The sequence below is a fragment of the Erithacus rubecula genome, assembly GCF_903797595.1.
Source record: "Erithacus rubecula genome assembly, chromosome: 11".
Taxonomy (NCBI): Eukaryota; Metazoa; Chordata; class Aves; order Passeriformes; family Muscicapidae; genus Erithacus; species Erithacus rubecula.
Genome location: NC_136663.1, coordinates 1,538,774 through 1,679,639, shown reverse-complemented (window position 1 = coordinate 1,679,639; position 140,866 = coordinate 1,538,774). Strand labels below are relative to the sequence as shown.

At 43.2% G+C, this 140,866-nt stretch overlaps 7 protein-coding genes across 14 annotated transcripts; 5 read left to right on the top strand and 2 right to left on the bottom strand.

The window, feature by feature from the left end:
- Positions 1-152: 152 nt before the first annotated feature.
- B3GALNT1 (beta-1,3-N-acetylgalactosaminyltransferase 1 (Globoside blood group)) lies at positions 153-2,803 on the bottom strand (the record flags this gene model as incomplete). The annotated part of the gene is made up of 1 exon (XM_079315336.1): positions 153-2,803. The coding sequence occupies one exon, from the start codon at positions 2,801-2,803 to the stop codon at positions 1,841-1,843; it is 963 nt and encodes a 320-aa protein (XP_079171462.1). The 3' UTR covers positions 153-1,840.
- A 5,863-nt stretch (positions 2,804-8,666) lies between these two features.
- On the top strand, positions 8,667-9,329 carry ARL14 (ARF like GTPase 14). Its single transcript, XM_079315648.1, has one exon. The coding sequence runs from the start codon at positions 8,734-8,736 to the stop codon at positions 9,316-9,318; it is 585 nt and encodes a 194-aa protein (XP_079171774.1). The 5' UTR covers positions 8,667-8,733; the 3' UTR covers positions 9,319-9,329.
- A 10,279-nt stretch (positions 9,330-19,608) lies between these two features.
- On the top strand, positions 19,609-39,225 carry KPNA4 (karyopherin subunit alpha 4). Its single transcript, XM_079315332.1, has 17 exons — positions 19,609-19,978; positions 27,973-28,017; positions 28,686-28,775; positions 28,870-28,899; positions 28,979-29,031; positions 29,697-29,792; positions 29,892-29,977; positions 31,542-31,628; positions 32,206-32,375; positions 33,308-33,352; positions 34,268-34,399; positions 34,569-34,697; positions 35,922-36,026; positions 36,544-36,615; positions 37,159-37,321; positions 38,112-38,206; positions 39,058-39,225. Exons 1-17 carry the CDS (start codon positions 19,910-19,912, stop codon positions 39,154-39,156), a joined length of 1,566 nt encoding a protein of 521 aa, XP_079171458.1. The 5' UTR covers positions 19,609-19,909; the 3' UTR covers positions 39,157-39,225.
- Positions 39,226-45,646: 6,421 nt separating this feature from the next.
- On the top strand, positions 45,647-48,505 carry TRIM59 (tripartite motif containing 59). The gene is made up of 2 exons (XM_079315334.1): positions 45,647-45,771; positions 46,999-48,505. Exon 2 carries the CDS (start codon positions 47,002-47,004, stop codon positions 48,205-48,207), a length of 1,206 nt encoding a protein of 401 aa, XP_079171460.1. The 5' UTR covers positions 45,647-45,771; positions 46,999-47,001; the 3' UTR covers positions 48,208-48,505.
- Positions 48,506-48,630: 125 nt separating this feature from the next.
- Positions 48,631-78,651, bottom strand: SMC4 (structural maintenance of chromosomes 4). Of its 7 annotated transcripts, none has more exons than XM_079315318.1 (24): positions 78,096-78,651; positions 75,796-75,982; positions 74,532-74,707; positions 73,833-74,024; positions 72,165-72,344; positions 60,466-60,630; positions 58,801-58,928; positions 58,447-58,587; positions 57,589-57,739; positions 57,174-57,338; positions 56,287-56,520; positions 55,565-55,750; positions 54,984-55,145; positions 54,674-54,899; positions 54,503-54,582; positions 53,712-53,864; positions 53,487-53,613; positions 52,652-52,841; positions 52,034-52,178; positions 51,312-51,485; positions 50,746-50,928; positions 50,019-50,251; positions 49,455-49,638; positions 48,631-48,927 (listed from the first exon to the last, which is right to left on the bottom strand). In XM_079315318.1, exons 2-24 carry the CDS (start codon positions 75,941-75,943, stop codon positions 48,739-48,741), a joined length of 3,912 nt encoding a protein of 1,303 aa, XP_079171444.1. In that variant the 5' UTR covers positions 75,944-75,982; positions 78,096-78,651; the 3' UTR covers positions 48,631-48,738. The 7 variants fall into 7 exon arrangements, with proteins under 7 accessions (XP_079171444.1, XP_079171440.1, XP_079171439.1 ...); XM_079315314.1 differs by having other exon boundaries at positions 74,532-74,710; positions 75,796-75,977; XM_079315313.1 differs by having other exon boundaries at positions 74,532-74,710; positions 78,096-78,650.
- A 128-nt stretch (positions 78,652-78,779) lies between these two features.
- Positions 78,780-109,191, top strand: IFT80 (intraflagellar transport 80). 2 transcript variants are annotated; one of them, XM_079315327.1, is made up of 20 exons: positions 78,780-78,883; positions 79,991-80,070; positions 80,552-80,770; positions 83,139-83,249; positions 85,033-85,101; positions 88,488-88,597; positions 88,875-88,964; positions 91,144-91,281; positions 97,814-97,993; positions 99,186-99,304; positions 99,777-99,851; positions 100,280-100,443; positions 100,972-101,036; positions 101,442-101,577; positions 101,931-102,078; positions 103,485-103,656; positions 105,825-105,914; positions 106,004-106,176; positions 107,146-107,269; positions 108,149-109,191. In XM_079315327.1, the coding sequence occupies exons 2-20, from the start codon at positions 80,031-80,033 to the stop codon at positions 108,260-108,262; spliced, it is 2,337 nt and encodes a 778-aa protein (XP_079171453.1). In that variant the 5' UTR covers positions 78,780-78,883; positions 79,991-80,030; the 3' UTR covers positions 108,263-109,191. The 2 variants fall into 2 exon arrangements, with proteins under 2 accessions (XP_079171453.1, XP_079171454.1); XM_079315328.1 differs by lacking the exons at positions 78,780-78,883; positions 79,991-80,070; positions 80,552-80,770 and having other exon boundaries at positions 83,138-83,249; positions 84,988-85,101.
- Positions 109,192-122,306: 13,115 nt separating this feature from the next.
- On the top strand, positions 122,307-135,438 carry CARD8 (caspase recruitment domain family member 8). The gene is made up of 15 exons (XM_079315015.1): positions 122,307-122,369; positions 124,253-124,284; positions 124,850-124,903; positions 125,435-125,485; positions 127,197-127,244; positions 127,338-127,381; positions 127,495-127,544; positions 128,166-128,386; positions 130,120-130,370; positions 131,312-131,446; positions 131,702-131,840; positions 132,508-132,561; positions 132,650-132,733; positions 133,268-133,531; positions 134,486-135,438. Exons 1-15 carry the CDS (start codon positions 122,341-122,343, stop codon positions 134,503-134,505), a joined length of 1,476 nt encoding a protein of 491 aa, XP_079171141.1. The 5' UTR covers positions 122,307-122,340; the 3' UTR covers positions 134,506-135,438.
- The last annotated feature ends 5,428 nt before the right edge of the window (positions 135,439-140,866 follow it).

Genomic DNA, 140,866 nt, shown 5'->3' with positions numbered 1-140,866 from the left:
GCTCAATTTGGAATTTTACAGCCTTTTAAGCAATAATAAAGTCAGAATCAAATACAAGCCAGATTTTGGAAATTAGTATTTTTTTTTTTTAGGAAAACCAGGAGCAGGATGTATGTTTTTCCAGTGCTGCTGGCACTGGAAATGACAATTAATTTCAGGTGGCACCAAGAGATCACTGTGTATAAACCTAACCTGTGAGCAGTGTCAGCCTTTGGGGCAGAAAAACCCCAAATTCCTGCAGGTGACAGGAGAATTTCTGGCCACCCTCCCCTCCCCAGGACTCTCATTCTCTCTCTGCTTTATCCATTTTCTGAAGGCAGCAGAGTCATAACTATTTTTCTTTTCTTGTTTTTTTTTTTTTTTTTTTTGGAGAAAGCAATACAAGCTGTGCTGTAGTATCAGTGTTCTTGTGGTAAATAATTTATTTCCAAGCATTTCACATGGCAGGCTCAGAGAAAAAAGGAGGGGTTTGGAGTTGAAGAGGTGTAAATAGAGAACAAGGCAGTTCTCCAGGAGAACAGCCAAATCCCAGCTCCCAACCCACAGCACAGCTGGAATTTCACCTGGATTTAGGAACACAAGAGCATCATTCCCTCATTCTGCAATACTGTATTCCCCCCCTCCTCCAACAAAACAAAACAAAAATCTTTATTTTTTAAAAGCTTTGACATTCTCACCATCAGATCTGAAATCCTTGTCTGGAGTGTTGTCCCCAAGAGCTTTTTACCCTAAAAAACCACAAGCCCATCCTCAAATTCCAGACCCCCAGCCCTGCTCCTGGAGGTTTGGGCAGCCCCTGAAGTGCCCAAAATTTTGTCTCTAAGAGACAAAGGGGCTGTGGGGCTGTGCCAGCCCAGGGGGGATCCCTGGGAGCGTGGCCAGGATGTCTCCATGGCCTCTCCCCCATGTAGTGGATGTGTCCAGGTTAATTATGTTCATGCAATTGCAAATTCTGTATTGTTGTCCATTAGAAGTGTAAACTACTGAGAACTGGGCCTTGCTGATATGAATAAAGTGATTAAAAAACTGGTCTTTACACACAGGGCAGAGTTGGTTTTATTTAAAGTATCAATGGGGGAATTTCTTTCCTTTTTTGCATTTTAAAATTGGAACCAAAAAATTCATTTAGAGGCAGCCATGAATCACAGCAGAAGTTGATTTTTCATCTTTCCCACAGGGTTCCAAAACTCCTGGGATGCATCACACACACACAGGGGAGGGGGGATTGATGATCCCAATGTTTTTGGGATGTCCAAGTGGTTCCTGAGCTCCACTTCATCTGCCTGGTCTGGGAACACCAAAGCCATATGGAAAATGGAAATGAAATGGAAAAGCATTCCCTTTGATATGGACACACAGAGTGCATGACATTTCCAGCATTTCCCATCAGCTCCTGCAGATCCCACAGGACCCCCAGGCTGGGAACACTCCTGGAAGCATTTTGGAGGTGACACATTGAAATAAAGGTGTGACACACTCAGGAGGGTTACACAGAAAAAAAAAAAAATTGGGTTGGGTTAAATTTCGTGCTGGGCAGAGAACAAATAATGGAGAGTGGCAATAAAACAAAAAAACCAATCCAGGCAGGAATTTAGGAAGCATCCTCAGAGCTGCTTTCTGGGTGTTTATGTTTTCCCCAGTGGCATTTTGTACATTCCAGAAGATCCAGGGGGAATCCCAGGGTTGCTCTGAGCACATGGGAAGGCAGCAGAACATTCCAAGGCACCTCTGGGTGGAAAAGGGCTTTGTGAATCCCAGCTTTTAGTGAAGAGAAACACAGTCAGAGCCATCTCTAGAGGCCACTCTTCCACCAAACTGGAGTTTCCAAATAAATCCACAATCACGGGCAAGTTTTGGAAGTGTCAGATGACAAATCCTGCCAAAACTGGATCAGTTCACTTGATGTAAGGCCATGAACTGCAATCAAATGCCTGTACTTACAGACATCAAAGTCGATTTTAGAGAGGAAGAATTGCTCTTCATCTTCTGGCAGAGTGACGTTGACTTTGAGCAAATTTAAGCAAATTCCCACATAAACATCCTCAAATTTCAGAGGTTTGACGTGGCCCATCAGCTCATAAGCCCTCAGAGCCAATTTTCCATCCAGGATGTAGCCCAGGCCACTGCAGTAGGGGGGGTAGAGCCTGAAGGGATACTCCTCATAGGAGATGAACCTTTTTCTGTCAAAGCCTCTGTAGGCAAAGTTCTGGATGAGGGGAAAGCCGGTGAAAAGGTTCTGGGAGGAATTGAGGCGCAGCAGGAGCTGCACCAGGTTGGGAGTGTTGATGAAGACGTCGACGTCGGTCTTCATGAAGAACCTGGCGTTGGGGCAGAACTCAGAGAACCACTGGAAAGCCATGATGGTCTTGAGGGTGAGGTTGTCATAAGTGTCCAGGAAATCCTGGCGGATGATGTCCCCGTAGAGAACGCTCTCGTCCTCCACCGACAGCGCCGCCGGCCCGTCCTCCCCGCGCCCCTCCCGCCCCAGCAGGAACAGGGTCAGCACACGCTGGCCCCACCAGGAATCCCTGGAGCCCCAGGAGACCCTGATGGCCTGCCTGGCTGGCAGCTGCCCGGGGCTGGAAGCCACCAGGATGACCAGGAAGGGCTGGGCGTCGGCGCAGTGTCGGCGCTCGCGCAGCGCGAACGGCCGCGGCTGGCGGTACACGGGCTCGTACTCGTAGAAGTAGAGCAGGTTGAGGTTGTCCAGGCCATTCCTGGAGGAGAGGGTGATGTACCACATGGTGAGCAGGGAGAAGAGCAGCAGCAGCAGGAAGATCCAGGGCAAGGCTCTCATGTGCATGGCGGGGGGGGCTGGTGTCCCGCAGGGAATGGAACATCACTCCTGGAGCATCTTCCCTGCTCAGGGAGAAAAGGGAAAGTGACATTCAGGGTGCTGCTGGGCAGATTTTACCTTTTCTTTGTGTTGGCTGAAGTGCCAGCTGCAATTGTGCTGTTCTATTGATGCCTGCAGTTTTAGCTTTCATATTTCCAGATCCTGCACTGCATTGCTCTGTGGCTCTGAACTCCACACAAAGTGTCCCAAGTTCTGCTCCCAGCTCAGGCACACACAACAATCCTTGTCCAGCCCAGGACCAAGGACACGCTGCAGCTCCAGCCCCAAAAAGTGCAAACAGAGAATTGAGGGGAGAATCTGGGAGGGTGGGACTGCAGAACCTGCAGCTGGGATTGCACAATGAACCCCAAGATGGAAATGGAACAAAACTGATAAAAGTGTGAAAACTCCTGACTTGGGTCCATCTTGGGTGTAGCCACGTTTGGGCTCTTGCACTGCCCAAGGTGAATCCTTGGAAGGTTTTTAATAAATCCCTGCTTATTCCTGTAACTCTGCCCAGCCCCTGTCCCAGGTACCACCATCAGCCAACCCAGGCATTCCTGATGTCACCCCCTGATCCAGGATGGCACAGGACATGGAAAGGGGTTTGCAGGGCATTGGAAGCTCGTGGTTTTCACCCTGATCCCCCCAGGATCCTGCTCCAAGGGCTCTGGGTCCCAGCAATCCCAGCACAACCTCTCTGGCTCCACCTCAAGGACAGAACCTCTGCACAAAACCCAACAAATGCTCGGGGAATGGATGCTCAGAGGCCACAGAATTTTGTTGTTTCTGCTAAAGACAGGAAGTCTGGCTGCTCTGCAGGACCTGGAGCATGTGGGGTGAGAAAGCAGAAGGATGAGCAAGTGTTTGGTTTTCATTCATGGCTTGTGAAGCTGCTTGTTCTCAAGGGGAGGGGGAAGATAAAAATCAACTTCCTTAAATCAGGTGATGTACTAAAGCCATTTTTGACCAAAATCAGGACCATTTTTACCATTAGTTTTTGGATTTGAGGCACACAAATCCCCAGCAGGTCCTTCCAAACCTCGATGGAATCCCTGCTGAAGCTGCTGCTCCAGGGTCAGGATTAGAGATTGCAATGGATAAATGATCACAAAACTCAGTTTACAACCAGACCCCCAGGCCTGGACCCTCCAATGTTTGCTTTGACTCTATTTCCTTACAATAGAGTGCCCCATCATAAATTTTAGACATCTTTAAGGCAAAATAATTGCAGTGCCTAACTGTGGGAATTCCAAATGGCTTCTGATGTTTGCAGTAATAATATTTATCCTGCACGAGCACACACACAAAGAATCAGTCAGGATGATGGAAGGTGTGATTTCACAGCACAATTAATTACTCCTTATCTTCAAAAATATCACCACTGGGCTCATAAATGTGTTATATTTGACAACTAAATCCAACTCCCAGAACAGCACTCTGGAATTTGATTTTCCAGAGCCCACCTGCCTCATGTTTCTGTGTAGGATCTGATTTTAAATTAATCATCCTTTAAAGGAAGCATTTGGAGAACATTTCACCAATAATGACCTTAAAATAGATGGAAGTAATTTTATATAAAGCCTTTAAATAAAAGCATTTTGGACTGATTCCTCTCAAAATCAGTAATAACTAACAGGAATCTTCTTTTTTTATGCATCAACCTGACTTTAAGTGGACAGTAGGAAAATGCATACTGGAAGAAAATAACCTAAGTTATGGATCAGTGCTTATTTGATTTTAGATCAATAACATTTATTTTAATTATCAACTTTAAAGCATATCAGCAAAAACTGGTAAGTTTGATCAGTTCTTGGCTGCCTAATGGAAAAAAAATATTATAAATATTTTGATTCTTTCTAGGAAGAAAAGCCTGATTTCATGACAATACAATTGGAGACAAATCTTGATCTGCTACACATGGGAAAATCTGGAAATAATCAAAGAGGGAAATAAATCCCCAGCCACTCCTATTCTAAGTGCTTAAAGCAAAGTGGAAGGTGGAGGCAGTGAGGTCTGAGCACTTTGCTCAGTCATGGTGCATGTTCAGCCCTTCCAGGATTTTGCTGGCAATTTTTCCCTTCCAGCTCCTTCCAGGGCATTATTGCCATTGGCCTCCAAGCTGAACTTGTGCCAGCAGATAAAACTGGTGAACTTTGAGATGAATGTGAGGCAGCACAAGGTTCAGGGGTTGGGATGGGATGGGATGGGATGGGATGGGATGGGATGGGATGGGGATGGGATGGGATGGGATGGGATGGGATGGGATGGGATGGGATGGGATGGGATGGGATGGGATGGGATGGGATGGGATGGGATGGGATGGGATGGGATGGGATGGGATGGGGATGGGATGGGATGGGATGGGATGGGATGGGATGGGATGGGATGGGATGGGGATGGGATGGGGATGGCTGCCAGGGGCTGTGCCAGCCCTGAACCTGCTCCCAGCCTTTCTTCCCTCGGCTTTCTGCTCCAACGCCAGCGGCGCTCGCTCGCCCCGCGCGGGTCCCACAGCCCCATCCCATTCCCCATTCCCCATTCCCCATTCCCCATTCCCCATTCCCCATTCCCCATTCCCCATCTCCGTCCCCATCCCCATCCCATTCCCCATCCTGTTCCCATGCCATTCCCCATCCCACTCCCTATTTCTCATCGCATTCGCCATTCCCCACCCCGTTCCCTATTCCATTCCCCGTTCCCCCTTCCATTCCCCATCCCATTCCCTATTTCCCACCCCATTCCCCATTCCCGTACCTTGTCCCGGTTCGGGGAAGGAGCCTCGCCTCTTCCGCCTCACCGAGCGCCCGCAGCGAGCGGCCCCCGCTGCTCCGCCGCTTCTCCCCGCTTCCCCTCCGGTTCCCCGGCTTCCCTGGGGCTCCCCGCCTTCTTCCCTCCGCTTCCCCGATTTTCCTCCGCCCTGCCCGGTTTCCCTCCGGCTCCTCGGCTTCCCTGAGGTTGCCCGGCTTCCCTTCGGCTTTCCTCCGCCTTTCCCCCGCTTTCCTCCGCCTTTCCCCGGTTTCTCTCCTCCTTCCCGGGTTTCTCTCCTCCTTCCCGGGTTTCTCTCCTCCTTCCCGGGTTTCTCTCCGCCTTTCCCAGGTTTCTCTCCGCCCTCCCGGCTTCTTCCCTCCGGCTCCCCGGCTTTTCTTCACTTTTCCTCCTCCTTCCCCGGCTTCTCTCCGGTTCCCCGGCTTCCCTCTGCCCTCCCCGTTTTCATCCAGCGCTGGGATATCCTGCCTGCACAATTTGGGAGGTTTACATTGAGCTGTTGGGTTACCAAAGGGTTACTGTGCAGGGCTGGAGATCAGATTAGAGGCTGCTAAATCAGCTCTCCCTGGTTTATGACTCCGGTTCTGGAGGTGAACTGGGAGGCGAGATCCACACGGAGGGATTCCCGGCAGAGCAAACACACCTTTGGACAAAGGCGAGGAGCGGGTCCCTCTGCTCGGGTGTCCTGCGGGGACAGGAGCAGAGCAGGAGGATGCAGAAGGGTCAGGAGCAGAACAGGAGGATGCAGAGGGGACAGGAGCAGAGAGGGGACAGGAGCAGAACAGGAGGATGCAGAGGGATCGGGAGCAGAACAGGAGGATGCAGAGGGATGAGGAGTAGAACAGGAGGATGCAGAGGGATCGGGAGCAGAACAGGAGGATGCAGAGGGATCGGGAGCAGAACAGGAGGATGCAGAGGGGACAGGAGCAGAACAGGAGGACGCAGAGGGATGAGGAGCAGAGAGCAGGAGGATGCAGAGGGGTCAGGAGCAGAACAGGAGGATGCAGAGGGATGAGGAGCAGAACAGGAGGATGCAGAGGGATCGGGAGCAGAACAGGAGGATGCAGAGGGATCGGGAGCAGAACAGGAGGATGCAGAGGGATAAGGAGCAGAACAGGAGGATGCAGAGGGATAAGGAGCAGAACAGGAGGATGCAGAGGGATAAGGAGCAGAACAGGAGGATGCAGAGGGATAAGGAGCAGAACAGGAGGATGCAGAGGGATCGGGAGCAGAACAGGAGGATGCAGAGGGATGAGGAGTAGAACAGGAGGATGCAGAGGGATGAGGAGCAGAACAGGAGGATGCAGAGGGGTCAGGAGCAGAGCAGGAGGATGCAGAGGGATCGGGAGCAGAGCAGGAGGATGCAGAGGGATAAGGAGCAGAATAGGAGGATGCAGAGTTCTCATCCTGCGGGCTGATCTCTGGAGCAGTGTGGAATCCTTCCTGCATCACCAGATCTGGCTCTGGGCTCTGGCACAGTCAGAAAACTGCAGAATTGCCTCGTAAAAAGTCGGGCTGTGCTCGATCCGTGCTTTGAAGTGACGGCTGATGGAGAAGGCAACAGTTGTGACCATAAACACCCCGTTCATGTCCATAAACACCCAGGAGCACGCACAGAGCACGGAGCTGGGAGTGGGGACAGACCATCCATCCCTGCCTTGCTCCAGATATCCATATTTTATTGGAATCGCATCAGAGAATTCTGATGAGTTAACCCTGTGTTTTGCAGCTTGCTGCTTCCCTATTTTTTAATTCATTCATGTCCATTTATTTATAAAGAAATGCAAACACTTTCTTCCCTGGTTTAATACATCCTGGTATGCTCCTGAAAAACCCTACACACAATCTGTCTTTTATTAACTATGAAAAACCTGCAGCAGTGGGTGTGTCACTGTCATCTCCTGTTGCCCCCAGTTAGACCCAGTCTCACCCTTTTAGCCTCGAGAAAAACCAGATTATAACTTGTCTGTCAGGGCTGAGGTGGATTTTACGCAACCAGTGTCGTAATTATCGAAATGATTGCTCTATCAGTCAGCAGCCTGTTGGACCACAAGACCTTTACATCTTTTTGCTGATTCTGGACTTTCTGAAGCAGAGAGAAATGGTTTCCTGGGTGTAAGGGCAACTCCTGCAGTATTCAGGATGTGTCAGAGCAGCCCAACGTGCATCCACTATCAGAGGAATGAGCACTCAATAGGAATCCATTAATAGCTGACTGAACTTTCTGTCCCCTCTTGTTTTATTGTACCACTTGGAATGGTGGTCAAAAAAAAAAAAAAAAAATCAAGACTCAGTTATTTCCTCATTTTTTCTGAAGGAAATCTTCACTGGGCAGACACAGAGTAGAGTGAAATGAAGGTAACAGGAACTTTTAATTTGGGGCAGTAGGATCTCAGTGATGATCAGACCATAAGGTCTGTATTTAGTCTCCACCTTGCAGGGTGCAGTTAAACTTATTCACAAACAACATAAACAAACTCCCTGAGTTTATAGCCCTGGCAAGTAGGAGTCACTGAGGCAGCTCCTTAGAGCAAAGCCCAGTTTTAGTGGAGTTCTCTTTAGGTTTTACTGAGTCCAGGGGCTGGAATTCACATTGGAGACCACCTGAGATCAGTTTGTGGCAGATGAGATAAATCAGCTATAAATCACCAATAAATCAGCTACCTGGCCATTTTGTGGCTTGCTAAGTATGGACAAACCTTTAATGTTAAATATCCCTCCTCACTGCTTGTGTTCATATCTCATTTTTTTTCCCAGTTGGCTGTGGATGCTCAGGGGGATTCTCTCCGAGATCAGGGAATGCCTGGATCAGGCTGCAGGTGCTGGGAACGTGGCTGTTCAAACATGCTGGCAGCCCGTAACCTTTGTGCCTGTGCCACTGGGGCTGTTGTTACTCATCCCAGTCCCACCCACAGGCTTGGCACCGAGCTCTGCTCCCTCCAAAGCCTCCTGGCTCCTTATCACCTCGATAAATTGTGTTTGGACAGAGCTTTGACTGCTCACAGCTTGCAGCTGCCTCTTCTCCCTCACTGTGCTCACCTCAGCGGGGGGAAAGGCAGCCACACAAACTGGCCCCAGGGAAGGGGGGGAATATCCCTGGAGCAGAGCAGCCCCGATAAATGGGATAAATGGGCCTCCAGAACGCCAAAGCCTCCAGGGGGAAGAGAACCAACATCGTGCTGCTGGGGCTGGACTCGGCGGGGAAATCCACGCTGCTCTGCAGGCTCCGCTACAAAGACGATTTCCTGACCCTGCCCACCATCGGCTTTAACGTGGATATGATCGAAGCAGAGAAAGATTTCACACTGACTTTTTGGGATGTTGGAGGGCAGAAGAAGATGAGGGAGCTCTGGAGCAATTTCCTGGAAGACATCGACGGGCTGCTGTACGTGGTGGACAGCTCTGCCAAGCACCGGCTGGAGGAGTCCAGGAGGGAATTCGAGCTCATTCTAAAGAACGAATCCCTAAAAAACGTCCCCGTGGTCGTGCTGGCCAACAAGCAGGACTTGCCTGGGGCTCTGAACGCCGAGGAGATCACCAGGAGGTTCAAGATGAAGAAGTACTGCAGTGACAGGAACTGGTACGTGCAGCCCTGCTGTGCCACCACGGGACAGGGGCTGGCAGAGGCTCTGCAGAGAGTGGCCACCTTTGCCAGGCAGTACAGCAAGTCCAAGGAGACTTTCACCACCCTCAAGGAGCTCAGTGCCTTCTAAACATTTCTATCATCCACCCTCAAGGAGCTCAGTGCCTTCTAAACATTTCCATCATCCACCCTCAAGGAGCTCAGTGCCTTCTAAACATTTCTCTTTTCCACCCTGAAGGAGGTCAGTGCCTTTGAAGGATTTCTGTCATCCACTTTTGATGACCCTTAACATATTTTGTTGGACAGATTCTGGATTCTGAAGAACTTTTATACATAAATATTTATAAAGGACTTTGTTGTACCTGCGGATACTTGATGTAGGGTATCTCATACTTGAGATAGGATTCTGTAGCATTTTATTTTTTTTTTTATTTACTTGGGGTTATTCAAGTTGAATTCTGAGAAAGGGGCAGTCAAGCACACGGGAATAAAATAGGTGAGCAGTGTTAAAGTGCCTTAAATCAAATGAAGATTCAAATCAATTTTATTTTTCAAGATGCAAACCAGCCAGGTCATTTGGTCAGCAGTGGGGTGAGAGTTTCAGCAAGAGAGTTTGTCTGTTTCTGCTCTCCAGGAACAATTCCTGCAGAGAGGTTGTGGGTGAGCACAGACAGGGCCTGGCTCCAGAGCTGTCACCAGCCTGGCACGTCCCCTTGTCCCTGCCCTCCTCCCAGAGTCACCAGTCAGGGAGCAGCTGAATCCCAAGTTTTGTGCTGAATTCCCAGCCCTGGGTCTGCAAAAGTCCTCTTGTGCTCCCAGATTTTTTTTTTTTTTTTCAGGATTATACCAAAGAGGTAGGGGGGAAGTAGGAAGTTTACATTTCATTCTTACTAATAAACAGACAGGAATGTCAAGTTATAAAAAGGTGAAGCAGCAGTAAAATCACCCAGACATACCCTGTTGTGTCATGCACAGGTTATTCAAAGACCAAAAAAATTATCAGGTGGATTTGCTGAAGTAGTAAACAGAGAGAAATTTCTCAATTGAAGCTGTTATTAATACTGAGACTAATTAATTACCAGGGGCTAAATCCTGAGTCATGCTGAGACTCTTGCTGAAAGCAGAGCAAGGGTCTGGGTTTCTCATTGCCTGCTCTGATGATTTGGGCTCAGTAGAAAATGTCATCTTTTGTCCCTAAAATGATCTTTAAAAGTCATTAATGTTGGTTTTCCAAACCAAACAATTCAATGTTTAAAACTGTGATATTTCATATCAATACATTTATAAGTGTTTCCATCTGTCTGCTCTAGGGTGAATTCTTTTAATCTAATCATGTGTCTGTTGTAAAGCAGAATTTAGTTCTGGGGCCTCAGGGAGAAACACTCCTGAGAGATTTAATGAGGGTGCACCAGGGTCTGTAATTAGCCAAGAAGACAGTTCTGAAGGGAGAAATAAAGTCATAAAATAGACCAGATCATGAAGTTAAAAATGAGAATAAGCTCTCAGGCACACAGGCCCTTCTGCTGGTTATCAAATTACACTAAATGACACTCACATCAACTTGAAGAAATGTTTTACATTATGCTTCAAAGGAAAGGAATAAACTCAATTCCATTCACTTTCTAGAATATCAAGTGTTTAAAAATTGCATTTTCTAAGAGCTTGGTTTCCCAGAGAAGTGAAGGCACGCCTGTTATATCTGCCTGAGGAGACCCCAACCTTTTGGAATCCTTTTAAAGGTTTAAAATAAATATCAGCCAAGCTGGCTTGGAGGCACAGGCTCTCAAGGGAATTCAATGCCTGAAAGTTTAATTAAAAAAACTCAGTGAGACGGAGAAAAGTGACCACCCCTTAAAGGCAAGGCTGATGAGGTACAAAAGACTGATCTCCAGGGAGATAAATGTTCCATCAGAGGTGACAGAGGACATCAATCCAGAGCTGGGGCTTAATGAGCTCCTCTTTAAAAAAGCTTTGGGGCTTTTCTAGAGGTGTTTTCCAGCTCCACCCTGCTTGGCTGAACACCCTGAGCAGAATTGTCTCGGTGTTTCAGGAATTCTGCCAGAGCTAAAATCCGACCTGGTGCACCGGATAATTTATTCCTTCATAAGTTTGGCTTATTATTTAGCATTTTTACAGATTACACAATAAAAAACTTTTAGGATTTTTGAAAGGTTTGAGATGTTTCAAGATGGTGAGAAATGAGAATTTGAAGAGCCCTGAGGCAGTGGAGCTGCAATCTGGGAGCTGAAAGCTTTTCATGGGACGAAAAATTGAAGAATTGGGGTTGGATATTTGTTTGGGACAGCTGTTTATTTTGCTTCAAATTTGGGGATTTTTTTCATCAGCTCATCCTGCTGGTTTACATTTTTTAATCGCTGTGTTCTGGCAGCCTTGTGCAGAAGCACTGCAGGTGTTCTGTGGCCAAAGGGCTCAAATCCTTCAGTGTCTGCTCATCTTCCTTAAAGAGTTTGCTGTCCCTGTTCCTTTGGGCAGGCAGAAGAGTCAAGGTGACAAAAGGAGTGGAGCACAAAAAGAGATGGATCTGAAGCCCAAGGCCTTCAGGATCCTCTCAAGGAGATGTGTTTGGATGGGACCATTTAAAATCTGACAGACCAGAGGATGGGACTTGTCCTGTTGGCCATTCCTTGATAGATCCCTGTGGTTTAAAGCCACATTGAGGCTTCTGAGTTCAGGAATAACTCATGGAGCTCACTGATGGCTCCAGTGGGCTGAAATGGGGATGAAATGCCATTTTAAGGGAAGGTGTGGAGCAGCAGAAGGAACCACTGCAAATCTGGATAACAGCACTCCCTCCTGCTTTGCCTGGCTGACAACTGTCCAATAATTTCGAATCCAGAAGTGTAGTGTCTAAGGAATGCAGGACAAGGCTATTCCAATGTCAGATAACTGCTGTTCCTCCAAATGTCTCATTTTGAACAAATAACTGAACCAAAGGAAAGACTTTCCTGTGTCAAACGAGTTCCAAGTGCTGCCAAGGAGGCAGCACCCCTCTGAAGTGCTGGGAGCACATTAAACTGGTTTTTTCTCCAGGTAAATGGGCCATGCTGAGCTCTGTGCTGCTACAACCAGGCTTTCTGCAATTTAATCATCCATCTCCTCACATCCCACAGCCTGGATGAGGCAGCTTGCTGTAATTTGGGATGTAAATTGTGGAGGGTGGAGCCCTCAGCACACAGCACAGTGCAGGGACCATTTGATGGGCAGTAATTTGATGGGAGTCCAGGCACATTCTGAAGGAAGGGGATTTTAGCAAACTGAGCATTCCTCGTGTTTCAGTTCCTCAGTGTTCTGCTCCACAGCTGTGCTCGGTGCTCCTGTGCTGCTCCTGCTCTTCCCTGATGTTCAGACTGAGACACCTCAGCCCTGTCACCCCTGTCCCCTCCCTGTCTTCACCCAGCAGAGCTGTGTCCCTGTCCCTGTCCCTGTCCCTGTCCCCTGTCCCCCTGTCCCTGTTCCCTGTCCCTGTCACTGTCCCTGTCCCTGTCCCTGACCCCTGTCCCTGTCCCTATCCTTGTCCCTGTCCCCTGTCCCATCACTGTCCCCCTGTCCCTGTCCCTGTCCCATCCCTGTCCCTGTCCCTGTCCCTGTCCCTGTCCCTGTCCCTGTCCCTGTCCCCCTGTCCCATCACTGTCCCCCTGTCCCTGTCCCTGTCCCTGTCCCCTGTCCCTGTCCCCCTGTTCCCTGTCCCTGTCCCTGTCCCTGTCCCCCTGTCCCTGTCCCCCTGTCCCCTGTCCCTGTCCCTGTCCCCCTGTCCCTGTCCCTGTCCCCCTGTCCCTGTCCCTGTCCCTGTCCCCCTGTCCCTGTCCCCCTGTTCCCTGTCCCTGTCCCTGTCCCCCTGTCCCTCTCCCTGTCCCCCTGTCCCTGTCCCTGTCCTTGTCCCTGTCCCCCTGTCCCTGTCCCTGTCCCTGTCCCTGTCCCTGTCCCTGTCCCTGTCCCTGTCCCTGTCCCTGTCCTTGCCCAGCAGTCCCAAGGCAGTGCCAGCTCCCCTGCTCTCCCCACCCTGGGTTTTGGGTTTGCTCTCAGCCACTGCTGGGCTTGGAGTGACCTGCAGACATTGTTCTCTGTCACAGCTCCCCTGTCCCTCCAAACCTCTGACAGTGCTTTATGAGCCGTGCCTTTGCATCAATATTTTTTATTATTTCCTTGTTCTTCCCGTGTGTTTTCATCAGCTCCCTTTTAAAGTTCCCTCATAAAGTTCTTTCATTGGTGCAAAGATCATGTTTTTGTTCTGGGGGTTTTTTATTTTCTTTTTAACCTTTTGTTGACTTGTTTTTATATTGTTTTACCCTTCTTATTTGCCTGGCCAATGAGAAGTTTCTAAGCTTTGTATTACCCTGATTCTGGTAAAATAGCTGCAAAAATAAGTAATTTTGTGAGTTTAATAAACCACCTGGCTCTGTTTGGTTTCAGTGATTATAGCTGGGAACAGCAGCAAGGATTTTATCAATCCCAAGGCCACTCTCCTCTGAAATTCTGCTTGGCTGTTAAAGGGTAACTGTGCCTTAATCAATAGTTTTCAGTTCCTTTATCTAAAACACACATTTTTATCACTGAGGAAAGAATGTGAGTCTCTCAACCTTCCCTTAAGAAGTCAGAGAAGTTTTATTTCTTATAGGGCCATGCCAAATTGTGAAAATCCCTCCTGTCACTTGGATGGAACACAAAACATAAAGGGTTTCTGCAAACAGCTTAATTAATAGATAATAATTAATTAATAGATGATAAATGAATATCTGGCTCCCCATGGGGTGGCTCAGGGCTGGATGCCCTTCCCAGCACAAGGAAATAATTCTGGATTGAATTCACACGGATTTTCCCTTTGTTGAGGATTAACAAGAAAGGTTTAATTTACCTAAAATGTCTAGAGGTGGTCACACAATTCTTACGTGCCCATCAGTATTCAGGAAAAAAAAAAAAAAAGATAGAATTACAGAAGAAGAATTTAAGGAGTTAATCTGGAGAGGCAGTGGGGGAAGATAAATGGCAGCAATGCCATGAAAAAGGGAAGAGAAAATAAAAATAAGTGAGAAAATTCTCAGGCCAAAGTAGAAACTGTTGTAGAAATAGAAAGCAATGAAAACAAAACAAACAAAAATCCTTTCCTAGCCATTAACTTTGCACTCTGGTGCAAAAGCTGAGCCTGTTCTTCTTTTAATCAACATTTAATGTGTGCAAACCCTCCTGGTGCTCACAGAGGGACTTCCCTGTGCTCTCCCTGAACCTTCAGTGCTGAAAGCAGCAGTTTCACAGATAAAATCACATCAGGCCCCAAAGATGATTCACTTTGGAGAAAATGCTCTGCAAAGAACTGTCTCCTGATAGTAACTCTGAACAGCATTAATGCTGAACATGAAGAGTTAAAAATATTTAACACATTAAAGTCAAACATCGTGGAAATTAATTATAGTTTCAAATAACTCTTCCTTTTAATCTACACAGGAAAATGTAAGTTTTCTGAGCTGTCACCTACGTTGAGCCTTTCCTTTTTGAAGTTTAAGGTTTTCCACTGAGTCATTTGGATCATTGATTATTTAAAATACCATTTATTGCCCACGCTAATGGGTAAATTTGCACAGGCTTTGCTTCCTCCTGTGCTGCTGAAAAGCCCCTGTCAAGCACCAAGGAAAACCCGAGGCAAACACCAGAAAACTGAGTAATGTTCTTAAAAAACACTTGGGCAAAATGTGTTTCCTCACTGAGACATCTTGTGGTGTGTGAGGCTTCCTGCAGCTCATCAAAAGGAAAATATGGGGCTGAAAATTCAAACTGAGACCAGAGGAGCCCGAGAACTCTCTGAGAGGCTCAAACCACACAGCTAAAAATCACTTTTTCAAAAATAAAATCTTCCTCTTTACAGCACTGATGGGCTTATTTTCAGACATTATTTTCAATTTGTTAACTATAACTACAATTATAACTATATAACTATATGTATATATGCATATATGTATATATGTATATAAATATATAAAATATAAATATTAATACTAATGTAGATATAAGTATTAATGTAATTTGCTGGTTTTCAGGTCAAGCTCACAAATTTTTTTCATCATGCATTAAGGTGAAGTTTCACTTTATGGCACTGAAAATTCCTAACAATGAGTGATGTCCAAACTGCCCAAACAAGCAGATTCCTAAACTGAAATTTCCTTTTTTTTTTGTGATTTAGGTTGTGATTTAGGAGAGCCCTGGTTACCACTTTATAACTAAAGTGAGATTTGAATATAAAGAGGAATAATGAGCATTAAAAGAAAGGGTTGATCTCGGTGATGTGACAGAGGCACAGATCCCTGAAGCTGCTGAAATGCTCTTTAATTCAGAAAAATTATGTGCCCATTATCCCCCCTCAAAAGAAAAGCTGAACAGAAATATTACCATTTATCAGATAGCAGAAAATCAAGGAAATCTCAGTCCTGAGCCTTGGGAGAATGGGCCTCGTTAGTGCTGCTGCTCAGAACACTCATTTTCTCCAATGCAGCACAACAAAGGGAGATGCAAACTTGGAGTATTTTCATTTCTCTGCTCAATACCAAGCCCTGAGCCTTTCAAAATTCCTTATTCAGCCATGGATTTGAGTTCCCTTTCAAAACAAGCCTGAGGCACAGCACTGACAACAGCAATCTGCATCTGGACGTTTACATTTTTGTAAATTTTACATTTTTTGTAGCATCTCGGGTTTGAGGTTGTTTTGTGAGTCAAACTCTGCCCCCTGTAAGTGTTAACAGCCAGAAATAAGAGTTTAAATCTGAGATGCTGCCAAAAATGTCTCTGTTTTCATGATCCTAAATAAATGTCAGTGTCCCACACCATGGGATTAAAGGGAATTGAATCCTGTCATATTTGAGAACATTTGAAGGTGATTTTCCTTTTCAAGCCTGGGCAGTCCATCACTTCAAGAAACTGATTTTAAAAAGTGAGTTTTTAGTAGCACCTCGACTAAATATTTGTCTCAAAGTGTAAATACTTCTTTTCTAAATTTAAAAAAAAACAAGCAGAATGCAGTGTAACCAGTGGATCTAAATTAACAAACCCAAGGGGAAGCATGAACAGGAAAACTACAGATTTTGGATAAAAATGTTCCCTCCACAAGGGAGCAGCCCCTGAGTGAGTGTGAGCACAGCAGAGCTGTTCAAGAGTCAGAATTCCATTTGTATAAAACCTGGATTAATGGGTGTTTTTCTGTGTGCAACACAAATCTTTGCAGCTTTACATAACAATTTGTTTCTTATAGGAGGGAGACAGGCCTATGAAAAGCAGAAGATTTTTTCACCTAAGTGTACAATTAGTAAATTTTTATATTTAATATGTATTTTTACTAATTAGTAAAAGCATTCAGGTCGATTCACATTGTTACTTAAAAGAGGTGGTTAAGATAAGATGAGAATTAAACATTGTCTAATTGCATAATGAGGTGCAAAATTCACAAATTGTGAACTGTAAACAAAATGTAAACCCTTTGTAAAACAAATCCATCTGTTGCTTGAAGGATAGGAAGGTGAGCAGAGCCTAATTCCAACCTTTATATTTGTATTATTTTCCAAGCAAAAAAAAAAAGCAAAAAACATCAAAGAAGAAGAGCTTTGTTCTGTAACATCACATGAAATCTGAACAGCATCATTCCACGAGAATTTGTGTTTTATGCATAATTTATTATGTTGTAGGCACCTACATTTAGTAAAAAAACTCATTCAGGATGAAAATATCCAGTTGTTTGTTTGTTTTTCTTAAAGGCAACCCAGTGACATTGGGTCAAGGATTCAGAGGGGAACTGGTCTGTCCTTCAAAATTGGTTTTCTGATCTTTTTACACTGTGGAAAAATCAAACAAAAATAGTGTGGTAATTGTTCTTTTGAGAGCCAAGCAGTTTAATCAGATTACAGCTACACAATACACTCTTAATTCATTTCTGATTATGTCTACCATGAAGCCACATTATAAATTATTCTTTGGATGATACCAGATCAAAATACCACGGAAGGATTGTCTTCTTTCATAATTAAAGAAGAACAAATAATATTTTGGATATAGATAAATGGAGTTTCACAGGAAGGAAATGGGGTGTTAGAGCAGGGGTGCAGCAAGGTGATTTTCAGGATTTGGAGGAAGGTTCTCTGGGGTGATTCTCAGTTATTTTCAGGTGGTTACTCAGGTTGTTGCTCAGCCCCTTGGGTGGCTCAGTGGTTTTCCAAGAGAGGGCTAAATATAAATAAATAAATAAATAAATAAATAAATAAAAATAGATATATGTATGTATGTATATATTGATAAATGGAGTTTCACAGGAAGGAAATGGGGTGTTAGAGCAGGGGTGCAGCAAGGTGATTTTCAGGATTTGCAGGAAGGTTCTCTGGGGTGATTCTCAGTTATTTTCAGGTGGTTACTCAGGTTGTTGCTCAGCCCCTTGGGTGGCTCAGTGGTTTTCCAAGACAGGGAGGAGCAGAGGGATGATTTCCCTGCGAGGTCACTGGCACTGCTTTGGGCACTGAGTCAGGCCAGGATGTGCTGGGGGAGCAAAGATGTGGGAAAGGGCAGAGATGGAATAAAAGGAATTTCTTTAAATAAAAGGGTTTTCTTTCATAAAATTCCAAGCTGGGTCTTACACACCAGTTATTTTTTATCATCTTATTCTGACTAGTTCTGGGCAGGAATGGAACATGTAGTGCCAGAGTCCAATTTCATTATTGATCAGAGAATTTCTGCTAATATCTAATCTAAACCTACACCCTTTCACTTAAAGCCCTTCCCTGTCTCCTGTCCCTCCATCCTCTGTCCAAAGTCCCTCTCCAGCTCTCCTGGAGCCCCTTTTGGCTCTGGAAGGGGCTCTGAGCTCTTCCTGGATCCTTCTCTTCTCCAGGCTGAACAATCCAAACTCAGCCTGTAAATGAAACAGAGCAGGAATTAAAGATACTATTTAAAAATATTGATCTCTTTGTAATCTTCTACCACATTGCCACATGGAAAATTTGCACTCCATTTTGAAAAAGTAAATATCAAGAAAATGTCATTTTTGTCCATCCAAAATATCAAGTTTGGAGAAAATGCTTTCCATACTGTGCCTACATGGAATTCCACCTAATTAACCCTGACTAATTGACTGGGGTCCTCATATGGCTGTGACAATAATAATTCCTGATATGGCTGTGGCAATAATAATTCTTGATATTGCTGTGACAATAATAATTCCTGATATTGCTGTGACATCACTGCTACAATTATGCAACAGATGGGGTTGTGGTGACTCAGCTCCTGTCACTTTTGGGGATTTTTTTTGGAGAATTATCTAGAGCCAAATGAAATGACACAGTAACACGACCCCCTCTTGCATGCAGCAATTCAATTTATTGAAGAAAGCCATGGCTTTAAATAGTTTGTGCAAAATAAAATAGAAAAGACTCATTGGTCCAAGAAGGCAACACCTCTCCCAAAACAGATTTTTACAAAATATCCCATCTCTCACTCACCCTGCAGGTGCACAATCGTTGTTATCATTTGTTGACCTTGTAAAAGCCTGAGAAAGGCAAAAATCCTCAAGGATTCTTTTTCCCTGGTTCCCAAATTCATCCCCAGGGAAGTGTCCAGAGATAAAACACACAGCTCCTCATAGTCTGGAAAATCTTTGTGTTATTGGTGTTCAAATGTATTTACACACCCTAGAGAATTCCAACATAAAGGCATTGTTTTCTAGGTAAAATTTAAGAAGTAGGAACAAAATTACCATCCCTGCTGCTCTGTCAGTGTATCTCTCTAGTGTTTTTAATACTGTTTCTCATCTCAACAAAAAATTTAAAAGTTTCAGCCTTTTTTTTTTTTTTCCTCTCTCTGAAATTCTGGAAGACTGGATGAGGGATTATTCTTAGGGAATGCGAAGCGTACTGAGGGGAAAGATTAAAGCGTTAATGTTCAGCTCCGGGATGCAAATAAATGCAAAATTTATTTGAGGGGAAGGATTAATTTTTGACTCCATGATGGGGGCAAATGCAAAGTTTAGCGAGGGGAGGGATTAAACTGTTTACTTTGGGCTCTGCGAGAGGACTGAATGCAAAGCGTAATGAGGAGAGTGACTGGAGTGGAGAGTGACTTCGGTCTCCATGACGGGAGTGAACGCCAAGCGCAGCAAGCGGAAGGATTAAACTGCAAAGTGCGGGCTCCATGAAGGGTGGGAAGGATTAAAATGTTAATTTCCACACGGAACGGATTAAAGCGACCCTTCCCGGGCAGCGCAGGCGCCGCCCCTCCCCTCAGAACCCAGCAGCCAAGATGGCGGCGGCGCTGAGGCGGCTCCTCCTTCCCTCCCGCTTCCCGCGCTGCGTCACCGCTCCCGCCCTCTCCCTCCCCGCCGCCATTGGCCGCGGGCCGCGCGCGGCGCAGCCAATGGGCGGCGGCGCCCAGAGCGAGGCTGCCCCTGTTTCCCCCTCCCTCCCTCCCTCGCTCGCCCCGTCCCTTCCCCCGCTCGGCGGCACCGGCGCGTTCGGGCCGCCGGCACCGGCCCGGGCCCCGCTCCGACCCGCCGCGCTCCGGGCGCCGCTCCCGCCCTCCTACACCGCGCCCGGCCGCGCTCCGGGCCGCTCCACCCGGCGCCCGGCGAGCCCCGGCCCTTCCCGGCTCGCTGAGGCCGAGAGCGGGCCCCGCCGGGCCCCCGGCGCGCTCGGGCCCGGGCGGAGGCGGAGGGGCCGCGCTCCTCCCTGGCCGCCCCCGCCATGGCCGACAACGAGAAGCTGGACAACCAGCGCCTCAAGAACTTCAAGAACAAAGGCCGCGACCTGGAGGTGAGCGCGGCTGAGGCGCGGGGAGGCGGGCGGGCCGGGAGGGAGGGAGGGAGGAAGGAGCCGCCGAGGCCGCGCTGCGCGCCGGGCGCGGCCGGGCCTGTGGAACACAGCGAGGGGCAGCGCTCAGAGCCGGGGCTGTGGAACACAGCGAGGGGCAGCGCTCAGAGCCGGGCCCGGGAACACAGCGAGGGGCAGCGCTCAGAGCCGGGCCTGTGGAACACAGCGAGGGGCAGCGCTCAGAGCCGGGGCTGTGGAACACAGCGAGGGGCAGCGCTCAGAGCCGGGGCTGGGAACACAGCGAGGGGCAGCGCTCAGAGCCGGGCCCGGGAACACAGCGAGGGGCAGCGCTCAGAGCCGGGCCCGGGGCTGTGGAACACAGCGAGGGGCAGCGCTCAGAGCCGGGCCCGGGAACACAGCGAGGGGCAGCGCTCAGAGCCGGGCCCGGGGCTGTGGAACACAGCGAGGGGCAGCGCTCAGAGCCGGGCCCGGGAACACAGCGAGGGGCAGCGCTCAGAGCCGGGCCCGGGAACACAGCGAGGGGCAGCGCTCAGAGCCGGGGCTGTGGAACACAGCGAGGGGCAGCGCTCTCGGCCCGGGGCTGTGGAGCCCGGCCCGGGGCTGTGGAGCCCGGCCCGGGGCTGTGGAGCCCGGCCCGGGGCTGTGGAGCCCGGCCCGGGGCTGTGGAGCCCGGCCCGGGGCTGTGGAGCCCGGCCCGGGGCTGTGGAGCCCGGCCCGGGGCTGTGGAGCCCGGCCCGGGGCTGTGGAGCCCGGCCCGGGGCTGTGGAGCCCGGCCCGGGGCTGTGGAGCCCGGCCCGGGGCTGTGGAGCCCGGCCCGGGGCTGTGGAGCCCGGCCCGGGGCTGTGGAGCCCGGCTCGGGGCAGCGCTCTCGGCCCGGGGCTGTGGAACCCGGCTCGGAGCTGTGGAACCCGGCTCGGGGCAGCGCTCTCGGCCCGGGCTGTGGAGCCCGGCCCGGGGCTGTGGAACCCGGCTCGGGGCAGCGCTCTCAGCCCGGGCTGTGGAGCCCGGCTCGGGGCAGCGCTCTCGGCCCGGGCTGTGGAGCCCGGCTCGGGGCAGCGCTCTCGGCCCGGGCTGTGGAGCCCGGCTCGGGGCAGCGCTCTCAGCCCGGGTACTGCTCGGAGCTGCCCCTGCGGCCCCGGCTCGGGCCGCGATCGCTCAATTCCCGCAGGAACCATCTCTGTGCCAGCAGCCCCGAAACGCCTGAGTCAGGATTAGGGCCTGCGTGTCTCCAGGATACCTAATTAAATAAATAACGCTCTAAGCTTCATAGCGTTTTAAAATCTTTTTATTTCCTCTCTCTTTCTTTCTTTTTTTTTTTTAAAAATCTATTTCGAAGTCTTGTAGCACTTTCTGCCTTGTAGCACAGAGCCCTTGAACTTTTTGGTGGTTTAATTATTTGTGCTTCCCAAACGCAGCAGGATCCATAATTAACTTGGGGTTTCCTTGGGAAATTGTGACATTTTAAAACTAGGTGTCAATCCTCACCTTTAAACACTCGGCCAGGAGCTTAAAATTCTCTGTACGAGGTTCTGGATAAGAATTTTGGCATTCTCATGACTGTTTTATACTAGCCCAGTTTTCCATAATATTCCAGTCTTTTATTTGAAGACATTACAATGTTTCAAAAGTAAAATCTCCTTTATGTCTGTATTAATTAAAACATCAACTAGATTTCCCATAAATCTGTAACACCTGGATTTTTTTTAACATGTCCAATTAGATTAATAAAGCAATTTATTATTCAATTATTCAAACTTTTGACAAAAATATTGGGAGTGGGAGTAATTAATCACTCTGTTTGGTAACCCCTTGCCTTAGATATTAATTTCTTTTTATATAAATCTTGTTACCACTGAATAGCCAATTTTAGGACTGCACCCAGCACGTGCTATTGCAGTGAAAAATGGGATTCATCAGAAGAGCCAGGCTGGAATTTGGGTGCTTTGGAGCAGAATTTTAAGGGAAAAGGGCTGAAGCAGGAAAGATTCCAGATGGACACAGGCAGGTAACACCAGGTGTGAGTGTGTCAGAAGGCAGAGAAGCTGCTCAATCACTTTTTTATTATTTCTGCAGCACTCCAACACCTTTTTTTGCACAGTCCAAAGCCACTGCAGGGTCGTGTTAAATTTTAGAGAGTGACATTTATCCAGCAAATCCTGGAGCACACGCCTGCTCCCTAAAATAACCAGGGTTATTTTTTTAGGTGCAGGGCTATTTTTCATACAATAGCTCAGGCTGCTGGCTGTCCTTGCTGCTCATTAACTGCTTACACATCACTCTGGCCAGCAGGGAATTGATGGTGTCACTCTGAGCCAAGTTCATGGGGCAGGACACCCCCAAAATCCACCTTGCAGGGCTTTTGGAGCAGAAAGTTTAGTGTTTATTTCAAAGAGGAAGCCAATATTTGATCTTTATCTCCTTCACTCCTCCCCTTTTTTTTTTTATCTCTGCTGAAATTCTGGTTGGCCTTGGGTTGTTTTTGCAAAGCTGTCTTTTTTTTTTTTTAATATTTTCTAAGACAGTTTTACTCTAGAGAAATAAGCAATCACCCTAATTTTGGTGAATGCCAAATGAAGGGATTTCTAGAGGTTTGGAAAAGTGAATTGAATGTTGTGAATTGCAAACTTCCTAAAAATGTTATCTCTTAATTCCACGTGTTCACATCAGCCCATTGACAGTTCCAGTGCCAGTTCCTGTCACATTGTCTTTGCCTTCCAGTTTTACATATTCACAGGAAGTTCTTTCTGACCAAAATTAGGGAATTTCCTACATTTTATCCCTTAAACTACCAAATATTTATTCACCTTTTTGGACACTTAAGTTCAATTTAGACTTTGAATTTTTTTTTTTTTTTCCAATATACTTCTAAAAATAACAAATTCTGGCCTGAAAAAAAAAAAATAAAAAAGGGGGGGGTGGAAAGCAAACAAATCCCAACACAAGCACCTGTTTTACATAAAATATTTAACAAAATTCCTTCCTATGTTGCAGTCTTGGGTAAACATTTCCTGCACTGGCACATTGTGAATAATTGCTGCCATGTGTTTGGAGATGACAGATTGGTGGTGACACTGGGAATAGTGGGATTCACTGGGAGCAGAAATCTCCAAGAATTCCTTGTCTCCTCAAAAGAATACACAGAATAATAACATTTTTTAATAGCAGGAGAGTTGATGTTGGGAGAACAGTCATTGGGAGCTGAGGCAGCATCTCTGGGAGGAATTTAAAATTTCTGGTCAGTGCTTGCAACATTTGTTTTTAAGGTCTTCAAGATTTTAGAGCTGTGAGGGTAAAATAGAATTGGTTCAGCACAAAGAAGAGCCTTAAAAACTGCAGAAGTGGCCACAGTTTTTAACCTCCAACCCCAAAATCTGACTTTAAGAAGGGTTTATCTGGACTCTGATATTAAATTATGCAAATACTCATCCATTAGGGAGTAAGGTGACTTTTTTCATCTTGTGTCTTTAGTGAAGAACAGGTTTAACTTGGGCTTTTATTTTTTTTTTTTTCTCCTTTGGATGAGAAAGAAATTTTATTGTTTATTGTGGGCATGGCTGTGCTGCCACCCAGCCAAGCTTTATTTTTAATGATAATTAAATACCAGATCTTTACTATTCAAAGGCCAGATAAGTGCAAATTGTTCCTTGTGTCTGTTCTAGAGTTTTCTGAACAATTTTTTTATTCTGCATTTAGGGGTCTTGATTTGGCAAGGTTTGCAGAGTTTTATGTTGTTTTATTTGCTTCATTTTCCTTCACCTGGTGATTCAACATTTAATTTTCTCTTGGTGATTGTTCCCTGCTGCAGCATTGCAATCTGACTGACATTTAGGATTTTTTTTTTAATGAAACAAATATTTCCTGCATTTTATTTCTCTGGAAATCCTGAAAGAATCTGCTGAATCTTTTCTCACCTGTGTTGCTGAGGAGGAGATTAAGGATTGTTTGAGCAGTGCCAGCACAGGAGAGGTGTTAAATAGAGATTTCTGCTCTGCAATTGAGAGATGCATGAAGGGAAATGATGATCATTCTGTGATGCAGAGCACTTCAAAACTAATTTTGGAGCAACCATTGCATCAAGATGTTTGAAGTAAGAATTGCCAGCATCATTCACTGGACTTTAAAAATCCCAAAATATTTGAGAACAGCAAGGAAGCTCCAGGGGAGTGAAGGAAAGGTGGTGGTGTGAGATATATTAAATATTACAGGTACTTTCAAGCTTTTCAACCCTTTCTGTATCCTCCACAAAATATGGGATTAAATATGGAAGGACTGAAGGAGAGCAGGAATTTCACTCAGTGAGATAAAAATAGGTTCCTTTAAGCTGACTTGGAGTTCTGTGGTGAAGCTCATCCATCTTGTCACTTTGAAATGATACTGAGATATTTGTTTAAGGCATTTTCTGTGCCATGCACAGCTTCTCCAGAAAAATGGGGCTGGGAGCACATGTAATGTCATATTGATTTTTATTTTTTTTTTAATCTGGAACTCAGACTCACATTTTCATTCTGAAGTGGGAAGTGTTGCTGAGATGTGATTTCTGGGGGTATCTTGGGGTTGGCTTTATGATCCCAGAGAATTTATCAGTGATCTTGAGCAGATTTAATTGCTCCAGTTTGGAATTGAGATAGGATTTGTATAGGAGGGGAATAATGGATGGAGTAGGTCCTGAATCACTGGATAAAATCTGTTTTCACATGTCTGTTCCCTGTGGGGTGTCTTTTATTTTTTTTATTTGGAATCCTAGACCACAATGGTGCTGGTAGCAATTTCCTGGGAAGGAAGGAAGGAAGGAAGGAAGGATGGCACAACCAACTCATTTGTTATTTACAGTAACTGTTGACTTTGCAGTTCCCCAACAGAAACAATGTGCCTTTGGAAACCATTCCCTGAGTGAGAGGAGCAGCCAGAGTTCTACAGTTACTCCTGTGCTGCCACACCTTCCTCTTGGAGGTGCAGAAATGGGCTGGGATCTTTTACACCAGCAAAAAAAAAACCAAAAAAACCCACCCAGGAGTGACCACTGAGTTCTGATCCCTTCAGGAAAGGAGCAGGGGGCAGGATCCCACCCCAGGTGTGTTTGAGATCCCAGCCCAGGTGTGTTTCAGATCCCACCCCAGGTGTGTTTCAGATCCCAGCCCAGGTGTGTTTGAGATCCCACCCCAGGTGTGTTTGAGATCCCAGCCCAGGTGTGTTTGAGATCCCACCCCAGGTGTGTTTGAGATCCCACCCCAGGTGTGTTTGAGATCCCACCCCAGGTGTGTTTGAGATCCCACCCCAGGTGTGTTTGAGATCCCACCCCAGGTGTGTTTGAGATCCCACCCCAGGTGTGTTTGAGATCCCACCCCAGGTGTGTTTGAGATCCCACCCCAGGTGTGTTTGAGATCCCACCCCAGGTGTGTTTGAGATCCCACCCCAGGTGTGTTTGAGATCCCACCCCAGGTGTGTTTGAGATCCCACCCCAGGTGTGTTTGAGATCCCACCCCAGGTGTGTTCAGGATCCCACCCCAGGTGTGTTCAGGATCCCACCCCAGGTGTGTTCAGGATCCCACCCCAGGTGTGTTCAGGATCCCACCCCAGGTGTGTTCGAGATCCCACCCCAGGTGTGTTCAGGATCCCACCCCAGGTGTGTTTGAGATCCCACCCCAGGTGTGTTCAGGATCCCACCCCAGGTGTGTTTGAGATCCCACCCCAGGTGTGTTCAGGATCCCACCCCAGGTGTGTTCAGGATCCCACCCCAGGTGTGTTCAGGATCCCACCCCAGGTGTGTTCAGGATCCCACCCCAGGTGTGTTCAGGATCCCACCCCAGGTGTGTTCAGGATCCCACCCCAGGTGTGTTGAGGATCCCAGCCCAGGTGTGTTTCAGGATCCCACCCCAGGTGTGTTGAGGATCCCACCCCAGGTGTGTTCAGGATCCCACCCCAGGTGTGTTCAGGATCCCACCCCAGGTGTGTTGAGGATCCCACCCCAGGTGTGTTTGAGATCCCACCCCAGGTGTGTTTGAGATCCCACCCCAGGTGTGTTTCAGATCCCAGCCCAGGTGTGTTTGAGATCCCACCCCAGGTGTGTTTCAGATCCCACTCCAGGCTGGTGCATCCCAGCTGTTGGAATGTTCCTCAGGTTGTTGTGAAAACCCCCAGAATGTCTCAGGACCCTGCAGGCATCACCAACAGGAGATTTTAATAAGCTGAAGGGCTCAGTCATGACTAATGGTCAGAAATAGCCCTTATGATAAATCTGAAGCTAAATATAATTGAAAAAAAGGAGGATGGAGGGGTGGCCATCACAGGCGACAGAAATAGATCAGATCATTTGATTTTTGATGTAGCAAATGACAAACAGGATCCAGTGACTGAGAGAGACACATGAATTCCTCACAGACTGGTGCATGCTTTTCAACTGGAGCCTTCCCATGCTGAGCTCTGAGTGCTTCCCTCCATCCAGACAGCTCAGAAGGGACAATTCCCCCCTGCCAGGACACCAGCATCCCTCATCTCTGCCCTCTGAGCTGTTTCCAGCACGAGTTCATCTTGACTCTGCTTGCTATTTTACTTTTTCCAAACTCTTCCATCTCTAGCTGGGCTGGTGATCCCGTGGCAGAGCTGATTTCAGTTCTCACTTGTTGTGCTTTTCCTCACAGGATGAGCAGTGCCAGGTTGACCTGTAACTATTCTGTCAACAGACTGTTTACACAGAAAGTGATTTTGGAAAATTTCACTGGTGGCTTGTCTTTCATGTGAAGGTTTTTGTGAGTGCAAGGTGTGCAGGCAGGGAGAACATTCTTGTCCCAGCAGAACATCTTTCAACTGCAGATAGGATTTTTTCAAGTAAATAATTTTCTAAATGACACATCTAAGACTTTTTTTTTTTTTTAATATATAATATTTGTTTTGCTACTACTTAATTCTCCCTATATCAGCCCAGCTTTGCTGTGACCAGCAGAGCCACCCCTCTCCCAGGGCAGCTTTTGGGTGGGAATGCTGATTTTATTGGCTTGTGCTTTGGGAAGGTGTTAAAAAGTCCTGTGAGATCATCAGAGGTGTGGCACAGTTCTGCAATCTGATTATCAGAGGCTTTCCTCACATGATTTTCATCTGGGCTGTGCCAAACATGCAGAGTTTGGATTTTCCTCTCACACCATACAAAGCAGAGGAACCTTCCCTTTCCCATTTTTTTCCTATTTGATCATTTTTCTTGTGGCTCCTTTGAGGAGCTGCAGTGTTTGTGCTCGGCTGAAATTTGATCTGATGAACTGCAAATTCTTTTTTTGATAAAAATAATGATGCTTGGCAAGTGAGATTTGAGTGCTGATCTCCCTTCTGTGCTCAGGGACTTGCAGCTTTCCCTGTCACAACAAAAATGGAATTGTTTGGAATTTTGCTGTTCTCATTCACTGCAGAGCTCCAAGTGCAGAATAAAATCACTCCAGACTGATTTATTTCTCTGTTTGCACTGCAGTAGCACAAACAGCAATAAATCAATTTATGTGCATTTACAATTGAGTTTTTGCTGAATACTGTCAGAGGCAGCTGTAGAGAAAATGGAAAAAAAAATTGCTCTTAGAATATCAAAGGTGTTAATTTATAAATAATAGTTCCATAACTCAACTTTGCTTGCAGAGTCTCTTAATTTGAGCTTGTCTATAAAGTTATTTTACTGTTAGATTGCCATGGTCTTTCAAATGCATTTGATCTGTTTTCTGTACAACTCTTCTCCATTTTGCACTTTACCAGACATGGTTTTATTCCTAATTCCTTTTTTCCTCAACATGAAGACTTAGGAGAGTGCTTTCCTATAAAAATAACAGAAATATTATCATTATTTCCATTTTCTGTAGATTTCTACTTTGATGATGAAGATTAAACCCTGTGTGTAAAGGTTTTGTTTAAAGTGCATGAACTGAAATAGTTGTACAAGAACTTTTAAAATTGATTTAAATTCAGATTATCATGTTTTTTTTCTTCTTGATTCTTTCCAGACTATGAGAAGACAAAGAAATGAAGTTGTTGTGGAATTGAGAAAGGTGAGATGACCCAGGATTATTATTCCTTTATTTTATATTATTATTCTTTTATTTTATATTATTACTATCCCAAATGGGATTTGACTTTGTTCTTACTCCAGTAAAAATAGAAGAGTTTTGGTTAAAAACTCAAAAGTTCTGAAGTTATGGGAGCTCCACAACTTCTGTTCTGAAAATCAGGAGGTTTTTTTTGTAACCTAATTAAGAGAATCATTCTTGCTCTTCCAGAGGTTTTTAAAGATTTTTATAAAAAGTTTTTTTCCTTTGAAAATCAGCTGTTCCTGCTCATCTGCAGTGGAAAGTTATTTCCTTAAAAGTGAGTGTGGAATAGTGTGAAGGTAACACTGAAATTATTGGAAAAAAAGGAATCACAACTGGAATTATTTTCCTCTGGGCTGAAGAGAAAATCTGGGAATTTTCAGCATCCTGTTAGAAATGATGTTGGAATGTTGATGGGAACTTCAGCATGAGTTGGATGCAGGATTTTTTTAGGAAGAATTCCCAAAATGTGCTTCTCTGTGCAAGCCTTTCCAACTTTTTTTTTGGAAAATTTAAATGTCACTACTGGTGTACTTAGAATTGTTTGAAGCAGAAACTTTTCCCTCCTTAACACCCCCACTCCCCCTAAATCCAAATTTTAAAGGTATTCCATCATTTTTCTCTTTAAGAACAAAAGAGATGAGCATCTCCTGAAGAGAAGGAATGTTCCTCATGAAGATATCTGTGAAGATTCTGATGTAGATGGGGACTTTAGAGTGGTAAGAATTAATTCACAAAAATATCTTTTATTTATAAACATAAAGACATTTGGAATTTCTAGATTTCTAACTGATTTTTCTCTCTCTTTTTTAGCAAAACACTTCTTTGGAGGCAATAGTACAGGTAAAAACAATTAAATTGTTTCAATATTCTTTGTGGCATGATGACATATGTGTGAAAAATCTAATTTTTCTTATTTTAGAATGCTTCAAGTGACAACCAGGGTATTCAGTTAAGTGCTGTGCAGGCAGCAAGGTAAGAACACACTTTGCTTAAATATCCTGATTTTATTCTTATTTTATCATGCTTTTAAGATCAGAAAAGTGAAATTGTATTAATTGATTTTTTTAAAGGGAAAATAGAACTTTAAAGAAATCAGAATACACAAACCTTTTAAGTAGTGTGGGTTTCCTTCACATTTAAATACCTGGATTTATTTAGTGCAAACTTGATGCTTCTGACAATAAAATCCACTCTTGAAAGGGCTGTAAAATCTTTGGCTTTAAGTGCAGAAAGAGCTGAGTGTCTCCTTTGCTGGTGGAGAAAGAAGAATCTGTGGGAGTTGGAACTAAATAACTCTGATCTTTTATTTTCCTGGCTGGTGATAAACTTCCAAAAGGGAGAACACATGGAATGAGATGCCTTTGCTTTTCCAGTGGCTCAATAATTTCACTTTGAGGGATTATTTTCACTTAAAGAGGAGGAAACAAATCCTGTGATTCTTTGGGAGGAGGAGAGAAACACTTGGGAAGGAATTTGCTTGTTGGAGCTCCCAACCTCAAGCACAGGAAGCCTTTACTGCCCTGCTGCAGTGGCAGCACTGATCCCTTTTGAGGGGAAAGCTGGATGAAACAACTCCCTGTTGCTTTCCAAGCAGGATTTGTCTATAATTTGATTTTTTTTTTCATTTTCCTGCCCAGGAAGCTGCTGTCCAGTGACCGTAACCCACCCATTGACGACCTAATAAAATCAGGAATATTACCAATCTTAGTGCACTGTCTTGAAAGAGATGACAAGTGAGTATTGCCAAAACTCCAAATATTGCAGCAATTCTTGCTGTTCAGCTGCTGTATCACTGCTGAATAATAATTGCTGTGCTTTTTCTTTCTCTGCAGTCCTTCCTTACAGTTTGAAGCTGCGTGGGCTTTGACAAACATTGCCTCTGGAACCTCAGAGCAAACCCAGGCTGTAGTTCAATCCAGTGAGTGCTGCAGGCTGCTTGTGCTGGGATTTATTTGGAATTAGATTGTTCATCAAAGCCCTGAAGGAGCTCTTCACCTCACACACTTCATTTTAAACCCATTTGGGTTTCCTAATAATGAACAGCAGCTGGAAATTTAAAATATCTTAGGGTTGATATCTGCTGGTTTGCAGTTTTCAAAAAAAAAAAAAAAAAAAAACCCACCAAAAGTCACCAAAAATAAAATAAAACCAAACAACCCATCTGGAAAGCTCCCTGTTGGGAAGAGGGAAGGATGTTCATGGACCAGAACTCCTCCAAAATCATGTTGAGTTTAAAAACCTGTCCTTGCTATTTTGAGGTACCTGAAATGTGGGAAGGAATTGTTGGAATCTGAGCTGCCAAGCAAAGCAAACTTTGTTCTGGACTCCAGCATGTCCTGAGAGCTTCTGGGGCTAAATCACAATTAAGTAGGCAAAGTTTTTAATTAATGAACAAACCAGAGCTTATTGAAGAATCAAAGATATTGTGAAGTGAGTTTTTCCTAAAATTTAAGGAAAAAAATGCACAAAACTTCTGTTGGCTGCAAGATCAGTTGATTCTACTTATTCAAACTCAGTAAGAGCCTGTGAACTTTGATATAATTTGATTTTCACCCTTATAGGATCTAAAATAAAATACTTTTACCTTTTTCTCCATCCTCTTCCTTTCCCAGTTGCAACCTGTGTTTTCTTTGGGAAATATAATTAATTGATAATTTGTTGTCCTGATCTAGAACACTTTAAATCTAATTTATCAATGGATTGAGCACTTTTTCAGTGATTTCTCTAGGTCTGTATTGCACTGTTAGTCCATTTAATAGCTATGATATTTGAAATTATTATTTATTTCAATTAAAAATGTGGTTTGTTGTAATTTTTCCATAAAAATTTATTATTTGCTTGCTGGAGATGTTTTGTTTTTTTTTCCTCCTTGCATACAGACACTGTAAATACCTTTATTTAGCAGAAAATGAGAATCCTGCTGATTTTTTTGTTTCTCTAGTAAACACATGATTTAAATTAAGAAAAAAATCAAACTAAAAATTTCAAATTTCTCTTGAAATATATGCAGTAAATGGATTCCTTATAGACTGAGCTATTATCAGGATAAAAATGGAAATGTGGATTTCTTTCTTTAATTCCCACCCCATTCCTGCTTATTCTCAATTTGCTTCATTTGAGTGGCAGAATTTGCTCCTTGTTGTTACTTTGCACTTGGGTCTGGTGCATCACTTAGCAGAGAATTTCTGAATTCAATAAATGGAACTAAATTTGGATCCTGACAAGCTTCAGTAAACTCCAGACTTGCAAACAAATGAAATGTCAAGGGTTTAATATTCTCAAGTGCAGGCTCTGTAAGAATATGCAGCAAAGCAAGAATTATTGCAGTGTTTTATTTTAATATTACCTGGGAAATTAGTGAAGCTTTGACCAGCTCTTAACAGGAAAAAAAATTATCTCATATGAGAGTTAATTCTGTGAATGATTTGCTTTTTTGAGATGCATTTTTTAACCATTTCTTTGGGTTATTTTGGTTATTTCAGATGCTGTGCCACTTTTCCTGAGACTGCTGCATTCACCTCATCAAAATGTTTGTGAGCAAGCAGTGTGGGCTTTAGGAAATATCATAGGTGGGTGTTTTATATTAATTATTGTTCTTCCTGCCACCACCAATCCCTGGGGAGTTTTATTATTAATTATTGTTCTTCCTTCCACCACCAACCCTGAGGAGTTTTAGTGTTTGGAAATTTTATCAATGGATCTTCAGGAATTTGTTGGGCTCTCACTCTTCTGGTGTGGTCTGCCACCCCTTTCCCTTACCCATCACCATAAATCTGTACATGGTGGGATGTTTTCTGTTAAAATGTGTAAATTATGGGATGTTTTCTAGTAATATCTGTGAATTATAGGAGGTTTTCTGTTAAAATCTGTACATGATGGGAGATTTTCTGTTTAAGAGCTATACATGATAGGAGGGAGGTTTTCTGTCAAAATCTCTAAATTATGGGAAGGATGTTTTCTATTAAAATCTCTAAACATCCCTGGGATGTTTTTTGTTAAAATCTGTATATGATGGGATGTTTTCTGTTGTAAATAACAGGATGGATGTTTTCTGTTAAAATCTGTACATTATGGGATGGATATTTTCTCTAAAAATCTGTAAATAATGGTATATTTTCTTTTCAAACACCTCTTCCTGGTAACCAGGTGATGGACCCCAGTGTAGAGATTATGTCATTAGCCTTGGAGTAGTGAAGCCACTGCTGTCCTTCATCAGCCCCTCCATCCCCATCACCTTCCTCAGGAATGTCACCTGGGTGATGGTGAACCTGTGTCGCCACAAAGACCCCCCTCCCCCGATGGAAACCATCCAGGAGGTGATGGGAATGGGGATGGGCTGGGGCTGGGGTGTCAATGGGGTTGGGGCCATTGGGGTCCATCATTGGGCTTGGGGCCATTGGGGTCCATCATTGGGCTTGGGGCCATTGGGATCATCATTGGGCTTGGGGCCATTGGGATCATCATTGGGCTTGGGGCCATTGGGATCATCATTGGGCTTGGGGCCATTGGGATCATCATTGGGCTTGGGGCCATTGGGGTTCATCATTGGGCTTGGGGCCATTGGGGTCCATCATTGGGATTGGGGCCATTGGGGTCCATCATTGGGCTTGGGGCCATTGGGTCCATCATTGGGATTGGGACCATTGGGATCATCATTGGGCTTGGGGCCATTGGGTTCATCATTGGGATTGGGGCCATTGGGCTTGGGGCCATTGGGGTTCATCATTGGGATTGGGGCCATTGGGTTCATCATTGGGATTGGGGCTATTGGGGGGCTCCATCACTGGGGGGCTCCATCACTGGGGGGCTCCATCATTGGGGGGCTCCATCACTGGGGGGCTCCATCATTGGGGGCTCCATCATTGGGGGGCTCCATCATTGGGGGGCTCCATCATTGGGGGGCTCCATCATTGGGGGCTCCATCATTGGGGGGCTCCATCATTGGGGGGCTCCATCATTGGGGGGCTCCATCATTGGGGGGCTCCATCATTGGGGGGCTCCATCATTGGGGGGCTCCATCATTGGGGGGCTCCATCATTGGGGGGGCTCCATCATTGGGGGGCTCCATCATTGGGGGGCTCCATCATTGGTTTCTCTATTGTGCTGGGATTGCTCTGCAGTGGGGTTGGTTTCCTGCTGGAGGTTTGGCTGCTTTCGAAATAACCCCAGGAGTTTCTGAAAGCAGAATATAAATATATATAAATATATGTATGTATATATATATATAAAAATCTATTTCTCCCCTCAGATCCTGCCAGCTCTCTGTGTTCTAATTCACCACACGGATGTAAATGTGAGTGACCCCTCTTAAAGCCACTTCCACTTTCTGCTGTGGTAGAAGTTTAGTTTTTTTTAAAAAACCAAAGTAGTTTTTAACTGTAATATAAAATAATTAAAATTTATGATATTTCCCTTGATTAGGACAAACTGATTTGGCTAACTATTAACTGCTTATTTTAAAATATTGATGTTATTTTTAAGTAGTGATGTGTTTTCCCTGGTATTTCTGGCTTTGCAAGTGTTCATTTGCATGTACTTTCCCTGCACTTATTTTTATAAACTTTATATTTACATCAACTTTAAATATTACACTTTAAACTTTATATATGTACAATACATAATATAACTGCATATATATATAATATGACTGCATTTTATTTTTATTTCTGTGAGCATTTATTCACAGAGAAATACAGGATTTTTTTTTTTTTGCCTAGCACTTAAATGTGAATGAAAGAAATATCAGTGTCTGCTGCACATGTCAAATATCAGGGTTAGATGTAACTTCTGAGGTGTGTCAAATATGAAATTATTCAATAGTTAAGTAAATGAGCAAAACTTTGAAATTATGGAATAAGTCAGTTTTTTAATAATAAATCAGAATTTAAGATTAATTCTTTGCTTCTTAAAGAAGTTGTAGCTGAGTTAATGGCAACAGTGCTCTGCAAAAAATTCTATTAACTTTACTATTCTTATAATAATGATGTGATGTAATTTCTTATCTGTAAGGAGATGAAACTCAATTTATTGAATGTTGAGCCATTCAAGAGCTGCCAGCTAAAACAATTCCCTATTATTTCAAGCTGTCAGTTGAAATGCTCCCACTTGCTGCTGCTCCAAGTGCCTTTGAGCTGAGCTGAAGGGTCAGTGAGTGCAGAGGTGCTGCTGTTTCTGTGCTGCTGCCACAGCTGCTCTTTTCTCCTGGCAGATATTGGTAGATACAGTCTGGGCTCTCTCCTATCTCACGGATGCTGGCAATGAGCAGATCCAGATGGTCATAGACTCTGGAATTGTCCCTCACTTGGTTCCTCTCCTCAGCCACCAGGAAGTCAAAGTCCAGGTGAGTTTGGATCACATAACCCCCAAAATTTCCTACAGAAAACTCAAATAGAATTTTTAAAAATATTTTTTTTTTTTCCTGTGCGTTGCAGCATTTGCATAAAACTTTTTTTTCTGTGCTCAGCTTTGCTGAAGAGATGTTGTTTTGAAAGGAAATGTTTTGTTTTCAGACAGCTGCACTGAGAGCTGTGGGGAACATTGTCACTGGCACAGATGAGCAGACACAGGTTGTCCTCAACTGTGAAGCTCTCTCCCATTTCCCAGCACTTCTGACACATCCCAAAGAAAAAATTAATAAGGTGAGCAACACCAGGGATTTTACCTGATTGCTGACTTTTATATTTGTCTGTGCAGCATCATAAAAATGGGAATATTTGACTCCTTCCAGCAGTTTGTAGCAAATTTCAGCAAATACATTAATGTATGTGCTTGGCAGGAATGTCAATATGGGAAATCAAAGTTTTCTCTTAGAAATCTGACTTAAAGGAGTTGTCAGTGTGTGAAGTGTCACCCTGATGAAAGTGACTCTCTTGGAAGTGATGACATGGAGATGGTTGGCTGTGTTTGTTTGTGTGGGGTGTGTGTCAGGGGGTGGGGGGTGTGTGTGGGGGTGATGTGGGGGCTCTCCTGGGGGCACTGATGGCAGTGCTGAGCCAGGAGTGCATCTGAGGCGTGTTGGGCACATCTGGGGCCCCTCTGCAACACTGCCTGTGATTAAAGCCCCCCAAAAAAACCCACCAGGAGAGCCCCAGGCAGCCCAAATCTCTGCCAGGGTCAGCAGAGACCCTGTGATCTGATCTCAGAGAGTCACTGAGGAAGGGTGAAACTTATTTGGAGAGAAATTCTCAGCTAGAAAAGTTCTTCAGGGAGGTTGAGAAGGGAATTGAGTGATGGAGAGTTTCTAGGAAGGGAGAAATTTATCTGTGGGGTTTTAAAGGGTTGATACTCTGAATATACTTAATTATATTTAAAAGTGTTATTTCTTGATTGCCACTCTCAAAGTGAGGTGAGGGCTCTGAATTTAATTCAGGGAGGGGCTGCTGGGGAAGAGATCTGTTCTTGCTCTCATTGCCTGGGCAGAATGGGCATAAAGAGTCACAAACTCCAGAGTATTGTTAAAAATCAAGTGATTAATTAATAATACTGCATTTTCCTGGAGCTAAGAAGAGACAATAGGAAGGAGGTAAAGAAGTTTCTCCTGCACTTCCATGTCTGGAATCCAGGATTTGTCAGGAATTTTGGCCAGCAGCTGAAACCTGCTTGAATCAGTGCTGGAAGCAATCAGAAGTGCTCATTTGGCATTTTCTGTCTCCAAATAATTTTTCCTTTTAATGTGAAGTATTTGGTTGAAGGAGTCTTGTGGAGTGTCCTGGGTGAGATTGTCCCTTTGGTTTGTCTGAGGAAAGATTCAGCCCTGCACCATCAAACTGATTGTTTGCTTGTGTTGAAGGTTGGCCAGTTGCAGTGGATATAAATGATGGAGAATCTTTTAGTGAATTAATTGCTGATGTTTTATTTTGCAGGAAGCAGTGTGGTTCCTATCTAACATCACTGCAGGAAACCAGCAGCAAGTTCAGGCAGTAATAGATGCAAACCTTGTTCCAATGATAATCCATCTTCTAGATAAGGTCAGATCCCAGGGATTGGGGCTTCAAATTCAGCAATTTCCAGCTGTTGGGTGTTGGTGGAAAGAAGGAACAGCTAAAATAAAACCATGTGGGAATTCTTTAAGGGAAAAGACAACCCAGAGCTGGTCTCTAACAGCTCTGTTAATTACCAGTTAATTGATCTGTGAGGAAAGTGTGGAGACTTTTCCATGGAATCCCAGGCCTGAGCAGGAGCAGCCCAGCTGCAGAGTGTGCAGGGTTTATCAGCTGTGCCTGCAGGATCTGCCAGCTGCTGATAAGGACTGCAGTGCTGCACCCTGTGTGCTGGGAGGAAAATAAAGTTCTTTCCCTGCAAGATCCATTGCAAACCTTGGTTGTAGGGAAAGGATGAACACAAAAACTGGAGGGGATTTATTGTTACTCTCCCAGGAAACTGCTACAGTGGCACCAGCAGAGGGGACTGTAACAAATGCAGCTTCTGTGGGAATCCTGCCTGACACAGACCCTGGAATGACTGTTCTGTCTCTTGTGCTTTCAGGGGGATTTTGGGACTCAGAAAGAAGCTGCTTGGGCAATAAGCAACTTAACAATCAGTGGAAGAAAAGACCAGGTGAGTCCCCAGCTTTGGGAACTGTGTGGGGAGGTGCTGAGGTCCTGGATGTCTCTGCTCCTCCACTGCTCAGTGACTTGCCCTTCTCCACATGGGATTTCAGAGTTTCCCTTGTTTCTGGGGTCACCTGGGGCCAGGAGCATCCCTGGGGGTTGGGATGGGTGACTTCAGTCAGGCTCTGATGGGATTCTCAAACATTCCCCTTTTCTTTTTACCTTTTTTCCCAAACCATAAGGATGTGATAATTAAAAGGACAGGAACCACTGAGGACACAAGTCCCTTGTAAGCCCAGAGTAAGAGATCTGTGGCAGGTTTGGGGTGCTGCTTCACTCTGAAAAACTCATTCTTTTCTCCTTGGGTGTTGTAAATCTCAAATCTGTTCATATTTTAATGCCCAGATTTTACCTTTGTTCCAAAAGGGGATCCCTGGAGTGGCACTGCAGGATGCCCTGGGCTGGGTGGTGACAGTGACATCTTGGATTGCTGGGGTGTGTTATCTGCTGCCACATTCCTGCTGTAACTCTTGGCTTTTCTCCCCCTCAGGTGGCTTACTTAATTCAACAAAATGTAATTCCTCCCTTCTGCAATTTGCTGACAGTAAAAGATGCACAAGTTGTGCAAGTGGTTCTGGATGGACTAAGTAATATATTAAAAATGGCTGAAGAGGAAGCAGAAACCATAGCCAATCTTATAGAGGAGTGTGGAGGTAGGAAGAGAAAAATATTCAGAATTTTTCCAGGGATTGCTGCTCTGGCATCCTGCTTGTTGTTGGGTTTATTGGTGACACAAATATTTTAAGCAAATTCATTTTAAAGCAGCCTTTTCATGCCTATCAGGTGAACATCCACAGCTTTTCCTAAGTTCATGATTAAATAAAATGTGGAGGAGCAGGATAATGGAAGTCAAAGTTTATTAGGTGCTAATTTTTTAATGTCTGCCTATTAAATAAATTAGTTTAATTAACAGAAACTAAATTAGTCATTGTGGATGTACTTACCTTAATCATGCACAAGTCATGTCCAGGTGAAGTTGGAAAAAATAATTCTACATACAATGATTATAAAAATGTAATAACTTGAATTTCTTCATGACTTTGAGACTCTCTCCATGTTGGTTGTGGTTTGAGTTGACTGAAACTTTTCAGGATGAAAGAACAAATTTGGGCACAGGTAAAAAAGCTGGGATTTGTTAACATGGAGTAGAATAATCTTTAAAATACCAAATCTTGAGGGAGGCCAGAAAGGTTAAGTGATGGCTGGGAGAGAAAAGAGGTGTTTGTGCCAAAACTCTGCTTGTCAGGGCTTCAGAAAGATTTCTGTGTGCTGAACATCTGTTTATTTATATAAAATATATATAAATATGCTAGGTGGCTTGAACAGCATCATCTTCACAACCAGATGATTCATAATCTATTCCCATATGTATTTTGAATTTCTTTATTGGAAATTGTTTAGCCTGAATTTGGTGATCTGAGATCTCTTGTGTGTTGCTTGCAGGCCTGGAGAAAATTGAACAGCTCCAAAACCATGAAAATGAAGACATCTACAAACTGGCTTATGAGATCATTGACCAGTTCTTCTCCTCAGATGATGTGAGTGTGCAGTTCCCTGGTTTTATTTCTAAATCTGCTCCAGGGCTGCTCTGGGACAGTGTTGGAACCAGGGAAGAACCAGCCCTGGTTTGCACCTCCTGCCATTGCTCATGAGGAGGCACCTAAAGGAGATCTGGTGCCTAATTTAAGGCTCATCTCCAGGGATTAAAATCCCAGGCTGTGAATAGTTCCCTGAACTCTCAGCTTGACATTTCCCATTTGATAAAGCTCCCTGCTGACTCCAGGGCTGAGGCTGCTGCTTAAGGAACAAAGTCATTGGAATATTGGAGAATATTTGAAGAATTGCAGGGGTGGAATGTGCTGATCAGGAATGTTGTTTCCATTTCAAACATGGAACAGAAATCAAAGGTTGATTTATTTATTTTGTGCACTTCTGATCTCAGGAGTTCAGTGCAGAGAGGGGAGGTGCAGCCCTGGCAGTCTGGGAGAGTTTTCACTTTGATGTGAGCAATAAGATCCAAGTTGGGTTAGGAACTCAACTTCAGCATTTCCAGCTGGACTTGGAATTTAATAATTTAATCCAGTGTCAGTTTGGGAACCACTGTTTGGGTTTAGCTGTTGTTCTCCTAAGAACTGAGACAGGTTCTGAGACTGCCAGAAGGTTTTCCAGGAAAGAAAATGGGGTCAGCCAGAGGGTTTGGGTGCAGTGTAGGATTCCCTGACAAACAGGAGCTGAAACCTTTGGGTTGAAATTCCTTCATGTTAGTGCTGTCACCAAATTCAGGGAGGGGTGGCAGGACTGGTGCAAGGGGTGAAGAGGGAGCTGCTTTTGGGGTCCTGAGTGGGGAGGTTTGTTGTGTCCTGCTCACAGTGTTCCCCCTGCATTCCAGATTGATGAAGATCCAAGCCTTGTTCCAGAAGCAATCCAAGGAGGAACGTTTGGTTTCAATTCATCTGCCAACGTACCAGCAGAAGGGTTCCAGTTTTAGAGTGGTATTGTGGAAGTTTAGGTCCAATGCAGCACTGAATAAAAACAAAAAAAAGGTTTGATCCATCAATCTTGGCTCATGGGATCTGCTGCTGCATTAAATCTGGAAAGTAAACGTGAAGATTTCATTTGGAATCCCAGAAAAGCCCAAATGAAGTCGAGATGGCGAGTGGGTGCGAGTGAGAATGAGTGGCAAAATGTAATGACAAACTTCACACTGAATGCTTCTTTAGATTGTTCAAAGAAAAAAAAACAAAAAAAGGGCTACAGGTCACAGATCTTCAGTGCCTGAGAAGGAACACCGAGCTCCTGGAGCAGTGGGGGGCCGTGAGCAGCCCGGCCCTGCCCTGGGGAGGGAGAGTGAATGGGCAGAGTGCAGTGAGTGTCTGACCCTGCCTGGGGAGGAGAGTGAATGGGCAGAGTGCAGTGAGTGTCTGACCCTGCACAGGGAGGAGAGTGAATGGGCAGAGTGCAGTGAGTGAAGGGGCAGAGTGCAGTGAGTGTGAGTGAAGGGGCAGAGTGCAGTGAGTGTGAGTGAATGGGCAGAGTGCAGTGAGTGAAGGGGCAGAGTGCAGTGAGTGTCTGACCCTGCACAGGGAGGAGAGTGAATGGGCAGAGTGCAGTGAGTGAATGGGCAGAGTGCAGTGAGTGAATGGGCAGAGTGCAGTGAGTGTGAGTGAATGGGCACAGTGCAGTGAGTGTGAGTGAAGGGGCAGAGTGCAGTGAGTGTGAGTGAATGGGCACAGTGCAGTGAGTGTGAGTGAAGGGGCAGAGTGCAGTGAGTGTGAGTGAAGGGGCAGAGTGCAGTGAGTGTGAGTGAAGGGGCAGAGTGCAGTGAGTGTGAGTGAAGGGGCAGAGTGCAGTGAGTGTGAGTGAAGGGGCAGAGTGCAGTGAGTGTGAGTGAAGGGGCAGAGTGCAGTGAGTGTGAGTGAAGGGGCAGAGTGCAGTGAGTGTGAGTGAAGGGGCAGAGTGCAGTGAGTGTGAGTGAAGGGGCAGAGTGCAGTGAGTGTGAGTGAAGGGGCACAGTGCAGTGAGTGTGAGTGAAGGGGCACAGTGCAGTGAGTGTGAGTGAAGGGGCAGAGTGCAGTGAGTGTGAGTGAAGGGGCAGAGTGCAGTGAGTGTGAGTGAAGGGGCAGAGTGCAGTGAGTGTGAGTGAAGGGGCAGAGTGCAGTGAGTGTGAGTGAAGGGGCACAGTGCAGTGAGTGTGAGTGAAGGGGCACAGTGCAGTGAGTGTGAGTGAAGGGGCACAGTGCAGTGAGTGTGAGTGAAGGGGCAGAGTGCAGTGAGTGTCTGACCCAGGCAGGGCTGGGCAGGGAGCAGCAGAGTGCTTGTGATGTTCCTGTGAGCTGTGAGTGAGCTTGAGTTGCCTCCAGGGGCCCAGAAACCCAAAATCACCCAATGAGTTCAAAGTGTTGATGACACTGGACACACCAAGACCGGTTTAGCAGCAGACTCTGGTTTACTCCTGCAGCCTGTGTTTTCCTCTTTCTTTTTATTTTATTTTTTTTTCTCCTTTCAGTTCTTATTAATTTCTTTTCCTGTTACAGCTTCTTAGTTGTTTGTAAAAGTCAGAATTTCAGGAAGGCTTCCCTGTGCATTTGCACCAGATGAATGTTTGATGTTATGAAAAAGCTTTTCCATATCATCAAAACTAATTTGTAGATTTTTGCATGGAAAAACAAACGAGCAAAAAAAAAATAAAAATAAAAAAAATCATCCGTTTCCCTTCAAACTAGACTGTGTTGCAGTACACAAGTTGCCATAATAGTAGAAAGCAGTAAAATGTGGTAATTAAACCTCATCCTTTTCATTTTCAAAGATAACATGAAGACCTTTGCATGTGGTAATCTCCAGCATAGTTCATTTTTAGATTTGGTTGAGTCCTGTAACCAAAATGTTTCTGTTGTGGTAGGATACCGTGCTGTGTTTCAATGTTACTTGTTTTCAAACTTTGTTTTCTATGAAAATGATATGGAAACGTCTAAAAATGAAATTTGGTGCATATGTACTGCTGAATAAAGAGCGAAAAAAAAAGAGGTGTGAATAGATGTACAAATCAAGTCATGGTTTGAACACCTTTAATATGCCTAATCCAATTGTTTTAGACTCTTTTTATCTTAGATGTAGGCAGCCATGAACAATCTATTTTGAGCCACTTTAGAGAGAAAAGAAGAGGAAAAAAAAAAAACCAAAAAAAAAAAAAACCTTTGTATTTTTAAAACTTGCACAAAAAGGATGCAAGTGTTTTTATAATTGGAGGAATGCCTCAGTTTTGAGGTGGTGCACACTAAATTCAAGGTGATGTTACAAATTTGTACCAAGTGAAACTCTTGATAAGGTGGCTCATTGTAGGAAATGCTGTGCCTTCCCCTTTGAGCACAAGTGTTGCATGAACAACAGTTTGCTATAATAAAAAACCATCCCAGGTTTTAGCCACCATTAGCATCTATATCTACCTTGTGTTTTCAAATCAGCTGGTAATTCTGAAACACTGTAGAATGGATAAAGATTATTTTGTGATCATAACTCTTTGTTGGACTCTAGAGTATTTTTACAGCATTCCTTGTCATCAGAAACATGGTTAAAAAAAAAAAAAAAAAAAGTTTAAAACTAGAAGCAGCAGAAAACTAGCTTGTGAATTTATCCAAGTAGAGTGCAGGCTAGGCTGTCTTGGGGAAATAAACATTAAAACTTGCAACTCTGCTGCTCTGGCTGGTTCTTTATAGAATATTTCACATTTTTCATCATAAAACACAGAGATTGTTTGGAGAATGTGATTTTTAAAGGTTCTGGGTTGAGGTTTTTACCTGTTATTGCAGGCTGGAAGTGTGGAGTTATTTTGCTATCAATGATAAAAAAAATACCAATTTTATTTCAATTTTATTTAATTACCTCTGTATTCACTAAATGAATCAGGGTTGTGTTCATGGATCCAGGGAATCCATGGAGGAGGGAAATTAAATCATTTTTGTGGGAGTTGCAATATTCTAGGAAAATTTTTAAGCAGTAAATTAAAATTTTCACCCTCGAACTTTTTTTTTGAGGGGTGTTGCATAGAAAATTGCTGTTTTACAAACTTTTTTCTTGGGGTAAGAGGAAAACAGGTCATTGTGGCAATTTCTGTTTTTTTTCTAAACAAAACTCTGTATTTAATGCCAAAAATTCTGAGTCTAATGCAACTCCAAAAAAATTCCTTTGAGCTGCTGCTGTTGCAGCTTTTTCCCTTTTTTTTTTTAGTGGATTTGGGGGTTTGGGGTGGGTTTTTAACAGGGAAATTCTCTTTCCCTTCTTCACAGCAGCTCCTGTTCTTTACCAAAATACAGGAATCTGAAATATTCCAGCTTCCACAGGGTGGCACCACTGCAGCTCTCCAGGAGCTTTTTTGGGGTTTTTTTCCCCAAATTTGCATTTTGAGGTGATGCCCTTGATTCTATTGTTGGGGAAAGGGGGATTTGTTTGGGAATCTTGGAATAAAAAGAAATAATTTGGGAATTCTGGGAATACTGATCACTGACTTTGGGTGTTGTATCCATATTTATTTGTTATATGTATTCAAATTTCCTATATTTTGGAGTAGAAAATTATCTTTTCACCTGAGTTAAGGATAGCAAATAGAAAAATATTTAAAATATTAAGAGGACAAAAATTAATCCACAAATCAGCTGTGTCAGGTGGGAATTTTTATTTTAAGGAGAAAAAAAAATAGCAAAAAACCCAAAAGAATCCAAATCACCTTGGAATTTTAGGATTTTGGGAAGAAGAACAAGCTGAGTGGAAAGGGATTTCTTGAGAGAATTTAATATTTTCTCTGCTCAAAGTGGTTGTGAAGCTTTTTCAGCATTTCCTGGACAGACCTCACCCCAATTCCAGGAATTCCCAGTTAAATTATGAATTTCTGCTTTGGGAAAATCAGGGAAAATCTTACAACCTGGTAAAAATCCGAATTTCTTCACGGCACAGTCAGAAAATGATCAAATTAAAAGGATTCCAAGGCAGATGAAACCCTGGCAAGAGTCACTTCACAACTTCAGATTGAAACTCAGAGACTTTTTGCCACTTTTAACTAGAAATGTTTCCTCAGCTCTGCGTGTCACCAAATTCCTGGCAGGGAAGTTGCTCCTGGGGCTGGAAACAATTAGAGGAATTCTGCATCTGGAGCAAATATTGCTGAGAGGAAACTTAGTAGCTGCAAACGTGTCAAGTTTACAAACTCGCTCCGGGGAAATGGGAGCTCAGTGAAACTCGGGGGACACAAAAATCATTTTCAAAGTTCCAATTGTTGCAGTGTCACAGCAAAGTTGCGTTTCCAGCAGATAATTCCCTTTTTTGTTTGTCAGCCCGTTGTAAATCCTGTGTTTCTCCTGCTGGTTGGGTGTGCCCCAAAGCTCAGGAAGAGTTTTCCTTTAAGTTGTCATTAAAATGTCAATGCTTTCGATTTAAAATCTCTATAAAGCACTAAAGGCTGCTCTTACTAGAAAAACACCAATTTTGGGAAATCTTAAATGCCAAGTGTTGGTGAATGTGTTCCAGAAGTTTTGTAATTTATGGAAAGGCAGGTGAGGGTCAGTATCAGCAATACAGGTCATGAGTTTAATCACAGATTTAATTCCTGGAGTGGCAGGAAATGCTGCTTCACCTTGAATTCTTAATTTCAGTACAGAAAATAGGTAAAAACCAAAATCTCTTCTTAGTCTCTGCTACTGTATTCTCAATATCTTATGAATTATTGTCAAAAGCTCCTGTAGTAGGAGCTCCTGTAGATTTTGTGCTCCTGTAGTTTTCCCCTTAAGGTTTTAGTGATGTGCTGGGTAAATTGTGATTAGAGCTTGAGGGGTTTTATTATTTCAAGTGCAATTCTAGAATATTTGTATAATATTCTCTACACAGTAGTTTAAAGATGTGTTTAGGTAAGTTTTGAATGATGGTGCATTATGATTTACATCTCAGCATTCAATGAGTTTCAAATTCACTCTGTAACACCTGAAGTCATTTCAGTGAGCTGTGAGTGAGTAGAGAATAACCTGGGATATGAGAAAAGCCTCCACTGGTGCTTCCCTGGGCCTGCCACCCTCCCAGGGCACAATTCCTCCCCTGTGTCCTGGCAGGTGAGCAAATCCTCTCAGCTGCCCAAAGCAGCTTCAGAGAAAAACCAAATCCTTTCAATGCCCGGGATCAGCAGCTGCCTCCGAGGCAGGGAGGAGCTTCCCTGGCTCCCGTTTTCCACCCCAGGGTGAATTATTCTGTGGGTTGTGGAATGAGGTTGGGATGCTGGATGTGGAGTGGGGATGAAGTGTGGCTGGGCCATCCATCCATCATCCATCATCCATCCATCCATCATCCATCATCCATCCATCATCCATCCATCCATCATCCATCCATCCATCATCCATCATCCATCATCCATCATCCATCCATCCATCATCCATCCATCCATCCATCCATCCATCCATCCATCCATCCATCCATCATCCATCCATCCATCCATCCATCATCCATCATCCATCCATCCATCCATCCATCCATCCATCCATCCATCCATCCATCCATCCATCCATCCATCCATCATCCATCCATCCATCATCCATCCATCCATCATCCATCCATCCATCCATCCATCCATCCATCATCCATCCATCCATCCATCATCCATCCATCCATCCATCCATCCATCCATCCATCCATCATCCATCCATCATCCATCCATCCATCCATCCATCCATCCATCCATCCATCCATCCATCCATCCTCCATCATCCATCCATCCATCATCCATCATCCTCCATCATCCATCCATCCTCCATCATCCATCCATCCATCATCCATCCATCATCCATCCATCCATCCATCCATCATCCATCCATCCATCCATCCATCCATCCATCCATCCATCCATCCATCCATCATCCATCCATCCATCCATCCATCCATCCATCCATCCATCCATCCATCCATCCACCATCCATCCATCCATCCATCCATCCATCATCCATCAATCATCCATCATCCATCCATCCATCCATCCATCCATCATCCATCCATCCATCCATCCATCCATCCATCCATCCATCCATCCATCCATCCATCCATCATCCATCCATCCATCATCCATCATCCATCCATCCATCCCCAGGTCCCGAGGGAAGGGCTCTGCCCGCCGAGCTCCTCCCGTTCCTGCCCGGCCCTTCCTTCCTTCCTCCTCCCTCCCTCAGCTCCGCCCATTCCCGCCCCATTCCCGCCCCGTTCCCGCCCCGTTCCCGCCCCATTCCCGCCCCGTTCCCACCCCGTTCCCGCCCCGTTCCCGCCCCGTTCCCGCCCCGTTCCCACCCCATTCCCGCCCCATTCCCGCCCATTCCCGCCCCATTCCCACCCCGTTCCCGCCCCGTTCCCGCCATTGGAGATCCGCGGCCGGTACCGGGAGCGGCTCCATCGGGGGCGCAGCGCCCCGGGAGCGGCTCGGAGCTCCCCCGCCGGACCGGGGGCCCCTCCCGGGGCACCGCGGGCTCGGGGCCGCTTTTCCCGTGTTTCAGCTCGTTGCCGCCGCTGTGACTCGGCAGGTTCGGGCGCGGATCCCTTTTCCCGGTGTCGGAGCTGCAGGGACAGGTGCGGGTGTGTCCAGGTGTGTCCGGGTGTGTCCAGGTGTGTCCAGGTGTGTCCGGGTGTGTCCGGATGTGTCCGGGTGTGTCCAGGTGTGTCCAGGTGTGTCCGGATGTGTCCGGGTGTGTCCAGCTGTGTCCAGGTGTGTCCAGGTGTGTCCGGGCGTGTCCAGGTGTGTCCAGGTGTGTCCGGGTGTGTCCAGCTGTGTCCGGGTGTGTCCAGCTGTGTCCAGGTGTGTCCGGGTGTGTCCGGGTGTGTCCGGGTGTGTCCGGGTGTGCTCCTCTGGCTGCGCTGCCCGGTAAATAGCAGGGAATGCTCGTGGATCAGACGCTTTGGCAGAGTTATCAGGGATGGAGAGTTAGTCTTGACAATGGAATCGAAAGACAGGGGGGGGATAGTGAAAGTTAATTTTCAGTTTCGTGTTCAAGTAACCTGGGGGTAATTCCTGGTGTGGTGTTGTCTGTGACGGATTTTCTGTGCCAGAGCCTTGAGAGAGCTTCTAAATGTGACTGTTCAACGCACTTATGACTATTTTATGTTACAAAAGTAACACTGGAAACGAGTGAGGGAGAGAACAAAATTCTGCACTTCTGTTCACATTGAAAATGTTACTCCTGGTGGGAGAAAATTTCTATAGTCTGAGGTTATTTAGAAATTCTGGTTCTGGCTTTTACCACTCTGCTGCTGTTTCTCACTGTAACCAGTGTCTCATTGCTGCTTTTCCTGGATTTTTAGGGGTTGGAGGTGGGTGATGTGGATAGGGTTGGGCGAACCTGAAAGGTGGCCGTGGTCATTTGGGGTTGGTCTTTCTCTGGGCAGCACTGACAGAACCTGAGGACACAGTGCCAGGGGAGATACAGGTTGGATATAAGGAAAAGTTTTTCATGGAAAGGGTGATAAAGCACTGGGGATGTGGTGGAGTCACCACCCCTGGATGTGTTTGGAAAAGCCTGGATGGGCACTGGGTGCCATGGGTTAATTGAGGAGTTAGGGCTGGCTTGGACTCGATGATCTTGAAGGTCTCTTCCAACCCAAAATTCCGTGATTTTGTGAATTCTGTGAATGCTCTGAGTGTAGCCTGGAATTCGCTGAGCTCCTTTGCTCACTTCCCTTGTTTATTTTCCCCTCCTCAAGTGCCGAGGCAGGGAATTCCCGGTCTGTTGAGGCTCGTGGGTCAGTGGCTGGGTGTGGACAGAGACCAATTCCCGCTGTGTCTGTGTGTCTGTCTGTCTGTCTGTCCGCGTCCCAGGCGATGGAGCGGCTGGAGGAGGAGCTGACCTGTGCCATCTGCTGTGACACGTTCCGTGAGCCGCGGCTGCTGCCGTGCTCTCACACCTTCTGCGCCCCGTGCCTGCAGCGGCTCCTGCAGCCCCCGCGGGGTCCCGCGGCCGCGCTCAGCCTGCGCTGCCCCACCTGCCGCGCCCCCGCGCCCGGGCCCGAGGCGCTGCCCCTCAACTTGGCGCTGCAAGCCGTCATCGAGAAGATCCGGCAGGAGGAGCGAGGCCGGGAGCAGCAGGAGGAGGGGGGGACGTGCGGCGAGCACCCCCGGCAGCCGCTGAACATTCTGTGCCTGCGGGAGCGGCGGCTGGTGTGCGGCCGCTGCGTCACCATCGGCCGCCACCGCGGGCACCCCATCGACGATCCGCGCTGCGCCCACGGCAGAGCCCGCGCGGCCGCGGGGCGGCTCCGGGAGCAGCTCCGGGAGCAGCTCCGCGATCAGTCCCGCTGCTTCCAGCTGCTCTCCTGCTCCGAGAGGCTGCAGCAGCGCAAGGCCCGCTGCCAGGGCGCCCTGCAGAGCCACAGGGAAGCTGTGCTGCAGCGTTTTAAGGAGTTTGGTGATGCCTTGGAGCAGAAAAAAGCAGCTCTGCTGAGCGCGCTGGATGATGTCGAGAAGGGCGTTTCAGAGAAATACGATCCCCTCATCGAGGAGGTGGAGAAGCTGAAGTCAGAGGAGAAGGAGTTAAAGGAGCTGCACTCAGCTCTGCAGGAGGAGGAGTCGCCCCTGCTCTTCCTGGAGAAGCTGCAGGGGCTGCAGCAGCGGCTCCAGGCTCTCAGAGAGAAGCAGCTCCCGGAGCCTGAGCCCCTGGAGATTGACCCGAGCATGGAGAAGGTGCTGCAGGACATTTCCAGAGCTGAGGTCGGGCAGCTGCACAAGATCCACACTCCAAAGCTGCAGCTGGTTCACCCAAGGGCAGAGCAAACAGCAGCAGCTGCACTCTGGGCTGCTCTCACTGAGCCCAGCATCCTCCTGCTGATCCTGACCTCGCTGCTGGTGGTGTGGCACAAGGAAATCTCATCTGCAGCCATCCCAGCTCCCCTGCTGCACATCTGGAGATTCCTGCTGCACCTTTATCAGGATTGCTGCACCTCCCTGCAGGACAAAGTCTATGAGCTGTGCTACACCTCTGCCCTGCCCCTGCAGCTGTGCAGGAGAATTCTTCCTGACGACTTTGATTAGGTTGGAAACCTAGTGCACCAATCCAGCATTATTTTCATTTTCTACTCAAAAGCTGCACTGCTAAGACTCTACACTTGTTCTGTTTCTATATTCCTTTTCTGTATTGCATGGATTTCCTCTGAACTAAAGTTCTGATCCACTTAAGGTGAAGAGAGGAGAGATTTGCCTCGATCCACAGCTGTGGAATTCAGCCTTTAACATCCTCCTGGAATTCTTTGCCAAAGATCAGGTACATTGCTGAGCTTCTCCTGTAACTCTTGGCAGTTTTGCATTTTAGTAAATGACACTGATTGCTGCAGTTGGTGTCTGTGTCTCTGGTGCTGCCCCTGCCAAACCTGATGCACTCTTTATTTTCATCAATTTACATCACCCTTTCTTCAATTTTTACATGACATTCAAAAAGTGGAATTTTTTGAGGCTGGGTTTATATTAATATAATTTTTTTACAAACTTTATTCAAAATTTACAAAAATACATAATGAGATCAGACAAAAAGAAACAGCAGCCATGGGGCTGGAAGTTGCCTCCTCCTTATTTTTGGGCTACATTGCACTCAGCAGGGCAAAGTTCCTCCAGTCCTTTCACAGCCAGGATTTTGGGGTTGGTGGCCACACTTTTGGTGGTGTTCTGGGTTTTATAGATGCCAATTAATCTGTCTGCAATCTCAAACATGTTGTTCCTCAGGGAGATGATGATGAACTGGGCATTCTTGGTTTGTTCCTGAAACAGAAGTGATTGGTGTTAGTGCCCAGCATCCCCAAAATCCCCTCTTTGTCCTGGTGTGGAGCACAAAGCCAAGTTTAAAACTGCAGCTGCAGGAAGGAACCTCCGAGTGTTTCCCTAATCTCAAGTAGCTGCTCCTCATCTTTGCCACTTTCCCCAAAACTGCAGTTAATAATAACTCTGAATATTCAGTGTTTAATTACCTGAGCTGGAGCCTTGTAAGGGGTTTGCTTTCATTAAATACGGTGATGAGGGCAGAAATTTTAAAAGCATGAAAAAAATTAATTAATACTAATTAAGATATAGATCAAAGGCACTGATGAATGACTGGGAATGGCATTGGGAATGACATCCAAGGATCCCTGGAGCCATCAGTGACAGCTGTGTGTCTGACAAGAGCTTTTGGGAGTGTCTGTGTGTTCAGGGGAGCAGCCAAACTGCAGCATCCCACACCTTCAACTGCCCCAGTGTCCCTCCTGGGGGAGGAGGGAACATCTGAGCAAGGTGAGGCCATGAGGACTCACATAGATGTAAAATGCCACGATGGAAACGTTCTTGAAGTCGAGGGCGGCGTCGATCTCGTCCATGAAGTAGAGGGGGGTGGGTTTGTAGTGGTGAAGGGCAAACACCAGGGCCAGGGAGCTCAGGGTCTTCTCCCCTCCTGACAGGTTGAAGATTTTCTTCCAGCTTTTCTTGGGAGGCCGGACACTGGAACAGAGCAAGAGTTGGGGCTGGGGGGGATTCTGAGCTCAGCCTGGCAAACAGGAACTGCAGCACCTCACCCTCCTGCTCACTGCCTGTCCCAGCTCAGCTGCCACTGAATGGTGGATTGATCCTGGGAGCATTTCTGACAGAATTTCTGACATCACTCCCTAGGTAGGATGAAGTGACCTGGGAATTAATTTCCAACTGCTTTAGTACCTGATTTTAGGGGAAAGAAATGACTCTGAGAACTAAAAAGTTGTGGTTGCTGTCACTATTCATTGAACCTTGGTTCACTGATGGTCAGTGAACATTTACTGTAAAAACAGGTTGAGAAAATGACTGTGATGATTAAAAATTAATAGAAAATGAAGTATTTTGAAAACCTGAACATGATTCCCTCTGAGAAGGGATCCAGACTGTCCACAAGCTCCAGCTCAGCATCCCCTCCCAGTGTGAGCATCTGGTAGTTCTCCTTCAGCTTGTTGGTGATGACATTAAATCCTGCCATGAATTCATTCAGCCTCTGCTTCCTGAGCCCTTCAAAGGCCTCTCTGAATTTGTCCCTCTCACTGGTGATGTTGTCCAGTTCTCCCACGTGCTGCAGGTACAGCTCTTCCTGCAGGGGAAAAGAACAAACCCAAGGGATCTTAGAGCAGCTGCCTCCCCCCACTTCAGAGTTTAGACCACTTTTCCTACCATTCAAACTTTCCTTTTGCCCTGAAACAAAACCCCCAAATTGTCTCTTTTCCCATCTCTGCTGCTAGGGGCTAACAAAAAACCTGTGTCAAAATAAATAACATTTCATCTGTTGAATGGTTCCGTATTATTGATGTGAGGAGGGAAAATCCAGCTATTGTGTGTCTGTCTTGGCTGTGGAATCTTGATCCTATTAAATAAACATCCCCAGGAGAATCATGGAATTATTTAGGTAGGAAAAGCCTCCAAGATCACCCAGGAAGTCCTTGTCACCTACCACTGACGGTGCGGGGAACAAAAACCAACTAGAAACAACTTCCACCTCGGCCGGTAACAACAGGAACAAACCAATTCCAACCTTCCAAAAGGGAAGGGGGAGGATCAGCCCCGTTTCCCCGGGGATTGCAGCTTTACCTTCTTCCTGTACTCGGCGATGGCCGCCAGGTTGGGGCGGAGCTGGTGGCGCTCCGCCTCCAGCAGCGCGATTTTCTTGCTGAGCGCGTCGGGCTCCCGCAGCGCCTCCAGCTCCGGCCCGCCCAGCGGCCGCAGCTCCTCGGGGGCGCGGCCCTCGATGGCGTGCAGGGACAGCTTGGAGATCTGCAATGCAAACACACGCACCTGCAGCTGCCTCTACAATGGGCCTTTGATGGCTTAGCAAAGGGAAGCTTCTGAGCTCCAGTCATTTTAAAATAGCATGTGAAAAAGTGAATAAATGTTTCTTTGTCTTCATGTTCTGTTCCTGCACACACAGCAAGGAGCTGGGACCTGAAGAGGAATTTTCTCCTAAATTTTTTAAGGGGATGTTGATGGTTCTGTGAGATCCACAGAGAAGCTGTGGCTGCCCCTGGATCCCTGGAAGTGTCCAAGGGCTTGGAGCAGCCTGGGACAGTGGAAGGTGTCCCTGAGGATGGATCTGCATGAGCTTTAAGACCATTCCACAATTCCCTGATTTAACTTTTAGGAACAAAACCATTTCCTACCTCCTTTTGCCAGTATTTAACCTTCCCCTGGTGGGTGGAGATGTGGCTGTCAATTTGTTCCATTTTCAGCTTGATGCTCAGAGCTTCATTCTGAAGGGCATGTTCAGCATCCTGAATAGTTTTCATCTCCTGGAGTAAATTCTTCTGCTCCTCCTGCACTGCTGGCAAAGCTTCCTGAATAGAAAAATGGCAATTGCCCCAAAAAAGGGCATTAATCAATTATCTACAAAAATGTTCTCCCTTTTTTTTTTTTTTTTTCCATTTAATTTACTCATGGCTATTGATGGAAGCAAATAAATATACTTGTATTTATAACTGATCCCTGAATTCTGGAATGACTGAGAAAATGCTGCAGTTTGTATTTTCATTCCAGATCTGGATCAAACAGGTCCTGCACTCATTTTTAGCTAATTAGAGAAAGACATCAAATTTTAGATTTATTTGAAAACATTTCAGCCATCTTGATTTTCCCTCTCTCTAGGAAATCTAGATGAGAAACTAAAGTCCCCCCATTTATGTTTAGGCAACTTTTAAACCCAGCAATTTCTTTGGGGAGACCTGGTGTAATTTTTTTCCCTAAATTGGGTCAGGATAAATTCCCAGGTGAGTATAAAAAATAAAAATCCACCATTTGCCACAGCCTGGTTGCCCTGCAGAGAGAATGGGGTATCAGGGGCACACGGGGAGGATCTCCCTGATATCCCTGAGCCCCCAGGACTCACCTCAGCCTGCTTGCACTCCTTCATCACCTCACTGGCTTTGTCCTCCAGTGCTGTCATCTCTGCTGTCAGGTTTTTCATCTCCTGCTCATTCTCTGCCATCTCCCTCTCCGTGCGCTGCAGAGCCTCCTGTGACTTCTTCAGGTTCCTGCCCAGGGAAGGGATCTCAGTGCACCTCAAAGCACAGCAACAACCCAGGAGCACAATCTCACTGATAACAGCAAGTGCTGCTTTAGGTACCAACTCCCCCCACTCCACAAGGATCCAAGGAAAACAAAGTTGTTTTCCTCAGCAGTTAAACCTCACTGATTTTATTTCTTCTTTCAGAGTTTGGAATCTCTATGGATTGGTGAGTTCCCATTAAAAATAGATCCATTTTATTTCCTGACAGATCTCCTGATGAAATCAGTCCCTTCAGACTTGAACAGCTCCAGCACATCCAACTGAGTGCTGTTTTGGACTTTATCCTGAGTATTGCAGTTTAAGCAATATTAGAGAAATAATTCAGGCAAACACTAGAGAGGTGCTGATTAAATGTGATTTGTAAACTATTAGAAACTACAAACTCTGCCTTCCCTTTCCCTCCCTGAGCCCCACTTAGGCACTGAGTGAGTGCAGTACCTCTCTGCAGTCTTGGCTGCCACCTGGGCCTTGGTGATGGCTGAGGAGCATTCATCCATTTCCTTGTCAATTTTATCAATTTTGTCCTGCTGAGCCTTCAGTTTCTGGTTGTTGGTGTCCATGATGAGCTGGTGCAGGCGTTTCACTTCCTCCTCCATCTTTGCAGCCTTCTCAGCCAGACTCTCATAATCTGTGCAAGGGAAAGGGACTGAGAGCCTGTGCTGTGATAAATGAGGAGTTTGACTGGGACACACATCAAAATCCACCCAGCTTCTTTCTGTCACTGCTCTACCAAAGCATTAGAAGTTACTCCATGGTGGTTCTTTCCATTTAATTAATGGGAAGATGCTCCAAAGTTACATTTTAAGAACTGGCCACCAGCATTTCCCAGGGGCTGGTGTAACTGTGGTTCCTGCCCCTGCTGAACAGCATCACTGCACAAAAGGGATGTGTTCCCACAAATACAGGGATCTCTTTTATAGACTCATGGCAGAGCCTGCTCAGAGCCTGGCAAAAACCTTCACTTGATTTTTATATCATTACGTCCTCATTAATAATTCTTACCCCTAATTAAACTAAATTTCCTTATGGATGTGTGATACAACCACAAAAATCTAAGCAAAGAAACAAAATACTGAAATTCACATTTGCTTTAGCTTGACTGAAACATGAACTTGAGCAGTTACAAAGGAAAGGGGTTTTACTCTCTGATCTTCAGAAACACCTGAGAAAAACAAGATCCCAAACCAAGACAGGGAACTGAAGCACAAAATCTTCTTTTACTAAAAGAGATTAGTACAATTTTGATCTCTAACCCTCTCTCCACAAACTGTACCTTTTTTATAACCATCAAGGACTTTTTCCAACTCCTTCTGCTTGGTTTTGTCTGGAGTGGCAGCAGTGACATCGGCTTCCAGTTCCTTGATTTGGTTTTTGAGATTTATTTCTTGTTCAGAATAACCCTGCAGAGAAGACAAAACTGGGCTGGAATCTTGTCCTTGCAAACTCCTGGCCAGCAGCCAGGCCTGTGTGGGGCTGGGAAGTGCTCAGGGATTCTCACCTGGATGCTGGCTGTGTATTTCTCAGAGGTGTTCCTCATTTCCTGAATGTCCTGCTGAAGTTTCCTGATGATTTCCTCCAGCTGGGATTTCTCCTCCTCACGTTGCACAGCTCTCTGGGCATCCCTCTGCAGCTGGGATTCCATTTTGCTGATCTACACAGAGTGAGAGGATTATTTATTTATTATTCTGGTGTCACCATGACAGAACCAAGCCAGGGCTCATCTCTGTGCTCAACAGCTCTTAAAACTCAGGAGAAAGTGCAGTGAAAACTTCAGCTTGGGCAGTCTGAGTGCTGGGAGCACCAACTCTGCCAGTGAGAAACAACTGGAGCAGCTCCAGATTAAAATCTAAGTGGAATTCAGAAGGAAAAGCAAATTGTATCCTGCTCTGCCAAAATGGTGTCTGAGCTATCAAAGGGAGCACTGAACACTGAATTCAACAATGGGCTGGGCTGGGAACAGAACCCCAGAATCCCTGAGGCTGGAAAAGCCCTCCAGGACCACAGAGTCCAGCCTGTGCCTGGTCACCACCTTGTCCCCAGCCCTGAGTGCCACCTCCAGGCCTTCCCTGGACACTCCCAGGGATGGGGACTCCAAACCTCCCTGGGCAGCCCCTGCCAGTGCCAACCCTTCTATCCTGCTGCCCTTGGAAGCATTATAACCTCTGCTAACACTGGGAATTCTGTTTTGTAACCCTTTGTAATCATCTTCCATCCCAGATCACTCCTGCTCACACTGAACTGCCCAAAGGGAGGAATTCTGCTGGAATTCCATCTCCATGATGTACTCACCTCTTCTTCTGAGACATCCATGACAACTGAGGAGCCCATTCTGCCTTTTATGACTTTTCCTCCCCCACCAGTCATGGTTCCTACAGAAAAAGGGATGAGGTCAGAGAACTCCTTGGGCTTCAATCTCACCCACAGAGTGCTTCCAGTGGAGCTCCACTGGGGCTGCAGTACCTGACACCTCGATGATTTGTCCTTGCAGAGTTACCACTCTCCACCTTTTCTCCTTTTGGAATGCTATTCTGGTGGCTTCATCCAGGTTTTTGGCCACCAGAGTGTCCTTGAGAGCAAAGTAGAAGGCCTGGCGAATTTTGGGGTCCTCCACCTTCACCAGGTCAAAGAGCCTAGGGACATTCTCAGGGGTTGGGATTTTCTGCATTTTCTTTTCCCAGACAGCCATCTACATCCACAAAGGAAACCAAGGAATCAATCTTTGGGATAAATATTGAGGTAAGTGCTTTGTTTTCCCAAGGGTGGGACTCACCTTGTCCAGGGCTATAAAGGTGGCAACTCCAATGCCTCCAGCCTTCAGGAAGTTCACACAGGCCTGGGCAGTGTCAATGGTGTCCACAAGGATGTGATCCAGGGCTGCACAGGAGGAGGAAATGGCCACGTCGTACTTGTCATCGATGGCTCCCAGGTCTCCCTGAGGATGGGGGGACAAGGAGCAAACACTGCTTAGGTGGCACCTGAGCTGCTCTTTGAGTTCTGGCCCAGTGAATCCATAAATGCACTTTTTAAAATCTGAATAAACTGATTTTTTTGAAGCAGAGATAATTACCCTTGGGCAAAAAAAAAAGCAGAATACAAAACCAGCACTTCTACAATTACACTGACGTGCAACAGGAATGAAAATCTCAGCTCTGAATTTTCACAACTTTAAACCAACGTAGCTTGGAAAGAAGTGAAAAATATTTGATTTTACAGCAAGTCCACAAGATTTACAGCTCTGCTTTCCAAATCCCTGATGCCAGGGAAGTGAGGCATCCCACACTTCATCACAGGAACACCACTCAGCTCCTCTGAAATACAACACTCAAACTCTAAGAGCCTTGTAAACCTTACCAGCCTTCCATAGAGCCCAGGAATATTGCCACATTTCTTCTGCTGGAGCAGGGCCTCGAGCACTTTCCCTCGGCTCCGACTCTGTGCCAATGAACTTTTGGCTTCTTCCACTTTGCGGCGCAGGTTCCGCACGAGATCCTTGTTCCCGGATTCTTCCCTTTCCAGCTTCTCCAGAGCATTCTCTTTCTGGGGGGTTCAGAGACATTGGCTCAGTCTCCCAAAACCTACTGCATTCAGGGAGTCTTCAAAGCATGGCTTTGTTCTTTGGGGAATGATTGAGGAGCAAGAAAGGAAATTCAAGGAATGGTTTGGGTTGGGAGGGACATTAAAGCTGCCCCAGTGCCAGCCCTGCCATGGCAGGGACACCTGCCACTGTCCCAGGCTGCTCCAAGCTCTGTCCAACCTGGCCTTGGGGTCCAGGGGCAGCCACAGCTGCTCTGGGACACCTGTGCCAGGGCCTGAAGAAGGCTCAGGAATGCAGCCATGTCTCAGTGTGAAATTAAATCTATCCCCTTGCAGGGATATGTAGGATTTCATTTAAATCAACATTGGTTTAACAAAGCAAATCCAATATTTGCTCCACCAGCAAAGTGAGTATTAGAAAACAGCTTTTCAGTGTTGTATTTTTTAGAGGAGATGGGTCATGGCTTATTTTCACCACAGAGAAGAGTGGCCTTTGCTTTGTGTGTGACCCAAAATGAAATGGGAAAGGCAAGGCTCACCTCCCTGAGCTGCTGCTCAGCCTGGGGTAATTTGACAGCAATGTCTCTGATGGAAGCTTTCCTCTCCCTGAGGGTGCTGGAGGTGCTGCCCAGGGCCTCCTGAGCCTGGCTGAGGCGAGCCACAGCAGAGTTGTACTTGCTGAGGTAGAGCTCCAGCTCCGACTGAGCGAGCTCCATGTTGGAGCGCGCCTCCGTCACCTCCTTGCTGAACTCCATCAGCTCCTTCTCCTTGCCCTGCAGAGACACCAGGGACAGCTCAGCCCCTCAGCTGGCACAGCAACAGCAAATGGCATCTGCTTTTCCAGCCCTGGCAGCAGGAAACACTTCTGCTCTCAGGGACAAGCAGCACTTCTTTATTAATGAACGTTAATGGCTGGGAATTTAACAAGGCTTTTCCTAATGATGAACTTCAGGAGTTATCACAGAGCATTTCCACACAAGCTTTGTGTTGTTTTCTCAAAGGTGGGAGCTCAAATCCATAGAGAATCCACCTTTTCAAGGCCAGAAAATAACCCTGCAAATTTACAGGATCAATTTCCAGCCTCCAGGTTCTGTACATCACCACCAAAATAACTAAATGTTAAAGTAGCTGTCCATTAATTCACAGAGTGTGGAAAAGGCTGGGAACAGACCATTCCAGAATATATTTATTTATTCAAGCAACACCATTGGCTTAAATGTTTTGGTGGCAGAAAATCAGAATGTATTATTTATATTAAATCTATGAATGAGCTAGTTAGCTGTAATTATTAATTTCAGATTAATTTCTCAACGAGGCTCCTCTGAACTACCACAATGTCAATAAATGGCATTTTACAAGTGCCTGGTGCTGGTTTCCTTTAGAAGGATCAAGTTACAGCAGGTGGGTAATTCCTGCCTGTCCAAACCTCTTTTTCCTTCTGGATTCCCTTGGTCTCCTCCTGCAGGCTGGCCAGGACCTGCCTGAGCTTGGCCTCCTCCTTGTCCTTGTCCTTGGCCAGCAGCTCCTTCTTGGCTGTGGCCTCCTCAATGGCTTTGGTGTTGGTGGAGGGGACATTCCTCAGCTGCTCCACCTGCACAGGAAAGGACTCTGAGCCTCCTCTCCCACTGGGACAGCAGCTCCTGAACCCCTCCTCCAGCCAAAGGCATCCCCAGTGGGTGACAGAGACCCAAGAATTAACTCCATTCCTGGAGTCATCAGCAAATAAAACCTTGAGCTGATTTAATGACTGAAAATATCTGATTAAAACAATTCCAACCCCATTTTCCACCTTCTTTGTGCCTTTCCCACTTTCTCTTGCACTTTTCCAAGCCATCCCCCACCTTTTCCTTGTCCTTTTGAAGCTGCTTCTCCAGTTTTTTAGCCTTGCTCTTGGCATGTTTGAGATTCTCCCTCACTTTCACATCCTGCAAATCCAGCTGAGTGAATTTTTCTTTGTTTTCTTCTATGAATTTGGTAATTTTATTGTATTTCCTGAAGGAAAAAAAGAAAAAAAGAATGATTTCATGCAGTTTAAAAATAAGGCTTGGCTTAATAAGTCAACATGAAGAATTTAAACTAATATTATTCAGGTTTTGTGGTTAACAACATTCAATATTCACTATATTCCCAGTATCATCCCTGGGAAAATTATGTTCTGTCAGAAAAAGATCAACTACCCAAGCAATATTTTCACTTTTTTTCTTGACAGAACTGATAATTCCCATCTCTCCCCAGTAATTCCCTGAGACTGAGCAGGTCAATATTGCAGCTGAATTGGGGATCAGCACCCAGGAAAAGCAATTTTAAGAAACATTTTTAACATTTTAACATTTTTGCATAAATGATTCATGAAGAAACCAGGGAAAAATTCCCAAATCCATGTCCCTAAGCAATAAGGTTGTAAATTTAAAAAGGATTTACTAATTCTTTTTTTGTACAATCAATATAAAGAAATATTTAAAATCCATTACAAAGATCAGACATTTTCTTATTCTAATTTTGAATCTTACCTAGAACCAAATCAGACCAATGTGAATTTGCTTAAATTTATTTTTGTGCATTTAACTTATTTTTGTGCATTAGTTTAAATGCTTCTTTGTGCATTTAGATGTACCAGAAGTGACTCTGCTCATCAGATAATTGAATTTTTTGGTGGGAAACATGTAAAACATGATATTACACATCCCTGAAGTACTCACTTCTCAAGTTCTTTCAAAGCTTTATTCTTGGTTTTTGTTTCCTCTGCAAGTTTACTGCTTTTCTCATTAACACTTTTAGTCTCTTCATTAATCTTCTCCTTCTGCATTTCCAGGTCATTTATTCGTTTCTTTAGGTCATGGCTAGAAAAAAAAAAAATAAAAAATAAAAAACAATAAATCCTTTTCTCCATCTTCATAATAAATCTTTAATTCCAATTCTCAGTGTAACATCAGGATTAAGTAAAGTATCAAAAAGTAACAATAATTTGGGGTTAGAAAATATTTCTAATTAGAGATACTGAAGCAAGGTTTAACAGCAGCCCTACATTAGATTCAAACCTGAGAATTACTTACATGTAATATTGACAGAGCTGATGCTTTTCCTTAAATATTTGGTTTTCCAAGCAAAGGAACTCAATGGCTTTATTCTTGTCCTCTTCCAAGGCATCTTTTTCTTTCTCCACCATTTTAACTCGATTTAGCTGGAGAAAACAAGAGGGGCAGAGCTGAGGCAGGGAGGAAACTATGAGGAGAAAACTCCAAACCCTTCTAGCACATGAATCCTCTGGGAAAATGGTATCAGGAATTACCTCTTTTTATGGTGATTTTCTTTCTCTCACCCTCCTGACTAGATTGTAAATCTAATTCCTACAACTCCAGGTGTTGGTTACCTTTAAAACAAGCCTTCCATGGGATTTACTACGGACACGTCAAAAAAATGAACTTGGATTTTATTTAGAGCTTTTTTAGCCCTTTTAACACTCAATGCACCAATAAAATGTTGCAAAAGCAGGTTGAGCAGCAGGAATTGTGCAGTTGGAATTCTCCACAGGGCTGGTGTGGGATTGTCTGAAAGCTTTCTCTAGTTCTGGTTACAATGCATTATATACTTTGCATTAGATAATTTTAATACATGACAACTAATCATTACCTTTACTATCACCTATAGCCTACCATAACTTTATTCTACTATCATAACCTTATTTATGTTACTATTTTCCAATCACAAAAGGTAGTATGCTACAAGCTAGAAGTTGTTTCTCAGTTTTCCTGCAGTGGAAAATTTTCTTTTTTCTACTTGCAACATGGCATTTTGGTCTGTCTGTGAAAATCTTTTTGCTTGGTAAAAACATCTTCTGTTTGAGGTGGATTTATCCATTTCTCAGTCATTCCAACTCTCTTGTTCTTTGACTTCTTAGTTACCCAGTAAGACTGGCTCAGTAATTATTTTCTTCTATATCAAAACTTGTTATACTTTCTGTTCTTTCTTTAGAGTTGTGTTGGGTTGATGTGGCCAGAAATGTGGATTCTGTCCCCATCTGTTAAACCAGTAGGGCAGTGACCCTGATCTCCTGGCACATATTCTCTGCTCATGGGCATCTTTAAACCAGCTGGGCAATCATCTTTATCCTTCCACAGCCCATCCTCCCTCCAGGAGATATCTCCTGTTAATGGGCCATTGTTAAAAACTGGGTGTGGCAGTGAATCTTATCCCTGTGGGAGATATCTCCTGTTAATGGGCCATTGTTAAACCAGCTGGGCAATCATCTTTATCTTCCCACAGCCCATCCTCCCTCCAGGAGATATCTCCTGTTCATGGCCACTGAGTCCCAGGGCATGGCTGATAAAATTCCATCATCCCACTGGGAGATGCTCCAGCCAGGGCAGGAGCCAAGCCTTTCCTACCCAGAGAAAAACTGAGATTTTGGACACCAAGGCACCTTCTTTCCACTGGATTCCAGAGGAAAACCAGACCCTTCCACATCATTCCTGGAGCTTCAGAGGAAACTGCACCTTCTCCAGGAGCACTGCTCCAGCTGAGCCACATCTGCCCCTGCAGGAGGATGCAGCACCATGGAATGGGACTGTGCCACCACCCTGACTGACGGGTTCTTGGCAGACACCTGTCCTTCAAACCAGGACGGTTTAGAACCCACATTTCATGTTCTGTTCCAAACACACATGTGTGAGGCTGTGCTGTCAGATCTCCCTTGCAGGAGCTGGCAGTGCTGCACTGACCTTCTCCCCCCGTTGCTCGTTGAGCAGCTCCACCCTGCGGCACAGGCTCTGGATGGGCTCCTTGAGCCGCGCCGAGCCGATCAGATCCTCCAAATACTCCAACATCCCCTCGTCGTGCTCCGTCTGCCCCTTGGGCTTCATCATGGCAATCTGCTCCACCTCCCCCTTGGGAAACAAAAGTGCAGTGGTTCTTTTCTTAATTGGTTTTTTTGTTTGTTTTTTTGTCTGGGATGGAATAAGTATGAGACATTGTAAAATAAATAAAGAATAAAATAAGGCGGTGATCAAAATTATTCAAACTGGAATAGTCCGGAATCATTAAGGTAGGAAAAGATCTCCAAGATCAAGTCCAACCTTCACTTTTACTGGGGAAAACAAAGATCAGAATGAAGAGATATTTCCTCTCCCAGGAGATGTGGAGCCACCCTGCAGGTCTGACTGTTCCTTTGTTCTCTAAATATTCAAAATGGGTTTCCCCAACCTAAAAAAATAAGAAGAGAATAAACAGGCCCTTGGCAAGAGAGTTTAATCAGAACTGAAGTCCCTAAATGTCTCTTTAGAAACAAAGTCCATAAAATCCTGGCTGATGGATGAACTGGAACTGTAATTCATTTAATTGAGGCTTCCTTGGTGGAAAAAGAAAAGGATCCTTTAGGTATGAGGGTCTCTGTGTGGAATTTCCCTTCATGTACCACATAAATTTTAAGTCATTTAGGTGGTATTAAAAATAATCTTAATTTTCAAAAATAAGATTTAGAAAGGATTAAGCAGAGCCAGTGACAAGGACAGTTTGTTCTACTGCTGCAGGTCTGACAAGACAAAAAACCCCAACCCCAACTCTTATTTTTATTTCTTGCACATCTCAAAAAGCAAACAATCAGTTTGTGAAGAGCTCTGCTGGATTGTGTCAAACCCCAATTACCCATTTGCTGCCTTGGCACAGAAGGGTGGAGCTCTCTCCCCAAAACTGCCTGTCAGCTCCTGGGGGAGGAAACTCTGCAAGCTCCTCAGAGATTCTGGGATTGTCAGAAATCTTTCTCCTCCTTGCATAAAAGCATTTCCTCTGTTTACATCCACAGGAAAACAATGACAGGAAAGATTTAACTCAGTGCTGCTCAGGACTGAGAGGTTTCTACACTGGGTTTACAGCCCTCATGTTCAGTGCTGGAAATCACAAACCTACCTTGGGTTTAACAAGGAAAAATGGAATTATGGACAAGCAAGGAATGAATCCAATTTTTATTATTTGGCTAAAGATAATTAACCACCTCTAAGAAAGATGATGATGCAGCTGTGGGGTTTCTCTGTAGCTCAGTAATGTGAGTTCTTGAATTATTTTCTTATTTTTATCCTCAATAAGTATATTCATAATTATTAATTAAATAATAAAGATTATTAAGTATTAAATAATATTTATACTACTTAAGTTAATATATTAAAAAAATCTGTTTAGTTGAGCTCAGATTCAAGAAACAAAAATGCTTCCATAAAAAAAATATATAATAAAGGTTTTCTTTAATTGATAGTGAAAAGGTTGTACCTGCTCTTCTTGACAATTACCAGAGCTAACAGATTTTACAACTGCTGAAACTCAATTTCAGTGTTCCCTAATTAATTATCAGTGCTCACTACTTGCTCCACTATTTGAATTGTGAATTTCAAAGCCCCAGAGCTCCTTGCTCTTTATGAATGCTGAGATGCCCCGAGGTTGTGAAAGTGAAACCAAGGCAGGGCAGGCAGCCATTTATTGAGCAGGGAGGGGAAGGAAGGAGCTGGGGCAGCTCCTCAGAGCTGGCACCCCCAGCTTTGCCAGGGCTGCCACCAGAACCCTGGCAATTCTGGAATTCCTTCCCTCAGTTGTGTTCCTGTGGCTCAGGGATTCAGGGCAGGGTTCTGTGTGAAATAAAAAGGAAATGCAGGCTCTGCTCAGACAAACAAAATGGATGTCAACACCCAGGCATGGCGGTGCCAACAAGGAGCCAAACATCCACACAAGGGAAGAAAAGAATTCCTGGAAAAAAAGCAGCCTTGGATCTGTCCTGGAGCAGCTCCAGGGTGACTGAACTGTGACCTTGCAGTGCCTGGAGGAGCTGCAGGAAACGTGGAGAGACAAGGGCTGGAGGGACAGCACACAGGGAAGGGATTTAGCTGCAGGATGGAGGACTCGGATTGGATTTTGGGAAGGAATCTCCCTGCAGGGGGGACAGGCCTGGCACAGGTGCCCAGAGAGGCTGTGACTGCCCCTGGATCCCTGGGATAGCAAAGGGGTGGCATTTAATCCCAAACCATCCTGGGATTCCACATCTCCACACCCACCAAGCCCTTTGGGCTCTAAAATGGAATTACAAACCCAATTCCAGCCTCTGCAGCATGGGCAGCTTTCCACATCCATGTGGAGCCAAGGGGCCATCTTCAGCTCTACACCATGGCCACACATCCCAGCACCAGTTCCCACAGAATTCCTCAGGGATTTTATCAGGAATCCTACACCACCCTCACCTGGGGGAACATCTCCAGCCACCAGCTGAGCCCTGGGGATGTAAAATGAGAGAAGAGCCCCTCTCAGCTGGAAGTGGCTCCTCTGGAGAAAAGCATGAGGAATAAAATCCTGCAATTTGGAACTTGGGTTTCTTTGCACAGCTGTGATGTTTAAGATACTTCCTCAATTTAAGAATTTAATTTTCTGTTGTACCTAAGTAAAGAGGAAGAGTTTAAAAAGCAGTTTTAAGGACTGGCAAACAGCAGCAGCACGTTCCAGCACAGGTTTAAAATTCTGAATTTGCCCACAACCAGTTTTCTCTAAAAGCTGGAAAACAGCTGATCTTCTCAGGCAGCTCTAACCTGAGTTTATCCAGTATTTTCTGGCACATATGGATTAAAATTTTAAACAAGGTTATCTAACTGCCTGATAAGGGAAAGTTTGACCTATTCATGAGGCTTTCCCTGCACCTGTATCTAGAAACAAGATCCTACAGAGGTAATTCCCTTTGGGACTGGGTCTCCTTTCCCAGAGCTGTGCACAGGATCCAGTCCCACTGGTCTAACTGGGACTGTGGGGCACTGAATGGGAATGAGGCAGTTTTGGGATGCAGCCACCACATTCCATCCTAAAATTCTGCTGTGGAAGAGACAGAGAACTCTTCATGAAGAACAAACAACATTTTTTGTGTTGGGAGGGGCCTTAAGGGACACTTTTCACTATCCCAGGGGGTCCTGGACACTTCCAGCTTCTCTGGGAATTCCATCCCAGCCAAGAATTCCTTCTCAAAATCTCATCCATGCCTGTCCTGGGGCAGGATGAGCTGTTTCTGGAGAACCTGGGAGGATGTTTGTTTTTATTGGCTTGCTCTTTTCATCCTGAATATTTGGGATAAAGCTTTGGGAAGGCAGCACCTTGAACACCCTGAGTTTTGTCTGAATTGTCACTGCAGCATTCCCAAAGCTCTGGGTCAATGTCCCACTGAAGAATTGTGGCACTAAGGAGGTAAAACCACTTTTCTAGGATTTTGGATTCTCAATTTTTCCTGTGTTAAGCTCAGTTTTAAAGAGCTGAGACTCTTGGGAGAGCTTGGAATTGAGTAGCTGGGAATGCACCATGCCCTGGGCAGGAGCTGAGGGAACTTTGGGTGGTTTTTGAGGGGAATTTTGTGGTGCAGTTGTGGTGATTTAGGTTTGGGGGGTTTTTTTTTTAGGGAAGCTTTCTATCATTACTCAGAGGTAGAGAAATGTGACATCTGACTGAAGTGAAAGTCACAGTTGTGCTCAGGAGAAATGGCTTGAGAGAAAAATCTTTCCTGGAAAATGCAACACTGTGGATCAGGAAAACCTTCCCGGGTTGGGGACAGCTCAACATATAGAAATTTCTTTCAATTTCCCATTAAACTACCAGATAATTTAATATATTACAACTATGACTATGGTACTTGGTATTTTTAAGCATATTTACTATATTTAAGGCAAATTTTAAAAATTCAGGACATTATTTTAGTAGCTTCACTGTAGCAGCAGCAGATTTTTATAACAGAAAAGCTTTTAAGGCTTTTTAAACCCCCCAAAAAAAAAGGAGTTTTCTTATTGAGACCCAAATCTTTGAGTCTCAGCAAACTTTTCTGTAATCCAACCATAACACCTGTTCCAGCACAATTCCAATTATCCTGTAACTTAATATTTAATAATAATACCTGAATATTCTAACTTCTCAATATGTACAATTTGCTTTCTAAATTGAGTGATTACATTAATTAGTTTGCAATTTTATGGTATTACATAAATGAAATGGAATTAATATCTGAAAGCAGTGATTAGGACATAATTGAATATATCAAGCATCACAAGATTAAGGGATATTTGTGATTAAATAGTACTATAAATGCATGGATAATTAAAATTTAATATAAGCAGTGCTTGCAGTTGTAAGAACCATTTTAACTATTTATCCAAGTGTAAAAAACTCATCTTAATTCAAATTACACCCCACATTTCATTATTTTCTGAACTTTTTACTATGAAATTTGAGATAAAAGTGACCCAGCACAGGGCAAACTCCTTTTAATAAAACTCAAGCTATATTTGACTCTGTTTTCCAATAAAACTCAGCTACATTTTACTCTGATTTCCAGAGCACAGCAATGTTTCAATTCTCAAACACTGAAGCAAATGGAAATGAAGAGATTTTACAAGAGTTTCTCCAGGAGCTGAAAACTCCTCAGCATCACAAGGAGCAAAGCCAGAGTGACACAGGATTTGCTCCAAGAAAAATCACATTAAAACATCTGCAATATTTATAATAAAGCTGGTTTTTCTAGAGATTTCAAAGAGAAAATGCAAAACTAATTCCTGCTTTTGCTTTGGTTCTTTACCCCACTCCTGCATACAGAGAAGCAGCATTATCACAAAGTTACTGCTCCTAAATTCAGTTTTTGGCTCATTCAGCTCCAATCCCACCTGGCTGACACAACCTGGAACTGCAAAAAGCAAAAGCCAAAGAGGGGGAAAATTTAGAGGAAAAGTAGCCTGGGTGGTGAGGAATTTTATTTTCTCACTGCATTTTTATTTCCTGGTTTGTGCCATTAATTTCTTTGCTAACAAAGCAGCAAAAGTGCATTTTTCTCTGTAAAATGTCTTTAGGCAGCAAAATGAGACAAGTGTCTCCCTTTCCTGCAGCTTCCACTGATTTCAGCCTCTCCCAGATCTCAGTTTTTAAATTTTTCTTTTATGTGCTCACACTTGGCTTTTGGGGTTTTTTTTCCCCTCACTTTATCACAATGGTAGTTCTCATTTTTAAGTAGAGGTACAGTAAAGAATGGCAAAAAAAAAAAAAAAAGTCCTAAATTTCTGTATCTTCTATTTATTTATTTGATCCCATCTCACAAAACTTTGCCCAATTCTGCATCCATGGATTTTGGAATATGTACAGAGAGAGCCAATATTCTCATAAGCTCATTATTTTCCACCTGTAACACAGCTCTGGGAAGTTAAAATAGATTGTTTTGGGGATTTTTTCCCTGTAATTCCATGTTATTGTTGCTATTATTTAATACTTGCAGTCCAATCTCATTTTTACCCTTCAATTTTACCACATGGTGAATATACAGGAGGAGAAAAAAAGCACCAAAAACTCTTCCTTTCCTGGAAAAGCCAGTGGGAAATAAAATAAAATCAAATAAAAAAAAAAATAAATGTATAAAAATCTACAATGTCACCACTGGCCAGAGACTAGGAAAAATCTCACATTGAGCCTTTATACAACATTTAGTTGTTAGCACAAAACTACAATTCTGGAAATAAATTTAGAAGTTTTAAGGAGATTCTTGTGTTTAATATAAGAGCACAAAATGAGTGCAAATCCAGAGTGACTCTGGATTTAAGTCAGAATTATTAAAACCAACCTGCAATGGTTGATTTGTTATTGGTGTGCTCTAAAGAAATTCTTCAATTATCACTCATTTTCTCCTCCCATTTTTCCATGGTTTTCTGCAGAACAACCCTCTCTTTACCCCCAGTGGTGGCAGCACAGATTTTTTTTTATTTTTTAATATAATCCCATTTAAAACCCCATTGATAGCCACAGCTCCAATGTCCCAGCAGCAGCACAGACCTCAACAATTGGGAATTTCTGCTTTATCTCAAAGGAGAAGAAAAATCTGTCCCTCATTTCCTCCCCACTCCCCTGCAAGTGACTCCACACAGGAGCAGGTGAAAAACCTGACATTCTGCAGTTGTTTAGATGATAGAATATTTTAATTAAGCCTATTAAATATATTCAAGTGGAATACCACTGTAATTAGGACAAATTGGACTGAAAGCAGTTCTAATTTATTTGTGAGATTCTATAATAAATTCAGATCAATTTCCAAGTTTGCTGCTATGAATGCAGAATGAATTCTGCAATATTTCTGTACCTGGGCAGCTCCATTTGGCTTTTTTCACCCTTTTTGGGGACTCTGCTTCTCACCTTGCCCATCCCAGAGGTGGCCAGAGATTCCAGAAATTCCCTTCCCTGCCATTCCTGCAGTGCTCCCATTTTTCATCATTCCTTAAAGGAAAGCAAGCTGAGATTTTTAATTTTTTTTTAACCTTTCAGGAGTCACTGCAGAGAACAGCACAAATACTTATTCTGATTTTGTCAGCCTGACCAGAGCAGGGTTCCAAGGCTTTCAGTGAAAGCTAAATTATTTTATTTCTTATTCTTTACATCTCTCTAAGTTCCTGGAAGGTGTGGAAGACAGAAAGGCAGCAGCAAGGTGCCAAATTTCCCCCCAAAATTCTCTTTTTTTTTTAAGTGACAAAACACACTTTTTTCCTGTTGCAGTTTCAGGCTGTGGCAAGCTCATTGAAAATGCAACAGATTAGTGATAATTGTAAATAATAATTATAATAATTGTCTATTCCTGAATACTAATTGTCTATTCCTGAATATTAAAAGCACAGTGCAATTTATTAAAAACATGCACTATGGAGTGTTGGAGTTAAGGATCTCAGAATTGACAAACTCCTTCTGTTCTGTGCTGGCAACATCCCATTGAAACCAGATTTATTTCAATTTGCAAGCTCAGGCACAGAATTTGTAATTTTTCTAGAATTACTCAATTACTCTCACATTTTCTATTTTCCCACAGGTGGGTTTTTTTTTTTTTTTTTTTTGGTGATTCTATTCACAGAAGTCAGCAGCAGTTTGATTTGAATATTTTCAGTTTGGCATCAGCAGAAATACCTAAATCAAAATTCAGCTTTCAAATTTTACCCTGAAAAGCACCAAAATCAGCAGAAAACCACTGCAAAATAGGGGGGTGAAAGGGGAAAAGGAAGCAAAAAAAACTGAAGCAGTCTTCTAAAAAGCAAATATTTTCCATTGAGTAATAGCAATTATGTGAGCAAGATAAAATCAAAGCTCTAAAGGTGTTGTTACTACATGTAGGACATGTTCTCCTACAACATTTTCTTTAGTATTGACACCAAATGTTGTGTCACATACCCAAACCAGCATTTGATAATCCTTAATTCAGATTTTTCCCCCAAAAATCTAGAGTACAAATGAAATATTTTAATTACACCCTATTGATATAGTAAAAAAGAGCTGTATAACTTAGTTAAAATAAGGAATATTTAGTTAAATTCAGTTTAATTAAACTTTTAGTTTTGCTGTTAAAAAAATGAGTTAAAAGCCAAATAAACCTGTTACTTATCCCTTTAATTTTAAATAATTTGGAAAACATTAAGGGGGGAGAAATGCAATCCTACAGCTTTAGATGGTTTTATTTCCTTCTAACTATAAATTTTAAGATTTGGGGGTTGAAGTTCTGCTGTTATTCTGTGGAAAATATTGCTACATTTGCCAAGTGGAAATACTGAATTTTGGACAGTCAGATCAGTGGATTTTAATTAAAAAAGGCAAAGAGAAAGGATTTGCCCTCAGTCAGAAAGACTTAAAAAAAAAAAAAAAAAAGCAGAAAATCTCAGTGCAGTTTCTGAGACAAAACCTGGTGGGATGAAATAAAAAATTATGGGTAATATTTACTCTACTTCTCTTTATTTCCCTTTAAAAGGGTGGAAAAGCTGAAATTCCAACTTTCAGGAAAAAAAAGGGGTGCTCCCCTCATTGAAACAATTTGTGGGAGAAAAAAAAAACCAAATCCCATTTGGGGAGGGGGGGAATATAAAATAAATGAAGATATCAATATTCTTTTCCAAATTTCCCAATGTTCTCTAACTCTGAATTTTGGGTTTCTCTGCCCCAGAATTCTCACCCTGCTTCATCTTTCACTTTACATTTCTCCCTTCTGGAAATTTTGGCAAAATGAGATTTTAGAACAATTATATTTTTAAAAAAAAAAGGATGTATTTGCTCCAAGTTGTTTTCCTAGAGGTGCTTCTTGCTCTATCTTGAAGCAGAAAACAGAGGAATAAAGTGTTGGAGGAAATAATTAATTACATGGAGACTTACAAGCAGAGATATCCTCTTTTTGTGGGTGTAGCTGTAAAAAAAGGACTGCACAGAAAGCCTGGAGGAAGTGAAGCAAGCACAACCACCCAGCAACAAGTTTTTTAAATATTTTGGGTTTTTTAGAGGGGAACTGGAAGCTCCTTTGACAGAATCAGGCCTAAAATAAACTGTTAAAACATTTCAGACCTTGGGAAGCTCCCACTGATTTCTGATTTCTAGACCAGAGTAGATTTGGGACTTGTTAGTAATTACAGGCAATGGCAGAAATAGTTATTTAATGGAATTAATATTTAAATGCTTGTAGCAAAATTTACATTTTAATTGGCTGGCAGATAGTAAAATTCTCTTGATTTAAAAACTAGAAGAAAATTAATACTGTTCCCTTCAGCCTGACTATAAAACAGCAAACAGATGCAATCCAGCCTGAGAATGTGAAGGTCAAACATGAATATAAATGATATTATAGTGACAAATTGTGATTATTTTTACAGTAGGGGCTGTAAACTGTAATTTCTGGAGCTGATAAACAAGTGTAAACAACAACCACAATCCAGGAGATTTTTCTTGCACTTATTTTATGCACAGTTCATTTTCCCCCCACTCATTTCTCAGTAAAACCATGTCTCTGTGAGAGCTGCAGAGAGCAGTAGATGAAACAATTCAAAAATGAAAATTTTAATTCATACAGATGGAGTTCAGATAAAAGCAGCCCCAGTTGCTGAGTCTCTGCCACGCTGAAGCAGCACAAGAATATTGGGGTTGAAGGATTCTTTGACACTCCAATATTTACGTGCTGCTAGGGCGGGACAAGCACAGATCCCTCCTGGAAAAGGGAGAGCAGGAACCCCAAATCCTGCAGGGAGAGCAGGAACCCCAAATCCTGCAGGGAGAGCAGGAACCCCAAATCCTGCAGGGAGGAGAGCAGGAACCCCAAATCCTGCAGGGAGAGCAGGAACCCCAAATCCTGCAGGGAGAGCAGGAACCCCAAATCCTGCAGGGAGGAGAGCAGGAACCCCAAATCCTGCAGGCAGGAGAGCAGGAACCCCAAATCCTGCAGGGAGGAGAGCAGGAACCCCAAATCCTGCAGGGAGGAGAGCAGGAACCCCAAATCCTGCAGGGAGAGCAGGAACCCCAAATCCTGCAGGGAGAGCAGGAACCCCAAATCCTGCAGGCAGAACAGATCCCTCCTGGAAAAAGGGAGAGCAGGAACCCCAAATCCTGCAGGCAGGAGAACAGGAACCCCAAATCCTGCAGGCAGAACAGATCCCTCCTGGAAAAGGGAGAGCAGGAACCCCAAATCCTGCAGGGAGGAGAGCAGGAACCCCAAATCCTGCAGGGAGAGCAGGAACCCCAAATCCTGCAGGGAGGAGAGCAGGAACCCCAAATCCTGCAGGGAGGAGAGCAGGAACCCCAAATCCTGCAGGGAGAGCAGGAACCCCAAATCCTGCAGGGAGAACAGGAACCCCAAATCCTGCAGGGAGGAGAGCAGGAACCCCAAATCCTGCAGGGAGAACAGGAACCCCAAATCCTGCAGGGAGGAGAGCAGGAACCCCAAATCCTGCAGGCAGGAGAGCAGGAACCCCAAATCCTGCAGGGAGAGCAGGAACCCCAAATCCTGCAGGGAGGAGAGCAGGAACCCCAAATCCTGCAGGGAGGAGAGCAGGAACCCCAAATCCTGCAGGGAGAGCAGGAACCCCAAATCCTGCAGGGAGAACAGGAACCCCAAATCCTGCAGGGAGGAGAGCAGGAACCCCAAATCCTGCAGGGAGAGCAGGAACCCCAAATCCTGCAGGGAGAACAGGAACCCCAAATCCTGCAGGGAGGAGAGCAGGAACCCCAAATCCTGCAGGCAGAACAGATCCCTCCTGGAAAAGGGACAGCAGGAACCCCAAATCCTGCAGGGAGAGCAGGAACCCCAAATCCTGCAGGGAGAGCAGGAACCCCAAATCCTGCAGGCAGGAGAGCAGGAACCCCAAATCCTGCAGGGAGGAGAGCAGGAACCCCAAATCCTGCAGGGAGAACAGATCCCTCCTGGAAAAAGGGACAGCAGGAACCCCAAATCCTGCAGGGAGAGCAGGAACCCCAAATCCTGCAGGGAGGAGAGCAGGAACCCCAAATCCTGCAGGCAGGAGAACAGGAACCCCAAATCCTGCAGGCAGGAGAACAGGAACCCCAAATCCTGCAGGGAGAGCAGGAACCCCAAATCCTGCAGGCAGGAGAGCAGGAACCCCAAATCCTGCAGGCAGGAGAGCAGGAACCCCAAATCCTGCAGGCAGGAGAGCAGGAACCCCAAATCCTGCAGGCAGGAGAGCAGGAACCCCAAATCCTGCAGGCAGGAGAGCAGGAACCCCAAATCCTGCAGGCAGGAGAGCAGGAACCCCAAATCCTGCAGGCAGGAGAACAGTTCCCTCCTGGAAAAAGGGACAGCAGGAACCCCAAATCCTGCAGGCAGGAGAACAGATCCCTCCTGGAAAAAGGGACAGCAGGAGAACACTTCCCTCCTGGAAAAAAAAGACATCAGGATCCCCAAATTCTGCAATCAGGAATAGAATTCTCTCCTGGAAAAAAAGGACCTCAGGATTCCAAACTCCTGCAGTCAGAAATATAATTCCCTCTTGGAATAAGGGGCATCAGGATCCCCAACTCATGCAGTCAGGAGCATAATTTCTTTCTGGAAAAAGGGACATTAGGATTCCCAAATCTTACAGTCAGGAGCACAGCTCCCTCCTGGAAAAAGGAACAGCAAGTTCCCCAAATCCTGCAGTCAGGAACACAATTTCCTCCTGGAAAAAGGGACATCAGGATCCCAAACCCTTACAGTCAGAAACATAATTCCCTCTTGGAATAAGGGACATCAGGATCCCCACTCATGCAGTCAGGAGCACAATTTCCTCCTGGAAAAAAAGATCTCAGGATCCCAAACTCCTGAGGCACAAGCACAATTCCCTCCTGGAAAAAGGCACATCATGATCCCAAACTCCTGCAGTCAGGAGCACAATTTCCTACTGAGATAAAGGACCTCATGATAACACAATTTCCTCCTGGAAAAAGGGACAGCAGGATCCCCAACTGCTTGTGAGCCTTCAATTCCTACAGCAGCAAATAATGATTCGCACCTTGAGCAGAGCATGCAAACCATGATGTGCTGCTACAGCACTTCAAGGCCTCCCAGGCAATATTTCAAACCTGCTTTTTGTTTTTTTTAGGGTTTTAATTGGAAATACAGCTTTTCAAGCTGTTTTAGTCCCACACCAACCTGTAAAATTAAGAACCTGTTATGATCCAGATCAATGCCATGGCTTCGGAGGAGCATCCCAACATCTCTGAATGTCTTTTTCTTGCCATTGATGTAGTAGGTGGAGGAATTGTCTCTATAGGCAGTTCTAGAGACACAGAATTTGCTGTCAGGAATGACTTCATAATCATCTCCTTCCTGCTTTGAGGAAACACAAAGGCAGAGAAACAATGACTGTAGCTGTGGATTTACCTCCTATTTCACAATTAAGCAGCTAAGTTTCATCATGAGATGTTTTTATTATGGACTCTGAGTTCTGGAAGTGGGAGCTGTCTTAAAACTGCATCTCTCGAAAAAACAACAACAATAAAAAAAAATTAGAGAGAGAGAAATAAAAAATGCTTTGAGAGTGCCCTGAATTGTTCACCTGATGCCTTTGTCACCTCTAAGAGCAGCTGCTGCTCTGGAAGTGCTGCCTGGATTCCCTGAGCTCTCTGCATTTCCAGCTCCTCCAGAGCTGCTCTCAGCTCCAAAGAGAAAGTGCACAAGATAAAACATTAAAGATGTGACAAATGTGACATCAGCAGCTTCAAAGGAGAGCTTCCATTTACCTCCAGAGCAGCCAAAATAAAGCTGGTGCCAGGTTTTAAGAAGTTAAAACTCTCCCAGATTAACCCCAAATTGCTCCTTGGTTTTAAATCAAACTCAGCTTCTGGGTGTTAACACAAAGTAAAACAAAAAAAAATTTTTAAAAATTAAATATATTAGTTTTTTAATCTGGTTATTATAAATATTGAAAGAAAAATATATAAATGTCTTTTCAAACAGTTCCTAAAAAAGGCAGCAAATGCTGCCACTTTATTCACACCATTTTTGGAATTTCAATGTACACTTCAACTTTTTTGGTTGACCCTAAATTTAAAATTTGAGATGTGTGCATGAAAAAGAAATTTAAATTAAGAGAAATAAATTCTTTGTATCACAATTGCAATAAATCAACAAAAAAGTCCTAAAGTTTTTATCAATACACGAAGGAGCAAGCAAAAGAAATATTTTTTAATTTGCCAATACTTTCTATTTTATTCAAACAAAATATCAGCTTCAAAAAATTTTAGTGGCAAAATGTGGGGTCCAGAATTTTTGCTGAAAAATCTGTTACAAAATTGCAGCCCTGCTTACAGTACATAAAGTGTAAATAAGTTTCAGATTCATTAGATATTTTTCTAAATTTAGATAACCTAAAATAATTTCTAATTGGTTTGCTAAGTTTTGCTTAACTAGGTTTTATTCCTTAATACATATATTTGTATTCTACATTTCAGAATAACTAATATGCCCAAACATAGACTTAGGAATTTTTTATTTAATCCTTTTAATTACAGAAATAAGTTTATTCAAGGTAAACGAGATTACAAACTAAAACGAGTTTTTCTTAAAATGATGATTAAAAATTTCTAAATTGTTTTCAAACAGCAATCTACCACATATTAGTCCTGCAGCAAATAAAAGAATCCTTACTAAAATTTTAAGAGCTGCACTACTCAACAGAGGATTTTTCAAGTTAATTAACACTGATGGTTTAGATCCCAAAGGTAAACTAATCACGCTATGAAATTTTCCCCAGCTCCAACGAAAATAAGCAACTATTAAAAAACTTAAAAACCAACAAAAAGCTGGAATCCCACATACCTTGTCAGAGATCTTTTGGAAGTGAACTTGCACAGAGCAGCTCTGGATGTCCTTGTGCTCATCAGAATTGTGGATCAGCACCGAGAGTTTTTTGGATCGGATTTTTTGGGCTCGGTAGCCAAAGACAAAAAGCAAGGAATCAATGATATTGGATTTGCCACTGCCATTGGGGCCAATAATGCAGGAGAAACGCTGCACAGAGAAAAGGGAAAAAATAAAAAAAGTCATTTTCAAAGGGAGAGAAAAGCTGCATCAGCCATGTAAAGCACTTGGACTCCCCGGGCGTGCAGGGGGCTGAGCTTTTGTTGCCAAAGGTAAAAGTGAATCAAAGCTCCAGAGCCCAGCCCTGCAGCTTTCACAAGCAAGGTTTCATGCTCAGCCACCTAAGTCTCCTGTGGGCACTAAAAAATATTCTCTTTTTTTTCAAACACAGCCCCTAAAAGTTCTGCAGTAAACGAAATCAAGAGAAAAGAGAGCTTTTCTAAGCTGTGCTGACAAATTAAAATTGCACAGCGTTGGAAAGTTGCACTTAACTGTTTTCTCTGCTTAATTTAGAATATTACTATCAAAATATTTCTAAACCTTCAATATTTTTACAGTTATTTTGATGCCAGCTTAGATGAAAATGTAGGAAGGAATAATAGCACCCAGTGAAGTCTTACCTTCAGTTGAAAACAATTGAAAGAAAAAGAAAGATACCTTGTGAAAAGGTCCCAGAGTTTGCTCCCCTGCATAGGATTTGAAGTTCTGGTTTACAATGTGAGTGATCATGAGCCGAGGAGCACCAGGTTCACTGGTCATTGCTGGAGGTGGGGGAGGAGGGATGCTACCCAAAATCTCTTCTAAACTTCGATTATCCACCACCTCATCTGAGGCTGCTAAAACCCATCCAAATAAAACAAAGGGAAAACAAAAAAACAAAACCAAAAAATAACTGTAAGCTCTCAATGATTTGACACCTTTTAAAATGTTGAACAGAAAAAAAAAAGCAAACATCACTTCTGTCTGAACCAAACTAGATTTTGGGCTGCAATTATTAATATGAGCTGAGTGGAATTAAAATTCTTCTTTCCACAAACAAAATGTTTTTTAAGAGCTACTTAAGATGTCCCATCGCTGGGTTTGTTCTTTCATTATGTAATTCTTATTCCAACACACTTTTAACAGGCCCCCTGCAATTCCAACAGCTCCAACCATCACAATAAATCTGCAAATCTGAAGCAGGCAAAGCCTTCCTAATGAATAAAGTGCAAAGCCACATTTCAGAGTCACTGTGCAAGATTTGGGGATCTGTGCACGAGGCTCTGAAAGCTGCAATGACAGCAGGGCTGCTCTGCAGCTACAGGAAGTTTGTTACAAAAACAAACTGGCCCCCTGGATATCAGCAAGAGCAGCTTTTCCCCAGGCACCAGCAGCTCCTTCTTCCAACCCATTTCAATGTATTCATCTGGTTGTCAAATACCTGCCTGTAACAACTGCACATCTGGCTGCCCTAAAAAGTTACACAGCTGCTGGTTTTGCAGATTTTTTTTTTTTTTTTCTCCTGCAAAAAGCTCAACTCGAGGAACTCAAGAAAATACACTGCTTCATGAAAAAGAAAGTCAAATCATTTGAAGAGTTAAGTAAATAAACTTGATATTTATTCCATTCCAAGAAATCCCATACCATTGGCTGCCTATAAATTTGAAAAATCCTGCTGTTGTACCACAATCTTAAGTACAATGTCCCAGATCAGAGCTCTGAAATAAGCTTTATTAGGAGCAAGTCTCCAAACTGCTTTTGCACTTGCACTGGGCCAAACCCTTTAACTCTTTGCTCTTTTGACCATTTGAAAAGCAGTTTTAAATTGCCAGGGGTTTCAAGGTTGCTTTGAAAAAGAGCAAATCCCACCTGGAAGAGTTGGGAAATTCAAGTTGCTGCTAAGGAGGCTCAATCAGCAGCACAGAGGGCAGCCTGGACCTACCTTGGGGAGGTTCATTGTCAGGCTCCCTGGTGCCTTCACTCTCCTCTTCCACCTCCATGGCTGGTTCCTCCAAGGGCTTCCTGCCCTTGCCACGGGCTGCTCTGGAGCTTTTGGTGCTCTTGGTCCCTGCTGGCTGCTCCCCTTCCATTCCAAGCAATCAAACAAGTGAAGGGCTCTATCTCCTTTGCTGACACAAACAAGAGAAGCCCGTGATCCCAGCACCGAGCCACAGCCCCTAAGGAATTCACCCCTCTGCCCAGATGCTCCACTCATTTAGAAACATAAGAGTGGAGGTGTTTACAAGACAAAAATACAATATAGAGAGGTCAGCTTCATAATGATGTATTTTAAGATGTATCACCCCCAAAATGAGAGGCTAATCTGTATTAACAGCATGGATCTACCTGCTGCCAGATCGTGGGGACACGTTCAGGGCAGTGACTTTGCCCCCTGAAAGCCACCGTGGTGCTGGGGGCAAAAGAGTTAAAGACACATTGAATAGCAAGCCCATTCTCTACTCTCCTGGAAGAACTCGTTATATTTCAGACTGGACACCCGTTTTACTTTCAATAATCCGTGCTAAATATTTGTATGGATATAGAGAGATTGATAAACAGAGAAACAAAAGCCCTACGTGATCACAGCAAAGACTTGACTCTTAAATAATTTAAATCAACACACTCTGCTCACAAAATACAACACAACCCCTCCTGCCAGCACTCAACAAAGCAAAAAAAACCGAAATACCTTCATCTAGCTGGGATGGTAAAGGGATCTGAGCAAGGACGAGCATTACAAAAGCCATCAGCTGGCACTTGAGCACAGCTCCCCAAACGGGTGAAGCACCCGAGAAGAAAAGACGAGTGAGGAGCCAAACCCTCCCCAAAAGAGTTGAAATCGCAGCAAGTGGCGAAGTGAGCTCGCAGAAAAAACAGACATGAGAAAGTTTACTTCTCACAAGATAAAAAAACTGACGTGGTTAGAAAGTCATCTTACAATTGGTGCCAATCATTTGACGTTTTCAGACCTACCCCCAACCCACACTCTCATGAGAGTCCTTCATTTGGGACAATGGGGGATGGGGAAATGAGACACAGAACTCATTTTCAGGCAATTTCAGTCTATGCCCCCGTTCAGAACTGCTCCGCAATGGCTGTCGCGGACAATTACAGCCTCTCAAAGCGCTTTTTTTTTTTTTTTTTTCCCCCAAACTGCTCCATTCCAACAGAATTGTGCAATATAAACCTATTTACCTTCCCAACCCTTCCCCCGCCTCGGATGCTTCAGCAGAATGAACAAGCCGAACTACTTGACCTCAGCTTTTAAATCGCGATAAATCAGCTGCCACATAGCCTCTAACAAATTTAACAAATTCGTGCCCAGCCCCTCCCCCGAGCCAGCTCCAAGGTGTTGGGTAAAAGCATCTCTCCTGCCAAGCGCCGCTTTCCTTACGGGGTGTCGAAAAAAAAAACCGGAGACGGACAGAAAAACATCCTTATTATCAGCCGATTGCATCTGATCGCGACAAGCCCTGTCAGTGACAAATCTGGGGTTTTTTTAAAGCCAGACTGCACCCTTGTCACGCTCTTTCCAAGTCACAGAATCCCAGAATATTCCAACTTGGAAAGGACCCACGGGGATCATCGAGTCCAGCTCTTTTAAGCGAAAAGGCTTTCTTGGGATTTTTCTCTCACCCTTCAAGCACCAAAGCAGCAGGAAGAGCCGGGGTTGAAAGGGTCCCTGCTCTAAGCAGATTAAAATCGGGTCTTTCCGCATCTCTGAACTTGCCCGTCCTCCTGCGAGCCGCGCTGCCCGGGGGTCCCTAAGGGCGCAGCGGAGCCTTTGGGCAGCACTGCCCGGCTGGGACCCGCTGCTCAAAGCCCCGAGCCGACAGCAGCCGGGACCGGAGCCCTCGGGGGGACCCTCAGCGGGGCAGCCCGGCCCGGGGAGAGGCGCTGCCGCCGCTTCTGTCCCTCCGGACGAGGAGGGAAGCGGGGAAATAAAGCGCGGGGCAGAACCCGCCGTTCCCTCAGCACCTCCTGCCATGCCCTCAGCACCCCCCGCCATCCCCTCAGCGCCTTCCCTTCGACACCCCTTGTCTCCCCCTCAGCGCCTTCACCTCAAAAGTTCTTATCTGCACCTCAGCACCCCTTGTCTCCCCTTAAATCTCTGATCATCTCTTTCCTCCCCCCCCCCATCCTCTCAGCACCCCCTGAGGAGGGCACCTCCTCCGCCGCCAAGCCCCCCCAGCCCACCGCCCTGAGGCGAGCCACCATCGCTCCCTCCCGCCGAGCTCGTACCTGCTCGTCCCGGCGGCTCCGTGCCCCGACAAGGCGGCGGCAGCGCGGGCAGCTCCGGCTGCTGTAGAAGCTCGGCGACTTCCACACTCGAAAATGGCGCCGAAACAGCGAACTCGAACCGAAATTCGTTAGAAAAGCGCGGGGCAGGCTGGGACGGGAGGGGCCGGGCCCGCGGGTTTGAACGGCACCGCCGCCCCCGCCCGCCATCTTGTGTTCGTTATAGCAGGGAGGGGAAAGCGCTCAGAAACCCGCCGGGAGCGGCTTTTTCTGGGGAGAGACGGAGGGATGGGGGACATTAGGGCGCGAGGGCAACGCGGTAACACAGCCTGGCGGCCGTGCTGGCGGAGAAAGGGGTTAATTTTAATTTTAGAACTAGGTCAGTGGGCGGCGCTTGGTTGCTGAGCGACGCGCGCCGGTTTAAAAATAATTTTAAAAAATTATTAAAAAAAAAATTTACGAGTGAAAAAAATTTTAAAAAATGGCGACAGCGCGGCGATTTTGAAGCGGGTTTAATTAATTAACGGGCGGCGCCGTGGCACCTTGGGGGGGCCGGGGGGGACGCGTGAGGTGGCGGAGGAGGAGGATGAAGAGGATGCGGTCTCGCGAGAAGTCGCCATAGAGACGGCGGCGCTTGGCGGCGCGGGGGGAGCGGGTGCTGCCGCTCCTGAGGCGGCGGGAGCGGGAGCGGGAGCGGGATCATCCCGGGATTCTCCGGCCGGATCGTGGCGGGTTCCCCCGGGAGCGGCTCCGGCCGCCGCTCTGCGCGCTCCTTCCCGTTGGCCGCGCAGGTAAAGGCGCCCTGAGGAGGCGGCGGCCGCTCCCCTCCCCTCAGCTGAGTCAGCCCGCGGTGGGCGAGAGGGTCGGGAGCGGTGACCCCCGGCTGGGCGTGGGACGGAGGGATGGAGGGGAGGGAGAGCTCCGGGGGACAGCTGAGGGCAGCGCGGGTGACCCCGGCTGCTGGCGGCCCTCAGGAGGAGTTGGATAATCCGCTTCTTGGAAAGATGGAAGCGGAGGGAAAAGCGGGAGTTGGCGGGCGGGCGGTGTTGGCCGAGGCTGCCCTGAGGGTTTGGTGTCTCCTTCTCCGTGCCCCCCATTCCGCTGGCTGCTTTTCCTTTTCAACATTCCCCCCATCCTGCTGTGCCATTATTTCCCGGTGCCCCCATCCCTTCCTGCTGCCATCCCTATCCCGCCGGCTGTTCCCCGTCCCCATCCTGCCATTCCTCCCCCATCCCTGTCCTGCTCCATCTCCTCCGCCGTCCCTGATCTCCATCTCCAGCCCAGCAGCTCCGGATGGAAAAAGGAGGAGGCGTGAGGCACTCTGGCTTTTCTAGTCGCGATAATTCCTGGCTCTAATTCCTATTTATTGCCACATCTCTCCTAAAATTCCAGCGGAGCCGCTGCTGGATTCCTTGCGGTGCAGGGAATACGTGGGCTGGTGGTGGTGGATGTACCTGTGGATGGCCCGGGGTGGGCGTTCAGCCTTTTAACGTCGTACACAGCGATTAAAATGCATTAAAAATGATAATAAAATTCTGGGCTTTGAAAAGAAAATATAATTTTTTTATTTCCTGGCTGTGTGTCAGCACGAGAGATGTCCAGTGCTTCAGTCTCTGATGTTCCAGGCTTGATTTTAAAGGTCTTTTCCAGCCTTAATTATTCAAGATTCACCATTCACAGCATCATTTTTTCTTCAAGTTGTCCATATTCAGTTGGATAATGTGAAAACAGAATTCTCTTTAAGCTCAGGTATTTCTTGGTGCTTATTTTTCCCCAGTAGTGAAGTAATGCTACTTCAAAACTTTTAGTGTGTCCATTTAATTTTGTTTGCTTGTATATGTAGATATATTATGTTAATTATACATACTTATATATGTATTTGTTTTCTTTTATTACAGTTATAACAGATGGTTTTGATTCTCCATCTGAACAACTGAGATGAGACTGAAAACTTCCCTTTTGAAGGAGCCCAAACATATCCTTTGTCACAGAAAAAAAACATGGATCATGTTCATTCTTCCAGAAAATACATTTTTATTTTTGAAATTACAATAAAAATATTGGTAAATTGCAGATGGCTTTTTCCCTGCTTTTCCTTTGTTCCTCTTGTCATTGAGTTCATCCTTCAAGGACAACTTTTTAAGAGCTATTGAACACTTAAATGTGATGATGAATAAACCAACACTTTTGAATGGTAGTTGGATGTTTTGCACTAAGACCCAACATTTTAGCCATGCGTTGATAACTTTACATCATGATAAGAATTTTATTTTTACATAAAAATTTGCTTTATTTTTGCCTGAGTTTTTGCCAGCTGTTCTTAGCATCTGAAAGGAAAAAACATAGAACATTCCATGCTATCTTACCAAAATAATCTTCCTGTTCTGAGTAGCCGAGATGGGCTATTTGATTCTTTTGAATAGTTCCATTTTTCAGATTCCTTAATTGAAGCAAACATAAGGACTTGGTGAGCTGTGTGGGATGGACAACAGCTGATGAGCTCTACTCCTGCAGTGATGACCACCAGATCATGAAATGGAACCCTGTGAGCAGCGAGACCACTCGGCTGGTGAAGCTCCCAGAGGATGTTTATCCCCTGGATCTGCACTGGTTTCCCAGAGGGATTGGGGGCAAGAAGCAATCCCAGGCTGAGAGCTTTGTTCTGACCAGTTCTGATGGTAAGGCAGTTGAAAAGGTTTAGGTAAATTCAAAATATTTGTTGTTTTCATGGTGTTTATGTCAGTGGAATACAAGGCGTTGTTTGGGGAGTTTGAGGATTAGTTGGGTGAGGTTTTGTTTTCCCTTCTCCTCAAAATGATTTTGCACCCAGTCGTTTTTTTCTTCCTGCATGTATTTTCCTGCACCAGCAAACTCCCCTCAGTGATCAGGATTCCTGGAAATTTGCTGAATCCAATGGAAAAGGAGTATAATGTCTTTGCAGGGTTGCACTAATTCCTAGTTGAACTGCAGATGTTTGAAATCAGAGCAAATGTAAATTTAGTCCCCTTGGGTTTTCTTCTGAAATGCATCTCTTGGGGGATTTTGTTCTTTTATTTCCTACTGACATTGGTCTTGTTGCTATTTTTTAACACAAATGAAGAATATGCTTGACTTTACAATCAAGCCTTTGTGTTTAACATTTAAATTTAAACACCAATCATTAGTGATTCAACCTTTTTTTAAATTTTTTTTTTTTATGATTTTATATTAGGTCAGCATTTGAGATACCATGGAAGTTAATGAACAAAACATACATATTTTATATTCTGTGTTTGGTTAGACTGAAAGTCTCCTACTGGAAATTCCTTCAAAACTGGGGAGTCATTTTCAGGTTGATGACAGTTCTGGCTTCAGTACTTAATAAAAATAAAGGAGATTAAGTTGAATCACTTCTACCTACTCCAGGCATTTGGCTAAAATTTTCTCCTTTTTTTAGTGTAGTAAATTGTAATTTGAAAGTCTCTGTTCCCTCAGTTGAAGAACAGAAATCCATGGAAATGGAGAAACCTCCCTTTGGGGATGCCATGGAAAAACCTTTTGAGTCAGCAATTGTAAATTCCTCTGTTGGAAAAACAAAGAAGTTGTAGAAGTGAAGTTGATAGCCCTGAAACCTTGATCTCCCCTGTTCTGCAGAAGGATTAGGATACAGTTTGAAGTGATGATCACATTTTTTCCAGAGGAATTCTGGAAAGTTGATCCTGCTTTTACATCTAACCATGTTCTTCCCTGCTCAGCTACAATTTCCTCTCTTTGGAAGGGGCCTTGTGAGAAAAGGAGGAGCTGTGGAGTGGGAGAGGATGCAAAAGATTGGGAAAATAGCAGAGTTTTCCCAGGATAACAGAATTTTATCTGATACTTTGACATTGCCCATTTTCCTGCTATTTTGATTTCAGTCCCTTCCCAGCTTTGTGTGCTTCCACTGGAATTTCATTTCTCTTATGAGTTGAGGAATTGTTACAGAAATATTCAGGGATTCTGCTTAGATCAGTGGGAGCTGTTTCAATATGTAAAATACTGTGGAATTTTTTATATCCTGAAAGAAGTGATATCTCTGACCCTTCATGCTGAGTCCTGTAGGTGATGGCATGGGAATATTCCTGGTCCTGGGACTTTGGGTTTAAGGATTCTCCAGTGAAAAAGGTCTTGGGTACAGATGGAACAAAGACACTGCATAGAAAAAGGTGTAGAGAAGAAATAATCTATTCATCAGAAAATAAAGTTGTTTTTCATATAAAAGCAGAAGAGGCCATTTTAGCAATTGAATTGGAGAAAACATTGAATTTCTCTAAATTGAATTCCTTTATTTGCTTACATGTGGAACATGAACATCTCAGACCTGAGAGATGTTCTGTACAGTAAGTGACACATTAATGATATAAATTCTATTTTATAGTTATAAAATAATGCATTAAATGGACACCTTGGAAGTGTTGTCCCTACCCATTGGGATTTAAGGTCCCTCCCAACCCAAACCCCTCTGGGATTCCCTGATATTTTTAATGGTCTGTTCAAATAAACTGATTTATCCAAACCATAGTTTTTTATCAGTGTTAAAAGTCTTTTTCCTTGGACATCTTGCATGGATGATTGTGCCAGAAGTTCTGGTCATTCAGGAACTTCCTTGCAGTGGTTCAGTCTGGCAGCTGAGACCAAATAATACTAAAAATAATTGGATTTTAAAGTAGTTAATTTCAATTACTGGACTGCTCATTTTCCCAAGCTTTCCACTGTCTGCTCTTTGCTCCAGTTTCAATTTGATCTTCCTGGATTTTTAGCAGCATCCCTTATTTGGGAAGAAAAACTTCCTGATCCTGCTGTTGAAATCATTACAAACTTTGGGGTTGGCTGCTGTGGAATTCCATCCCAGCTGCAGCATGGGAGCAGGAATAATTCTGATTTCAGCTGTGAAAAACAATTGGATGTTTTCTTTGTATTGTTGGTTTCTTGGTTTCTGTGTGTGTGTTATAAATGAATCATTTCTATATAATTAATTGTGTCAATTATATACACTGTGTGGTTTTTGAAGGTTTTTTTGGGTTTTTTTAGGGAAATTCCACTTGATTTCCAAGCTGGGAAGAGTGGAGAAAAGTGTAGAAGCACATTGTGGAGCTGTCCTTGCAGGAAGGTGGAATTATGAGGGAACAGCCCTGGTTACAGGTGAGCATTTCTATCTTAATAAAGTCCTTTCAAAACTAAAATAATAATCTGGGTTTTTTAAAATCTTAATTATCTCAGAAGTTGTTATCACCTTGTTTACCAGGAGTTCATTTTACACGACTCAGTCAATTCTTAGTGTTGTCCATTTTAATTACTAGAACTAGTAAAAATACTTTTTTCATTTAAGTGATCCAATCTACTTGAAAGTAAATGTTTTAATATCAAAGTGCTTAGATGTTTTTTTGGCTGTTCTGAACTTCAGAAAGGAGAATATTTGATTTATTTTTTTCTACCTGTTGCAAGAAAAAATTACTCAGTTGATACATTTACATCCCTGCACACTTGGGGTTTTTTTATCCAAAAAGGCACATTAATCTTGAATATTCCTGTGGTTAATTCCTTAATTATCAGCAATTATCACCTACAACCTGTTTATATTAATACTAGGGGAGTGAGCCTACAATTTCTTCATTTCTATATCATTCTTGCCCTAAACCTTTTGTTAATTAGTTTCTTTTGGTGGTTTTTTTTGGTCCCAAATTCCACCTTGGTGTTGGGGGGAGCTGCTGATATTCCCTGGGCTGGGCTCTTTGCTGGGATTTTTGGTGCTGTCAGCTCCTGCTGATGGAGCACAGCTGATTCCTCTGGACAAATTCCAGCTCAGGCCACAAGAATTGAAGATAATTTTGGATCTGCTCATTTGCAGACTCTGAAATGCTGCTTCAAGGAACTCTTGTCTGGCCTGTTCCTCTGAAATCCCAAAGGGACAGAAATATTGTTCTTTTTAAAAACAGCTTTGCCTCAGGAACTTCTCCAAAGACAAAGTCAAAATTGTCTTTTGAATCTTATTTTTTTTTTTTTTTTTTATGAGTCTGCATGACACTGACACTTTTTTTGGGAGTGAATTTGGGAATTCATCACCACTTCCAGTTTATTCTGAGGAGATCAACTGCTTTTATACCACAGCTGTACTTAGAGGAAGAGTAAATAAATCATTGCTACTGCACCACTTAAAATATTTGTATGATTATATTTCAACAGCATCAAATGAGCACAATTTTTTTTTAATTTTGAGGGGGTTTTTAAACATTTGAAACAACACTGGCCAGATATAAAAACCTGAAATGTAGTAAATAAATGATATTTGCATGGAAGAATCCATTCATTTCTAGGTGCACCTTTTTGCTCATTAATTGGGAGGCCTAAATTGAAGGACCAGAGCATTTTAAAAATGACACCACACAGGAATTCTGTGCTGGTAAAGCAACCCTGACTGTGCTGTGTAGAGTTTAGCAATGAATTCTTCCATAAATAAACTGAGTTATTTAGTAGCACACAGTTATGGTAGAAAATTGAAGCCATCCAAACAAAGTTATCTTCACTCCCACCATTTATCAGCTGTGAAATCTCCAGTTTAATCCATCAAATCTGCTCCTGCTCCCTTGGGATCCTCAGACTCCTTCCAGCAGCTTCTGGAGGAAGCAAAAATAGAGAATTTGGGATATTTAAATCATGATGGATTTTTCCTTTCCTAGGACCAGCTTCAGAAAAAAAAAACAGGGATTTTCAGGAAAGGAAAAACCTGTTAATCATAACAAAAGAACCACCTTGAATATTTTTCCTTCATACACTCCCTACTGCACATTTGTAAAACTAGACAAAATGAATTTACCTGTAAGAAAAGCTGGATTTATTTTAACTCAAGTGTTTGCTGAGTAAATACAATTATATTTCTCAGCCTGATGATTGCATGGCCTTTGCTGATTTCTGTGCTCACTTGCAGCTGGGGAAGATGGCCAAGTGAAAATCTGGTCTAAAAGTGGAATGCTGAGATCCACTTTGGCCCAGCAAGGTGAGTTCCTTTCCTCAGAGCTTCATCAGAACTTGTTCATTTGGGTTTTTCTGAAATAGATTTAAATAACACACCCTAAATGTGCCACTGATGGTTTCTTCAAAGGTGTTAAGGACTTAATTAAAATTAATATCAATCAGATTTTTTTTTAATAAACATTTCATTTTTCAAATTTCAAGTGCTGCAATATTTTTAGGCATCAGTCTCAGTCCCACCCTAAGGATTTGGTACCATTTCAGTGAAGATCCTCAGCTCAATTTTGTTTTTCAGACTTCATAAATGGAGCCCATGTGACCTTGTGACATTTTTGAAGAAACCACATGCACCTGGGTTTGGGTTAAATGTCAAGCTCTTATCTGTGTCTGAAACAAATAATCTGAATTCTTTCAACCTAGGGAAGGCATTTTAACCACAGCAGTGACTCTAAAATGCATTTCAGGTCTTTTAAGGAAGTTCACATGCTCCTGTTGTGTTTGTCAGGTAAAAAGATAAACCAACTGAACTAGAATTGGAAAAAAAATTTAAATTGAAGCATATATTCTTTAGTATTTCTCAGTTTATGTTGTCAGATTTTTAATGAATTATTTTGCTTGTTTGAGGTTTGACAAAGTATATACTGTAAATTCTATGCTGTGGTTTGAAATAGGGATTTTCACTGGTTTCTGCATGTTTCTGGTACAGCACAAAAGCAGAGTTGGGTCCCCATGGAATAACTGTCACCTTGTATTTGTGCTCTCAACTTCTAATCTTGTGAGGCCCTGAAATCCTTTAAATTCAGATTTAGAATCCCAGAATTTAGGATTTTATTTCCTTTAAACGTGGCCATACCTAGGGTCAGGAGAGGATTCTGCAGGAATGCTGCTGTTTAAGGGTTTCTGTTCAATCAATTTTTTCCTTCTTTTATTTTAATAACTGAAAAAATTCCATTGCCAACATTCCTTTGCCTCATTCCATTCTTTGTGTTAGAAATAAAATTTCAGGCTCACATTTTGGGATGATGATCCACGTGCCTGTTCTGTCTTTGGCCTTTATTCCTCCTGAGATTCCATTAAAATTCTTCTTTTTGCTCTTCCTTCTCCTTACACTGAAATGTTGGATTTGCCCTTCCATTTTTTTCCACTTTTTTTCCATGGATTTCTTGTTGGGAACCCAAAGATTATCATGGAATCTTGGAATGGTTTGATTTGGGACATTTCCCACTATCCCAAACCTGACCTTGGGCATTTCCACATCTTCTTTGGGAATTCCATCCCAACCCTCCCAGGGAGGAATTTATTCCTGATATCTAAATTCTTACAAAATCTAAAATTATTTAAATTAACATTTTTCCTCTTGTGACAACCCAAGTTCCCACACAAACTCTTGGAATTACCAACTCTGCTATGGGATAAACTGGATTTTCCTCCCTCAAATCTCAATTTTCTGCCTTTTTCCCCTTTTTTTTCTCCCAGAATATTCTGTTTATTCTGCAGTGTGTTGGCAGCATTTTCCCAACCTAGTCCTTGTTAAGTGCAGAAGGAAATGAGTTAACTCAGCTCCTGCTGTTAAACCCTGGAAATTGTGGTTAAATCCTCAGCCATCATAAAAAAAAAAAGAAACATTTGGTTTAAATAGAAAACTCTTCTGATTGTTAGATCAGCATTAGGACAGAAAAAAAAAAAAAAAAAAGAGTTTATTTAGAATTTCTGCTCCAGCTGGTGACAGAATTTATGGCATTTTCACCAGGAATTGCCAGGAGGAAAACAGCCAGAGCCACATTTATTTAATATATGTTGTGTTTCTGGGACTTGTCTGCTCTGATGGTTGACAAGTTGAAAAAAAAAAAAAATCTGCCATCATTCTGTATTTTTAAGTAATAAAATTCCCTAGAAGAACATCTATGAAATGCAAAAGTCTTCAGGAGCAACAACACCAGGTCTCAATTTTGAGGTTGAATATTTGGGAGCTGAAATTGAGTTTAACCATTAAAAAATCAGCTTTTTGCATAGAGAGAAGTGAGGAAAAATTAAATTAGTTACAGCTATTCAATCACTTAATTATCTAAATTTCATCAATATATTCCCATACAAAAAATATTCCTGAGTCATTTTTGGAACTAGAATTTAATATGCCAAAATTGTCACTGAGAATTTTACCCTGTGAGAACATTTTTAATTCTTTTGAATTTTTTTTTCTTACCATAAAGTTACATTATAAATGGTTTATTTGAACAATTTTAAGTTCAGTTGCTCAGTTTAATACTTGAAGGTGCTTTTTACTTAATATTCTCAGTTTTATTTCAAGGAATCAAGTAGCAAACTCCTTTGATTTTTCTTCAGAGGAGACAAATCCTGTCAAATAATATGGAAAATATTTGCATAGTTGGCAAGTCTGACTTTTTTAAATTCTTTTTTTTTTTTTTTTTTCCCTTGGATGTTTTTTCCATTTAATTTTTGCTTTATTCTGTTTTCAAAAAATCTCATTTGAAAACTGGAACATGATTTTAAAATGGAACAGTCAGTTTTTGGGTTTTTTTTTTTTTTTCCAGATACAAAATTCTGAGGGTTCCAGTCAAAGAAAGTTTTCTGTTAATTGGGAAAAATCTGTCAAGTCTGTGGGCTGGTTTTATTTATTGTCATTTATTTTGGGAATTATTTAGGAATGGGATGTTTGTGCAGCAAAACAAAAATCTGGGTTAATTATGGTGCCTAAAAATCTAAACTAGAATAATTTAGAATAATAAACTTTTTCCACCTATATTTGTGTTCAGCCTCATAATTTGGTGTGAGAAGATTTATTTTCTGATGTCTCCTGGTGAGAATTATTTTAATTTTCTGTATATCTGGAGTGACACTTGGGACTAAAATTGTATCAATGGGGAAAATCTGGATGTAAATACAAAATAAACCAATTTCCTCTTGATTTTCTGGACTTGTTCTGGACTTTAAACTGTTCACTTGTAAAAGTTTTAGATGTGGATAATGTGGTTATCAATATAAGATAACCACATTAAAAATATTAAAAATTGAGAGAGAAATTCTATAGTAAAATTTATCAATTAGGTGACTTGAGAAATGTGTAATGTATGTTTATGTAATACAGTATATATTTTGTATATATATTATATATATGTGTTGTTTATCTATATATGTTTTTATAATACAGTATTATCTATGCAGATATTTATGAAATACAAATCTATTTTATCCAATAGCCATAAAATGTATTTATATATAATATATATATAATAAATTGCATTTTTTTGTACTTAAATATCCACTATATATATCTATATATTACATACAGCTATATATTCTATTGATTATGCATTATTGCTTATTATCAATAATATTATTATTAATATTAATATTAAAATTGATTTTTTTCCCTGTTTTCCATGCCCACAGCAACACCAGTGTACTCAGTATCCTGGGCCCCTGACTCTGACAAAGTTCTCTTCACCTCAGGGAAGCAGCTGATAATTAAACCCCTCCAGCCAAATGCCAAAATTTTACAGGTATTAATAATCTAATTCATTAATCAGATTGATTTTCATAAATAAAAAAAATCCAGAAACTTTTTTCTTTTGTTGAGAAGCAGTTGTTGAAAACTTGATTTTTGTGCTTCCATTCTGCCTTGTTCAGTATTTATTTAATTTCTTTTGCTGCTAAATCACAAAATCCTTAAGGTTGGGAAAAACCTCCAATTTTATCAAGTCTAAAGAGTGATAAATATTGAAAATAGTAATTGTTGCATCTGCTGAATTGATATTTTTGTTTTATTTTCCATTGCAGTGGAAAGCCCATGATGGGCTGATTTTAAAAACTGACTGGAATTCAGTGAATGATCTGATTCTTTCTGCAGGGGAGGATTGCAGATACAAGGTCAGTTCTGGTTCAGTTTTAACTCATAAACCAAAAAATTAATTAGATTTTAAATTTTATCCTGAAAGCCCAAAATGAAATGAGAAATTTTTCACTTTTCAGAAAAAAAATCATATTATTTATAAATACACCTCACTCTGTGTACTAACATAAAATCTTTAAATACAGCAGGATAAAAATTGGTAAAATAGGAGTGAAACAGAAAAATATGTACAAATTTAGAGTATTGTACATTATATTTGTATATTGTACAAGTCTATTATATACAAATATATGAGTGATTATTTGAATTAATATAAGCTCACCTATTAATTAGTGAGCATAAATCTGCTTTTTTTTTCTACTGTGTGAGCATCAGTGAATCCCTCAGTGAATTTAAAAATATATTAATATATTTTTGGATGCAGGAAATATATTTGTATAATCTGCATCCAAAACACAAAGCATGTTTTGTTTATTTTCCCTTAAAAGTGATTTTTAAATATATCATGAGTTCTGTCATTTAATTGTGTAATGGCTGTGATAAAAAATACAAAATTAACACATTTAAAATATCCAGCAAATTATTAAACTGTTTTCTGGATTGTTTTCCTGGGATTCTGTTGATTTCCATTTAAAAAATCTCTTTTTTTTGGAAATTTACAGAGAGATCTCATGATTGCAAACAGAATAAATTGTGGTTCTTTTATAGACTTGGGGTAATTTACAGGAAATAAGAGTCAGGGTTGCAAAATATTTTATCCAGAATATTTTATCCAGAATTAGGTGACATTTGCCATGGCAAAAAGCAAAGTCTGTTGCATTAAATAAACTAGTACTAATTAAATAATAATTTTATATATATATATATATAAAAGTATAATTTTTTTATATATATATGTATATATATATATATTTTTTTATACTCATATATATACATATAAATATATATTTTTGTGTGTGTATATATATATAAGTATAAATTACAAGTTACACTTAATTAACTTGGACAATTATTTCTACAATTGATATATCATGAGGAAAAATTATACCTCTATAATAAAATAATAATAAAAGTATGACAAGTGTACATATAAAATAAAAGTGAGGTGTAATATAGGTGATTTTTTTAAGTTACACTTAATCATGATAGTTAAAAATGATAGTTCTGAAATGAATAAAATTATATATATATAAAAACCAAATTTGAGGTGTAATATATTTGATTTTTCAAATCTGGAATAATAAAAATGCAAAAAAAAAAAGTGATCTATAATAGAGGTGATTTTTCAAATTGCACTGAAAACATGAGAAAAAATTCAGTTATGGAATAATAAAAATATATATTTATATATTTGGATATACAAATATATTTATATATTTAAATATTTATAGGTCTGGAATAATATATATATATATATATATATTTATATTTATATATATTTATAAACCAAAATTGAGATTTTTCAAATTGCACTAAAAAAAGAGGAATAATTCTGGAATCATAAAAATCCAAAAAAAATATTAAAAGTGAGATAAAACACTGGTGATTTTTCAAGTTACACTGAAAACATGAGTGGAAATTACACTTGTGGAGTAATAAAAATATAGAAATATATTTGGATCTCTAAATATTTTTATATATGGAATGATAAATATATATACAAAAATATTTAAGGAAAAGTGAGATAATAGAGGTGATTTTTCAAATTACACTGAAAACATGAGAAAAAAATTACACTTCTGGAATAAAAAAAAAATAGAAAAAATATATATATAAACCAAAAGTGAGATATAATAGAGGTGATTTTTCAAATGACAGTAGAACATGAAAAGAAATTCCACTTCTGGAATAATAAAAATACAAAAAAAAATATTAAAAGTGAGATAAAACACAGGTGATTTTTCAAGTTACACTGAAAACATGAGAAAAAAATTACACTTCTGGAATAAAAAAAATACAAAAAAAATATACATAAACCAAAAGTGAGATATAATAGAGGTGATTTTTCAAATGACACTGAAAACATGAGAAAAAAATTACACTTCTGAAATAAAAAAATACAAAAAATAGATATATAAACCAAAAGTGAGATATAATAGAGGTGATTTTTCAAATGACACTAGAACATGAAGAAAATGTAACTTGTGGAATAATCAAATGATGGATTCCATGGCTGGAAATTGGAATTTCCTGCAGGTTTGGGACAGTTTTGGTCGTGCCCTGTACAATTCCCAGCCCCATCAATATCCCATCACTTCCATTGCCTGGGCTCTGGATGGGGAATTATTTGCTGTGGGATCTTTCAACACTTTAAGGCTCTGTGATAAAACTGGGGTGAGTAAAAGTTTGCAAATTGATTTTTATGTCTTCTCAAAAAATACAGCAAATGGAATTTTAAAACATTTCAAATGTGAAATTCTCAAGTGAAACGCTGCAAATTTATTTTGTGTATATATGTGTGTGTGTGTATATATAATTAGAATGTAATTAGAATGTAATTAGAATATTTTAAAGATAGAAAATTCCAGAGTAAAAGTTTGGAAATTACCCAGATTTATTGATAATACAGCAAAGAGTCCTCAGGATATCAAAGTGCAGGTGAGTATTTCATTAGAAAACCACTTTATTACTCTGTGATAAAACTGGGGTGAATAAAACTCTGCAAATTGATTTTATATATTAAGGAAAAAATTAAAATATTTTAGAAATGTAAAATTTCAGAGTAAAACTCTTGAAATTATCCAGATTTATTGAAAATACAGCAAATGTTCCTCAGGATATCAAAGTACAGGTAAGTATTTCATTAGAAAACCACTTTATTACTCTGTGATAAAACTGGGGTGAATAAAACTCTGCAAATTGATTTTATATGTAAGTTATATATATATAAAATATTTTAAAGATAGAAAATTTCAGAGGAAAAGTTTGGAAATTACCCAGATTTATTGATAATACAGCAAAGAGTCCTCAGGATATCAAAGTACAGGTGGGTATTTTATTACTCTGTGATAAAACTGGGGTGAGTAAAAGTTTGCAAATTGATTTTTATGTCTTCTCAAAAAATACAGCAAATGGAATTTTAAAACATTTCAAATGTGAAATTCTCGAGTGAAACGCTGCGAATTTATTTTGTGTGTATATGTGTGTGTGTATATATATAATTAGAATGTAATTAGAATATAATTAGAATGTAATTAGAATATAATTAGAATATTTTAAAGATAGAAAATTCCAGAGTAAAAGTCTGGAAATTACCCAGATTTATTGATAATACAGCAAATGTTCCTCAGGATATCAAAGTACAGGTGGGTATTTTATTACTCTGTGATAAAACTGGGGTGAGTAAAAGTTTGCAAATTGATTTTTATGTCTTCTCAAAAAAAAAAATACAGCAAATGGAATTTTAAAACATTTCAAATGTGAAATTCTCGAGTGAAACGCTGCGAATTTATTTTGTGTGTATATGTGTGTGTGTATATATATAATTAGAATGTAATTAGAATATAATTAGAATATTTTAAAGATAGAAAATTCCAGAGTAAAAGTTTGGAAATTACCCAGATTTATTGAAAATACAGCAAATGTTCTTCAGGATATCAAAGTACAGGTAAGTATTTCATTAGAAAACCACTTTATTACTCTGTGATAAAACTGGGGTGAATAAAACTGCAAATTGATTTTATATGTAAGTTATATATATAAAATATCTTAAAGATAGAAAATTCCAGAGTAAAAGTCTGGAAATTACCCAGATTTATTGAAAATACAGCAAAGAGTCCTCAGGATATCAAAGTACAGGTGGGTATTTTATTACTCTGTGATAAAACTGGGGTGAGTAAAAGTTTGCAAATTGATTTTTATGTCTTCTCAAAAAAAAAAAAAAATACAGCAAATGGAATTTTAAAACATTTCAAATGTGAAATTCTCAAGTGAAACGCTGCGAATTTATTTTGTGTGTATATGTGTGTGTGTATATATATAATTAGAATGTAATTAGAATATAATTAGAATGTAATTAGAATATAATTAGAATATTTTAAAGATAGAAAATTCCAGAGTAAAAGTCTGGAAATTACCCAGATTTATTGATAATACAGCAAATGTTCCTCAGGATATCAAAGTACAGGTAAGTATTTCATTAGAAAACCACTTTTTTACTCTGTGATAAAACTGGGGTGAATAAAACTCTGCAAATTGATTTTATATGTAAGTTATATATATAAAATATTTTAAAGATAGAAAATTTCAGAGTAAAAGTTTGGAAATTACCCAGATTTATTGATAATACAGCAAAGAGTCCTTAGGATATCAAAGTACAGGTGGGTATTTTATTACTTTGTGATAAAACTGGGGTGAATAAAACTCTGCAAATTGATTTTATATGTAAGTTATATATATAAAATATTTTAAAGATAGAAAATTTCAGAGGAAAAGTCTGGAAATTGTCCAGATTTATTGATAATACAGCAAAGAGTCCTCAGGATATCAAAGTGCAGGTGAGTATTTCATTAGCAATAACATTTTGTGTCTCTGATAAAACTGGGATGAATAAAACTCTGCAAATTGATTTTATATATTAAGGAAAAAATTAAAATATTTTAGAAATGTAAAATTTCAGAGTAAAACTCTTGAAATTATCCAGATTTATTGAAAATACAGCAAATGTTCCTCAGGATATCAAAGTACAGGTAAGTATTTCATTAGAAAACCACTTTATTACTCTGTGATAAAACTGGGGTGAATAAAACTCTGCAAATTGATTTTATATGTAAGTTATATATATAAAATATTTTAAAGATAGAAAATTCCAGAGTAAAAGTCTGGAAATTACCCAGATTTATTGATAATACAGCAAATATACCTCAGGATATCAAAGTACAGGTGGGTATTTTATTACTCTGTGATAAAACTGGGGTGAGTAAAAGTTTGCAAATTGATTTTTATGTCTTCTCAAAAAAAAAAAAAATACAGCAAATGGAATTTTAAAACATTTCAAATGTGAAATTCTCAAGTGAAACGCTGCGAATTTATTTTGTGTGTATATGTGTGTGTGTATATATATAATTAGAATGTAATTAGAATATAATTAGAATGTAATTAGAATATAATTAGAATATTTTAAAGATAGAAAATTCCAGAGTAAAAGTCTGGAAATTACCCAGATTTATTGATAATACAGCAAATGTTCCTCAGGATATCAAAGTACAGGTAAGTATTTCATTAGAAAACCACTTTTTTACTCTGTGATAAAACTGGGGTGAATAAAACTCTGCAAATTGATTTTATATGTAAGTTATATATATAAAATATTTTAAAGATAGAAAATTTCAGAGTAAAAGTTTGGAAATTACCCAGATTTATTGATAATACAGCAAAGAGTCCTCAGGATATCAAAGTACAGGTGGGTATTTTATTACTTTGTGATAAAACTGGGGTGAGTAAAACTCTGCAAATTGATTTTATAGATAAATTATATATATAAAATAGACTCTTTTAAAAACACTAAATTCCAGAGTAAAAATCTGGAAATTATCCACATTTATTGATAATACAGCAAATATTCCTCAGGATATCAAAGTACAGGTGAGTATTTATTTCATTAGCAAAAACTACTTGTGATTTCCAGCAGCTTTTTGCTGACCAGAATATTTTTTTTTAAATTATATTTTATCTTTTGGGACATGAAATTCTTTACCTGAAAAACACAGAATTCGAAAGCATCTCATAACAAATCACAAATTCCAATTTTTAACCCTAAAAAGGAGTGTAGAAAAGAAAAGGAAGTGGAAAAATCATGTCCTGCACTTTTATTATTTCATATTATTTAATATATTTTTTTTTTCCTTTGGATGTTTATTCCTGAATCATATTTTTAATAGGATTTTTTTGCAACTTGCTCTCCAATTACAATGAATTTAATTTGAATTTTAATGTAATTTGCAGTTTCACCTCCCTTCATTGGTGCTGAATTAGCACAGATTGACCTCTGGGGTTTTCTTGTGGTTCTGCACATTTTTGCCCAGATTTTTTGCAGCAAATTTTGATTATTTGGGACTTTTATTGTTCTATTTTCTTGTTGTGTTTATTGTTCTTTTTGGGGAAAAAAATTGTTGTGGTGTTTTGAGTGTCCCCCTGAATTTGGAGTGTGTATTTCAAACATTTTCATTATAATTTGTATTAGTAATAGATTTATATATTATAAATAATTATCATATATAATAAGTAATAATATTTATAATATTTTTAATTCATTAAGAGGAACCTTGAAAGATTATTTAAGAGGCATAATAACAAAATCTGAGTTTTCCTATTTAAATTTCTGTGCTGATTCTGATTTCACTGATTTTCATTGACAGTATATAAATAGAATTTAATCAAATTTAATAATAGAATTTAATCAATTCTATATAAATAATATTTAATTACAAGTTTGTAAATAAAACTTAATTACTATTGAAGGAAAAATATTCAAATTTAGTTTGCTTTTCAAGGTGTCAATTGGCTGATTTAAAAATGTTTTATTTTGATATCTACAGATCTGTAATTTAATTTACTGTAAGCCTGGCTCAGACTCCTACAAGCTAAAAATCAATGTTTTAATCAGCATTTGATACTGAACAATTTACTGAGAATTTTCATGCAGAATGGTTTATTTTGTACATAAAATTAACATTATTTTACCTGGTTTATTACTCAGCTCTTTAAAAAATGAACAGTAGCTGCTGCCAGATGCTTTGTGTGTTTAGCAGGTTTTATTCTCCACAAATTCAGGATTTTTAATGTAAATAATGACATTAATTGTAAATATTGACAGTATATATAAAACATGTATGGTGAAGAACAAACAAGTTCAATAATAACATTTAAAATTGTATTTCTTGAATTAAAAATCATGAAGATAAATGATATATTTATATATATTTTATATATCATTTGCTGTCCTACAGGTAAGTTGTGTTCCCAGGGCCTTGGAAGTGTTGAGGGATCTGTGGATAATAAAACATTCAATTAATGATTTTATTAATAAATAGGAGCATCCAATTTATATTTAAATAATCCTGAATATATTCTGCATCTTCTCTTAGTGGCTGACTTACCCTGAATGGGATTGATCCATTTAATGCTTTTGTTTAAATTCCAAATTTTGTTCACTTCTGGTTGAACATTTATTTTCTGGTGATATTTATCTATAAATTGATATTTATTTGACTGTTAAATCCTGCACTTTGCTTTATTCCTGTCATCAACACTCTGCTGAGAAAATTCTATGTGATAAAAGCAATTACATCTATTAATCCATAAATTTTTTAATTATTTAGTACATTCCTCAAACTTTTTCTTGTTTTTCAGAGTAATTTTTGGTCATTTCACTACACTGGCAGTTTGCATATTTGACTGATCCTCTTATATTTTAATATTCTATCAAATTTTGCTTTAAATTGTAATAAAATATGGATGTCTTTGGAAAATAAAAGAAAACATTCTGCAAACTTTTGCTCCATTGTGCAATCAGAAAAGGGAAACTCAAGTTGTTGCTTTCATGAATTTCTTTAATAAAATGAAATTTTTAGAACTCCTGGGTTTGGTCTTGAGATAATCTAGTGAAAAATTAATTATGGCACAGGAAAAGTAAAACCCAAAAATACTGCATTAATATTGGAGTCACAGTCAGGATTTTTCCTGAAAAAAAAAAAAAAAATCTGTGTTTTTAGGAACTCCAGAACAGCTATTCCAGTTTTGAAATAGTTTCTATTTAAAAAATGAAGAGCTGAAATGATTTTTCTGATAACATTTTATAGCCATGATAAATAACCCAGCCATCTGCAGGGAGCATGAATCACTGTGAGTTACACAGAGCCTGCAAAAACAGCTGGAAAATAAAATTTAGAAATGGCTTTTTCTGGTTGTTTTTTTTTTTTTTTTTAATGTAGGTTATGATCTGGAAATATTTGAGTGATTTTCAATGGCCTCAAGAAAAAAAAAATATTAAAAAAAAGGATCCTGTTAGAGCTGTAATGTCTCTGCTTTCTATGGAAAAGTTGCTCCAAAAAACATTCCTGGATCTCCTTGAAGTTGTTTTTAATGATGGTTTTTAATGATGGTTTTTAATGATGGTTTTTAATGATGGTTTGATATCCTTTGATTCCTTCTGGGTGGATCCTTGATCCAAGGAAATGAGCCTGGGCTGGCTGGGAGGATCCCAGGGCTCAGCTTGAAATAATTCTTTCCAAGTGTTCCAGACAGATTCCAGCTGGGAGAAACATCTGGAATTGGGGCTTCCAGGGCTGGAGTCAGCCTTAGAATTCAAAAATTAGAATTTTCTTCCTTGGAAATTCAAAAATAGGAATTTTCTTCCTTGGGAATTCAAATATTGGAATTTTCTTCCTTGGAAATTCAAAAATAGGAATTTTCTTCCTTGGAATTCAAAAATGGGAATTTTCTTCCTTGGAATTCAAAAATGGAAATTTGCTTCCTTTGGAATTCAAATATTGGAATTTCCTTCCCAAGTGCAGCTCACACAGACAGGAGGTGATGAGGGAGGTGAAGCCTTAAATTCAAGTCCTTCTTAAGCACCTTAATTTTATGTAGTGATTGCCTGAATTTATGAATTAAAATACACCTAGAAAACTGGTACCTGATGTACTTCAAGCATTGTGACTTTTTAATTTCTGCTTTACCTGATTTTTTTTCCTTTTTTTTTTTTTGTTTCCAGAGTCCGACTTAAACATCCAATCCCAATACAACAAAAAACTTCATTTATTTTTCCTTCTTAAAAAATCTCAACCTTGCAAACATATTTATGTCAATAAATGATTTCTAAAAAGTACAGAGTGACTTAAATTAATATTTTTTTCTTTATTTCCAGTGGTCTTATGCCCTGGAGAAGCCCAACACTGGCAGCATTTTTGCCATTTCCTGGTCCATCGATGGCACCCAGCTGGCTGGAGCGTGTGGGAATGGCCAGGTCATCTTTGCCCACGTGGTGGAGCAGCACTGGGAGTGGAAAAACTTCCAAATTACCTTAATTAAGAGAAGAACCATGAAGGTAAAAATCACCTCAGAGCTGGGCAGCCTGATCACAAAATTTGTTTTAATAGAAAATGAGAATTTTGAATTTGTGTTCCCAGATATCGACTCATCATATTGAAGATTTTCATCCTTCCACAATTTCCAAATTGCATATTTGAGCTTTTCAGCATCAAGTTTTTAAATTTCTAGTTAAACCCTTAAATGTTTTTTTGTCTTTTATGCTGGTTTGGAATTGGGAAGAGCTGGAGCAGGGCTGGATTTGGGGTTGGGGCCGTGGGTGGGATGTTGTGAGTCAGTGTCTGGGAACACACAACACCAATCAGCTCAAAATTCCCAATTTTTTCCCCTCATTCCCAGACATCGACTCGTACCAGATGGACTTGGGAATGATCTCCATGGGATTTGAATTCTCTTTTTGAATCTGTAAAGAATGAAGAAGTGGAGCTAACCCTGACTCATTCTTAATTTTTCGTTATTTTAGGGTGATTTTATTCCTGTGTATTCCGTAGGAAAATCCTACAGAAAATTTGCAGATGGATTTTTTTTTCCTGAGTGTTACAATGGCAAAGTTAATTAGTGATGCAGTGGTGGGCATTGCAATTAACACACCCTTGGAAATTGTTTCTAGGCTCTTGGAATAATTGAGGACAGTCCTTGTTTTGCAATTGGTGCATAATGGAGAACATCAGAAGGAAGTTACCACCTCAGAATGGTGACATCTTCCAAAAAAATCCCCAAAACCCCACAAAAAACAGGATACTTTTTTTGTTTAAGGTCCCCCCTTGGATTTTTAGCTTTCTAAAATCTCTGAGCTGAAAAATCTGTCTTGATTTGAGACAAATTCTGATTTCCTTGAGCAAATTTGAAGCAGAATAACAAAACCTGCTCACCCTGAATTTCCTGTACTTCCAAGTGAGGAATCATTGAAATTCCAGAGCTCTGCAACACCTTCATCCCAATCCTGGATATTGCTGGATTGTTTGGATAAAGTGCTTATTTAAATAACACTGAAATTTATTTAAATAACAATAAAATAAACACTGATATGTTTATTTCAAATATTCAAATAATCAACAACTGACCAATCTCAAAACGGGAATTTTCAAACTTCCTCTGTCTGAAATGATTTTCTCACCAGGAATATTTCATTAATTTAATTTGAATTTCACCTCTTTTGTTGAATTCCATGGCCATTTGCCTTTGCTCAGGTGCACAATGTCATCAATGATGCTGTGGATTTGTTGGAATTCCGGGACAGGGTCATTAAAGCCTCCCTGAGCTGTGGATATTTGGTGGTTTCCACCTCCCTGCAGTGTTATGTGTTCTCGTGAGTAAAAAAAAAAAATTCAAATTCCTTCCATTGTTTGGGAAAGAAAGAGTGGCAGGAACTTGATTGGATGCAAAATAATTCATTTCTTTTTAATTAATTGAAATATTCAGTGGAATATCTGCTCGGTGAATGCTGGTGCAGATTACTGTGAAAGAGATATAAATATTGATAAATATTTTAAAAATAAAATAATCTCTATAAATATAATTTTGCTGGTTTTTAAGACCTCTTGAGCAGCTGCTGCTGATGTGAAGGGATGAAACAATGAAGGCAAAATTGTTATTCCATCATATTTTGAGTTATCAGTGTTCCATCCCTTCTTAAATGCTGTTTGAAGTTGGGAAACCTCCCTTTTAGGAATATTTAAAAATTTAAAATGTGTGTTTTGCTTGCTGAATCCAACTTGGTGTTTGAAAAAGGTGGAAATTGCTGATTTTAATGCTGACTTTTTTTATTTTTTTATTTGCAGGACAAAGAACTGGAACACTCCATTGATTTTTGACCTGAAGGAAGGAACTGTGAGTTTGATTCTCCAAGCAGAAAGGTAGCTGACTTCTTAAAATGCTTATTGTGAACTTAATATAACTATTCAATAAATAAAAAATTTGATTCACTGTATTATAAATACATAAATTTATTTCTTATCTTTATAATAAATTTATCATATACATATTTATATTGAACAAAATCAGCTCAAATTGAAAGATCAGACATAAACAAAAAATGCCCAGATAAAATAATAAATATTTCACATAATAACTGTTTCTCCTGGGAAAAGATCATACATTAAAACCAAAGTTTTCCATCAAGAACTTCCAGAATATCTTGAAAGTTTAAAGTTTAGGAATGATGGAAACTGGAAGAACAGGATTAAATCATTAAACAATGATTTTATCAGTGTTGAAAATACTATTTTTATATTATTTAGTGATTTACTTCTTTGTTGTTGGGACTTTTTTTCTTTTTTTTTAGGCATTTTCTTCTTGTGGATGGTGGAGGACTTTACTTATATTCCTATGAAGGCAGATTAATTTCTTCTCCAAAATATCCAGGCATGAGAACAGACATTTTAAATGCCCAGACAGTGTCCCTGAGCAATGACACCCTGGCAGTGAAGGACAAAGCTGATGAGAAGGGTAAATTCTGCTTTATTTAGGATAAAAATGCATGTATTTAGTATTAAAATTATTTAAAAAGTCATGAGTCTTACTTAAAATTAATTTAAAAATTTCAAGAGAATGATTTGGTTCTGAATTTTGATTCATGGATCAAAATATTTACAGAAATAAATTTTTTTCCCTGATGGGATTTTTCAATTTTTCTCTCTCTAAATATTCCCATTCATTAAAAGGTGGGTTAAGATTGAGTCAATATGATACTGGAAATGTACATTTATTTAAATTCTGGGTGCAGACTTTGATAATTTCTGTACAGTTCCATTTGAGTTCCATACAGTTCCATAGGAAATGAAAAAAAGGGATAGGAAGTGAAAATTCAGTTTTTATAAGATTTTTTTTCACCACTGTGTGAAAATCACTGGTAAAACTCACCCAGAATATTTTATCCACTTGAATTAAATTACACTCAAAAAAAGAATAGAATCACTGGAAAAATCCATTAAGAACTGCTTTTAATTAATAAACTATATAATTATTTTTCTTCAGTTATCTACATATTTGAAGCTTTATCTGGGAAGCCACTGGGTGATGGAAAACCTTTGACTCACAAGGTAAAGTGAAAGTTTTAATGTCTTTATTTTACTCAAAAAATTAAGAATCCTTAATAGTTCATGGGACTAAAAACCCATTAAAGGTTTTAAAATCTTTAAAAGGAGCTTTTCAGCTGACTTTTAATGCTTTGTGTTGTCTTCAGAATTGTTTTAATCTTCATGAAATTCAGTTTATAAAATCACAGAATCATGGAATGGATTGAGTGGGAAAGGACTTTAAAATAATCTTAATTCTAACCCCATGGAATGATTTATTCCACAGAGAAATGATACACAAAATATTTTTCCAACCCATTTTATGAAAGAAATTTGTGCCTTGTTTTCAGGAAAAAAAAATAATTTGAATGTCCAGATATAAAATCTCCAAAATAAATAAAAATTAGAGATTCTCTTTTACCTTTTCAGACAGAGATTGTGGAGATTGCTTTGGACCAGAAGGGTCTGACAAGTGAGAGAAAAATAGCTTTTATTGATAAGAACAGAGATCTTTTCATCACCTCAGTGAAAAGGTTTGGGAAGGAGCAGAAAATTGTCAAAATAGGTGAGAAAAATTCAAACTGTTGTTTGGGAAGATGCTTGGAGTGAAACAGATTTTTATTTAATCCAAGAGACAACATTTTTATTAATTAATAGTGAAATTGAATTTGTAAAACTGTGGCTTTTATATGATTGAGGTAGAAACAATTTTAGTAAATTTTATCTAAATTCAGATATTTTTTTCTTTCACTTCTATGCAAAGCAGCTTTTAAAATGTTACAAATTTGGAGTAAAACCTTAGAGAAGCAACCAAAAATGCTGAATAACCACTCTGTTAGAATTCCCTTTCTCCTGGAAATACTTCTTTATTTACCTATTTATTTCTTCATTATAATTATTTCTTGTTGATAAATGAAGGAACAATGGTGCAAAGTTTGGCTTGGAATGACACCTCCAACATCCTCTGTGGGATTCAGGATTCCAAATTCACAGTCTGGTATTATCCCAACACAGTTTATGTGGATAAAGATCTTCTCCCAAAAACCTTGTATGAAAAAGATGCCAGGTAAAAACCAGTTTTTAATCTAAATATTATTTATTTTAAATATTTCCCTCCTTCCTTAAATTGTGATCAGGAGAAGTAAAAGTTGACCTTGCAAATTTTAAAGTTCTGATTCTTGATTGGGAAATGAGAAAAAAAGGGTTTTACAAGGAAAATTATAAAGTTTAATCTAAATTAATCTAAATCATTTCCTTCCTTCCTTAAGAGATTGTGGTCAGGAGAAGTAAAAGCTGGCATTGCAACTTTTAAAATTCTCCTGTTTCTTGATTGAGAAATGAGGAAAAAAAGGTTTTTATAAGGAAAATGATAAAGTTTAGGGTTGAAATGATGATGCAGGGTTTGAAAGCAGAGCAGCATCTTGAGGTAAAAGCAAAATTTCAATGAAATAGTACAAAATACAAAACCTCAGGTTTTGTAAAAAATAAACAGAAAATATTTGCTTTGATTAAGTCAGGAATTAGAAACAGCAGAATGCCAGGTCAGAAATCATTGATATTAAATGCTTTTCTGGAAAAACAAATGAATTGTCCTGGTGTGAAGGGCAGGTGTCTGCCAATAAAGGCAGGAGCTTCTCTTTGAAATGGAGAATGGAAACCCCCTCCCTCCAAATTATTGTAATTTGAAATTTAAGAGGTTCTCAAGCAAAGATATGGGAATTAGGAATAACAGTTCTTTACTAGGAAAATTAAAATAGAAATGCAGTATTACACAGAACAATCCCAACCCTGCCAGAGTCAGAATCCAAGCTGGCACAGTCAGTCAGTCAGGGTGGTGGCACAGTCCCATTCCATGGTGCTGCATCCTCCTGCAGGGGCAGATGTGGCTCAGCTGGAGCAGTGCTCCTGGAGAAGGGGCAGTTTCCTCTGAAGCTCCAGGGATGATGTGGAAGGGTCTGGTTTTCCTCTGGAATCCAGTGGAAAGAAGGTGCCTTGGTGTCCAAAATCTCAGTTTTTCTCTGGGTAGGAAAGGCTTGGCTCCTGCCCTGGCTGGAGCATCTCCCAGTGGGATGATGGAATTTTATCAGTCATGCACTGGGACTCACTGGCCATGAACAGGAGATATCTCCTGGAGAGAGGATGGGCTGTGGGAAGATAAAGATGATTGCCCAGCTGGTTTAAACAATGGCCCATTAACAGGAGATATCTCCCACAGGGATAAATTCACTGCCACACCCAGTTTTTAACAATGGCCCATTAACAGGTGGTATCTCCTGGAGGGAGGATTACTTGTGGAAAGGTAAAGATGATTGCCCAGCTGGTTTAAAGCTGGCCCATTAGCAGAGAATATGTGCCAGGAGATCAGGGGCACTGCCCCACTGTAACAGATGGGGACAGAATCCACATTTCTGTCCACATCCTGTATCACAACCCAAGACACAAATTTAAACTGTTTTTTCTTCCTCCACGCAGTGAGTTCAGCAAAAGCCCTCAGATTGTGAGTTTTGTGGGGAGCCAGGTCACCATCAGGAGGGCAGATGGCTGCCTGGTGCACCTGCACATCCCCCCCTACGCCGCCATCCTGCACCAGCACGTCGGCAGCGCGCGCTGGCAGCACGCCGTGCGGCTCTGCCGCTTCCTCAAGGTGAAACTGCCTCGGGAATGTTCTCAGGGGGGTCCTCTCATCCTTCAGGGAGGGGCAAATGCAGGGATTGAGTTAAAGCCTTTAAGTATGGTCAAACTGCCTTTGGGAATGTTCTCAGCCTGTGGGGGGATCCTCTCATCCTTCAGGGAGGATCAAATGCAGGGATTGAGTTACAGCCTTTGGGTGGGTTGAAGTATGGTCAAACTGCCTTTGGGAATGTTCTCAGCCTGTGGGGGGATCCTCTGATCCTTCAGGGAGGGTCAAATGCAGGGATTGAGTTAAAGCCTTTAAGTATGGTCAAACTGCCTTTGGGAATGTTCTCAGCCTGTGGGGGGATCCTCTGATCCTTCAGGGAGGGTCAAATGCAGGGATTGAGTTAAAGCCTTTAAGTATGGTCAAACTGCCTCTGGAATGTTCTCAGGGGGATCCTCTGATCCTTCAGGGAGGATCAAATGCAGGGATTGAATTACAGCCTTTGGGTGGGTTGAAGTATGGTAAAGGTGCCTTTGGGAATGTTCTCAGGGGGATCCTCTGATCCTTCAGGGAGGGTCAAATGCAGGGATTGAGTTACAGCCTTTGGGTGGGTTGAACTATGTTAAGCCCTCACACATAAAGGAGACATTTAAGTAGAAGTAAGTCACTAAGTTTTGGGTGAGCTCTAATGTTTTTAGTAGGTGAGGATTTAGATGCTAAAGTAGAAGTGCAAGTTCTAGTGAAGGTTAAAAACATGCTGATATTTCCAGTAGAGGCTCCAGGACAGTGATTGTAGACAGTGCTTAGACACAATAGAGCTCTGATAAGAACATTGTTGCATTTTCCAGACAGAACAAGACAGGTCATGTGCATAGTCTATACATAACCTGCTTGCTAATTCCAATAGGTTAAGGAGTGCTGCTGTGAGTTTGTGTTTAGCTTGTTGGGAAAATCCTGTGTAAGAGTTTGTGCTGGGGAGAGTTGGTGCTTTTGGCCATTTGCTTTTTGCTTTGCTACTGCTTTTGCCATTGCTTTTCTGCTTGCCTTTTGAGACTGATGTGCTGTGTAATAAATAACCTTTTTAGCAACTATCAGCTGCTTTGTTCATTTAAGATAACCCAAGAAGGTTGGTGCCCAGAGCACCAGAGACCATTAACCTCACACCATCCCTTTCCATGGAATACTGATGGTTTGAAGTGTTCTTGTCATCTCTCCATATCAATATCCATATCTCCCTATCATTGTGATATCTCCATATCACATCACATGAGTTGTCACTCATTTTTTGGCTGCTCGTGGAAAATTATGGGTTTTTAAATTTCATAACATAATAATTCCATAATTTCCACGATAAATAAAAATTATTGGTTTTAGTCACACCAGATTGCAGCTGGATTGAGCACAGATGTTCACAGAATTCAGTTCTAAACTTAAATTTTCAGGTCTGGGCCTTAACATAACCAATTAAAAGTGACATTTCCACAGTCACCTGTTAATTTCCATGTTTTATTTCACTTCATTTTTTTCCTTTTCCATTGCTTTCTTTTGTATTTATTTAGACAACAGGAACAGATGAGGTGAGTCTGGTAGTTTTTAAAAGAACATCCTCAGTGCAGCTGTAAATTCTGATTTCTATCAAGAGTGATCCTTCAAATAACCTTCACAGTGCAAAGTCTTTGTTTCCAGATTTGTTATTGAACACACTAAAAAAAAAAATTAAAACCTCCTTAATTCTTGGACTAGCAAGTCCAAAATTATATTTTTCCTGTTGGAATAGAGTTTTAGATGTGGTGGCTTAGACTGTATTAGAATATGGTTTATTAGTGTGTCTTTGTCATGATGTTGTCACTTGAAAATCCATCAAAATGTCATTTAGGATCTTCCTAGAATCTGAGTTTGTGGGGTTTCCTCAAGGTAAAACATCCAAAAAACCCCACAGAAACAATGGAAGAAATAAAAATAACAATTAAAAGGTGGAATATTAGTATTACCAATAAGTTTTTGTAATTCCTAGTTCTGAGAAATAATTTCTAATTTCCCAACAAGAGCCTTTGACCACAATGCCATAAATGCCACTTAGAGAAATGTGCCATTTCACATCATTTTCAGACCTTGTGTACTTGCTTTGAGGAGTCATTTACAGCATGATAATAAACATTTGAAGGTTTCCCAGTTGTTTTTATTTTGAATTTCAGGATCAGACCCTGTGGGCTTGTTTGGCTGCCATGGCAGTGGCCAACAAGGACATGACCACAGCTGAAATTGCCTACGCAGCAATTGGCGAGGTAAGAAAACACAACCAAAAAATGGAATTAAATCCCAATGAAATCATTACAAAACCAAGCTGATTCATTGCTGTCCTCTTCCTGAACAGATTGACAAAGTGCAATATATCAATTCCATCAAGGATCTGCCATCCAAGGAATCCAGGCTGGCTCACATGCTGCTGTTCAGTGGGAACACCCAGGAGGCTGAAACCCTCCTGCTGCACTCAGGCCTGGTTTACCAAGCTATCCAAATCAACATTAATCTTTACAACTGGGAAAGGTAGGATTTTTTTCCCCATTAAAATTGGTTTTCCTAATTATTTCCATAATTTGTTTTCTTGCTGACTCATTTTTTTATCTCTTAACCACCCACAAGTCAAAAAAAACCAAATTAAATGCTATCCTGGCAATAACCAAACAATGAACTTTTTGTGTCCTATTTAGAAAATACAAATATTTGGTGATAAAAGCCCAAAATACTCCTGGAAGCATTTTGAAATAACATTTTGCTTTCTCATCACTGCTAGCACAAGGAGCCCTCAGTGATGCCCCAGACTGGCTGTGGAATTTGGGCTGCTTTGAAATGTCTAAAATGTCTAAAAATAAAACTGTGGCTACTCAGACTCCCAGCATTGTGTAGGTGGAGAAAAGATGAATTAAGGCTGAGAAAACAAAGGAGGAATTTCTCCTTTAAACAAAACCCCCACGTTTTCTAACAGAATCCTCTGAGTTGTTTACTCTTAATTTCTCTGCTTTTATATTTGATTTTGCCCCCACAAATCTGTAATTTTGTTTTGGTATGAAGCTGTGTCAGGAGAAGAATATTATTTTATTCTATCACCTAAATTTTTCAGTGTATCAAATATCAATGAATTTGTTGGGGTTAAGCCATTGAGAAGAAACCAAGTGTAAGTAATAAATTAAATTAATCCAGTGCCTGATCTTTTCCACCTCTACAATATTTATAAATACAGAATATATCATGAATGTGTATTATGAGTGTTCAGAACCTATTTCTGACTAGAAAAAAAATTATTAACCATTCTTAATTTTGTGCTAAACTGAAATATTCTGCATTTCCACGAAATAAAAAAACCCTCTGGGCTCAAATTAATGATGTCATGAGGTTGTCAGTGGGAATAATTTGAAATAATTTTTCATCTCTGGCTCCTTTGAACCTCCAGATCCTGCTGTGGGGTTGGATTTGGTGATTGTGATGGATTCTCATCCCATTCCTGCTTTTTTCCAGAGCCCTGGAGCTGGCAGTGAAGCACAGGACACACGTGGACACAGTCCTGGCTTACAGACAGAAATTCTTGGGAGATTTTGGGAAAAAAGAAACCAACCAAAGGTTTTTGCAATATGCAGAAGGTGTAAGTAATATTATTATATTTTCACCTGAGAATGTGGGTATTGAATGCCTCTAGAGCTGAAGTATTATCATTATTATTATTATTATTATTATATTTTCACCTGAGAATGTGGATATTTAATTTCACTTTTCCTCTTAGAGAATCTCCCCTGTTATTCCATTACTTAATCCCAGAGGAAAATTCCCTGTACAGCCTTCAAAATTCTTCTCCCATCCCACCATTGAGAGTGTTCATTTTCCAGCAATGAACTGAACTGCACAATGACATTTTTGGATGTGTTTTTATGATCATCAAATGCACCATGGTCCTTTTTTTTTTAATTTTGTCAAGCATTATTTTGGGAAAAAAACAACTTTTCCACCCACATTTGTGCTGTGTGTATTGCCTGAGGTTTCACTGACAGAAAACTCAGCCAGAAAATGCCAATTTTCTGCAGCTGGAGAAAAAGGTTCAAACTAAAACATTTATTGATGCAAAAGGGCAGTTCCAAGCAGGAATCTGATTTCTGTTGGAGCAGATAATGTATTTAATATCTTATCAGCTCCCTTGGAGGAGGCATCACTCCTGAATTAATGATGCAGGGCTAAATTTTCAGTAACAGGACACTGATGTCATGATATTGAATTAGAAGCAGGTTATTTTTGGTTTTTATTGCCACAATGAGATTTATTAAAATATCTCAGGCTTGGTTTGTTTTAAAGGTGGAAGCTCAGTTAGAACACTTCATCTTTCATGAGTTTGGTTACTCAACACTTGATAATTTTATATGTATTTTTAATATATTTTTAATATATTTTTAATGTATTTTAAACTGAATCACTGACCTGTCTTCTCTCTGATGTTGAGCTCTGTGTGTTTAATTTTTTTCTTTTCTTACAGCTGGAAGTGGATTGGAATAAAATCAAAGCCAAAATAGAGATGGAAATTGCAAAAGAAAGAGAAAGAGCAGCAGCCAGTGCTGCAGTGAGGAGCAGTGTGACTGTGCAGCAATAATTCACATTTTGGGCACCTCCAAAGTGCTGCTTCAATATTTGGTACTGGCTTGCTGTAAAAAAAAAAAGCAAACATTCTGTGGGCTAAGAAAGAGAATCTCTGTAGGTTTGGGTGACACACAGGATGAATAATTTATTTCCATATGGCTTCATATATGAGAAAAAAAGGGAATTAACTGCTCCTTTCATGGTGATTTTCAATTTTCATTGCCATTAATATTTTTTAACCTGGGTTGCCTTTACTGAAATCACAACTGAAGCCCCAAGTTAAAATCTGTAACCTCAGGGACCTCTCCAGGTTTGCTTAAATTGCCCTAAAAACAAAATTAGCCAACTGGAAGTGCTGAAAATGAAAAAAAAAAAAATCTAAAAAAGGAGCTTAAGCCTCTAAAGTACAAATATTTCCCTCACAGTTGTGTGAATCCATATTTGTTAGGATGTGCAGTTTTTTAATAGATGATTTCAAATAATTTCAGCAACTCAGGTTTGTCACTGAGCAAAACATTCAATACTAAAAGGGTTTTTTTGTTATTGTTTAAAATACTTTTGAAAGTGCTTCCAGGGTTGTTGGAAGTAACAAACAGCATTTGTAGCATCTAAAATGTAAAATTGACAAGAGTATTTAAAATAAAAAAATATTTTATGTATTTTTCCTGCCCAAAGTATTTGATTTGTAAATATATTTTTTAATTGTTTATTTTGAGATACACTTTGTTTTGTTTCACACCCAAACCTGGCTGCATTCTCATTTATAAATACATTCCCAGCTTTTTCATCATTGCCAAGGTTTATTATGTATCTTCTAAATGTTACCAGCAAAATGTTAAATATCTGTACATCCAACAGATTTGTAAATCATTGTGTGATTCTTTCTTGCACAGTTCATACATTTCTTAATAAAACCCAATAAAAGTGGTGGTTTTTATTGTATCTGAGAGCTGCTGCCTGTGGGGATCTCCACTGAGTGCTGATATTTGATTTTTGGAGGGGTTCCCTCCTTCACTGCTGCCCAAGCAGCCTGTCCCAATCCCCAGATTCCTGGGGACACCAGCCCAGGTGAGAATGAATTCCAGCTGGGAATGCTGCACTGGGCTCTGCCATCTCTCCATGTCCCTGCACTGCAGCTGATGTCCCCAGGTCACCTTCTCATGGAACTCCTTCCCATGTCCCCGAGGTGCTCCTGGTGTCCTGCAGGCTGTCCCAGTGGTTCCAGGCAGTGTGTCCCATCCCTCCATGGTCCCCAGGAATCCTGCAGGTCCCTTTGCAGAGCCAGGTGTCCTGCAGGTCACCCTGCAGTGTGGAGCATTCCCGGGAATCCCAAATGTTCCTGCTCATCCCCTTGCAGAGCCAGGTGTCCTGCAGGTCACCCTGCAGTATGGGAGCGTTCCCGGGAATCCCAAATGTCCCTGGCACATCCCGTTGCAGAGTTCAGGAGCTCCTCCTGCAATATGGGAGCATTCCCGGGAATCCCAAATGTCCCTGGCACATCACCCTTGCAGAGCCAGGTCCTGCAGGTCACCCTTGCAGCGCCAGGTCCTGCAGGTCACCCTGCAATGCGGGAACATTCCCGGGATCCCCATTGTCCCACCAGAGAACGCTGCTCCTTCCTGGTGTCGCATCCCCCTGGGACAGCAGTCCGCTGATCTCTCCCGAGGCTCCGGAGCAGGATGAGGATGATGAGGATGATGAGGATGATGAGGATGATGATGAGGAGGACGATCCCCTCCCGCAGCTCCCTCCGCGTCCACCCGCGCGGTGCCCGCGGGCGCGCAGCGGGGACTCAGCCGCGCATCCCCGCGGCCGCGCCGCGCTCCTGGGGCGGGCAGCGCTGCGCCTCCTCGTAGCTGGGCAGGTGCGGCAGCTCCTCGTAGCTGGGCAGGTGCGGCAGCTCCATGGCCCCGGGCAGGGTGGCGGTGCTCCCGGGCAGGATGGCCATGCCCCGGCGGGGCAGGATGGCGGTGCCCCCGGGCAGGGTGGCCATGCCCCGGCGGGGCAGGGTGGCGGTGCCCCCGGGCAGGGTGGCGGTGCCCCCGGGCAGGGTGGCGGTGCCCCCGGGCAGGATGGCGGTGCCCCGGCGGGGCAGGGTGGCGGTGCCCCGGCGGGGCAGGGTGGCGGTGCCCCCGGGCAGGATGGCGGTGCCCCCGGGCAGGGTGGCGGTGCCCCCGGGCAGGGTGGCCATGCCCCGGCGGGGCGCGGGGCGCTGCCGGCGGGGGGCGGCGGGGCAGGCGCGGCGGCGGAGAGCGCAGCCCGCGGCCACCAGCGCCAGCAGCACCAGCAGCGCCGCCAGCCTCCGAGCCAGCCACCGCGCCCGGGGCACCCACGGGGGAGCCGCCACCGGCCCCGAGCCGGGAGAGACCCCCGGCCCCGGCAGCTCTCCGCCCGCCATCGCCGCTGCGCTCCTCGCCGCCCGCAGCGCCGCGCTTTATCCGCGCCCGGCAGCGTTTGGTCCGCATCAAATATTGATGCGGCCATTTGGCGGCCGCTCGCAGCCTAATGGGGCCGGGGCACGCGGCCAGCGGCGGCCTCAGCCGAGGGGTCAGCGAGGGGTGCCCCGGCACCGAACCACGAGCCCGGATAGGGATGATCTGTGTGTGAGACACGGCGGGCAGCGGTGCAGAGCGCGGTGCAGGATGCCAGCGATCGGGGGGATGAGTGGTACCCAGGATGGGAGAGGGAACCTGAGGATGCAGGGAGGAGCCAATGATGTGGAGATGAGTGGTACCCAAGGATGGGAATGTGAACCTGAGGATGCAGGGATGAGCAGGAGCCAAAGACACAGGGATGTGGGGCACCCAAGGATATGGAGATCAGTGGTACCCAAGGATGTGAGAGGGAATCTGAGGATGCAGGAAAGAGCAGGAGCTTGGGATGTGGGGATGAGAGGTACCTAAGGATGGGAAAGTGAACCTGAGCTTGCAGGGAGGAGCGGGAGCCAGGGATGTGGGGATGAGTGGTACCCAAGGATGGGAAAAGGAATCTGAGGATGCAGGGATGAGCAGGAGCCAAGGACACAGGGATGGGTGGCACCTAAAGGTATGGGGATGAGCAATACCTGAGCATGTGGGGTAAACCCAAGGGTGCAAGGATGAGCAGGACCCAAAGTCATCAGGGTAAGTGATACCTGAGCCCTGAGCAACTCAAGGTGCAGAGCCCAGCACTGATTTTGTAGCCAAAAGAAGTTTTGACTTTTTGACTTTGTTTTTGACTTGGACACAGCAGTGCCAGAGCAGGCACTGCCAGACTGGGGCCCTGGTACCTGTGCAGGCACTGTGAGATTTTTTTCTTCATTTTTGTTGAGTTTCATTGCTGCCATTAAGGTTTCACAGGTCCCTGTGTCACCCAGTGGTGTCCCAACCCACCCACACGAGCACAGCCCTTCATCTCTGTGGTTTGCTGATTACCTTCAGCTTAATTACAAAACTCCAGCAAAAGGGAGAGGAAAGGGAGCTCTCATCATGGAAAAACTGACTAACATCAAACATGGCAAAAGCTGACCAGACCTTTTCTGCTTGGTTTCCTCTTAGGTGTCCCTGCCAAATCTGATAGGCAGCTGCTGACCCACCTACGTGAGCCTCTCGTGGGGTAAATTTGTTTCCTTTGTTCTGTTTACTCGCCTGGTGATGATTTCACTGCTGATAGCTGCAAGCCATTCCCCTGCTGTCAGCCCCAGTTTTGGGTAATTCTATTTATGACACACTTTAGAGTGCTCAGGGATAAAATGAAGGGAAAAACTCTCAGCTGTGATATGGAGTTTGAGGAATGAAGTGTTGGTGGTGCTGGGCTTTTGAAAAAAAAAAAAAATTAAAAAAGGAGAAACTGCTGTCTGAATTTCAGGGGTTTGTTCTGCATCTGTTTCCATTTTTTTAGGGACATTTCTCCCTGCAGAAGGGAGCAGGGGCTGGGAGAGGAGGTGCCAGCCCCAGATAGTTGATCTCACACAGGGGGTGACTTTGGGGACCCTTTGGGGGCTCACCCCTGCCCATGGCCAGCAGGATTGGGGATGTCCTGCAGCAGCTCCAGCAGCAGTTCCAGGGCCCACATTCCCTCCAGGGCTGGCAATGAGTGATGTGCTGCTTTGAAGGTAAATTGGGAGCAAACAGCAGGAGCCTGGTGAAACCTGCCTGGCTGTTAACAGAGCTCAGCCTTTTAACAGCATTTCTGATCAGCTGGGACTCCCCCAGAGCTCCATGAAATATTAAAGCCTGTTGATAGCTCGTTAAAGCCAATATTTTGGCTGGTCCTGTGTGCTGTGAGCTGGGCTCTGGTGCTCAGCCTGCAGCAGTGGCTCAGGAGCAGCTCTGTGTCCCACCACACTAAGAAAATTGTGGCTGCAGTGAGCAGAAGGAATCAGAATTCCAATCCTGGTGTGCAGCTGAGCTCTGCAGCAGCCCCAGCTTCCTGACTCCATTCCTGGCTTGGAAAAATGCAGGAAGAGAGGCTCAGGAGGAATCAGGGCCAGAGGATTCATCCTGGGGTGGCTGTGGATGAGGGGGCTGCTCCCTCTGTGGGTTTGGGGGGTTTGGGGAGGTGCAGCTGGCTCAGCTGCTACATTTGGGAAATCTATAGGGACTGGGAGTGTGGGATGGGATCTCTGGGCAGGGATCTCTGATTCCTTCAGGATTCCATGGGCAGGGACACCTCCCCTAGAGCAGATTGCTGCCAGCTCCATCCAGGCTGGAATTCCTCTGTCCCCCAAGCACAGCAGAGCACTGGGGCAGGACCAGGAGCTGTCAGCAGGAATAAACTCACAATTAGTAGCCACATCCTGCCTGACCCATCCCAAAATCTGTAGGAAACCCACTCTGAGACTCCCTGGAGTCAGGTAAAATCTGGAGCCATCACACTGTTTCTGGGAAGGAGCTTTCAAGGTGGTTTTCTGCAGTTTTGCAGGGGATGGACAACTATTGATCCTGCAAATGACCCCTGCAGAAACCCATCGATTCCTTTGGAGCAGCAGATCATTAAAACTCAACTTCCAGACCCTTCTGGTGGTGCCAAAGTGCTGACACAGCACAAAAGAACCACTTGATGGTGTCATTGTCCCTGGGACTGTTGGCATTTGGGGAGCTCCAAACTCTTCCCCCACGAGAATCTGCTCCATAAAATGCTTTTTGCACAGTGATGCTTCACATCTGAATTCCCTTTAGTGTGTTTTTTCCCTCAAATATGGGAAAACTACTCAGGAAAAAAAACATCTTGATGAAGTTTGGTATTTTTGGGAAGACTCTGAAAGCTTCATGTGTTTGGCAGCTGGAAAAATCCCATGGATTGAAGGAGGGAAGCACAGCTTTGGATGTTGATAGGAGCAGGTTCAGCACTCTCAGCTTCAATATTTTCACATCTCTAGATCCAAACCTTGTGATAATTGAGACTTTTGTAGGAATTATGGAGCAAATCTCTGCTGCACTGGAGACTGGACAGAGAATCTGTGGCTGCCACATCCCTGGAAGTGTCCCAGGCCAGGCTGGAGCAGCCTGGGGTAGTGGGAGGTGTCCCTGCCATGGCAGGGTGGGATGGGATGAGCCTTGAGCTCCCTTCCCACCCAAACCATCCCAGGATTCCTTGATAATCAAACACAGCCTGATGGGATCCTCCTCCAAGGCCAAAACAATCCTTAAATCATTCTTAATGGGACAAAATAGACAATATTCCTGTAAAAAGTCCCAGAGGAGCTCCTGAGGCAGCCCATCCATCAGCAGCAGCTCAGAGCAGGGCTCAGGGACAGCTCTGAACTCCAGGGCCTCCCCTTTCTCCAGCACATCTGTAACTGCAATAATGCCCAGAACTCGAGGAGATGACTCTGCAAATGTAAAAAAAAAACTCCACCAGCCATTACCTCACAGCTCAGAAATCCCCTCTGCCAGCAAATATTTGCTGTTGGACTGTTTAAAACCCAGGGAAAGTGAGAAAGAGAGGCTGAAACCCTCCTGGAGAGCTCTGATTCCTTCCCAGGCTGTTAACAAGTTTGGGTGTCCTCCAGAAATGAAATGTGTTTTCTGTAATAAATTAGTCCAATTGAATAAATAAATAAAATTTATTCATTGCTATCCACTCTGTATTTATTTCTGTACTTTATGTATGAATTATTTATTTGTTTAACACAATTTTGTTTTCTCCAACAGATAAAATGTAGAAATATCAGATATTGGTATCAATGGATTTTCAGGCTTCCAGCTCACATGTGAAACTTGAAATATTCTTTATTCCTTCTGCTGCACAGAAGCATTAGAAAGATTGGCTTAGACTGGTTTTCCCTGTGCATTAATTCCTCATAATTAGGATTTTATTCCCTTGACTCCATGGAAAGGCTCCCACTCATGCAATGACTTTGGCTGAGGCTTTTAGAGTTACAAATAATGAGCATCTCTTCCTGTAAGGGATGATTTGCTGTTTTTCTATTGAATCAAATGATCTGAACACCTAAAAGTGATTCCAGGGTGAAGCCTCCATCCCACACCTTCCATGTGGAATCTCTCTGGGATCCAGGGGGGAACTGAAACCCCAATCCCACCTCATCCATATGGAATCCCTTTGGGATCCAGGGGGGATCTGAACCCCAATCCCACATCATCCATATGGAATCCCTTTGGGATCAAGGGGGGATTTGAACCCCAATCCCACCTCATCCATATGGAATCCCTCTGGGATCCAGGGGGGAGTTGAGCAGCCCCACAGGGCTGGGTGGGAGCAGCTGGAAACACAAACACTGAGATATCCTAAAAGGCACTGAGGGACAATTTGTCACACTTGGAAGGATCCCTGTGTCGGTCTGGAATAACCAAAACCTTTTTGATTTTGGAATTCTTCGTGTTTTCCAGGGAGCAACATTTTTCCTCGTTAGCCATGCCGGCTCTGCAGAGGCTGCCCCGATCCGGGCGCGGATTCGTGCCGTGATTTCATCCCGCTGTTATTTACAACTCAGCCCAACTGCTCAACCTCTTCCTATTATTTGTGGTTAAATATAGCAGCGGATTCTTTCCCATCCCTGCCGCTCTCCCACACGAATGGCGTGAGTCAGGAGCAGCAATTCCCGGCGGGATGATCCCGCCCCGGCTGCCCTGGAGCATCCCGAGCTCCGCCGGGGCAGCGGGAGGTGAAAGGATCCGTGTGACCCAGCCCGGCAGCATTCCAGCGGGAGCATCCTCTGCTTCCCTGCCCTCCCTCCAGGGATTCCAGGTAATCCCAGTCTTCCTGTCCTCCAGGTAATCACAGTCTTCCAGGAATTCCAGATAACCCCATTCTCCTGTCCTCCAGGGATTCCAGGTAATCCCATTTTCCTGTCCACCAGGAATTCCAGGTAATCCCTGTCCTCCAGGAATTCCAGGTAATCCCATTTTTCTGTCCACCAGGGATTCCAGATAATCCCAGTCTTCCTGTCCTCTAGGAAATCCCAGTTTTCTTGTCCACCAGGGATTCCAGGTAATCCCAGTCTTCCTGTCCTCCAGGAATTCCAGATAATCCCAGTCTTCCAGGAATTCCAGATAATCCCATTTTCCTGTCCACCAGGGATTCCAGGTAATCCCATTTTCCTGTCCACCAGGGATTCCAGGTAATCCCTGTCCTCCAGGGATTCCAGGTAATCCCAGTCTTCCTGTCCTCCAGGAAATCCCAGTTTTCCTGTCCACCAGGGATTCCAGGTAATCCCATTTTCCTGCCCTCCAGGGATTCCAGGTAATCCCAGTTTTCCTGGCTGCATCCCAACTGCTTTCCATCCCACCAGGAATTTCAGGTATGACCCCTGGCTGCATCCCAGCTGTCCCACATTTCCCAGGAATTTTAGGGATCCCAGTTTTTGTGGGAGTCAGAAGAGTGGGATTGAACACCAAAGCCTTTCCCATCTTCCTCTCATTCTCCCCTTCTTTCTGAGGAGATTTTATTTTTACCAAACGGAACAATTCCCACCCCAGTTTGTCCACAGGAGCCTGAATTCCCTGGATTCCCTGTGCAACAGGCTGCAACCAGAGAGTTTTCCTGGGGGAAAAATCCAACACCCCAACTGAGGCAGGGCATCATCCATGCAGGAGGCTGTGAAAAAAATGGAGGAAAAGGGAGAAAATATTTTTTTAAAAAGGGAGAAAACCCTTCCAGCTGTTTTTCCAGGAATGATGCAAGCACAGGGCCACGTGTGAAACATCCTCAGGGAAAGATGCAGAGGCAAGGAGGGATGAGGAGGATGCTGAGGGGGCTGGAGAGGTTTGACCCCGCTATTTTTACTCTCCTTAAACAACCGTGTCAGCCTCGGAGGCGGCGTGGAAAAGAGGGAAAAGCTCTGGAATGGCCCCTCCTGGATCCATCCCAGCTTTTGATTGTCCTTTTTGGGCAGCACAAAGTGCTGGGATGGCTGCAGAAGGGCAAATTATTCCCTGCTGGAAAAGGAGGTGGGTGGCTGCTGTCAAACCCCAGGAGCAGATTTGCCGTGTCCAGCCCCGGCTTCCTGCTCAGGATGAGTTTGTGCTTCACTCAGTGACATTTGAATCTGAAAATTGGGGTGGAAAACAGGGATGGAGATCAGGGATGGAGATCAGGGGTGGAGATCAGGGATGGAGATCAATCAGGGATGGAAATCAGGGATGGAGATCAGGGATGGAAATCAGGGGTGGAGATCAGGGATGGAGATCAGGGATGGAGATCAGGGATGGAGATCAATCAGGGATGGAAATCAGGGATGGAGATCAGGGATGGAAATCAGGGATGGAGATCAGGGATGGAGATCAGGGATGGAGATCAATCAGGGATGGAAATCAGGGATGGAGATCAGGGATGAAGATCAATCAGGGATGGAAATCAGGGATGGAAATCAGGGATGGAAATCAGGGATGGAGATCAGGGATGGAGATCAGGGATGGAGATCAATCAGGGATGGAAATCAATCAGGGATGGAGATCAATCAGGTAATTGCTCCTGGTGAAGCCCTGATGGCCTCAGCCCCTCCTGTCCCACACAAATCAACCCAAACACCAAAAACCAGCAGATCATGACAAACCTGCAGTGACTCTCAGCCTTTCCTCCCTCCCTGTGCCACTCAGGGAGTTGCAACAAAATATTTGGTGGCTCCTGGAATTCCTGTCGATTTTGGAGCTCCAGGATGACACAGGCTGGAGCAGAATGGGGTAAAAACAGTGAATATCCAACAAAAAAACGTTCCATAATCACCAGAGCCAGGCTGTCCCCCCATTCCTGTGCAGCAGGAGCTGCAGTGACACAGCTGTGGTTCTTGCAGCCAAAATGAAATATTTTATAGGATTATTGATATATAGGATAGGATTATTTATATTTATATTTATATTTATATTTATATTTATATTTATATTTATATTTATATTTATATTTATATTTATAGAATTATTTTATATTTATTTCTATTTGCAATGTATTATATAGAGTGTGGAGGTGTATATATAGTAAAATACATATTTTGCATTATATTTATAAATTATACAAAGTGTATATATTTATAGTATATATATTATATATAAATACTAATATAGCATATATTTTAGTGTATATATATTTATATTCATAGTATCTACATATTATTTTTAAATGTTAGTATAGTATATATTTTATAGTATATATTTATTTATGTTTATAATGTATTGTATAGAGTATAGATGTATATAGAATAAAATACACATTCAGCATGTTATATATCAATTATATAGACTAAATGTATTATTTATTTTATGTTTATATTTATAGTACTTATCTAGTATATAAAATACTAGTATAGTATATATATATGGTATATATTTATTTATGTTTATAATGCATTGTATAGAGTATAGATGTATATAGAATAAAATACACATTCAGCATGTTATATATCAATTATATAGAGTAAAATCTATATTTTCTGAGCAGCCTGACAATTGCCTGAGGCTCCAACTCCATTTCTCTTTCATTTTCACTTCCCCCTCTGCTTTTCATCTGCCATACCCCAAACACCAAAAACAGCAAAAGAATTCACAGCTTCTCTGAGCACCTCTGCCAGGGTATAAAAATATATTATTATATAGTTAATATTATATATATATATAATTCATTTATACTCTAATATTATTTTTATTTATATTTTTATATTTGCAGCAGGCACCTCTTGCTGCTTTATCCCTGAGGGTGCCTGGGGAGATCACAGGGAGTTCCTGATCCCACTGGGAATTCAGGCTGAGATTACAAACCCCCAAAATTCCAAATTTCCAGGCATCACCTCCTCCTTATCAAACAGATCATTAATCCACTTTTTTTTTTTTCCATTCTCTGATTCTATTATTTTTCATCCTTATAACTCATTATAATTTACAACTCCTTATATCCTTCTTCTTCATTTGATAGTTTTGTTTATTATTTCGGTTTCTGACAACGACACAATATAATTATGAATAAAATTCTCCATTTGATATTTTTGTTTATTATTTCGGTTTCTGACGACCACACAATATTATTATGAATAAAATTCTCTCTAACTCCACCCCAGGAGCCAGAAGGGGCCGGGGCTGGGCAGCTGTTGCCATCTGCAGGCAGCTCTGGAATAAATCCCTGTGGATACTGGTGAGGTGGATCACTGGGTACTGGTGTAACTGGGACAGCTGGGAATCCAGGAGCACCCAGGAAAACATCCCTGATGTTTAACCCCGTTATCCCAAATCCATCCTGGGTATCCCAAAAATGCCTCAGGGCAGGGATTGCTCCAGCCAGTTTTGGGATCCTCACAAGGACTTTCCAGGGAAGGGAATGGGGCTGGGAAAGGGACTGGAACAGCTGAGAGACCTTGGAAAAGGTTTGGAGAATTCCTGATGGAGCTGGGAAAGAGTTTGGAGAATTCCTGAGGAGCTGGGAAAGGGTTTGGAGAATTCCTGAGAAACTGGGAAAAGGTTTGGAAAATTCCTGATGGAGCTGGGAAAGAGTTTGGAGAATTCCTGAGAAACTGGGAAAAGGTTTGGAGAATTCCTGAGGAGCTGGGAAAGAGTTTGGAGAATTCCTGAGGAGCTGGGAAAAGGTTTGGAGAATTCCTGAGGAGCTGGGAAAGAGTTTGGAGAATTCCTGAAAAACTGGAAAAGGGTTTGGAGAGTTCCTGAGAAACTGGGAAAGGGTTTGGAGAATTCCTGAGGAGATGGGAAAGGGTTTGGAGAATTCCAACAGAAGAAGGAGATAGAGGAGGAAAGAGGAAGGAGAAAAAAAAGATTCAAAGAAAATGAGGAGATGAAGGAAAAGAGGAAGAAGAGAAGGAAGAAGAAGAGGAAGAAAGAGAGAAGAAGGAGGAAAAGAAAAAGGAGAAGAAAAAGTGTAATGAACTTCAGTGCTGAAAAACCTCCAGAAAACCCAGATGCAATCTGCCAGGGAAGAAAGAAGAGATGTCTCCTCTCACCTCCTTACACATTCCTGCTGTTCTCCAAGTATTTGTTCCAGGCTCTGGATTTTTAAGATTTATCCCCATTTTTAAGAGTGGGATGACTGTGGGGCTCAGAGGATGAACCTCCAAAATTAGAGGGGTTGTGGGAGGCTGGCACTGCTCTGGGTGCCTCCAGAGCCTGAGTTTTAGGTGGCAAATACCTAAAAAAAATACCCTGAGGCACCTCAGGCTCTGCATGCCAGCCCTGTCCCGTGTCCCCAGGGCTGGAATTCCCCTTCACCTGCAAGGACCTGCAGCTCCATTTTCCTTTTCCCCAGAAAATCCTGGTTTATAAAGTGCCAGCAAAGCTGTGCCTTAAATCTGTCCCTGTCCTTGAAAAAAAAAAATCTAATTTATGCTCTGAGAAACTGAACCCCAACCTCCCTCAGCACCACCAGACTCCAGTTAAACTGGGGAGGGGGTTTGATGTGAACTGGGCCAGTTTTCTGGGGGTGAATCAGACCCTCAGAGGAAAACCCAAAATTGGAAATGTTTGGGTTGAGCTGAATCCATGAACAAGGAGCTGGGGCTGTGCCAGTGCTGGGACAGTTCCTGTTGATTTATTTATCATCCTGGGGACATCTGGAAAAGCTGGGAAATGATGGCTCAGCCACACTTGGGGAGCTCTGAGCAGCACCCCAGGGATGGAGCTGGGAAAGACAAAACCCCTCTGCACTCCCCACACCTTCCCTTGTCCTTTCTCTGCTGATTTTGTTTTCCTTTCCTCATTTTCTCTCCCCTGTGGGTGATTATTTACCCTCCCAACTGTCACTGTGCCATGAACTTTTCCCTCTCCCTTCAGCTTGTTCCAGGCTGGATTTGTTGCCAGGTGTCTGGGCGAGTTGTTTACAGGGGATTTCCTTCCCTGGCACTTCCCTCTCTGCCCAAAATGAGCCCTGAAGTCACTTTTTCAGAGTCTCCCATTAAAAGCTGATTAATTTTGTGGGATTTCCATCAGTTTTACACCCCCCAGCTCGTTCCTTTCAGCACGGAGTTTCCTGGGAATATGGATTTTCCAGAACTCTGGGGTGTCCTGGGGCATTTGGGGCAGGGGGAAGATTTGAGGGGTTCCCAATCCAGAATATTTCCAGGAGCATTTGAAAGGTGCCTGGAGCAGCATTCCGAGCCTGTGTTGGCTCAAGTATTTAAATTTGTTTCTAGAGATTATTTTTATTTCTGCTGCTTGGGGTGGGCACAGGGGGAGGGGGGGATTGGGGCTGGATCAGCTTTTGCAATAAGAGATGTCCTTAAACCACCCTTTTTTAATTTTTTTTTTTTTTTAATGTCTGAATGTGCTGCAGGTTCGGGCTGGTTTTTTCTTTCTTTTAGTTTAACTTTTTCTTTTTTTTTCTCTGCCAGCAGGAGGCAGATCCTGACGTGCCCAAGGCCAGGTTGGACAGAGCTTGGAGCAGAAATTCCATGGAAATCGTCCCTGCCCATGGCAGAGGGGGAGGTGGAATGAGAAGAACTTTAAGGTCCCTTCCCACCCAAACCATTCTGGGATTTTAGAATGATTTAACACATGTATATAATACAAATATTTGGATAGATAAAACCTAATACGCCCAGAATATCAATATTATCTCTGGGTAATATTATTTTATTATTTTATTATTTTATGATTTTATTATTTTATTATTTTGCTATTTTATTATGCTATTATTTCATTATTTATGTTATTCCAATTATTTCATTAAATTATTTAAACCTTAAGTTATTAAAATTATATCATAATTACTTTATTCTTTATTACAAATTTTTAAATATTATATTCATTATTTTATTACGTCATGATTATTTATTTTATTTAAATTATTTCACTAAATTATTAAAAATATTAAGTTACTAATTATGTCGTAAATTTAATTCTTTATAAAATACATTTTAAATTATTATCCTCATTATCTTGTAATCTAAATATCTGGATAAAAATAATAAATTCATTCTATTTATGAATTATAGCGTCCCTATATTATATTATATTATATTATATTATATTATATTATATTATATTATATTATATTATATTATATTATATTATATTATATTATATTATATTATATTATATTATATTATATTATATTATATTATATTATATTATATTATATTATATCATATCATATCCGTATTATATCTATATCTATATCTATATCTATATCTATATCTATATCTATATCTATATCTATATCTATATATCTATAGATGTCTATATATCTGTAACTATACATATATAGATATAACTATATATATATATAGACATCTATATATCTATATCCATATATCTATAACTATATATATATATATATCTATATATCTGTAACTATATATAGATATCAATAGATCTATAGAGATAGCAATATAGATCTAAAGATATAGATATATAGATATCAAAAATATGCATGTATATATAATATCCGTGCAGGTACAGGGCGGGCGGGTGCGATGCACGCACAGCAGCAGCGCTCGGAGCGGGGATGGCAACGAAGGGGGCGATGGGGAGCTCGATGGGCGTGCCCTAGGGGGCGTGTCAGTGGGTGTGTCAGGGGCGTGTCCTAGGGGGCGTGTCAGTGGGTGTGTCAGGGGCGTGTCCTAGGGGGCGTGTCAGTGGGTGTGTCAGGGGCGTGTCCGGGGGGCGTGGCCCCCGCGCTCCCGCGCCGTTCCCGCTCGGTGCCGCCGCACGGAGCGCGGCGATGTCCGGCCCGGCCCAGGAGCCCGACAGGTGAGCGGGGCTGGGGTCTCTGCTGTCCCCTTGTCCCCCGCCATCCCCCCGCAGCCTCCCGGCCGCGCCCCGGGGCTGCGCCGCCTCCCCGGGCCCCCCTCCCCGCTGTTGTCCCCCCTCGCTGTCCCCCTGCACCCTCCCGCTGTCCCCCTGCACCCTCCCGGTGTCCCCCAGCCCCTCCCGGTGTCCCCCAGCCCCTCCCGGTGTCCCCCTGCACCCCCATCCCCTCCCGATGTCCCCCAGCCCCGCCCCTCGCATCCTCCCATCCCCCACCCCACCTGCATCCCCGCATCCTCCCTCTCCTCCATCCCCCCTCCATCCCCCCCCCTTTTCCTGTGCACCGAGCCCGGAGGGTCCCTCCCATCCCTAAACCCCCCATCCCGCCCATTTGGGGTACCCCAGCCCTGCCGTGCACCTGCAGCTCTGCAGACAAAGCGCTGCTGCTGCTGCTCGGCTCCATCCGCACCCCCCGGTACCCCCCGAGCCCCCCCGGTACCCCCCGAACCCCCAAACCCCGAGCTCAGCTCGTGTTTATCTCCCTCCTCCTTATCTCGCTTTCCCCGCCCGCCTTCCCCCCCTTTTGGTGCAATTAATGGTTACAGTTATTAACTGCACAATGCTCGCTTCTGTGGCTGCGTTTTTTGTTTCTTTATTTCCTTCTCCTCCCGTTTCTGCGCTGTTTACCAGCGCGGGAGGAGGGAAATGCAGCTGGAGGGGTTCGAGGGAAGCCATCCCAAAATTTGCAAGCCAGCACTTGGTGGAAAGGTTGAAGGGTTGCATGAAGAACTCTGAGCTTGGCTGCCAGCCCTGGAGAGCATCCAGCCTTCATCCAAATCCTCCAGATAAATAAATTTTGTTGGTGGCTTTTTTTTTTTTTTTGTTTTGGTTTTTTTTTTTGTGTGTGTTTTTCAAAGATACAGTTTGGAAGAGCAAACTGTTGTGTAATTTCTTGTGGAGGAAAAGCTTTCCCACTTCTTCTTGCCCTTGACCCAGAAACTTTTGCAGCCCCTTTGCTGTGCTTTTTCAGGATCATCCACTTGGCATGCCTTTCTTGACTGTCTCAGGAATCCTATTATTGATTTTTCTGCCATTCCCATCTATTTATTTCTTTTTCAGTTTTGTGGCTCAGTGTGGCCCTGGGGCTCTGGGTGTCCACTCATTCCAGGGACACCCAGGATGGCCAAAATCAACCCCTTGAGCTGAGCAACTCCCAGAGCTCAGCTTCACCATCCCCAGCATCTCTGGGATTGCTCTGTGACCATCACCACCTCAAAAAAAAAAAAAAATAAAAGGGCTGGATGCTTTTCCCTGCTTGCTCTTCCAGCTGCCCCTTGGCAGGGTGGAGGTTCTGGAATATTTCCTGGTGCCACCACAGTGCAGGAGAGCTGGATGTCACCTGTTGGTTTATGGTGACTGCACCCAGGGCAGCTTCTCTTTGCTGGATCTGCCTGACAGATGTTGTGGAAAATGTTTCCAAACAGGATTTTTATCCATGAGTGATAAACACAGCAGGATTCTCCTTTCCAGGAGTGGAGGGAGGCTGGAGGTTGGTGTGAATTTGCCACAAATGGGTTTGCTGCAGTTCAGAGTTTATCTGAGTTTCCATCCTGGAGATTGGTTGGATTCTTCCCAAAAGGACAAAAGAGGCTGGAACCAGGAGCTTGTGCCAGTGGGAATTGTGTCCAGCAGAGCCAGCTGTCCCCAAAGTCTCAGGAGAGACCAGGGCAGGGGTGATGCTGCAGGAGATATTTAATATTTAATATTTATCCCCCATCCCAAGCCAGCTGCCAAGCCTGGGAGCAATGGCAGGAGTGGGAATGCTGCCCCTGGGCAGGAAGGAAAGGGTGGCAGAGCTCTCACCTGTGTCTGCTTTTGTCTTCCAGTGGGGCTGAGTCCCTCTCCTCGGATGAAAAAGGTACAGGGGTTCTGGCAATGCTCTTCCTTGGGAATGGGAACAATAAAACTGGCTTTAAAACCCAGTTTAAAAGGTTCAGGGATTTTGGGAAATGCCAATCCTTGAGAATGAGAATGGTAAAACTGGCTTTAAAACCCGTTGGAAAGGTACAGGGATTTTGGGAAATGCTTATCCTTGGGAACGGGAATTCTGTAACTGGCTTTAAAAACCAGTTGGAAAAATACAGGGATTTTGGGAAATTCCCATCCTTGGGAATGGGAATTCTACACTGATTGAAAAGGTTCAGGGATCCTGGGAATGGTCATCCTTGGGAATGGGAATTGGAATTCTAAAACTGGCTTTAAAACCAGTTGGAAAGGTACAGGGATTTTAGAAAATGCCTGTCCTTGGGAATGGGAATTCTGTAACTGGCTTTAAAAGCCTCGGTGTAAACACTTCATTTATGGATTGTTTTTTGGTTTATGCTGTTTTTTAAAATCTTTGTTCTTTAGTTATTTATACCCTTTCTCTGATTACAAAATTGGCAAACCCTTCTCCAACTTTTTTCCCTGTTTTTCTGGTGCAGAGGTGACACCCAACGGCTTGGAGGGACCGGGGTCAGCCGAGGAGCAGCCCGAGGGTGAGCACACATGGCTGAGGGATTCCCTCACTCCTGGGATGCTGGCACTGCTCCTGCACCCCACATGTCCCCCCAGAGCACATCCCAGCCTTTGCAGTGCTGGTTTGTAATGATGGTTGTGACAGGAATTGGTTGGAGACACATTTGGTGCATCCACACAAGTCAGCTCTGGTGGGACGCACAGCTCCCACCTGCCATGGAAAACCAAAATTTAACTGCATGTACCATGGGTGAAGCTCCAAAATTATCCAGGCTGTGTAAAACATAAGAATTAAATATTCTGAACGCCCTTCAGGAGGGCCTGGGTCTCCCCTGGTGCTGGGATTTGATGCTCTGATGCTTTTCCCTGATTTTTTTTTTTTTTTTTTTTTTTTTTTTTTTTTTTTTTTTTTGTTGTTGTTGTTGTTGTTGTTGTTGTTCCACCATCTAATCTGCTGCTGGATCCAAACCTCTGGCTGGATCTCTGCACTCACATTCCACATATATATACATATATATTCCACATATATATATATTATGCCTATTTTTAAGGAGAAGCCAGTTCTGAAGACAGCTCCAGCAGCAGCTCAGAAGAGGAGTCAGGTGAGCAGAACATTTATTTACCTGTAATACCTTTTTGAAAACTGATATTCAGTTTAAACCAGCTGCTCCTCCTGGATATAACCTCTCAATTTTAGGGAATGCTAGCTCTCATTGCTTTCCCAATAAAAATTTTGGGAGCCAGTGATTTCCAATCAAAGGTCAAAGGGCAGCAGCTCATGCTGCTTTCACCTCACAGACACAACACCCTAGGCACAATACCCAGGGATATTTTTACACCACAGCAGTTTTCCAAACACCAAGAGGCCATAAATTTCCTCAAAATTGGCAGCAGAACTGGCCAAACAGGATGGATAGGAAAAGAATGAAAGGAAGTGTTTGCTGTCGGTGGCTTTGTGCTTCCATGGGTTTTGCTGCCAGCAGTTTATTCTGGTTTTATGTAACACTGCTAATTAAACAATTCCAAGTGGTTTTTTTTCTCTGCAGATGCAGAGGAGTGGGGTGGGGGAGTGTGGGTTTACTGTCCCTGTTAACCCTTGCTCTGCAGGAGGAAGCCAGCTGGGATAAACAGTGCCTGGGGGTGATGTGGGATGGCAGGAAGGATTTTCTCCTTTGGGAAAAGGAGCTGCTGCAGAGCATCCCTAGGAAATGGGGGGTGGAGGCCACTCCCTGCACGTGCAGGGAGTGTTCCTGCTGCAGCTCAGGGGCTGGGACAGCAGGGCTTGGGCTCACAGCCAGCCTGGCTGATGTTTGCCAAGCTGAGCACAGCCTTCCCTGGCTCTCCCAGCCTGGGGGTTGGAGTTCCAGGGTAGCTCTGGGGCAGCCTCCAGGATCCAGGATAACTCTGGGACAGCTTCCAGGATCCAGGACAGCCTCCAGGATCCAGGATAACTCTGGGACAGCCTCCAGGATAACTCTGGGGCAGCCTCCAGGATCCAGGATAACTCTGGGACAGCCTCCAGGGTCCAGGATAACTCTGGGACAGCCTCCAGGATAACTCTGGGACAGCTTCCAGGATCCAGGATAACTCTGGGACAGCTTCCAGGATCCAGGATAACTCTGGGACAGCCTCCAGGATAACTCTGGGACAGCTTCCAGGATCCAGGATAACTCTGGGACAGCCTCCAGGATAACTCTGGGACAGCCTCCAGGATCCAGGATAACTCTGGGACAGCCTCCAGGGTCCAGGATAACTCTGGGACAGCCTCCAGGGTCCAGGACAGCCTCCAGGATCCCTTTTTCCTGGGAGGGAGGTGGGGTGGGAAGCAGCTCTGCCACTCCCCTGCTCCCAAATGCAGCTCTCAGGACACACAGCTTTTGGCCTGAAGTGTCAGCTCTGCTGGAATTCCATCCTGTTGGATCCAGCCAGGAGGATCCAGGCACTTCCAAATCATTTTAGGGACAAACACATTGCAGACCATGTGGTGGTTGCTCCTTGGGAAAGCTCTTCCCAGTTTCCATGCCAGGGCCTGAACTTTGTGCTTGGCACCATGAGGTTCATCTCAGGATAAATCTTTTTTTAACCCCTGTGAAAATGCCCAGGGGTTTGAGCAGTTTAGGAGTTTTTGGCAAATTCACATCCTGATGTTCAGCTTCACCCCCAGGCTGTGCAAAGCCTGCAAGGACTCTCAGGAATGTTCTCCTTAGGATTTGATGAATTTAAGCAAATGAAATTGTGGATTTGTCCTGGATGACTGTGGGAGCAGAAACCTTCTGAACATTGAGATATTTACTCCAAACTCCTTTTTCCTAGATGAAGAACAGGAGGAGAAGGAATCCCCACCTTACTGCAATGAGTCAGGTAAGAACAGATCTCCTGAGTGGTTTTTTTTTTTATTCCTGCCTGTTTAATTACTTGGCTTTTCATGAGCTCATCTTCCTCTTTTCCTACTAGGAGAGAGCTTCTTGCCACCCTGTGAGCACTGCAGGAATGGAAATGTAGGTTTGTGAGAAAAAACCCCACCCACTTATTTTGCCTGAGATCATTTGCAAGCTGTAATTCTACTCTCTCTTCACTTTTTAATGAATTTTTTTAAAAAATCTTTTTGCAGGAGCAGAAGGAGCAAGTGACCCCCAGGAGATTTGCTGGAGGAAAGTTTATGTATGAATTTTTTTATTATAATGGGTTTGAGTTTACATTTTTCTCATCAAGGTGCTTCAGTCTTTGGTTGAAGTGAGCAAACAGCTCATTTGCTGCATTTGGATTTATACTGGAAGCTACACCCAAATCCTTAAAAATCACAGTTTGGAGCCTGTGCTGCCTCCAGATCCTGGTCCAGGGCAACTCCTGGGAGGGTTTTTCAGGATGCTGCCTTGTCTTGCTGCAGCAATTAACAGCAGCCCCATTGTTATGTGCTTACTTCAGCCTGGATGCACATGAGGCATCCTGCCCTGCATTTTTCCTGGGATGCAGCACTGATCTCCCTCTGTGTGCCCTGGGGTGGTCCCTGTGGGGTGTCCATGCTGGGTGTGGATGTTATCCATGGGAAATGTTGGCTTTGACTCCGAGCCCTTCATGTGAGAGCAGCTCCTGCCACAGGAAGTTTTATGCAAAATGCTCATTTCCAGCTGTTTTGCATAGGCTGGGTGGGCTCTCACCAGCCTTTAACAGCCCAGTGCCAGCTCCAGAGCAGCCTGGAGCCCATTGTGGCTGCTGTGCTGTGGAGATAAAGCAGGAGGGGGTCACTCTGTTACCCCACTACTTTTGGCTGTCTCTTTGCAGGGTGCAGCTGGATGCAGAGGGCTCCTACCAGTGCAGCATCACTGGGCTGATTTTTGAGGTGACAGGTGCTGCCAGGATCACCTATTCCCTGTTATCCTGGAGCAAATATGCCCAGCTGGTGGAGAAGCCCTGGATTGTGGGGGGCCCCCTGTTCGACGTGTGCTGCTCGGTGCCTGCTGTGCTCCGCTCCCTGCAGTTCCCCCACTGCCTCTGCCTGCAGGGTAAGTGACCCCCATGATGGAAAAATTCAGATTTTAGCTATAGGTAGGTGTGTTGGAATTAATTATAGCAGAGAGATAGGCTTTGCTGGAAATAATGGAGAGTTAGTTAAAAAAAAAGCTGGATTGGGGATGGTTATCCAGGATTTAAATAACTAATTGGTTGTCATTTTTATGTTTGTTTAGCTGGGTTTGTAATGAGGAAGGGAGAAACTGATAAATAGATCTAAAGGAACACAGATGGTTGCAAATCTTTTACATCTGGGGACAAAACCTATTCAAAAGTCACAAAACGAGAGATGAAATTGGAGTTCTCTCAGAGCTCATTAATGTCATCTGTGGGAGGGGTTGAAAGTTCAGAATGAGGAAGACTCACCTTACTTCTTCTTTTTACAACTCTTCCCCATAAAGAGGATCACTGACCCAATTCAGGGAGCAAACCACATGCTTAATAGCCTTTCAAGCTAATTACCATGAGAGTAGGGAATGGGAGGTGTTAGTGTTAGGAATATGTAAATATTTAAACCCTTTGTAAATAAATAGGCTGTGGAATTGCTTTGGGTAAACTTTGAGTAATCTTTACAGTGGGTATTAGAGGGTTACCCCATGCTGAAATAAGCAGATACTTTCTAACTTTAAATTTGAGAGTTTTTCTCTGTCACAGTTGAGTATTGATATTAGACCAATACTCATATTTTGGTAAATCAGGGGAGTGTCAGGGTGTCCTGGTGTGAAGGACAGGTGTCTGCCAAAAAAGGCAAGAGCTTTTCTTTGAAATGGAAAATGTAAACCCCCTACCTCCAAATTATTATAATTTTAAAATTAAGGGGGTTTTAGGTAAAGATATGGGAATTAGGAATAACAATTCTTTACTAGTAAATTAAAATAGAAATGCAGTATTACAAAGAACAATCCCAACCCTGCCAGAGTCAGAATCCAAGCTGGCACAGTCAGTCAGTCAGGGTGGTGGCACAGTCCCATTCCATGGTGCTGCATCCTCCTGCAGGGGCAGATGTGGCTCAGCTGGAGCAGTGCTCCTGGAGAAGGTGCAGTTTCCTCTGAAGCTCCAGGGATGATGTGGAAGGGTCTGGTTTTCCTCTGGAATCCAGTGGGAAGAAGGTGCCTTGGTGTCCAAAATCTCAGTTTTTCTCTGGGTAGGAAAGGCTTGGCTCCTGCCCTGGCTGGAGCATCTCCCAGTGGGATGATGGAATTTTATCAGCCATGCACTGGGACTCACTGGCCATGAACAGGAGATATCTCCTGGAGGGAGGATGGGCTGTGGGAAGATAAAGATGATTGCCCAGCTGGTTTAAACAATGGCCCATTAACAGGAGATATCTCCCACAGGGATAAGATTCACTGCCACACCCAGTTTATAACAATGGCCCATTAACAGGTGATATCTCCCACAGGGATAAGATTCACTGCCACACCCAGTTTTAAACAATGGCCCATTAACAGGAGATATCTCCCACAGGGATAAGATTCAGTGCCACATCCAGTTTTAAACAATGGCCCATTAACAGGAGATATCTCTTGGAGGGAGGATGGGCTGTGGGAAGATAAAGATGATTGCCCAGCTGGTTTAAAGATGCCCATTAGCAGAGAATATGTGCCAGGAGATCAGGGGCACTGCCCCACTGTAACAGATGGGATCAGAATCCACATTTCTGGCCACATCAGCCCCACACCCAGGGACAGCTGGGGACATTCTGAGCCCTGCTTTGTCCCCCCAGATCACGGGGCTGGCGTGGCCTTCAAGCTGCTGCACGTCAAGGACGGCGGCGCCGCCATCGAGGCCTCGGCCGAGTTCTCGGCCTCCCACGTCAAGTGGGTGGTCACCTCCCTGTCCCCCGTGGGCCCCCTGATCCAGAGCCAGCAGCCCCTGCAGTACCACGGGGCTGTCATCCTCTACAAAGCCATTGATGAGCACCCCTCGCTCTCCTTCTGGGTCTACCTGGCCACCAACAATGATTCCTTCATCAAGGTGGGTCCTGGCTGTGGGAGGGGGGATGAGGAATGCTGCTGTGGTTTGGGTGGGGAGGGAGATACAATCCCATCTCATTTCAGTGATAAACTGCTGGAATTGGCTGCCCAGGGAGGTGGTGGAGTCAGCTGGGTGTGTTTAAAAACAAAGTGGGTGTGCCAGGGGTTAATTGAGGTGTTGGGGAATGGGTTGGACTCGATGATCTTGGACAATTCTTCCAACCCTGGGATTTTGGGATTTCAGCACTGCCAGGGCAGGGACACCTCCCACTGTCCCAGGCTGCTCCAATCTCAATGTCCAGCCTGGCCTTGGGCACTGCCAGGGATCCAGGGGCAGCCACAGCTGTGCCAGGACCTGCCCACCCTCCCAAGGAACAATTCCATCCTAATATCCATCTAAACCTACAGTCTTGGAATTTGAAGCCATTCCTCTTTTCTGTCACTCCATCCCTTGTAAACTCTCTAACCTCCCTTGTCTCTCTCTAAGCTTTTCCATTTCCATTCTTTATCCAAATCACTTTTACCAAGTAAAAGGAGGAAACAGCCTCAAGTTGTGCCAGAGGAAGTTTAGATTGGGTTTTAGGGAAAATTCCTTCAGGAAAAGGGTGGTCCAGCATTGGAATAGGGCAGTGGTGGAGTCTCCAGTGAAAATTTGGGGGTTTGGAAAGCACACAGGGACAAAAATCTTCCTTTTATTTAGGTTGCAAACTCTTTTCTCTCATTTCAGCCCCGTGGCAGAACAGCTGGAGAGGTTTAGTGATGCTTTTGGAGGGTGGTGGTTATTCCACAGCTTTTTGGGAAGTTTGTGGAGCAGCTCATGGCTGTTCTGTAGAGCTGGGCCCAGAGAACAGCCCAGAGAGCCACCTGAACACAGGTTCTAAATGTTGATTTCACTGAGTAATATTGAAATACTAAGCTTGAAATGGTATTTTAAAATTTTAGGATATCTCAAAGGCTGTGAAACACTCAAAAAGGAAATTTGTTAAAATTGAAAAGCCTGCTGTATGCCAAAAATTACTGCAGGAGGGAAAGAAGTACAGACTGATCTGTGAGCCAGAAGCTGAAATAACTCCTGTGGTGAGTCCTTCACACAACCCCTGCACTGCAGCTTCCCTGCAAACAGGGCACAAAAAGGAACCATTTGCCTCTCAGAGCCCAGAAATTTTGGGATGAAATCCTGATGCTGAAGTCAACAGCAAAACTCTGGACAAATTGGAGTTTGGGTTGGATCTCTCCCAACAGCCAATTGCCTTTTGTTTTGTTTATTTTAGGTAAATATTTAGTTTTATTTTGTATAAATATTTACTTTTATTCTGTATTTCTGTTGTGTAGGAGATTGAATTTGTTGATGGGTCACTCCTGAAGCTGAAGAGCTACTTTGAGGTGTATTTGGAGAAGCCTGATGACTTCACCTTGTCCCTGGTGGAGCAGGACTCAGATGAGACAGTCTGGAAAGCCAAACTCAGAGAGAGTGAGTCCTTGGGGATGTGGGAATGGCCTGGGATGGGAGAGCCTTAAATCCATCCAGTTCCACCCCCAGGGTCACCTCCCACTGTCCCAGGCTGCTCCTGTCCATGGACACTGCTCTGGGAATTCCATCCCAGCCAGGAATTCCTTCCCAAAATCCAGCCCTGCCCTCTGGCAGTGGGAATTCATTCCCTGTGTGCTGTCCCTCCATCCCTTGTCTCTCTCCCTCTTTCCTGCAGCTCCTTCAGGCCCTGGAATGTCCCAGTGAGGTCACCCCAAAGCTTCTCCAGTCCAGGCTGAACAATCCCAGCTCTCCCAGCCTGATCCTTCCCAGCAGAGCTGCTCCATCCCTCTGTCATGGAATGCTTTTCATTTGGAACTTAAAGAAACATTCAGTTCCAACCCTTCTGCATATTATTTCCTGTTATAATATATTATTCAATAAATTATCCAAAGAATTGTATAATGTAATATTAAATTCTTTTATTGTTGCATTATAACTTGCAGTCTCTTGCCTGTTTGGGCCTGCTGCAGCACATTGAATAAAAGGGGGAAAATCTCATTTTGTCAAACCTGAGGGGTTGGAATCCAGCCAACAGCTTTGCTTTGTGCCTGGGAATTCCTGGAGCTGGGAATTGCTCCCTGACATTTTCTCCTGTGCCCTTTCCCAGGGGATTGGATCCATTGTGGGCAGAACATGAACGAGCAGAGGAGGAGCACAGCCAGTGAGTGACTGCAGCTCATTGGGGTGGGGCCCCTGTTCCCTGTGCCCCTCTGGGGACAGCAGTGACAGCACCTCTGATCCCTTCCCAGGTGTGAAGAAGAGGAAGCCAACCCTCAGCATCCTGGAGGAAGAGGAGCTCCACTTCAAAAAGCAAAAAACTGGCAACACTGCAGGTGGGACCTGGCTGGGGCTGGTTTTGTGTGCTGGGATTGAAACTGAGTCACTTCTTCAAAGCTTTTCCCCTGTGGAATGGTCCAGGCTTGGGGAAGGTGGGAAAAGGAGCTGGATGGCAGTTCTGGGGTGGCCAAGGGGGTCCCAGCAGGGATTGTCCCCTGTGCTGGCACTGCTGAGGCTGCTCCAGCCCTGGGGAACTTTTGGGTTCCTCACAAGGACAGGGAGGGGCTGGAGAGTGTCCAGGGAAGGGAATGGGGTTGGGAAAGGGGCAGCTGAGGGAGCTGGGAAGGGTTTGGAGAATTCCTGAGGGAGCTGGGAAGGGTTTGGAGAATTCCTGAGGAGCTGGGAAGGGGCTGAGCCTGGAGAAAAGAGGGATCAGGGGGACCCTTGTGGCTCTGCACAACTCCCTGACAGGAAGGGACAGCCAGGGGGGATTTGGGATCTTATCCCAGGGACAGGAGGAGAGGGAAGGGCCTGAAGCTGTGCCAGGACAGGCTCAGGGTGGATTTGGGACCAAATGCAATGTTTTTCAGGTGGAGCAAGGTGCTTGACAGACCAGCAGCTGCTGGCCATTGCCAAGCTGCAGGACAGGCACTGGAGGGAAATTGCCATCGAGTGTCTGCAGCTGGAGATGAAGGACATTGAGGACATCAGGGCCATGGAGGAGGAGGTGAACATGCAGAAATTCCAGGTGCTGAGGAAGTGGAGAGACAGGGAGCAGGGCAATGGAACTGCAGAGGCTCTGCAGAGGAGCCTTGGGGAAAAAGCCACCTACGAGATCCTGCAGGCACTGCAAGGTATCAGCTCCTCCTGCTGCATCCATCCCTGGATTTTGGGGATTCCAGCAGGGAATTCACCAAATCCCCAGTGCATGGTCAGGGAGGTCAAAATTGTCTCCCAGTTTCAGCAGTGACTTTCAACTTTGTGGTGTTTTTATCCTTCCCTTCAGGGATTGATACAAAATGAAGAATATTTTTTGCTCTGAGTGTGGAGAGCACTCCCAGCATGACCTGGGTGTCCAAACCAGTTCTTGGGATTTCAGAGAGCTGTTTGAATCTTTATTTCTTTAATTAATGGTTAATTAACACCTTCCCTGATGGATGGATTTCCCAAGGGAGCTCCTCCTCCTTTCTGTGGAGTTCTTATCTTCAGTTCACCTTCTGCAAATCCAAATTATTCAAGGAGCTGGGAATTATCCCTGCCCATGGCAGGGTTTGGAATTAATTGACCTTTAAGATCCTTTCCAACCCAGACCATTCCATAATTTTATGAATTCAGCCAGCCAAGGGGAATTGTCCTCAAAAATTAAATGGAATTTTTTTTTTCAACAGCAAAACTTTGTTCTTTCTTAATTCCTTAACTTAGGACAAAAGGAAGTGGCCTCAGGGGAGGTTTGGATTGGATATTGGGGAAATTCCTTCGTGTCCTGGCCATGTCACCACCCTGGAGGGATTTCTCAGATGTGTGGGGGCATGGGACAGGGTGGTCTTGGAAGAATTGGACTGGTGATTTTAGAGACCTTTTCCAACCTCATTCCATGATTAATTTTCCTTGGAAACAACCTGACTGGAAAAGGTGGAGAGCTCTCCCTCACTGGCTGTGCCACAGCCTTGTGCTGCCTGGGTTGGGTGGGAGGGTTGAATATATTTATTTTTCAACTTAAATATCTTTAAATTTCAATTCTCCCAGTTTGAGTTTTGCAGGAACTTGCAGAGATCCCATAATCCAGGTGTGTTTTTCTCTTCCCTCAGGTTTCTCAGCTCAGAGCTGAGCCAAGGAAGGAGGAGGAGGAGGAGGAGGTGGGAGATTCCCAACCATTCTGCTCCCCTGGGATCCTGCTGGGATTCAGGAATGTTCATGGCATCCCCACTCAGCAGGAAAATCAGGCAGGATACTCCAGAGAAACAAAAATGGAATTTTGTGTGGATAGAAACCACTTCCAAGATTTCCAGGAGAGGTGGATCCTGGAATTCTGCACTTCACCCCCAGGGAAAGCCACAAACACTGGAAGAAACCACTTGGTCTTTTTCATCTCAAAAAGAAAAAGATTTTTATTTCCATCAGGGAAAAAAACAAGAGGGTGAAGAATTCCCCTGGAAACTTTCATCCCCTTCCAAAAAGCACTGAACTGCCAGAAGCATGAGGTACATTGGATTTCTCATGGATCAGGGAGGAATAATCCTGAACTTGTACCAAATCCCTTTGCAAAAATCACTGTATATATGGAATTATTGTATAGATCCTCAACATCCAGTCCTTGTTAAGATGTGGTTCTGCTTCCTGAAATTCCCAAAAATTGGGAACACCCCTGTGAACTGCAGGCAGCTTGGAATTTCCCCATGGAATTTCTTCTCCACTCTTTTTTGTATAGTTTGTCTCCATTTTTTTACGTTGTATAATTCTTTTTTTTAATTTTTTCATACGAGAAACTTTTTATACTTCTTTGGTTTTTTTACTTGTTTTATTCAATCTTGAATAGAATTTAGATGCTTAAAATGTGAGGAGCTGAAATCCCTGTGCTGCAGGATTGGAAAAAATTTGGGGAAAAATGGAATTTGCAGAAGAGAGGAATAACCAGATCCAGGATTGTCTTGTTTTTAAGGCCGTGGGATATTGGGATCAACTTCCTCTGTGTATGTTTGGGAAAGGAAAACATACTTTTGGAAAAATAAGGATTAAAAAGGAAAATTTTCCATTATTTCCATCTGAATTTTGGTTTTTTAGTTGGATGAAGTGTTGGGAAATTGTTGAATTCATGGCAAGAGGAGGATGGAAGTTGTTCCTCAGCGTCTGGAAAAGCTGGAGGTGCCACCAAAAGCATCCAAAGGGTTTTTTGGGATGGAAATCCCAAAATATCCCACCCCATTCCAACCCCTGCAAGGGGCAGGGCCAGCTGCCCTATCCCAGTTTTTTCCAAGAGGAAAAGTTGGATTTTAAACCACACCAATCACAGGGAGGTGCCTTCCAGCAACACCCAAATTATTCCAAAGGATTTGTGTTGGATCCCAAGTGACAAAAAAAACTCCACTGTGACTTTGAAGAAACATTGATTTTATTAAGCAATAAATAGAATAAATAGGGTATATCATAAATAAATCATGGACTTGAGTGGAATATCATCATAAATAAATCAGGGAATATAATCATAAATAGATCAAGGAATATTATCATAAATAAATCAGGGAATAGAATGGAATATCATGATAAATGAAGGAATATCATAAATAAATCAGGGAATAGAATGGAATATCATAAATTAAAAAATATCCTCATAAATAAATGGTGAAAGAGAATGGAATCTCAAATCAAGGAATATCATAAATCAGGGAATAGAATGGAATCTCATCATAAATGAAGGAATATCATCGTTAATAAATAATGAAATAGAACTGAATATCATCATAAATCAGGGAATAGAATGGAATATCATCCTGAATCAGGGAATTGAATGGAATCTCATAATAAATGAAGGAATATCATCATTAATAAATCATGAAATAGAACTGAATATCACCATAAATCAGGGAATAGAATGGAATATTGTCATGAATCAGTCATGGAATAGAATTGAATATCATCCTGAATGAATCAGGGAATAGAATGGAATCTCAAATCAAAGAATGTCATAAATCAGGGAATAGAATGGAATATTGCCATAAATCAGTCATGGAATAGAACTGAATATTATCCTGAATCAGGGAATAGAATGGAATCTCAAATCAATGAATAATAAATAAATCAGGGAATAGATGGAATATGACCCTAAATCAATCAGGGAACAGAATACCCTGAGCTGGAAGGGATCCCCAAGCAAAGGGATGATCATCAATAGCTCTCAATTCCCAGGAATTCAGAATGGATCCGATCAATTGGAGTAGGAACATGCAGATTTCCCAGAGCTGGGAATTCAGTGGGGTTTGAAAGGCACAGATCCCAGCTTGATGCTGCTGCTGCTGCTGCCCAGGGTGTGTGTGGGGCTCAGAGGGAGCTGAGGAAGTTCAGCACCCTGCTGATGGTGACGCTGCGGATGCGCAGAGCCTGGAGCAGCGCGCAGAGCCGCAGGCGCGCCCGGAACGGGCCTAATGATCCTGATGATCCTGATGATCCTAATGATCCTAATGATCCTGATGATCCTAATGATCCTGATGATCCTGATGATCCTAATGGTCCTGAGCCTGGGGAGCCTGATGGTCCTGATCCTAATGGTCCTGATCCCAATGAGCCTGAGCCAAATGAGCCTGATGGTCCTGAGCCCAGTGATCCTGATGATCCTGATCCCAATGATCCTGAGCCCAATGGTCCTGATCCTAATGGTCCTGATGATCCCGATCCTAATGGTCCTGAGCCCAATGATCCTGATGATCCTGATCCCAATGGTCCCAATGGTCCTGATCCCAGTGATCCTGATCTCAATGATCGCGTTGACTCCAGTGATCCCATTCCCAATGATCCAAATGACTCTGATGATCCCAATACCAATGATCCCAATCCCAATGATCCCGGTGATCCCGGTGATCCTGATGATCCCAATACCAATGATCCCGATGATCCCGATGATCCCAATGATCCCGGTGATCCCGGTGATCCCGGTGATCCCAATACCAAAGATCCCAATGATCCCGATGATCCCAATGATCCCGATGATCCCAATACCAAAGATCCCAATGATCCCGATGATCCCGATGATCCCAATGATCCCGATGATCCCAATACCAAAGATCCCAATGATCCCGATGATCCCAATGATCCCGATGATCCCAATGATCCCGATGATCCCGATGATCCCAATACCAAAGATCCCGATGATCCCGATGATCCCAATGATCCCACTCCCATCGGCGTCTCCGGAACTTTCCCAGCGCAGCTGCCCAGGGCCTGCACGGGGTTAGGAAATGTTTTAAACCAAAAAATTCCTTGGGATATTTGTCATTAATAAAGTGAGGGAAAAATTTGGGATGTTTAATTTATCATTAATAGAGTGAGGGAAGAATTTGGGATGTTTAATTTGTCATTAATAGAGGGAACGACTGAGGATATTTGATTTATCATGGATAGACTGAGAGGATAATCTGGGATATTTTATTTATCATTAATCGACTGAGGGAAGAATTTGGGATATTTAATTTTTCAGTAATAGAGTGAGGAAAAATTTGGGATATTTAATTTATTGTGGATAGACTGAGGAAATAATTTGGATATTTCATTTATCATTAATAGACCGAGGGAGGAATTTGGGATATTTGATTTGTCATTAATAGACAGAGGGGAAAATTGAGGATATTTCATTTATCATTAATAGACTGAGGGAAGAATTTGGGATATTTAATTTGTCATTAATAGACTGAGGATAAAATTTGAAATATTGACTCATCATTAATAAGGTAAAATTTCAAATAGTTAATTATTACATTTATAGGACTGAGGCTAAAATTTAATTTATCAACCTTTGCTCCATCCTGTATCACATCCAGTGCACCAGGGCTGCTATATTTCAATATTGGGAGGAGGAATTGAGCTTTTTTTTATTCCCTATTTCCTGAATTTTGGGGTAAATGGGGGCAGGAATCCTCACCTCCAGCATCCCATCGAGAGCCCCCAGCAGCAGGGGGTCCTGCAGGTTCCCCAGCTGGGCCCTGTAGGTTCTCACATCCTCAGAGATGCCCTGCAGGCATTTTCCCTGAAAAAAAAATAATAGAAAAATTGAGAATTGTCAGGAAATGTGGGAATCTGCTGCTCCTTTAAACACACAAAAAGAAAATGTGCTGGGAAATTTATTTACCTTATCAAAAGTTGATCTTTCCAGGACTGGGCAATTTCCAGGCTGCAAATTAAATGAAGAATGAGATTTGTGGTTTAATGGGAGTGTGGATTTATATATTCCATGAAACATGAAAGAGGGGAAATTTTCAATTTTATCTCCACTTTCTCTGCTTTACCCCTGGCTCCTCAGTTGTGCAGGCTCTGATGGTGTTGATTTGGTTCTCAGTGATGTCCTCCAGATCCACCTCCTCAAGGGTGCACTCAAACCCCAGGGTGCCGAGTTCCTGGGGTGAAAAGGGAACAAAAAAGGATTTAAAAGGCTCCTTGATAGCTCCATCATACAATTGATATATTTTTATACATTTATACACAATAATTCCATGTGTCTCATCCCTGACAGTCTGGTGACATCCCTGACACCTTGGGGACCATCCCTGACATCCTGGGGACATTCCTGACCTGGGGTCACCACTGACATCCTGGGGACATCCCTGACAGTCTGGTGACATCCCTGACACCTTGGGGACCATCACTGAAATCTTGGGGACCATCCCTGACAGTCTGGGGACATCCCTGCCCTCCTGGGTACCACGGTTAACCCATCCCCGCCCGGTTCGGTGCCACCCCCGCCCCATCCCCGCCCGGTTCGGTGCCACCCCCGCCCCATCCCCGCTCCCGTCCCGCTCCCCGCGCACCTTCAGCCGCTGCAGGAAGGCACCGGCGGCTTCCAGCAGCTCCCGGGAGCGGCTCAGGCAGGGGCAGGGAGGGGTGGGCAGTGCCCGGACAGGGGTGGGCAGTGCCCGGACAGATCTGTGCAGTGCTCGGACAGGGGTGGGCAGTGCCCGGACAGGGGTGGGCAGTGCCCGGACAGGGGTGGGCAGTGCTCGGACAGGGGTGGGCAGTGCCCGGACAGGGATGGGCAGTGCCCGGACAGGGGTGGGCAGTGTCCGGGCCGGGGTGGGCAGTGTCCGGACAGGGGTGGGCAGTGCTCGGACAGGGGTGGGCAGTGCCCGGACAGGGGTGGGCAGTGCTCGGACAGGGGTGGGCAGTGTCCGGGCCGGGGGCAGCAGCAGCAGCGCCAGGCACAGCAGCAATGCCCGCCCGGCACCGCCAGGCGGCGCTGCCCGCCCGCTCCCGGTGCCGCTCCCGGTGCTGCTGGAGCCGCTCCCGTTCTTATTCCCGGTGTTATCCCTGGTGCCATTCCCGGTGTTCCCGGTACCGCTCCCGGTGCCATTCTCTGTGCTCCTGGAGCCGCTCCCGGTGCCATTCCCGGTGCTATTCTCGGTGTTATCCCTGGTGCCGCTCGCGGATCGGCTGCAGCCGCTCCCGGTGCCGCTCCCGCTGCTGCCGCTCCGCTTCATCTCCATCATCATCGTCTTCATCTCGCTCCCGATCCCCATCTCTATCTCGGTCCCGATCTCTATCCCGATCTCGGTCCTGATCTCGATCTCGGTCCCGGTCTCGGTCTCGATCTCGGTCCCGGTCTTGGTCTCGGTCTCGGTCCCGGTCTCGATCTCGGTCCCGGTCTCGGTCTCGGTCTCGGTCTCGGTCTCGGTCCCGGTCTCGATCTCGGTCTCGGTCTCGGTCTCGGTCTCGGTCTCGATCTCGGTCTCGGTCTCGGTCTCGGTCTCGGTCTCGGTCCCGATCTCGATCTCGGTCTCGGTCTCGGTCTCGGTCTCGGTCTCGGTCTCGGTCCCGGTCCCGATCTCGGTCTCGGTCCCGGTCTCGGTCTCGCTCCCTGTCCCGGTCTCGGTCTCGGTCCCGCTCCCTGTCCCGGTCCCGGTCCCGGTCCCGGTCCCGGTCCCGGTCCCGGCGCCGCTCCCGGCGGGCGCAGCTCTTATAGAGCCGGAGCAGCGGGGTTTCCCCGGGAGAGGCGGGGCCGGGAGTCCCGGGGGTGCTGCGGGCACGGCCCGAGCTCCGCCGGCACCGAGAGCCCAGAGCAGCGGGATCGGTTCGGGTCACTGCGGGGCACGGGGATAAATTCTCATGGAATCACGAAATCCTGGAGCGGTTTGGGTTGGAAGGGATCTTAAAGGTCTCGTTCCATTTCCAGGGACACTTTGCACTGTCCCGGGCTGGCTTTGGGCTCTGCCAGGGATCCAGGGGCAGCCACAGCTGCTCTTGGGGTCCCCACATTTCCAGCCGGGAATTCCTTCCCAAAATCCCCCCTAAACCCCCTCCTCTCTCAGTCTGAAACCATTCCCTCTCTGTTCTGCCACCCCATCCCTTGTGTAAATCATCTCTCCCCAGCTTTCCCATTTCTATTCTTTATCCTGCTTGCTTCCCGAGGAAAAAGTGACAGAACAAAGTGAAACAGTCTCAGATTTCACCAGAGGAGCTTCATGTTGGATATCAGCGAAAATTCCTTCATG

Coding starts and splice junctions, on each gene's coding strand:
- IFT80 (XM_079315327.1), top strand. CDS start 80,031: ATGAGACTGAAAACTTCCCTTTTGAAGGAGCCCAAACATA. Junction 80,771..83,138: donor TGTTCTGACCAGTTCTGATG/GTAAGGCAGTTG, acceptor GGGTTTTTTTAG/GGAAATTCCACTTGATTTCC. Junction 101,037..101,441: donor GAAAACCTTTGACTCACAAG/GTAAAGTGAAAG, acceptor TTACCTTTTCAG/ACAGAGATTGTGGAGATTGC.
- TRIM59 (XM_079315334.1), top strand. CDS start 47,002: ATGGAGCGGCTGGAGGAGGAGCTGACCTGTGCCATCTGCTGTGACACG.
- KPNA4 (XM_079315332.1), top strand. CDS start 19,910: ATGGCCGACAACGAGAAGCTGGACAACCAGCGCCTCAAGAACTTCAAG. Junction 19,979..27,972: donor ACAAAGGCCGCGACCTGGAG/GTGAGCGCGGCT, acceptor GATTCTTTCCAG/ACTATGAGAAGACAAAGAAA. Junction 29,793..29,891: donor TGTCTTGAAAGAGATGACAA/GTGAGTATTGCC, acceptor CTTTCTCTGCAG/TCCTTCCTTACAGTTTGAAG.
- SMC4 (XM_079315314.1), bottom strand. CDS start 75,943: ATGGAAGGGGAGCAGCCAGCAGGGACCAAGAGCACCAAAAGCTCCAGA. Junction 74,711..75,795: donor TGACAATGAACCTCCCCAAG/GTAGGTCCAGGC, acceptor GATGGGTTTTAG/CAGCCTCAGATGAGGTGGTG. Junction 49,639..50,018: donor TCAGAGGGAATCATGTTCAG/GTTTTCAAAATA, acceptor GCTCTGTTCCAG/TGTCCGGCCTCCCAAGAAAA.
- ARL14 (XM_079315648.1), top strand. CDS start 8,734: ATGGGCCTCCAGAACGCCAAAGCCTCCAGGGGGAAGAGAACCAACATC.
- CARD8 (XM_079315015.1), top strand. CDS start 122,341: ATGTCCGGCCCGGCCCAGGAGCCCGACAG. Junction 128,387..130,119: donor CCACTGCCTCTGCCTGCAGG/GTAAGTGACCCC, acceptor TTGTCCCCCCAG/ATCACGGGGCTGGCGTGGCC. Junction 131,447..131,701: donor AAGCTGAAATAACTCCTGTG/GTGAGTCCTTCA, acceptor TCTGTTGTGTAG/GAGATTGAATTTGTTGATGG.